This window comes from Epinephelus fuscoguttatus, linkage group LG17 (genome assembly GCF_011397635.1).
Source record: "Epinephelus fuscoguttatus linkage group LG17, E.fuscoguttatus.final_Chr_v1".
Lineage (NCBI taxonomy): Eukaryota > Metazoa > Chordata > Actinopteri > Perciformes > Serranidae > Epinephelus > Epinephelus fuscoguttatus.
In genome coordinates this window covers 33,766,845-33,911,023 of record NC_064768.1, presented here as the reverse complement: position 1 = coordinate 33,911,023, position 144,179 = coordinate 33,766,845, and the positions used below count along the sequence as shown (strand labels likewise).

At 41.9% G+C, this 144,179-nt stretch overlaps 6 protein-coding genes across 9 annotated transcripts; 2 read left to right on the top strand and 4 right to left on the bottom strand.

Moving 5' to 3' along the window:
• Window positions 1-33,827: 33,827 nt before the first annotated feature.
• Window positions 33,828-47,038, bottom strand: tent5bb (terminal nucleotidyltransferase 5Bb). Its single transcript, XM_049601427.1, has 2 exons — window positions 46,446-47,038; window positions 33,828-35,488 (listed from the first exon to the last, which is right to left on the bottom strand). Exons 1-2 carry the CDS (start codon window positions 46,599-46,601, stop codon window positions 34,463-34,465), a joined length of 1,182 nt encoding a protein of 393 aa, XP_049457384.1. The 5' UTR covers window positions 46,602-47,038; the 3' UTR covers window positions 33,828-34,462.
• Window positions 47,039-87,918: 40,880 nt separating this feature from the next.
• On the bottom strand, window positions 87,919-102,895 carry zdhhc18b (zinc finger DHHC-type palmitoyltransferase 18b). 2 transcript variants are annotated; one of them, XM_049602856.1, is made up of 10 exons: window positions 102,085-102,895; window positions 101,321-101,481; window positions 98,983-99,132; window positions 98,619-98,756; window positions 98,326-98,377; window positions 98,121-98,223; window positions 97,726-97,835; window positions 97,468-97,570; window positions 94,795-94,877; window positions 91,874-92,002 (listed from the first exon to the last, which is right to left on the bottom strand). In XM_049602856.1, the coding sequence occupies exons 1-9, from the start codon at window positions 102,333-102,335 to the stop codon at window positions 94,836-94,838; spliced, it is 1,110 nt and encodes a 369-aa protein (XP_049458813.1). In that variant the 5' UTR covers window positions 102,336-102,895; the 3' UTR covers window positions 91,874-92,002; window positions 94,795-94,835. The 2 variants fall into 2 exon arrangements, with proteins under 2 accessions (XP_049458812.1, XP_049458813.1); XM_049602855.1 differs by lacking the exon at window positions 94,795-94,877 and having other exon boundaries at window positions 87,919-92,002.
• A 2,650-nt stretch (window positions 102,896-105,545) lies between these two features.
• On the top strand, window positions 105,546-115,324 carry kdf1b (keratinocyte differentiation factor 1b). Of its 3 annotated transcripts, none has more exons than XM_049603021.1 (4): window positions 105,546-105,590; window positions 108,612-109,561; window positions 109,668-109,754; window positions 111,986-115,324. In XM_049603021.1, the coding sequence occupies exons 2-4, from the start codon at window positions 108,631-108,633 to the stop codon at window positions 112,078-112,080; spliced, it is 1,113 nt and encodes a 370-aa protein (XP_049458978.1). In that variant the 5' UTR covers window positions 105,546-105,590; window positions 108,612-108,630; the 3' UTR covers window positions 112,081-115,324. The 3 variants fall into 3 exon arrangements, with proteins under 3 accessions (XP_049458978.1, XP_049458977.1, XP_049458976.1); XM_049603020.1 differs by having other exon boundaries at window positions 105,551-105,717; XM_049603019.1 differs by having other exon boundaries at window positions 105,551-105,745.
• A 1,462-nt stretch (window positions 115,325-116,786) lies between these two features.
• Window positions 116,787-119,354, bottom strand: nr0b2b (nuclear receptor subfamily 0, group B, member 2b). The gene is made up of 2 exons (XM_049602373.1): window positions 117,674-119,354; window positions 116,787-117,577 (listed from the first exon to the last, which is right to left on the bottom strand). The coding sequence occupies exons 1-2, from the start codon at window positions 118,203-118,205 to the stop codon at window positions 117,336-117,338; spliced, it is 774 nt and encodes a 257-aa protein (XP_049458330.1). The 5' UTR covers window positions 118,206-119,354; the 3' UTR covers window positions 116,787-117,335.
• A 494-nt stretch (window positions 119,355-119,848) lies between these two features.
• nudc (nudC nuclear distribution protein) lies at window positions 119,849-126,966 on the top strand. Its single transcript, XM_049603089.1, has 9 exons — window positions 119,849-120,038; window positions 120,684-120,761; window positions 120,874-121,086; window positions 121,174-121,254; window positions 121,345-121,458; window positions 122,572-122,766; window positions 122,859-122,942; window positions 123,047-123,165; window positions 126,653-126,966. The coding sequence occupies exons 1-9, from the start codon at window positions 119,964-119,966 to the stop codon at window positions 126,702-126,704; spliced, it is 1,011 nt and encodes a 336-aa protein (XP_049459046.1). The 5' UTR covers window positions 119,849-119,963; the 3' UTR covers window positions 126,705-126,966.
• Window positions 126,967-136,122: 9,156 nt separating this feature from the next.
• On the bottom strand, window positions 136,123-139,225 carry tbxta (T-box transcription factor Ta). The gene is made up of 8 exons (XM_049602369.1): window positions 138,957-139,225; window positions 138,400-138,664; window positions 137,892-138,026; window positions 137,747-137,808; window positions 137,597-137,658; window positions 137,326-137,499; window positions 137,101-137,224; window positions 136,123-136,944 (listed from the first exon to the last, which is right to left on the bottom strand). The coding sequence occupies exons 1-8, from the start codon at window positions 139,139-139,141 to the stop codon at window positions 136,686-136,688; spliced, it is 1,266 nt and encodes a 421-aa protein (XP_049458326.1). The 5' UTR covers window positions 139,142-139,225; the 3' UTR covers window positions 136,123-136,685.
• Between the last annotated feature and the right edge of the window lie 4,954 nt (window positions 139,226-144,179).

Genomic DNA, 144,179 nt, shown 5'->3' with positions numbered 1-144,179 from the left:
GGGAAGTTGGCCGATTCTCCCCCAAGGCCACGATCGATGCTTCAGCCCCTCAGATTTTAGAATCTCCAGAATCAGTCACCAAAGGAATGTTTCCCGATTGATAGCTTGAAGCAAAACACTTAACGCAGCCCGATCCTGTGCTGCAAATCATCCACAGAATATGACTTAGTCCTGGGATCACAGGGTCACCATGAGGTAATTTTTTTCTTTTATTAAGGGATATAAATCACAAGGTGGAAAACAGGAATGAGAAGGAATAGCAACTGTTCTGTTTAAAATACAGATTTTGTCCAACAAAATGAATGTCACGAAAAAACTCTGTGACCCTTAATGTTCCTGGCGTTGCCTTTCCGCTGCACGAGGAAGTGATTGGAAAGAGAAATGAGTTTAATAAAAATTTGTTTGCTAATTCATTCCCTGCTGTCATTGAGGAATCACAAGACACTTGGGTTTTATAATAATCACAGAAGGCTACAGGGTTATGCTTATGTCACTTCTTTGTTAACCCAGAAAATGCCCTGCTAAAATGAGAATACTCAGATTTTCAGCATTTCATGTTAATTTGCAGTGTCGCAGTAATGATATTACTTATTATATTTTCCAGTAAAGAGTAGTGTAACTAATTACTACTAATAATAATAAGGTTAAAAAAGGTAAAAAGAAAGTTAAAAAATGTAAAAAAAAAAAAAAAAAAAGAAAGAAAGAAAAGAAAAAAGGTTAAACAAAATAGGTTAAAAAACATAAAAAAAGAAAAAAGAAGGTTTAACAAAATAGGTTAAAAAAGGTAAAGAAAAAAGTTTAAAAACGTACCAAAAAGAAAGAAGAGGTTTAACAAAATAGGTTAAAAAGGGTAAAAAAATTTTTTAAAAAGTTAAAAAAGTTTAAAAAAAAAAAAAAAAACTAAAAAGAAGGTTAAACAAAAAAGGTTAAAAAAAAGTTAAAAAATGTAAAAAAAAAAAAAAAAAAAAAAAGGTTAAAAAAAAGTTTAAAAAAGCAGCAGAAAAAACCTTAAAACAATACCAAAGATAAATGTGTTAGTAGGCAAAAACTACACAGTGGTAAAATAATAATAAAAAAACAACAGATTGCAGTGGAGAGCCCCATATACTGAGGCGAAAAAAGGGAAATGCAGTACTCAACATGAGTGGGTCGAAAGTTATGGAGATAGAGACAGAGATGGAACAACTTTGTTTGACATTTTAAGTTGCACAAAGAATGCAAGTCAAGGCTAGTATCAACATAGATAGCGAGTTAATGCTTAGCTACATTAGCTTAACAACTAAGTATCTTTATCAAAAGCATTCATGTTTTTTGTATATTTAATATATCATCACTCTGTTGTTAAAATGGCATTACATTTGGTGATGAGTGCTTGAAGTTTAGGACTCAAGGGATTTGAGTGCAAAGACTTCCCACCTCTGACTGGTTGTCCTGTTCCTTAAAAAAAAAGACAAATATACAACTTCAACTGATTGAAACAAACAAAACATTTACTGGAAACAAGCCTTCTCGTGTTTAGGGGGAACTAATAGAGCCCATTTTCATTCAGATAACTTGTGGAGAGAGTTCAGGGGACCCCTTTTTAAATGTCCATGCCTGTTGTTGCCAAACTTAATTAGAACTCATTCCCAACATGCTTTCCTAACATCGTCAGTATCAATGGCTGTCTTTGCCCTAGCTTTAAAAAATTAGCATGCCACAGCCTTTTTTTGTTGTTTCAGACAACAGCAGCATATTTAATGTTCAGACATAAAAATGGTATCCAGAACCTGAGCAGGACTTAAATAATTCCAGGTCAATTGTTTTGAGGAATGCCCAGCTGACTCTTTTACATGTTACTTTGTTTAAATTTTAAGACATTATCTCCATTTTTGACAGCACAAGCCTTGCCCCCACTTATGTCAGATTACCTTAAGCTGTAAAGTGTGTGTGCCAGCATCAAACCTGACAAGCACACATATTTTTCTTACATGAACCTCAGCAGCAGTCTTGAGTAGCAGCCCTGTCAAAAATAAATCCTCTCACTGTCCTCTGCTGTTTTTATGCCTTGAAGACAGCGATCTTCAAACCTCTTGTTGGGCTAAGCGCTCTGAGCAGAAACTATTTTCCAGTGTAAACACCACCTCCCAAAACCCTGGCTGCGAGGCAAGAAGATAAGCAGCAGTAATGATAAAATGTCCTAAAGCTCTTTGTTCTTGCTGGGAATGCAAGCGCACAGGTCACAGCATGGAATTTACAGAAGGCTCGCTCTTAATGAGAAAAAAAGACTTGTCGTAAATCCTTTGGCAAACTTAGTCATGAAACAGATTAGGGTGTTAATCAGCCATTATCACTATAAAGACAGATTATTAAGCTCCAACAAAAATCACCAAAGGCTCTTATGGCGTTAATGACAGTTGGAACAAACTGGTTATTGTTTCATATTTAGCAAGCCGCAGCTTTTAAGTGTAAAATGAGGGGGCATATTTTGAATGTACACTTCAAAAGCACAGCACAGCGTGCAGGACACGCTCACTCAACACTTTTTAAATTAAACTTCAGATAAAGTGACTATTAAGCACCATTACCCAAAGGTACTGGGTAATTACCACTTTCACTTCCCCCTTCAGGCCTCCTACAACTTGTCCCACTCATGGCCCCTTGCTCTGCTTTGAAGAGAAAAAAAGAGATGACACACAGCTGGATCCACAGCTGTACGTTCCCTCCCCTTCAGTTTCTATAGCGGGGCTGCAGTGCGTGGTTTCCCCCAGAGCCTTCCGTCCCTGACCCCAGTAGGGAGCTTATGCACTGCTGGTAGGATTGGGCATGAAGGGGGATTTAACAGCCACAGGCCTGGAAGGCACAGAGGTGTTTCATATAAAATCGTCCCACATGGCCGTTATAACATCTCCCCCCCTGTGAGTGCTGGGAACTCAGGGGAGCTGTCAGCCTGGCAGGGAGGCCCGAAAAGTGCATGCTGACAAAATTCACTCCTCCACAATAGCTCCCAATGTTTGCTCAGACTGGAAGCTATATCGCATGGCTTATACGAACAACAGGGGGGAGGGTAATTGAGATTTTACAAAGAAGCCTACTGTACTGTATTTAGTGGACCCGGTGCCATGCAGCTCCTACACGTGCTCTATACAGACATGAGCACACTTCCTCCATGCGTCAATAACAAACCATCCAGCTAAATGAGAGCCTGGTACTTTCCCCCAAGATCTATTGACATTTTCCACGATTAAAGCCCCTAAGTCTCTGTAATGTAATCACATTACTGCCCAAAGGTCTGTACTTGATTGCACTGAACATTTTCCCAAACATACTAATGTCAGCTGGCTATTTTTCCCCTCCTGAGCTTCTCAGAATTGCGTCTGCTTTACACAGAAATGCTTTGCCCACTAAGTGCTGGACCTTTAAGAGAAGTCCTCCGGTATTTCAAATGATCAAATTACCTTTTCTCTCTGAGCTCATACATACTAAAGGTAAAGTGGTGATCCACTATATATTGAATCATTCCCATCAGTCTAGATGTGTGCAAACGTCTCTTGTGAAGCAGTGGACTCCATCTATACTCACTCAAAGCGAAAAGGAGGGTTTAAACTTTGTCCAGTCACTTAAAGGATAACTTCGGTATTTTTCAACCTGGGCCCTATTTCCCCATGTGTATGTGTGCGTACGATTCATAGGTACAACTCGTTTTAAAATTGGTTCATTACTGAGGGAGGCGGATGCAACCGGGAGCCGTGAAACAGGTAACGGGTAATGGGGGCAAATGCATCCCATATAAGTAGCTCTCTCTACTCGTGGGACAGCCATTTTCTTGAGGAAGAGGTGTTTCAGAATTGGATGTCTTCTCTTCTTCGGCTGGCAGTAGTCATCTTGGGAGAAGTGAGCACTGCAGACCCGGTGATCTGCAAGGCACAGTGTCTGGACAGGAGTGTTAGCATCCATTTGTAGCACGACTAGCCACAACTTCAGCATCTCGCCGTCCGACAAAGGCAGCCTATGAAAGCTGTACAGGGTGTTGCGCGACATCCTGTTTTTGCAATTCGGATAAGCACAAACACGAACCATTGTTTCCAATCGATGCAGTAAAACTCTCAACTGTACTCCGGGACAACCAGCGCCACTCTGAGCGGCGCTCAGCATGGCTCCTCTGTTTTCTTCCGGCAACAAGCAAAGCTCTCGCGAGACGACGTCACAGCCCAGAGCAAGTGAAGGGTAAGGGAAACGTTTACTATGCTATTTACAGAGATAGCACTGGCGATCTGAACCGGTCAGTGGCGAAAAAAAGCACTTTTAAAACGAGTTGTACCTATGAATCATATGCACATGTACACATGGGGAAATAGGGCCCAGGTTGAAAAATACCGAAGTTATCCTTTAAATTGATGAATTCCTCCACTGTGATAATTCTTTCAATGCTCTCAGACATGTGTTATCCATACCCTGCTGTCAGCACCTGTCTGCCCTTCTTTTTCACCAAATCCAGCCTGCCGTGATGGCATACGGAAACACCTTCTTCGCTCTGACGTCTACTGTTATTTCACATGGAGCCCGAAATGTGTTCGGAAAAAAAAAAAAAAAAAAAAAAACTAGGAAGAAATGGAGGCAGCATCACAAAGGCCTCATTGTTTGAGCGGTGTAATTGTCTTCTCAAGTATTGCCACGGTGAATCTCAGAGACGGATGGCTCACCTGTTCTTTCCATTCAGGCGCTCTTCTTGGATCTTCCCAGAGACACCGCATCCTACAGCAGCTCCGCTGGGTGTGTTAAGGACATGGAAAGAGAAAATCCAGGAAGGTCACTCAGTTTTTTAACCATTCCACACTTCGCCATTTAAAACTTTTAGATGCTGTCTTCAGTATGAATCCAGATTTTTGCATTTATCAGTCAAACATGAACGGATCCTCGAGCTGTGAGAAAAAATAACTTTATTGAAGATGCTTCAATACATTTGAATAAAAAATACTGAGAATACACTCATACATTGTCATGAATGCCAAAAAACACACACACACACACACGCACACAAATTCCACTAAGTGAAGTTATGGTTTTCCAATAAGGAACTGAATTCTATGGAAACAGAACTCTTCAAAATAAACCTTTGCTGATCCCGACTTTTTAAAAAGACAGGTTCGCATTTTTTCAAGGCTGTCTTAAAACAACACTCACATGTGTAAAAATGTTCAAGCAGGTTTCTTCCTTCTTCTTTTTTAGTACAAAATCACTCCTTGAGTTTCCACTGACAGTACTCTGACTGTATGTTGTACAGATGGTTGTAACTTAAAGATACAAACTTGAATCTGAATTTTTTAAAACCAAACTTTAGTCTCCCTGCAGTTAATCCTTGAGTGAACAAGAGAGAGACAATCTTGCGATGGTATCATTCACTGTGGCTGTGATGCAGCAATCCACACTTTAAAACAAATGGGGACCAGGGGTGTAAAGTGGTGGTTACCTCCCTGATTTCCTTACTCTCAACTCAACTTACATCTCAACTACATACCTTTAAAGTTTCATGAGCCGAGAGCACAAAGTGGAGGAGGGCAATGGCCCCTTCTCTGCTTCTCAGTCCCGTACTTCTACCTTCATTGCTCCGACCACATCAATCTTCAAACTCGACCGTCATTTTGATGTCAACTACACACCTGAAACGTTTTGTGACTGCATCTTGCAGCACTGTGACGCTATCGCTTTGACTAAATCTTTCCACAGAAAGACACACAGACAGCCAGACAGACATATAAACACCTGGCAAAATATTTTAAACAGCTTCTGTGGTAGTTTCTGCTACAGTCGGTGTCACCACGACCACATTTTACCATAAAGACACACACACAGACTCATGAGGTGAAAACAATACCAGTCATTGCGACGTTGTCCCAGCTGGTAATTAATGCAGTCTCATTTGGCAGAGGATCTGAAGTGCACAAAATGCTTTGTTAAAAGGATCCACAGCTATTGTGCAGATGGGAGTCGGTTTCATAAGGACTAAAGCTCAGCCTGTGAAAACAGCTGTATGAGGTGTTTTGTGGCTCTGCTGGAGCTTCAGCAAAAAAAAATCTTCATTTTAAAAGAAAGCTTGTGTTACAATTTACTATGATTTGAATAATAACTCAACACATTTTTACAGGTTTAAAGCGTTTGAGCTCTTTGTTACTATTTTACCTTCATTATACCTTCAAATACACAGGATGAATTTTTTTTAATGGGTATAATTACTATACTATATATGAAATATTCTGCTATTGAAACAGTGACAGTAAAGCAATCTGATTCTCCTGATTATGAAAGTGCTTCACAAATTATTACTGTCTTTAGATTATTTTGGAGACAATGTGGCAAACCACAGGACCAGGGTAGTTTTCTAAATAATATCCAAATTGGACTTTTAATCTAAAGCAGCATAGGACAATGACATTTTGACTGTTAATCCCAGAGGAAATGAAATTGGGACACACTTCCTTTGGAATGCTACAACTGAAGTGGTTTTTATTTTTTTATTTTAGTTGTACATTTTTCTTATCAAACTTGTTAAAACTTTCCATAACTCCCATTAGCGATGTGCTCTTGACGTTCCCACAGAGCGCCTGACACGAGACAGGGAAAAATGATTAAAAGTGTGCGAGGCAAATGAGGACTTCAGCTCCAAGACTGGAGGGCTTTCAACTATCTTTAAAAGAGTAACAACAATCACAGTTATAATTTGGTAGAGATGGAAGCTGTTTGACGCTGGGCTCCAGTCTTAATCTGTAATTCTGTTTAAATGTTTGGTTTATTCTTTTTAGAAGAAACCCAAGTTCAATAGCCTTTGGTACTGAAAAATAAACCAAAAAGAATGGCTGTTGATCACTGCCTCATTAGTTTCCTTCAAAGCATTAAGCACGTGGAGTACATTGCAACATTGCAATTACATGGTATGTGTCCTCACTGTCAAAGTCCTTTGCACACCAAGTCCGTATTTTTTATCTGACATTGTCTTGCACTTAAAAAAAAAAAAAAAAACGACCTCATGTTATGTCAGTCACATTTATACACGAAGTCCGAAACTGGAGATCAGAGTCCTGTAACGGGTAAAAATATGTGTATATAAATTTATGGGTATGAGCATGGGTAAAAATGACATATTGACATTTGGTCATGGACTTTCCACGTCCAGATACAACGCAAGTGTGTTGGTTGTTGACGTTCTGGGATGCCGTGTCAACTTCAGCCTGTTAATTGTCTTCTTTCAAAAAACAGTTCCGTTTTCACAGGAAATTTAACGTTTACATACAGTCTCTTCCAAAATAAATGCACTACATTGGTACAACACCATGACTGAACGTTTTTTTCCTTCAATAACTAACACAAGGTTGGGTTTAGGCAACAAAAACACGTGGTTGGGTTTAGGAAAAAAGACCTGGGTTTGGCTTTATAATCTTACAGGACGCGAACACCACTGTCCTGGGTAAAAGTTTGTGTTTGTTGGACCTATGCACGCCCCACTCGGACTTTCAGCACCTTAACTTTTGTTCTTATCCAACCGTATCATGTCACCGTTAAAGGGCGGCTTTATTCGTTATTAGCCCCTTTTACACTGCCAGACTTTTGGTAAATGTTGGGCAGTTTTGCCGGCAAGCTGCGAGCGTTTAGACACACAGAGCTGGATTGGCGAGTTGATCCGAGGTGCCCAATTTTCCGCCTCATAGGGTAGACATATTGGCGGAACCCTTTTAGTTTAAACAGACCGCAACAGGAGGGGCTGTTGATGACGCCGCACGTGCGAGCCACTGGCGGTGGATAAACAGGAAACAGCTGATAGCAGGAATTAGCGAACAGCTAGTAGCAAGAGGGAAACACAAACCTGACAGACACTGTAAAGATGAGCAACTGGGGAGACAAGGAATTGCGCGCCCTCCTTGTCCTCGCAAACGAAGAGGCCATTAACCGTCAGATGACGGGGACGATGAAGAGCGGGCCAACTTATGAGAGAATCGCTGAAGGACTGACCAGCCGCGGCTTCCCTCCTACGTCACTGTTTACGTCACACACTGAGCTACACGTTTTGTTACTTGCTCACGCCCCCCATTGCCCCGAAAAAAGCGCATTCTGTATGAACAAAAGTAGGTAGGCTGCATTTTGCTGCACTCCCTGATTTTGTTTTTATACTGCCAATGCTGAACGAAGACTGATTGGGCTTTCCTGCAAATTTGCACAACTCCTGTTTAAAAAGATCTTGTGTCTGATGCTGCAAGAGACCGGGCTGTGCAGGCGGGTGTGTCTTTGGCATAGTGATGGTAAATGGGTCAGTTCTGGTACAGAGCTTTACGTGCATGGGCAATTGCTTTTGCGTTTTCAAAAGTGGAGTTCTCTCCAGAGAGAACCAGAGGAAATGTGTCTTTCCATTTTTCCTCGTCTCAGGAACTTTGGAAGGTAGTGAAAGACAGACTGACACATTATTGGTGATGGGCTTTTCATCTGATTTCTGGTCAATAATAATAAAAAAGAATGTGAGTTTTCCTTTAATGTTGCTATAAGGGTCAGATTACCTCAGCAGAGTTCTGGTGGGTGTGATGGCTGAGGTGCACCTGAAATGTTACAGGTGTAAACCCTGACGAGGATCTTTAATAATGTGACTATTGACCTACAGATTGCTTCCAAAGTTTTCTTGATAATCCTTGAAATTTGCTTCATTTTGATTAAATCTTATTCAAAATTAAAAAGTTCCTTTTGAGCTTAGGCACTTAGATTTAAAATGTGGAACACTGGAACCACTCAAACTGGTTTTCTGCTGTCTATATTTGTAACCTGTACTCTACAGACTGCCAAGGAATGTACCAGTATCAACACGTTTAAATTCCACTAAAGATTCCACCTAAATGGCCCATTCACAAACAGATCCAGCCTGTCCTGGCCTGATGTGAGCCTCCACCCCGGCGCTGGAGCTAATGCAGCGGCATGCTGTATCACTGTTACTCTGCACCCTGGACTCAGGTGGCTTTACACCTTGTTTGGTAACTGTATCTACTTGGCGGCTGGTACTGCGTCTTGTGGTGTCCTGTGAGCCACGGTGCCATAAAGGAGCTTGTTTCCCAGTAGCACTCTGACTGAGTGGGACAATGGAGAAGCCTGGGAACTGAAACACAGTAGGCAGCCACTAGTGGAAACCCTAGAGCTGCGATTTGCTCCTGAGTCACTGCCTTGTGTTTGTCATTATAGTACCCTATAATGTAGATGAGCGTTCCCACTTAGAGTACCGTATGATCTAGCTGTGCCTGTGGAGGGTAGAAGCAGGACACAGCGTTTTCTCAGTGGTTTGCCTGGACACAACCGACTGACTGACAAACTGACTGACAATATGCAGCTTCATGGAGGTGCAAGCCAGAGTTTAGATATGTAAAAGTGTCTATTCTTTTGCCAGAAAGAGATAAAGCATAGTTTTATTTTAGCAGATTTAACAGAGAGGGTTTTTATTTTTTTAGTTGTCAGTTCAAAGGCGCTTCAACTGGAGCATGCCTGTTTCCATGTGTGTTCACTTATACAGGTCTCCCCTCATCGAAAACAACTCAAGGGAATCAACCCCACACAACAGATAGTCTGAGCTCACCATGCAGCCTAACAATGAGTTCATAGTGTTTCAAGATTTGTCATTTTAAAGTACAATTCTGTCTTTTCTTTTTTTTTTCTTTTTTTTTTTACAACTAAGGCCCTTTTGTTTTAGTTCTATTATGTTAACCGGCCTGGGGAATGAGGGGAGGAATGAACAAGATAACAGTCCCAAAGTACATCTGTCTTTTTGTCTGTATCAAGACTTTAGGTGTTTGTTGATGTTGCTTAGCGATGCTAATACGATACAATGTGATACAATATGATACAATACGATATGATAAAATATGATGCAATATGGTACATTACGATACGATACGATACAATGCAATGCGATACGATGTGATATGGTATTGATGTGCAATACAGTAGGCTAGCATGTTTAGCATGTTGCTAGCTTGTTTGCAACATGTTTGGTCATGTTTTTTGCCCAATCCAAGCTTTGTCACTGTGCTCCCAGATCTTAGCAGTCATTTTGGTGATTACAGTGTTGTCATAACCAATTGAAGTGATGGCTAAACTATTAAATAAGTTGTAATAAATCAGAGTTACCCTTTAAGAATATCTTCAGTAAAAATAATACCTAGTCTTTATTGATAAAGACCTAATTTATTCCAGCCGATTCTCATTCCCAGTTTGTCAAATACAGACGCATGGTCAGGCCCTTGGTGTGTGACATCGATACCTCTCTTTAGTGTCTTTATGAGACACACAGGGTTTTCAGTTAACTCCAATGTAAACCCATCCTTGACAATATTTGAAGCTGAGAGCAACTGACAAACTTTGCGGAGGGCGAAAGGGAGCAGAATGGATGGAGCTCAGTCCTTGGCTTGGGAACCACAGGGTCGCAGGCTCTTGAGCAAGGCACTGAACCCCCAACTGCTCGGAGCACCTGTCCAAGGCAGCACCTTTGCTCTGACATCTCTCCATTTAATGCATGTACAGGTCCTGTTTATACATGTGTGTGCATTATGGGCCAGTGTGCAGATGATAACAGAGTGAAAAAAAGTGAACTTCCCCTCAGGGATTAATAAAGTATATCTTCTTCTCCTGCTTCTTAAAGACTTTCACCCAGGAAACGTGTGTGTCCCGTGTGATGCCAAAAGTCAGTGTTGTTTTAAGGTTTTGTCATTTATGTACGGTTGTCACACACGTCAAGCAACCAAACTGTGGGGTGCCCTGTGCGTCAGTGTCAGATGCCGAGGGGTGTGACAAAGTGTTGGTATTTGACAACCTAGGAATGCCAAATGATTGTTTATTCTTCCAACTTTGCAAACCAGCTATGAGCTAAAATAATATATATATATATATTTTTTTTTTCTTTTTTTTTTTTGTAAATATTTGCCTGGATGACAGGGCCTACCCGGTGCTCCGGTCCTCATCATGCAGCTGCTGCACAGAGAGGAATCCCTGGTATGATACAGTGACACTCGTGTTTGGCTGTGCAGCTCTCTATCTCTCCAAGCTGTCTGTCATCTGATATTACTGATTTTGGCAGGAGAAAAAACAATTGCTCATAGCGCTGTGAACCAGACTTTCCTCAAGTGTAAATCACTCTGTTTGACTCGTCTGAGGATAACAAACACACACACACACACATGAATGTATTCACATGAAAAAGACATAGAGGAGCTGGGTGACTGAGGATCTGGGGCTGAGACCGGGGTATTTCCTGAGGCTGTGATGGAGGAGTGGCCTGGCATGTCACTGCTTGGCAGCTCCCTGTCCATTTGTTTCAGTCCATCTGCTAAACCATCATCAACACTTCTCTTTTCTATGGCCCATGACACCTTTCCAAAATGACAGAGACTAGATCTCTGGGGAGATTAAGCCCAAATGCCTCATGCATTAGCATTTCTCTTCTTTGTTGATTCTCAGTGTCAGTCTTGGCTTTCTTTCCTTCCCATCACCACCACCTCTCTGTCTCTTTTTCTCTCTCACTGTCTGTCTTTCGGCTCCATCTGAACGAGTGCCACACTCCCACACAGTGAATGCTGTGAGCCACACATACCCTGTGACCCCGCCCGGCCACTGTGCTATAAAAAGCCAGTCAGTTTTCATCCAAACCCATGGAAATCAGTAGCAGCGCCAGCCGCCACCCTTACTTAACCCTCCAGTCTACTTCCTGCCAAAGACCTGCCATTTGTGCCACTGTGCGAGCTCTACAGAGTACAGAGTGTTGTGAAACTTCAACTTGTGAAGCATCTATTATGATTTTATGCAGTGTTGTTTTTAGCCAAGGCTGTACTCTAGATAGCTGTGCAAACAGTCTATGTAGTCATTTTTTTCTTGCAAAGTAAACAGGCCGCAGTCTTCATCGAGCCATGGTTATTTCTGTTGTTTAAAGGAATCCATTATGTAAAAACAGATCAGATTGTGTACTGTACCTTTCTCTTTTTGTTCTTTGGTATGTGTACAGTCCATCAGCTCTGGACAGCTTGATGTCACGTTGAGTATTTGCAGAATTTTTTTTCCAGTGGTGTAGGAAGCACTCATATTTGTTTCATGGGTAAAAGTAGCATTACCACTCAGTAAAAATATTAAGCTTCAAAAGTAAAAGTAGCTACTCAGTGAAGAAAGGTCCCTTTGAGAGTGTTGTATCATTATATAATATTAGAATAGTATTGCATAATTGTGGAAAAAATAGATTTTGGAAAATACACTTGTTCCATGTGGCACTACAACAAAAAATAAATGTTTAATTTCTGCAAACCACAGAGATGTAACATTTGTGTTACTTAAAGACGCAAGAATGTGGCCACAGCAGTTACTGCACTCAAATTCAAAATACTGCCGCGAGTCCAGCTTCTCTGCTGCTAACGCTGCTGCCGGGATACAGAGGAGGAGGAGCCGGCTGCTAATGCTATGTACCGGGACACTGCTAATGCTGCTTGCCGTGCTGCTAACATTTGTTTCTCAAAAAAATCAGTCGGGTCAATGACCTACCTGCACATGGGCTACAATGTATGATCGAAAATGAATAACAGTTGTAAGTATTTGAAATGTCCATCCCCGTCTAGCCATGATGCTAGTTAGCCAACTTTGGCTAAAGCTTACCTGTCGAGGAGAAGAGTAGCCACTTCGACATCCGATTTCAAATTCTTCTCCGCTTTCAACCGTCTCCACCGTTCAAAAGCACGTCCTATATAGATCCTCGTTTTGCCTCGAGTTTTGTCTTGGCGTTTTTGGGGATCATAACGAGGTCGTTTGGGTTTAGTCGCACCGTCAGCCATTGTAGCTCAGTCGTAACTACTGGTAACTCGGATGCTGAGACTCTACTGACTGCGTGACTGGTAGACGGCGGTGGGTGGTGCAACAGGCCAAAACACAAATTCAAAACACAAACATGATTTGCGTACCGTAAAAATGTTTTTTAAATGCGAATATTCTGGCTGTACTATTGTTGTCAGTGAGATCAGTATGTTATATTAACATCATTCCTTAGTCTCTGTGACATACTGTATTAGGATGATTTTAGGACTATTTGCTTTAGATTTCTTACATATAGCTCCTTTAAGGTTTCACCAGTATTGTGGTTAACGTGTGGTAATGTTAAGACGCGAAAAACACTTGGTTATGGTTAGAAAAAGATCATGCTTTGGCTTAAAATACCAGCTTTAGTGGCACTTTCCTGGCTGGAAATGCCACCAATATCTCGCTAAAAGATGACCAATTTTGTTGTTTGTTGGTCTTGAACAGTGGTCTGGAGCTTGGCAGCCATCTCACCAAGGTGTTATACCATCCACCATCCCCTCCACTTCTTCATGACAAAGTCAGCTCATACACATGTAATCAGAACTATGTCACTTTGGAACCATTCTTATGGTTCACCCAGTAGCTCAGTGGGTAGAGTGGTTACCCCATCTACAAAGGCAATGTTCTTGCTGCAGCAGCTGCAAGCTTGATTCCAGCTCATGGCCCTTTGCTGCCTGTCGTCCACGCCTTGCCAGCGTCTTGATGCATCGGTATCTGACACTGAAATCCCTGACAAAGTGGCGGTATTTGACAAGTTTGAAGTGAGAATGGGCTGTAATACCAGGTCTTTCAAAGTGCCAAAGTCACAGCTGTCCCAGCCAATGTTCTGCACTAGAGGCTGACATTTTTTCGGGAATCCCACGGGTCACGTGATTCCCGTGGGATTCCCATGAGATGGGAATCAGTTTCACTATTCGTCACGTGATTGAGACGGGATGGGAAAAAAAGTCAACGGGAGCAGGCGGGACTGGGAATCATAATAACAATAGTCAAGTTTTTATATACAAATATGCAGTTCCACAATGAATAAATGCTATTTCCTTATTTTTAATATAAAGCTGGTCGATCTCTTGTCTTGTTTTATTCATTGTTATTCTCTCCTGGCTGGCTGCAACCAACCAGCAACCAGCCACCTGACCAGCACATGACGTATATGGATGTTGACGCACAGTGCAGCCAGCCGCCAAAATGGAGTTGGAGGAGTTAGGGAAGGCAGCTTTACAAGTGAAAGTGCAGGAAAATGATCCGCGCATCACCCTGACAGAGCTTTCGGGCAAGTTTGGAGTACTAAAGTACTAAAGACTCAAGAGTGACAGCGTTAAATCTTTGTATGCTGCTTGTAAGACGTGTAAAATACATGGGAGCAGGATGGGACAGGAGTCATTCTTGTGGGATCGGGACGGGATGGGATTATTTTTGTGGGAGTGGGATGGGACAGGACTGAAAATCCACTCCCGTGTCACCCTCTATTCTGCACTAGGTCGGTTACCCATGGGTACAAGCTGTGTAACAGGTAAAAGCATGTATATATATATACTCAAATTCAAATTCGGGAACAGGTAAAAATGAACTACATGCGGGTGAGAACAAAAATATATTTTTTATCTTTCAGAATAAAACACATGAAAAAGATGTGTGGTATATGTGTAATATTTTAACATCCTAATCACTCTTATCAAGCCACAATTCTTTTTACTTCTAAAGTCAAAAACACAGGTCGAACCTTTGAGCCCGTTGTCACATTCGTCACCAAAGTAGTGGACTCCAGTGTTGAAACTCTGCAACCTGAGGATGAGGTGGCAGTTCAAGACAGCCGAGGAGGATCCTGTAGAGGTTTTATGGTGGTGGAAGGAGCATGCTAAAATGTTTCCTAACCTGGCAGTGAGCGCGCAGAATGATTTCGCCATTCCGCTATCGAGCGCAGCCAGTGAAAGAGACTTTTCCTCCGCTGGATTTGTAATTCAAGAACGGAGAACCCAGCTTAATGTGAGTGACTGTAGTCTGTGTGTGTATAATGACGGGTAACGGGTCAGTTCTGACAGTGAGCTTTACAGGTAAGGTTGGGGTAAGGGGTGTAGGTTTTCAAAAATGGATCCATGCAGGACTCTGCATTATTACTGCACAATGCTACAACCACAACTAGTGGTTCTGACAGTCGACTACTCTGTGAAACCGCCACTTTCCACCACTGCTTTTTTCTTCAGCTTTTCACAGAGTTTAATAATCACAGGAGAAAGACAGACTAATTTTTCCACCACCAGGAGTTTCAATCATCCAGAATATACTGCAGCCATAAAACAGTTAGTGTTGTGTCTAAAATTATTTTGAAGACGAATGTACGAAGTCAGAGACTGAAGTAGACGAGACATGAGGAGACACAGGAGGAAAACCAGAGAGGTAAAATAGACATCATCGCAAAATAACTCCTGGAATTCAGCGATGATATATGAAACAGTGTCAGAGCTGGCACTTACTTTCATATGCACGACTGCAGGAGGACAGTTTTTGTTGGCTGCTCCTCCTGAGAGAAAACCCAAGAGCTCTGGATGTTTCTGTACTGCAGAGGCCTGGTTTGCCTTCTAGGGGACACACGCTTGAGGCTAAACCTACAGCATTATGACCCAGCTCTCTATGGGGAAAATGAGGCAACATAAAACCAGATGGATTTGGTGAAATTAAGTTATTTATTGCTTGAATTGGTCGTAAGTAATTTAGGAGGCATTTAGGGAGGCAAACTACAAAGGAAGAGGCACTGAGGAAGCTGCTTGAATCAAATAAATAAATTCAACTAACTGAGTTTAATCAGCTTATCTGACCTCCCTGACTCTTACCTGTCCAAACCCTTATAGGATATGGACAGATCTAGAGACACAGCAACAACTTGGCTGAGAATGTACAGCTTCTCTGCTGTAATTGCATGTTCTAAGTTGGAGAGCTGGACCGGGTACCTCTCCAGTCAGGTTCTTAAGGACAGCAGCCAGAAAGTAAGATGGGCGTGGTCTCGGCATCTGGACCAATCTCACGCAGACATGCAAACGGATTAGTCACAAGGGGTGGGTGCCAGCCAAGGCCGTAACACAGCAGCTAATTAAAGTTTGCGAGGCGAAAATAAATGTTGCTCATATGTCACTGCTGGGGAAATCAGATTTGGGCTGTGATGTGGGCAGTCTGTGAGAGGGTCAAGCTTTGAACAGGAGGGAAGATGGATGGAGTGGTGGAGGTGGCGGGCGTGGAGGTCGTGAAATGGAGCGGTGAACCAAAAGCCTGAGTCAAAAGTGTTTATCCTCCCTTTCCTTTCATTAGGGACATTGGTTGGCCATAACTGAAGCATAGGTATACAGTAATTCACATAGAATAATATACATTTGGCCATAATCAGTCGACTCCTAAAATATTTTATTCATGTGTCCTCCTCTCCTCTCTGACTGACAGGATCTACTTTTTCTTGTAACTTTAGTACAAACTGTGATTCTATCAATGATTGATCCACACAGAGTTAAAAGTGGCTCTTCATTCAGCTGATGAGACAATTCTTTCTTAAGGCCAAACACATGGAGGAATGTTCTCCTCTTCCTCTCTGCTGGCATGTGAACATCTCATCCAACTTCGCTAAGTATCACTTTTGAGTGTAATGACAGCGTTTCTGAGCAAACTGTGTGCATTTTATATCGCAGTGGAAAGACTCCATACTGTGAGATGCAGCGTCTGGAACACGAGATGTAGCCTTGCTTTGTGCCAGAGAAAATGTAGGGTCACGCTTTCTGCAGTTAGTTACTTTCTTTGTTAATGTGTGGACAGGTTTATTCAGAAAGGACTACATTTATGGAGGGATTCGTGCTAAAGACTCCAGTAAATGTCAGAAGAATTTTCTTTTACATGTAAAGGGATGTGTCGAGACATTAAAGGAAAAATGAGTTGTTTTTTTGACAGACTGGGTCTTGTTTCTGTAGTTTTCACATAGTGGATTGGGACAGTTTTACTGAAGAGCCCGAGGGTGCGACTTCAGGCAATATTTAAGATAGTGAAAATATTGTTATTTTTTCTCCTCTCTGGAAATGAGATGAAAAGTTTGCCCTGCAGTCTCACGTTTGTGCAGTAAGTATGAGGATGGAGGGAGGACATGTTTAGTCTAGCTTAGCATAAAGACTGGAGGCAGGAGAAGCTAACCCGGCTCCAAGAATATGCCTTAGAAAACTTCTGAAGCTGACTGACATGTCATTTTGTTTAACTCATGCAGATGGAGAAATGTAAAGCAACTATGTTTAATTTAAGTAAAAATTTCTCATCAAACAACAGCTGAGTGCAACATCCCAAAGTCTTGTTGCAGTGAGGTTGCCAGTTTTGGTACAGCAAAAGCCTTTTACCATCAACCAAATCTGGCAACTTGCAGAACTGTTAAAAGAAGTAGCTCCACTTTAACACTGCATTAATGTTTTCACAGTTTTGTTTATGTACAGTGTTTATGTTGCATATTGGGACAAAGCCAGCTGTTTTGTACTGCCATAAGTCTTTATGCTAAGCTAGGCTACACAAGCCTCAACTCTAGCTCCATACTTTGGATAGGATTAGTTTAACGTGGAGACGTGGCGTAAAATAATTTTTACCAGGGATTTTAGTCCCGTCTGAACGCACCATGTCTGTAATCAATACAGATAATGTCAGTAAAAATTACGGCGACTTTTACCTTCTGTAAAAGAGTCCGGAGAGAACACCTCGGGTAATATTAATCCCGTGCGAACGCAATCTAATCCATGTAAAATGTATGTAAATATTTCGTCACATCCTGTTTACAACCATTTTTTTGATGATGGAGGCGTTTGCAGAAGCATTCAGTGTTGTCGGCAGTCGTGATAGTGGACATTCTTCTAATGATCGCATAGCCCTACTGTACGTGGGAGACCGATCAGAAAGGTTGAGAAGAAAGCACTTTTCAGAGCCACGAGACTTCTGGTTGTGTTAGGTAGGCCTAATATAAATCCATATTGCTAATCGTTGTGTACACACAATGATCATGGGCAATTATTCATATTGGGCTAATCATTAAATGAACGTAGCACACATGCCGACAGGGAGGTGACGCCAGGGCGCAAACCGAGTTACCACTCCCATCTCTGGTAGAATTACGGAGATTTCTTGTCCCGTGCAAATCGGACATTTATATTACAGACATCCTGTGGTGAACTGACATTAGTCCACATCCCTATGTAAAACTAATCCCGTCTGAATAGTACTTAAGAGGAACATTGCAGTATTTTCCAAACTAGCGCATTCCCATAAATGTAGCCATTGTGACTGTGCGGCTCAGGCTAGCTTTGCACCTCTGTTGTAGAGAGTTAGCACACACTCTAAACATTGTGTATGCATACGTCTCCTGCAGCAACATGATTTTTACATGAATCTTTTGAAGTGAAACTAAACCCAAACAATGACGCTGTGGGCCGTGACACCAAAACAACTAGTAGACAGCCAAGTTACTTTTGGGATTTCACAAGGTGAACCCAGACAGTGTTGATGCCGATCATGTTTCCTTTCCGAGTAGAACCAGAGCCGCCATTAGTGAAGGAAGCTTTCTCTCGTCTCACATAACATGTCTAAAGCTATCCAGGAAAGTCAGCCAGGTGGCCTCTCTGACCTCACGATGATTTCAGTGATTTATTTCTCATGTTTAATTATTGCCAAGAGAAAACAACTGTAGCTCTTTTGTTCTGGTTTAATTATGTCTTCTTGTTTAATCTGACAACTTGCCATAGTTTGAGAGAATTCGAGTGGTGTGATCAGTTCATTTCTGCCTCATTTCAAGTGGAATCATTCCCCCATCGGGCTCCACTTGACAGATCTCAGGATTGAAAATGAGATTAGATAAAAAAAATACGTTGTTGTGATTGTGTTCAGCAGAAATGATGACGAAAACTTGTGTTGGGATCACAGATAAAAGAAGTTATCTGCTTGTTAGTAGGAACTTTCTCACAGGACAGTACAGGATCTTGGTCTGAGGAGGAAGGAATGGGATTTCACCCTGACGATCTCCTCTGGCATGTGTAGACACACAGAAAGCAGAATTTCACAAGAAGCTGACAACAGCCCGGGAGGAATTGATGAAAGTGTTCGTCTGTTAGATACTTGTTTCCTTGTAAAGTTCTCCAGGACATTATCACCTTTTCTTGAGCTTTTGTTGCACTAAAATTAATCTGACAAACCAAATGGGTTTTGGATCCTGCCACACTTCTCCACTTGGCCCCTTGATGCCTGCATTTATCACACTTTGATGAAATGTTCTGTCAATCCTGCTCTACTGTGACTTACTGATATTGGACTGTGTTTTGTTGTTTACCAAGCTGGAAGGAACATTGCTGCACAATCTTCTGGGATTTAAAAAAAAAAAATCACTCTGTATGAAAATACCTTTTCCACCTGATACCACTTGTACCTCACAACATCTCCGTGGTGTTTAATAAATAACTACTCACCTCTTTCTGCTTTTCAACATCCCCAGATTTACAATCCCTCCTCTGGTGACTTTTGGAGTGTGTTTCATATCCTCTCTGACCCCTCAGCTCTTATTACATTTGCAGTACGCAGTGGCTAAGTTGTTAAGTGGACACGCAGTCACGCACAGCTCCGGCCGAGGCTGGATGAATCAGAGCTGCAGGGACGGCGGGGTCCGCACGCCTCGCTGATCATGATTTTGCATATGGCAAATCTGTTTAAGTCTTCAATGGTCATCCCCATTCTGTGTTCACTGAAGCAAATGAAAATGATAATATGCATGTGTGCAGCAACATCCTGACCCGATGAGGAACTAAAACATGGGTGCTCTGAGCCGATGAGCAGCTGGTTATCTCACTGTATGTCTTTAATATAGGGTACAAAACTAGATTTAAATAGTTGTTAAAAATAGAAATTATGGAAATGAATCTCTATCAGCACATGGGCAGTTCTTTGCATGGTTTTAAACTCTAAATGGATGTTTGTTAGAAATCTTGGGTTCAATATTAATATTTTATGCATGCATCCATATATAGCTTTCTGTTTTTTCATTTCTATAACTGTGAATGAGCCACTAGGGATGTGGGACTGGGTCAGGAAATACCGATGTGGAAGGCAGTGGCTCTCCCTAGGATTCCTCTGGCTGGGAGGCCCTCTCTGACTGGCTGCACTGGAATCTGCAGGAAAGAGGAAACAGGTCGGCTAATGCACCTAGTGATCCCTCTCATCAGACTGCTGCAACCTTTCAAAGGCAGAGAGGGAGACAGAGAGAGACAGAGAGAGAGAGAGAGAGAGAGAGAGAGAGAGAGACAGAGAACCAAATACCATTTTTTCCCAGAGAGGAACTAGGGCTCAGCATTCCTGGCATTGCCACTAGCCTCCAAACAATCCATACTCTATCCTGTGTGCGCTGGGACAGTGAATGGCCATAGTGTGTGAGGCTCACAGGCCCAGTTTGCCCGGCGAAGGGAGAGCAGCCAACGTTGCCGATGCACTCAGAGCCCCACACCCAGCCCAGCCTCCGTCCCCAGCCGCTAAGCCAAACACTGACATGTCTGAGACGGCACTGTTGAGCCACCGCACAGGCCCAACCACTGCTGAAAACACACTCCAGAAAATAAACAGCCCGGGGCCCAAGAAGAGCAAATATTTGATCAATCTGAGAACGGCCAGCAAAAGGATGAATGTGCAGAGGTGGTGGAGGAGAGCGAGGAGACGAGGGCAGCAGGGATGGCTGGAGATGAAAGGAGCCACCATTGTATGAAACACAGTTTTTAAGGTAAAATGCAACTTAAGGGACTGTGATGGTCCTTAGTGAGAAGTACAAAAATTCAAATGAGGTAGAAGATAAATTAGAGCAAGAGTGATTTTAACTTAATGCAGCTGATAATGAAGCACAAAAACACCAAACTGTGAATATCATTGATGTGTTTGACCGCAAAGAAGGGCGACAGAATGAACAGTTTCAATAAAATAGCTCTAGAGAATTCAAAGGAAAAAAATATGTATATATATGTAATATATGAAATGCCTCATGTAGAGCATAAAGTTTATTCTCAACCTTGGAAATACCTTGGAAAAAAAAGTTCTCTACTCAAAGTCCTCTTACTACATTTTTTCAGATTTTCTGCAGCTTTCAGCAGCATCTTATGGCCTTCATCAACAGATGAGTTTCCTCAGTTGCCATAGCAATGGCTAAGCAGTCATTCCATCATACTTAGGTCATGTGATGTGGTCATGAGATGTGGTTCAATCATACACTGTATAATATAATGGACGTAGCCACCATGATGTTACCCATTGGTTTGTGGACTCTTGTTTTGAAGCCTCTGGTTTGACATTTTGGTCGTCGCCATCTTGTATTTTTAAAAACATAAGTAACCATATTTGGACCAGAGGGTGGAGCCAACCCTAACGCTAGCTGCTAGCTTGGTTAGCATGGTGCATTTACACCCACGGTTAACTGTGATAATGCTAATGCTAATTCTCACAAGCGAAAAACAGGTTTAAACAGTAAAACAAAATGTGCTTACCAGAAAAAAAAATCTGAATCCTTAGAGGGTCTTTTAGAACAATCAAATGCTAAACAAGACATTTCGTGAAACTTTAATTTACTGAAAACACGCTGAAATGTGACAGCTACCTAGGCTATACTCTGAATCTACATGTATGTGAAACTGGGGTTACATGGTGGATAAATTACCTTACCAAGTCACTGTGGTAGCAACTTGTGAATCAAAGGCACCCACCTGTCACTCAAAGCTGCAACACCCTTAATTATGATTATATAACTATAACCTTTAATGAAATGTAAGTGGGTGTGTTATAGATAGAACTAGGATAGAACTTTGGGCTCTGTGAGACTGCCTTGCTTTTGGAGCCAGCCTCAAGTGGCCATTAGATGAACTGCAGGTTTTGGCACTTTCATCCTGGCTTCTTTTTCAAGGTTGAAGCTTGAGTGAAAGGTTCCTTAAAAGCTATTAAGTAGAACTTTATTTAAGATGTATTTTCCTTTTTGTCAAACTACTATTTCCAGGATCAAAAATAAACCTTCACACTCAACTGATAAAGGCTGTGAGCGACGGTTGAAACCCCCCAGAAAAGGCTAGTAAGTGAATTTTCAGGGGTTTGTTGTCGTTTTGTTTTTTGTTCAAGTTCCTATGAATTTTTTCTCTCAGTGCTGCCAGTAATAACACCTCACTTTGGTTACACTTCCATCTGAACAATCCGGTCTAACTCCAAAGTTGTCAAAATCTGGCACTTGGGTTGGGACTTCCAGCGTCAAACACTGACAAAAAAAGCAGTCCTTGAACATTGACATGATATGCAAACGGTCAGTATTATACTTTAACAGTGGCCGGCGACATTACTGAAGGAAAGAAATGTCAATATGCAGTGTTGTATCGATCTAGTGTGTTTATTTTGGAAGGGACTGTATGTAAACAGTACATTTATACTGGAGTACAGACTGCTGTGGACACACCTCTGACAGACAAATTATGTTCCAGTGACATCTAATAACATAAACAGTACAAGATGTGACAAAGTAAATAAATGATTTGTGTGTGTTTGTGTTTGTCACACTATAAATAGGTCAGTTGTGTTGCATAGAGCGCAGTAATTATGACTCAGCTAATCTGAATGAGTCACTGTGTGGGAGCTGACGCACAGGGATATGTTACACCTACCCGTATTCTCTAACATGCTTCTTTTGTTCGCCAAACACATCCGTCTGCATGCCAAGTAGTTCAAACGCTGACTAACTTATCACTGTGACCCTGGGCTGTTAGATCTTTAGAACGAGCATGATACCTGTAAAGGGGGCCAAACATCCTTTGTGCATACGAATTAAGAAAATTTTCCCACCTTGAAAACAGAACTTGAAGTAGGCACAAGAGACAAGCAGCAGTTTGATCATAAACAATTCCCTTATTCTAATTTTCTTTCTTTCATGTCTGTGTGTGTTTTAGGAGTATGTCACCCCCAGAAGGAACATGTGTATATCACTCACTCAAGAAAAGTTTCTTAAACCTATCTACTCTCTCTTCAAAGCCCGAGTCCACTGACAAAAACAGTAATTTTACCTCTCTGAACACGGGAGCTGCTGGTCTGTAGCTAGCTCCATCAGTAGTTTGTGTTATTGTGTGAATTTAAACTAACCCTTTAAAACAACAAAGTCACACAACAAAAACTAATTGATCAAGGCAGCAGTAGACCAGTTTTTGTCAATGGAGTCTGGCGTTGGAGAGAGAATCAGTAAGTTTCACTTTTTATTCAGTTCCCCATTGGAAAGTACAATGCGACTGAATAAATGAGACTTGTATATTACTGCACAAGTCCTGTGAGAGTTTGTAAGTGGATGTTTAAATATAGTTTTGCTACTGTTGAACATGAACCCCTATGACTTCAATTCATCAAGAATTTTCTGTTTCTGGATTCCTCGCTCATTGGCGGCCTGCAAGAAAAACTATGTTTCTTCACAATTCAACGTAACACAGGGTGACTAATTGAAGAACTGGAGCCAGATTATCTTAGCATAAAGACTTGAGGCAGGAGAAAACAGCTGACCAAGCTTTCCCCAGAGTTTTAAGATTTGTCTTCCAGCACCTCTAAAAATCAATACATGTCAAATCCTCATTTAATTGTTACCTAATGGAAAGTCACTACACCTATTACTCGGTTTTGGACCTTGTCTTTGTTGATTTTGCTGGACTGTTTTGTCAATATCTCTTCAAAAAAAATAGTCTTGAGCAAACCAGCCGTTAAGAAATACAGGCAGGGGGAAGTGGTTTCCAACACTTAAAACCCACCCTAGATTTCAAGGAAGCCCCGACCCACACTTTCAACGAAGTGGAAGATGAAAACAGTTTGTTACTGTACGATCGGAATGTAGGCTATACAAACAACAGATAGTTAGAATAGCGTAAACTCATCAGCAACTCGGTTGAATACAGCGTTAAAATATTTAAACAAATCGACTTACCTGAACAAAATCGTTCAGAACTAGAAGACGTCGTAGGCGCCTCCTGTTTTCAGCATTTCTTCTCCGTTGATTCATCAGACGGAGAAGAATAAACATAGCACACGCCACAACACAAGCGCTGGAGCTGATTTTCAAACCTGAATGACTACCGGTATCTTGCGCCGCTACTACGCGTGACGTATGCCTGCACGTCGGCCACACCGATTTGCACTGGTGGCTCATTTCTCAGGGAAAGATCTCTACCCTAATATTTCTCACTTCCTTCATCAAGGGTTATCTCGCAAACAAGGGCACTCGTTACCAAGTGGAAGATTTAAGGGGTAGAAATGGGATTGGGCCTTAGTGTTGGGCTGGGGTCATCTGTACCTTTTGACCGCTCCCCTGACGGCGGGCTTGGTCTTGAGAAATATGTTTATTTGCTTTCTTGCCAAGAGTTAAATGACAAGCTCGACACCAATCTCATGTCTGTAGTCAAGTCTGCACAAACAGCCAGGGGGCGATTAGCTTAGCTTAGCATTTAACCAAACCTGGCTCTGTCTGTGGTTCAAAAATATAATAACATAACTCATCTAACACTCAGTCACAAAATAATCACATTCTGTCTAACAGCTTAGGTTTAATTCCACAAAAATCTAGAAATGCAAAAATTGCAGTTTCACCATTTGTTTTATGCTGCAACAATCTATTGGTGAACAGCAGCAGCTGGGCACAGCGGCTTTCTGGAGTCAGTATAGGAGTAGTATATTTGACAAAATGTCAAGGTGGTCCTTTACAGGCTGATTTTATTGGATATCCCATTAAATTTGGGTTCTTATGCAGGACAAAATCACTCTTGATTGATCTTTGTTGCTCAGTGCACTTCCCAGAAATCACTTGTCAATCAGGACGACACTGCGCGGCTTTGTTTTCAGCCATGGATGTCTAATGTATGAAGAAAAGCAAATAGAAATACTTCCATGACCTGTTGCTTCTGTATATTTCAGCCCTAGAGAGAGCAGTGATTTCGTCCACATGGAAATGCTTCAGTGTGTTTCTGGGAGCACAGCTGATTGCATAATTGGCTGTTGACCTTACGATCATCACTAACTGGAGTTTATTGTTCCCTCTCTGTTCATTTATGATTTTATTCCTGGCTGTGATGTGTTGTAGGAGTCCACTGTGGCTGTATCAGTGAGGTAAGTGTTTCTGATAAAGTACTTACCCTTCAGTTCATGACACTCATGAAGCTAACAATCGGCTGCAGCTACACAGCTGACCTGCAGATTATCTGACATGTGACCAGAAGGGTTAAGATGTGATTTACCCCTTCCCCCCAGGCAGATCCAGAACCTGAAGAAGTTTTGATGAAAACAGAAGCAGGCCTGTCTTTCCCCCACCTGGGCAGATCGGATGTCATCCCCTCGTGCTTACAGCAACTCAAACTGAAGCCCCTGCCTTGTGGCTTATCCATCACCCTCCTTTCCTCCTCCTCGGCATGGAGCCATGATGCCATTGCCTGCTGAGCCATATTTCACGAGGAAACATCAACACTGCCAGCGAAATGTTGCTTCTCTTTGCGAGTCTTGATATACACTGTGTGACTCTGGGAAATCCAGTTGAGAGGAAAATGAGCCCTGGGGCTGGCAGGCAGGAGGCATATGCAGTATGTTTAAAATAATACAGTTTTAGACCTGATGTTTTATGGGAGTCGACGCACACATCCTATATCTTCCAAACTCCATCAGGATCCTTTGAAGCAAAAGCTGTAATGTGAAATCTTGCCTGGATGCTTTTCTTTTTGGGTTTCAGAGGGAGTGTATTTCATGTTCAGGAACGCCAAGTCATGAAAGGCAGGGATTTTTTTTTTTTGAAATCCGAATAATTCCAGATCAAGCAAACATGGCTCTAAATTTTTCCCAATTTTGATCCCTGATTTGCAGACTCATGGCTGTCTTGGGCCAAAGCAAAGCGTCTTTTTGCCCGTCCTGGCTGCTGTCTGCATATCACTTGGAATCAGCGGACAACCAGATGTGTTGAGGCTTTTTATTTAGTTATTTATTTTGAAAGAGGAGAAGGTTTGTGAGTAATATGGACGTGGGCATCATGGGGAAGCATGGTATACCTCGTCTGTGTGGCTCTGATCATTATATAACACTGTTATATAAGCTGTCTGAACCCAACTGATAAACAAGACCCACTGTAGAGTATTGGCCCAGCTGGGTGCATTGAAGGGTTGGAGTGCCTGGACGGTAATCAATCATTTCGGGAGAATTTACAGCTGTTAATTATTCAAGTGGAGAGCTGATGTGGTTGGCAGTGAAACTGTCTGCTAACTCTGATTTAACTTTCAGAGCCAAAGCGAGCGCCAGGAAGCCATGAGGGATCAGAGCTCCAGTCACTTTGGGCTAAGAAGATCCATATGGCAGGAGCAGGGGGCCAGATTTTTCCAGGTTCCCCTCTCTGTTTTCCCATGGCCCCACATTGGAGGAGCCTCTCACAGCATTAAAAGAAACAGCCCTTCCTCCACACCCCTTGTTAACAGTCAGTGGCCCCATTTTGGTACAGTTGCCATTAATATTTATGAGAGGAGAGCTCCTCGCAGGGGCCCAAGGGTGACAAACAGTGTGACCTTTCAGAGGGCCAGTGTTTACTGTGGCTGTCAGGAAGCCGGTGGGATAAGGGAAGAGGGGCACCCCCGCCCATCTTCCTCTAAACCAAATGAAAGCAGGCTGGTGTTTGGCCTGAGCAGATGTTGGTATGATACCATTAGGTTTGAAGCCCTGACATCGGCTCCAGCAGCTGTGTGGAAGCCCTGTGAGCTGAAATCCTCCTCTGTGCCATTTCAAGACGTGACATTTCCATTCAGCAAATCTTTCCCGAAATTGTGTCGTGCGCTCACACGGTGTCTCTTTTTGTTTATAGTCTACACCCTCAGTGGTCTGGGACTCTCTCTTAAAAATACAGTTCATTATTTTCAGTGTGGGAGTGACTCAACAGAAACATTCTGTTCTGCTTGTTTTGGAAAAATAAATTCAGCTACTGGAGGAATTATACAGTCTGTGTCAGCCCAGGAAAATTATGACTTGCTCGACTTTGTTGATTGATTCATCACTGAGCTGGCCTTCATGGGGAGCTTGGTGAGATTTTATTTCTGTCATTATTTCCGTCCAATTCACCTCAAATTTCAAATTAAAAAAGACTTGCAGTATATTGGTTTCTCTGTAGTTTTATTGAGTGAGAAGAAGAATGACGTTTTATTTCTCTATGAAACTAGAATATACGTTCTTTCATAGACACAGATATTTCACATTATGTTCTAGTATTGTAAGGTCAAATGGGCCGTATGCTTAAAATGTCTCTCAAGTCGAAAATATACTTGCTTTTAACTATGTGTTAACGTGCACATGATGGCTGCCTTGCATTTCCGTCTGCATGGAGTATTGGTTGTGCCAGCCTGTTCTTATTCTAAAGTTGTTGAATACCGTCACTTTGTCAGTGAATTCAGCTGACGCCAAAAGCCACCGTCTGAGGCGGTATGATACGTGGCCAGGCCGTGCCAGTAATAACGCAGCTAGTTATAACCTTTTGCAGTGTTACAATCCACAGATGGTCAGTGTCAGTTCAAAACATGGCCAGAAAGCACCTGTTGCAGCAGTATGATACGCTGCTGAATGGCATCAGGTTGAACTGCTGCCCCTAACGATGTGATATAAGAAGGATAAAGTCCCTACAGGATGGACGGGAGTGGTGGTGGATGGGTCCAACAAACCACGGACTTTCTCTTGGGTGCCCAGTGTTTGAATCAAATCATAATGTTTTTTTTATTAACCTAACCATTTGCTTTTGTAAGCATCCTGGAATGTCAGCAGCAGTAGCAGGAGGATACCTAACATGTAATATATAGATGTGATAGGCCACTGACTGAAATGGGAATTGTGCAGATTAGCAGGAAAGCCCAATCAGTCTTCTTTCAGCATTGGCAGTATAAAAACTAAATCGGGGAGTGCAGCAAAATGCCGCCTGCCTACTTTTGTTTATACAGAATGCGCCTTTTTCGGGGCAATGGGGGACGTGAGCAAGTAACAAAACGTGTAGCTCAGTGTGTGACGTAAACAGTGATGTGGGAGGGAAGCCGCGGCTGGTCAGTCCTTCGGTGATTCTCTCGTAAGTTGGCCCGTTCTTCACCGTCCCCGTCATCTGACGGTTAATGGCCTCTTCGTTTGCGAAGACAAGGAGGGCGCGCAATTCCTTGTCTCCCCAGTTGCTCATCTTCACAGTGTCTGTCAGGTTTGTGTTTCCCTCTTGCTACTAGCTGCTCCCTAATTCCTGCTATCAGCTGTTTTGTGGCTCGCACGTGCGGCGTCATCGACGGCTCCTCCCACAAGTCATCAACAGCCCCTCCTGTGGCGGAAGGCCGCCTCCGTCTGTTCAAACTTAAAGGGTTCGGCCAATATGTCTACCCTACGAGGTGGAAAATTGGACACCTCGGATCAACTCGCCAATCCGGCTCTGTGTGTCGAAACGCTCGCAGCTTGCCGGCAAAATGGCCCAACATTCACGGAAAATCTGGCAGTGTAAAAGGGGCTTATGTCTGGAACCTCCCCTTCGACCATACCGCTCTTAGGTTCATTGGAACACACAAGATTCTCCACCATGGCAAAAACAACTGGTTAGTTTTTAGCCACCTAAAAAATCAGTAGTGGTTTAAACGTGCGCTATATTTAAAATATTTTCACCTGTCATCAGACAGACCTTTTAAACAAAGAAGATAAAATAGTTCTTTACTTGGCAAAACAGGGAAGTTGCTGGTCGATGGTTGCCGCAGAAGCAGTGAAATTGATTCTTTATGTAGCTAAAACATGTTTTGCTGCAGTCCCATCTACAGCAGGACATTGCTCAGCTTCCGACAGACACGAGAGCAACACAGTACAAAAAAAAAAGTTCAGCAGACACATCCATAAGGCCGGACTACTGTGTTTAACTAAATATCTTTAAGTATTACAACTGTGGCTGAAAATGACAACAGAAATAAACAAGTTTGCCTTTCTCACATTTCTGCAATTGAAATCAACTGCAAATTGTCTCCCAGGAAGTGATAGTTGTTAGTTGTGTGATGTCAGCCTGAATCGCCCAGCCCGATTGTTGACTTTTGAAACATCATGGAGAGAAGAAATTTAATTTGCTAATGAAGCTGTGATTGATTGAAAGCTCTATAACAGCTGTTAATGGACCCTGCTGCTGCTGTTTCCAAGGCCAAGAATAAACTGTCAACCCTTTTGACTACTCAAAGTCTAGAATGAGTCACATGACATGCTTTGCTAATAGGAACATCAAGCCCAAGTGAGCAGAAAGGCAGTGAATACATATGCTAAACAGATTTTTGTAGGTATTAGATTTTTACACTTTCACATAAATGTCATGAATTTTCACTCTTTTGAACAGAATTTCCCCAATAAACCTGTTTTGAACTCATTTTGTGGCACAGAAAAGGTGGATGCATATTTTTTATGGTCCGCTGTATGGTACAGGCCGTCTCTTTGCATTTCACGACAACAAATAAACTTTACCATGGTGACACCGCTCTGAATATCCTCAGATCCTACAAATAGAAATCCTGCGAGTTCCTGGGAATCGTTTGCTAACGACATGATGATGGATGGAGCGATGCCACCCAGTCCTGTAAAACAGCTTTATGAGAAAAACTTCAGCACCACTTCCTTCATTCTTCAGCTGTAAAGACTGAAATTAGTATCAATCTGATTCAATCGTTCTTGAATAAAAGAATTTTATTTGTTTTTATTATATCTCAATCGTGGATTTTTTTGTACATGCGGTACTTTTATAGAACTTCATTTGGATGGTGGCAGCTGAAACTGGGAACGCATAGTTTCTTTGATATAATACAGTATATGTCTTTTGATTTGTTGTCGTCCCCTTTAATTTCCCCTAAACTCCACCTCCCAGGATAAATATTCCCTTTTAAGTTCACTGCATTCATCGTTGTCTGAGAGGATTCAGCCGCCCATGTAGCATCTCATCTGAGGATAAATTTGTTTTGCTACCCAGACAGGGAGCTGAGAGCCTCCAGAGGTGAACAGTCTGTTACAGTGGAGACCACTCTTAACTCCACGCTGATCCTGACCCTTCCTGTCATCCCCCAGGTGGTATGTGTCCCCGCTAAAGAAGACATTCCCATAATCTAATCAGCCAGCGTGCAAACCTACCGCATCCATGAACAGCACTCACGCTGCGATCGTCAGACAGAGATTACTCTTCACAGCAGACTGACACAGAACGGAGGGGAAAAAGTGATAACGGGCCCTTTTGGGCTCCAGTGTCTGTGGTGGGAGTCAAACCCAGAAGGGCCCACCCACATAGACTGCGGAGGACAGGGGTGAGAAGGCCAAGCTGCTGAGAGCTGGTGTGCGCTGTGGAACAGTATGAACCACAGTGCTTACCACAGTGTCAGATTTATCTGAGGTATTTGTCCAGGAAAAACAAAACTATGGCAACCTTGCTTTAAAACTAAGGTGCATGACTTAGAAAACCCTCAGCTGCTCTTGGAGGAACCGTGTTGGTGTAGAAAAAAAATGAACCGTTATGGCATAAAGCCTACATCAAGGTTTTTGCAGTACAACCACAAACATTCAAAATATCAGAATTTTTCCACGATAAATTAACTTTTTGTTATATTTATGTAAGAAAAAGACTAAGGGTCTCCAGCCACACGATCTGCTCAGCTAAACTGCACTGTGGCTCAGGAGGTAGAGCGGCCGCTGTGGTCCATTCTCTGGCCCTTGCAGTCTACATGTTGAAGTGTCCTTGAGCAAGATTCTGAACCCTTAATTGCTCCTGATGGCTGTGCCATTAGTGTGTGTTAATCCGATGAGCAAGTGGCACCTTTGTATCCGTGCTCCTGCTCCTAGACAATTTCAACTACGGGATCAATGTAGGCCTATCGCTCAATGTAACAGGTTAGGTTAGTAACAGGTTGTAACAACGTTGACAAACGTGTATGGGCATGATTTCAGTTTTCAGGTAACGCTGTTACAACCTGTTACTAACCTAACCTGTTACATTGAGCGATAGGCCTACACTAGAAGGATGCAGTCGAAAACAGCTAGATTATCATACCGTGTGTAATTAATTACGTGCCTTACCCTTATTGATCCAGTAGTTGAAATTGTGTAAGAGAAGGATCACGGATGCAAAATACATCCATGAGCAGGAGTCACCATGGATGCAGGGGTCACTTTGAAGTGCCAGGTGGGAGCTTCTCACGAGATTTTGAAGTATCTCGTCTCCTCGTTCAGGAAAAAATTACCACGAAAAACAGAAAAAAATTACCACGAAAAACAGAAAAAAATTACCACAAAAAACAGAAAAAAATTACTACGAAAAAGAGAAAAAAATTACCACAAAAAACAGAAAAAAATTACTACGAAAAACAGAAAAAAATTACCACAAAAAACAGAAAAAAATTACTACGAAAAACAGAAAAAAATTACCACAAAAAACAGAAAAAAATTACCACGAGAAACAGAAAAAATTACCACAAAAATACAGAAAAAAATTACTATGAAAAACAGAAAAAAAATTACCACAAAAAACAGAAAAAAATTACCACGAAAAAAAAATTAAAAATTACCACAAAAAAACCCAGAAATATTACTCAGAAAAACAGGGCTTTTTTTTATTTGTCAAGTGAATGCAATACGCTTCTGTACCATTTCACTTGTTAGGCTTATGTGCAGCAGGTCAAGTATGATGTGTGTGAAAGGAGGAACTCACATGTGCGCAGCCAGTGGCGCCCCCAGGAGTGATAAGTAGTTGGTTCCATAGCCTAGGTCTATTATGAGGAGCCCGACCCGTCCGAGCCCGAAGATAGTGGCGGAAAATTACGGCCCGACCCGGCCCACGAACCGGGTTGAGTTCGGGCTAGGGCAGAGAATCTAAGATCTAGTAGGAGGCTCGGTCATCTGAGTGTAGCTGAGCTGTAAGTAAACAATCTGAACTCAGATCAGTTTTCTCTGACAAAGATGAAAGTTAGGTTTTAATTACCAAATCTGTGAGAGGACACGAGTTTAAACCTCCAGAGTAACATGTTGCACATGAAGAAAGAATTCAGAAATTAATGAAGTTATTTCTCTGCTTCTTAACAGTCAGACAGATAAATCAGAGTTTACTGCGCACAAATCCTAGTTGAAGTTTTTGAGAGTATAAATAGAGAGATGTCGAGCTTTTCAAATGATGATCAGTAAGCGTGTGCTCGTAAATCAGCCCTTAAAGCTGTCAAAAACTGCTGGAGAAATGCAGGTTTCCAAATGGTTTTCTGATGAAATGTTGATTCTTATTTTTAATGCATGAATTAGCATCACTAGATTAGTTTAAAGATTAAGAAAATGAATGAATAATAATTACTAAAAGTTGAATATCATGAATGTTCGTTGGCTAAATAAGCATTTTCGTCTCAAGACTGAGGCTAAGGGGAGACTTGTGGGTACCCATAGATCCCATTTTCATTCAGATATCTTGAGGTAAGAGTTCAAGGGTCATCTTTGAAAGTCACCATACCAGTTGCTGTCGACATGGCAGTAATGGATGCTTCATCTAGTTTCACAAGATACCTTTACCTTCAAGCTTCATTTTTTAAGCTATGTAGCCATAGCTTAAAAAATGAGTGCTCCACAGCCTCTTAAAGACAGTAATTGTATCAGGGTAGCCATGCCATTCTCCTCCACTTCCACCATCTGCTTGCTAGTCTTTGAAAAGAGCACTGTTGCTGAATCCTGGGCTCAGTGCCACCTAAGACAATTGTGATTGGTTTAAAGAAATACAAACAACCCATGACTTTCCCCCCCTATAGCAGCATGATAATGGTACCTCCACACCTTTCTCTAGCTCTGACACAGTGCTGCGGAGATGAGTCAGATTAGTCGTCTAAGCGTCTACACGTTAACAACTTGCTGTAGTTTTTGTTAATATTACACAGAGATGTTCCTCACAGCTCTCCGGTTGACTCTTGAGGTCTGGCCACCAGACACAGAAATCACTGGGCTGTTGAAGGAACAACAAGCTCTATCTCAGTTGTGACTTCAGTGCGTGATGTCTCCAGGGGTGTCCTGTGTTTCCTCGAGTGTTTCTGTAGCAGTTTGGAGACAAGTATGACAGCTAGCCCAGAGAGAGAAATTTCCCTTGTCGCATTTACACCCCCCCCCACCCCACCCCTAATTACTCTGACAGACACTCTCCTTCCAAATGAACTTAAATAAAGAAATCAGTGAGCGCTTCACTCAAACTCGTCGCTTTGGAAGTGCTCTGTTAGAGGCAATAGCGAGCAGGTGTGCCCCAGCTACATGCCATTTCATGCTCTACTAAATCTCAAGAAGTTTTCCCCCATGCAAAAGTAATTAGGATGAAATGTCGTTGCGGGAGAAATGTTGCTCTAAGTGAGGATGAAATACTGAACTGTTTTGATCATCCAGGAAGTGAAGTGCTGGAATGCATCATTACATTTGCTGAAAAGCCAGCAGTCCCATTTCACCACCTGGTCCTCAGCTGCCCCCTCAGAGCGCAACTCATCCAAGACAAGCAACAGCCACCCCCCACCCCCTCCCACCTCCTGTTCTGAATGAGGCCAAGGAAACCCCTTGTTGGATGCACAAGTGGAAGGAAATGGCTAATGTATAGGCTGTGGCTCAGGGGAATCCGTTTCAGTGGGGGTGGGGGGGTGAACAGAGCTTGAACAAGTAAGTGTTTGTGTTGGGCCAGTCAGTGTCTGGCTGACGGAGCACAGACAACACACTGAGGAGTTTGTGATTGAGACAGATAGTAAAAAGATAGACGGAGGGAGATCTTTAGAAACTGAGACAGTGAGATACAGAGAATGGAGATAGAGAATGCATTCATGACGCACATCCCCACATTAATTTGAGTCAACTGGAGCATATTAGAACAGCGTGTCCTTATCTTACTTCTCAGAACGTTTTTAGTAAGTGTAAAGAAAGACCACCAACGTACCACATTTTTCCATTTTTGACGTTTTTTTAATGATTTTAAAAACAAATACCCTGACCCTGGATATAGAAATGCAAAGTAACCTGGGTGAAAAAGTTCCAAAAACAATTCTTACAGAGCAAATACTATAAAGACAGTTGGTCAGTTTCAGGCACTTGGAACCACGTACAGTCTCAGTTTGTCATGCTACACAAGAAAGTATTTCTTTGGTCCTTTTATCTCCCAATAAGGTCAGCTGAAACCACAGACAGAACAAAAAACAGCTTTCTGGTTTCGTACAAACTATTTACATTTCATTAAAGACCCAATGCAAGCCTCCATCAGACAAGAAACAGACCTGGCAAAGTTCCACTGTCACGTATCAACCCTTCATATTTTTTTTCCATATTGGTTATGAAATGACAACAGAATAAAAAGGTATAATTATAATGGCTCGAATGAGATTTTTTTTTTCTTTTTACAGCAGTATTAATCAATATAACTTAGTGGAATGGTTTTGATATAATTTGGCAAAAAAAAAGATTAATTCTTTTTTGTCCACGGTGGGCCCCAAACCAACAAAAGCCACATGCTACAGAAGTACCAAGCACTTCAATGAACGCTCAGCTTACATCAATGTAAAGTTAAAACCAAAAGCTCTCCACGTGTCCTAAAAGTCATCGCTCAACTGCAAGGCAGCCACGTTTGATAAGAGTTACTGCATGTATGCATGGGCGGCTGAACTTGTGCCACATAATAATTGCTGAAGTTGACGTCTCTGACGTAGGGAGCGGGCTGGTAGTAGCAGGTGATGTTGGCCAGAGCAGGGATAGCGTTCTGTTCGGCCATTACGCGCAACGCCAGGGCGGAAATAAGTGCCAGCGTCTGTCTGCGCTCGTGGCCCATCAGGCACACAGTGCTCTCGTCCACCACTCGCCTCAGCGTCACCAGGCACTCGTAGCGCTTGTGCTCCATGCCCACAAAGTGGTTCTGCAGATACGCCTCCAGTTTCCTCTGCTGCACAGTTATGTCGGGGAAATCGATGAAGAAGCGCGAGCACATGTAGCGCTGCATTTGTTTCATTTCAGTCTCAGAGGACGGCCGGAAGCCGCGCACCAGCAGGTGGCAGTACTTGAGCAGCCCGCCGCCCCGGATCTCTTCTGGGCTGCGGGTGGCAATAGTCCTGGTGCGAAGGTGCTCAAGAGCTTCCTCAAAGTCTCCGTACATGCTCTCCCCCTGCACCGTAGGGTGGAAGGTCTCTGACATGGCCGTCTCCGAGCAGCGGTCAAACAGCAGCAGCGAGTCCAGAGTGATCTGAAAGGAGTCAACACTGAACTCAAATTGCCTTCTCAGAGAATCCACAAACTTCAGCTCCACGTTCTTGCCGGTGTTGTTGGACAGCGAGATGAGACTCCAGCGGTCCGTGTCATTGCAAACTTTCACCAGTTTCTGCACGTACGCTTCCTTCAGGGCGAGGGCTGTGATCCGCTCCCTGCACACCCCTTCAGGCAAGAAGTCCACCAGGCAGTCCAGCACCACGTCCTTCACCAGCCGGAAGGTTTTGTCATCAGTCTGACTTAAGCCGAAGATCAGGTCCAGGTCTTTGTAGCCGAGGCCATTGTCCTCGTGAAGCACGTGGCTGGCTGCTGAGCCATTCAGCTTGACGTCGCAAACCACCACGCCACGCTCCTCCAGTCGAGCCCTGACCACCTAGAAAAGATGCAGAAAGGGAGAAAAAGCTGAGTGATGGGTGTCGAGAAAAGAAAATATAAGTATGTACACATTAAAAGGGAGAAAATTAAGTCTAAAACACCAAATTAAAAGTAAAAGGAAAACCATAAAATTAAAAGATTAATTAATTAAAAAAAATTAGTAAATGTAGATATTTAGTCACACGTCTTTTCTTCTTGAATTTAGAGGCTTCATGTGTTCACTGCGAGAACACTGCAGGATTTAAGAATTGCAGGTAAATACAGAAGCTACATGCAGAGTCAGGGAAAGCCGGTGGCAGATTCCTGCAGCAGGCAGGTTTTTAGTATCTGGCTTAAAGACACTTTGACATCAAAGCGGCTGCATACAGGCTGTGATCCTTCATTAACCATAGCTGATCCTCTTGCCTGAGGGTAACACACATCACACTGCACAGTAGCCTGCAATGGTAGTGTTGCACACCTGATTTCGCACGCTTACTTCTTCACTGATAAACTAAAAGCAACATCAGCACAACATAGTTAAGCTGTGGAAAATGACGAGTCGGCGCTTGTCTGCTGTAAGAGGCTCTAAGATGAAAAATAACAGTGCTGCCGTGAACTTTTAAACTTGTGTCCTATGACCACACTGAGAAAACGCGATCCCTTAGCTGTCACATAAACACTCGCTGGCAAAGGTTCCTCTGGTTATTGGAGCACATAACATGCTGCACTGCTCTGATGCATGGGAAAACTTCTGAGCTACAGACAGCTGAGATGTTTATGCTTCCTGTCTGTTGCATCACTCAAATGACACTAAGAGGAGAAAAACATCCAAACGAGGCCAGTTCTGAAGAAATCCAAATCACAGCTGCCTGGTAGAAACTCTGCTGCTGTCCTGTCAGTCAATGCAGACGGTTATCTATACAGCCAGGCACTCCTATCAAAACTTATTTTAGACCCTAAGATTTTAAAATGCAAGGTTGTAAACTTAATCCAATAAATCAGTTTTAATAATGCACTTGGCAGTTACAAAAAGCATGTTCTCATTTGTTTAAGTTTGTTTATTTGTAACCTCTGCATACAGAGAACACAGAAACAAAATGTCATTTCTCATGGCCCAAGGTGCTAACACAAGATACACGTCATAGTGACGAACATTATATACACAGGGGGGAAAAAGAGAACAATTACAAACAAAAAGAGCAGAATGAAACAGGGAGATTGTCTGCCAATTTAGGGCTATGACTATAAATGTAATAAATATTAAATGTAAATAATTCTGTACACATAAAAACTACGAGAATGCCGAGAGTGAGTGAGTGGCTCCATTTTATTTTAAAGACACTAAAGTGAAGGGAACTCAACCCTTTGGAAAATACTTCTATTCAATTTCATTCCAAAAAATGTGAAGACAAGACAGACTTTATGTCTGTAGCATGTTTATCCTAGTTAAATGAGGGGGAAACAGCTAGCCTAGCGCTTTCCAAGGGGAAACAAATACCTCCAAGCATCTCCAAAGCTAACGTCAACACTATCTGGTTGAATCAAGCAGAAATGTGGATTTAGAGTTACATATATGCTGCAAAGAAAACAACACCTGTGCTCATCGCCTGCTAGTACATTAGCTGGAGATACTGCACAGAAATAGTTCTTAAATATGGCACACAACTCCACCTAAAATCACTAATTGGCATTTCAGCATTTCTGCTTGTGTATGGCGTTATGTTCTCTCTCTCTCTCTCTCTCTGTGTGAGCCTGGTCTCCCTCCTCCCGATGCCTGCTGCGCACCTGAGTGCAATCTGCACTCAGGTAGAGAGAGGGGAGGAGGAGGTGATAAGAGGGACAGGGAGTGTAGAGAAAGGAAGGCATTGGCACATGGCACAGGTAGTGGGGAGTCTTTTTCTTCCTCCAATGTTCTCTCCTCTCCCCAAGCAGGTTCTTTTCCCCCATGCTCGTTTAGGTGCTGGGGTTTTGTTGTTTTAGTTTGTTGTGTTAGTTCGTTCTGGAGATTGCTCGTAGTCATGTTATTCGTGTCTTGTTTTCTTTAGGTTTAATTCATGTTTTAGGTAGTTTAGGGGGAGACGCTGGGAGCGACGGCCCACTGCGTGATTGGCCCAGCGTCTTCCCTCCTTTTGCCCGGGGTCTCCAGTCCCTTTGTTTTCCTTTAATTTGTTTGTGCCTTTGTTTAATGTTTTGGGGGTACACAATAAAGCCAGTGGGTAACCTTTGGTGTGGCGTCCTCTTTTTATATGTTGCAGCCGCCTGCTCCTACTGAGCCGGGTTTTGTTTCTGTTTGTACGGAGGCCGTAACATATGGATTAAACAAATGAGATACGATGTGTAATAAGAAGATAAAAATATCTACAACACCTACATTTAACATAAACAGCCATGCTTCCTGCTTCCCCTGAGAAAAGGCGTGTTCATGTTAAGATTGGACAACAAACCAAGCCCCTGAGAAGGAAAAATTACAACAACCAGGTCATTCACATGATGCCATTGGGCCCAAAAAGACTTTTTCCCATAGACTTACATTGTGAACGAGATGTCTATTAATCAGTATACAAATTTATTTGAGCGAAATGACTCATTTCGCTATCAGGATTTGATCCATTTGAAGTGATAATGTTTGGAAAGTCTGGTGGAGCCGCACAATTAAATAATTCAATTCACGTTCAAGTTAGCGGAGCATTTAACAGGATGTTACGCGGTGGAAGTTAGCCGCTATCACACTGCGGAAGATCTGGGTAATTTCATACCACGGAAATAGAGCTTTTTTGGCTTCATGCACCACTGAGCAACTTTTATAGGAATATACGTGGCCTCGCCTCCAACACTGTATCCAGGTCTCTTTATACATCCATGCAATTCCAGTCCTGTACGCAAGTTTATTTTTCCTAGGATGGGGACAGCATGACCCGCCTTAATCTGTTTTTGGCTGGCTTACCTGGACATTTGTACCCTAACCTCAACCAGTCTCACCCCTCTTTCCTAAACCTAAGCAATCCAGTCAACAAAGGCAACGAGTACTAGCCAATCAGATGAGGAGTAGGGCGGGTCATGCCTTTGCCATCCTGGAGAAAAAGAAAAAGTGCGCCCAAACTTTTAAAATAATTCTTTAAAACTCAAGGTTTGGTTGGAGAAGCAACATATTAATCTCCTCGATTTCTCAAAACACTTCAAGAATATTAAACAAAGCAAAGACACCATATGACTCCACATTCCAGTGTGAAAAGGTCAGACGCTTTGCAGAGTGAAATTACACAGGGCACTGGACAACACTGCACAGAAGTGGATGTTTTCTTTAACTATCCAGCAAGGGAAACCCACAGCAGTATTTGCTCTGACCTCACACTTAAACAGTTGGTCCCAGTTAACAGCACGCCATAATCTGCCTGTCTGGGGGTCCTGAAAAGGAGCGTATGAGGAAACACAGCTCTGGCAACCCCTCCATCCCCGTCCTTCAGCACTCATAAAACGAGCCAGTACATTTCCCACATGACGCACCGGCACCTGGTGAGCCGAGCGAAGGGAGACACTTCCGTCGACGTTCGAGCTAAAAAGCCTCGTAAAAAGAGCCGCAAACACGCCCAGCTGTCTGGTGTTGACAACGCCTTGGCGACACATAGCATAATCTCTCTACTCTCAATAGTTTCCCTGAGTATTTCATTTAAGCTGCGGCCTGAATGTGTTTTTATTATGGCAGTTTGAAATGACCCAGCCATTTACCAGCCCGTAGTCCCCTGGACACCAATGAGAGCTCTGGGCAGTGAGTCAGATGAACCAGCTGCCAAGGATATGGCGACAGCGAATGAGGAGTTACGAGTCCCTGACCTTCACATTGACTCCAAAACTAAACAGCCAGTCAGTCGTACAGTAGCTTGGCAGGCAGCTGGGGATGATGATGGTTTTTCCTGTGATTTGAAACGCTTCCTTGAATTTCCTATGCACGGGTGGTTATTTCACCTGTAGGCTCAGACCAGAGTGAGGCTGAAACGTGATGCTATTGCTCCTATGAGATGGATGGTTTCAATGACGGTTCTGCTTCAAGGGTTCACAGACATTTTAATGCCTTTAGATTAGCTGTATTAGATTTTGACGTCAGCCATGTAAGATAAAACAGGTCGCAGGAGCCTTCTAAATGAGGCAGCTCACACTATATCATACATTACACAGTATAGCGTTGAATTCAGCACTGAAACTGTATCTTTTGTATTCATTATTTTTTTTAAATGGGCTTCTTATTATAGCAATTTAGCTCTACAAATGTGTCAGTTACTGTAGGTTGTATCCTCCAAAAATCAACCAGGAAACACGGTGTGCAGTGTTCATATGTTTTCCTACGAAAAGTAATGCACCAAAATTCATACATCGTCGTCGTCGTCATAAAATTCATACATATCCCATAAAATGATGAGCCAGTAATTCGTGCATAACCCATGTTTATTGGCAGGCTGCAATCACATGACCAGCGTGCTGACAGGAGTAAAGAAGGAGCCTGTCCTGCGTGGCCCAATTAGGTCGCAGGTTGAGGCAGCGGATTGGTCACAAAAAACAGGACTTTCCCCAGGAGACCAGTGTTCAGATCTGTGAGCTTTCAGTGAACTTTGAGTCATTTTAAGATACGTCTTCATTATGTTTTTTTTTTTACCTAAACCTAACCACAGTAACTTTACATGAATTACATAATTTTACATTCAGGATGTAACATCATTTGTAGGACGTTAATTTGTAGGATATCAGAAGAACTGTTGTATGAGGATCCTTTGAATAAACCCACCACACTATCTTTTTTTTAATCTGGATTTTTCATATTTTATTTATTCAGTTACCAGTTAATTTTTTTAATTGTATTTACCAAAATGAAAGTCTAAGTAATATTTCAAACAAAGGATTCATTTCAACATTGGCAAGAAAACATTCCTGAAACATCCTGAAACATCTCCTGAATTCTGATGAATTTTTGCAGCAATTTGTGGCTTTTTTGCATCAGTTTATGGTGTAAATATCTCTAATTTTGTCAAAATTAAAGTCCTCTGCTACTTTCATGATTTTTTTGGTGGGACAAATACATGTTATAAATACTGAGGGGACGTGTCCCCTGTATCCCCCCTGGTATCTACACCTCAAAGGAGGACACTGAGTCATTTATTGCTACATTCACTTCGGTTGGTATAGATTCAATTGTATTTAAAGTATATAGATCAGTGGTTCCCAAAAAAGGGTTGTGGGTCCATTCTGAATGGACCACAAGTGACTCGTGAACATGTCAAGTTTGTAAAAAACACACTTTATTTTGAAGTGCAGTGAATTTCCAGTACAGAGATATTATTTTTAAGTGTCGTTTCCTGCTGTAGAGTGAGTGACTAGTGGACAGCTACTCAACAGAGACAGCAAACCAGCTTGATGACATGTCCAAACGCAAAAGTGACGCTGAATATTTTGAACTGTGCAGACATTGAACTGATGACTGAAGACAAATCTGGGCTCCGAGGCTGGACTGGTTGGGAACCACTGATATAGTTTATAAATACCCACTGACTGCAGTAATGAGTAAACTCACCCTAGGTTGCTAACACCATAGAAATCTGAGAGAAGGGCCGCCCAGTAGCTTACACTTACAGGGGCAGTGTTCTTGCTGCAAGTGGCCGCAGGTTCGTACCTGCCTCTCTGTCTCCCCCCTTCATGCTTCAAATGTCCCCCCTAAAAAATCTTAAGAAAAACCTGTCAACTTCATCAATGGAAAAAACAACCAAAGAGATGCTATCAGCGCCGCCCACACTGTTTGATCTGTGAGGCGCACAGAGACATGCAAAATGATGAGTTGAAAGACGAAAACTGAAAGCAAGCTGCCAAACAAAAATCATTACCAAACAGTCCAAACTGAATGATACCGCCTCCAGGGAGCACTGGGAGCATGTGGTGTCTTCATGTTGCTCACTCTCAACAATAGCCTAGTGAGGAGTTGGTTTACAGTCTGGCAAGTGCCACAGTGGAGTCAGTCCACTGGTCTTCACTTACCACAGTGATACATTGTCAAGCCTGACCCACAAGCCCAGTGTTATTACAGGCACTCATCCACTGCTCCCATTCTGCTTCAAATTCAGGCTACTCTCTACCGTCCCGGGAAGTGAAGTACTACTTCCAGTAGTTAAAACAATTTAGTTTAAATGGGATAGCCTGCAGAGCTGGAATAAGAGACAACCGTCTTGGTTGCCAACAAAAACACACTGGGCTCCATAGCTCCACCCCCACATACAAACTCACTCAACAAATGACACAACCTATGACACACACATCAGGTATCTGTGTTTATCATCATGTGGTGTGATGGTATGTACATACAGTAGGGCCTCTGTAGATTTAGCCTGCTGTACCAAATACTCTGACTGTGGGCTGATGACTGTCGACGTTAAATGGAGACTACAGAGGTGTCAGTAACAGTAAAAGTCTTCCTTCACTGCTCCCATGGCGCGCTCACAACCAGACCACAAACAGATGTTATTCAAATGTGGCCCTCAGACAAACCCACCATTGAGCGGGGCTCCTCTAGCTCTTTGGGAGTGTGATGCCTTGGTCACCTTACCCGGTGTGTGACGACAGGAGCTGTCTCAGGTAGACAACTCCGTCTGGTGCGTAGGCTAAAAATAAATGACATTAAAGGAGCAGACTGGCGGTTTCGCATGTTTAAGCCCATTTACCGTGAATCAGGAATACTTCACATTACTGTCAACCATTTTCCAAAACATATCATAGTGGTTTAGATCACTGAGTGTGTTTTTCCTTCCTCCCAGGCAGCCCTTGGTTTCCCTTCATGGCCATATGGTATGAAAATCAACTTGCAGACACTTGAAACCTGCTTGACATATTCCATGACAGCGAACATTATGGCTGCTTTTACGTTTGTCAAAATAATTGTATTGCTGTGAGTTGACGCAGTGCAGACTTTTCACACCCGTCTATACTCACAGGCGCAGTGTGCGAACAAAATCCACAACTGGTACATAGTATTTGCCAGGCGTGAATAGCAGTGCAGGAGTGCAGGTAGTGTCAGAGATTTCACACACGTTTAACGTATGGTCACACATGAGCGAATGCAGTCAACTGACCATCGCCTGCCGAAGTGAAAATGTTAGCAGTGCTGGTTGTGAAAGCTGGATTTCTAGCTGATGTTAGCAAGCCTGCTGATAATTTTCTTACATTCCATGCCCGTCTCCAAACTCACTGCCAGCCAGTCAGTATCTCACACGTGGGGCAGTTTGTTGCTCTCTCTAAGCAGCTGATATCGTATGATTTTGGCTCTGAAAAATCACAATCAATGTTTCCTTCAAACATACTTCTCTGCCATTGGTTGAGGCTGCAACATCACAGGTCAAAGATCACCAAAGTTGAACTCCGATGCAAGGATGCAAATTTGCTTTGCCACTGAAAGCTAATGCTTTATATGTGCAAAGGGACATGAATTAAAGTGAATGGAGGTGAATATGCAACGATGTTAACGTTACTCATGGGATCACACCGATAAAACGATGTTGAGTAAATTTCAGGCACCAGTGCACAATGCAGGCACACTGGCAGACCGACTCTGCCCTGGACTACACACCTGGTGTGTTCTCTCCCTCTCTCTACAAGGCTGCAAGCCCCTTCCCCTGTTGCAGCATCTCTTGCATATTCAGACAGATAATGTGAATTTAGGGGCCGTTTATACGACAAAGTCTGTCCTTTGCGTTTTAAAAAAACTTCTGCGTTTATATGACGACGTTATTGAAACAATCCCCGTTCACACGGAGCCCCAAAATCTACTGGAAACGCTGTAGTATGCACACCAGGCCAATTGGTGGCAGTATAAATTTGCAAAGCAACACCACGGCATGACGCCATGCGCCTGTGCTGAAGCGCCTTCCTCTCCAACGCCGTGATTACAAACCAAAACAAAGAAGACACACTGGCGAAAGCATGCACAGATAACTTTGTCTGGATGGACGACGAGGTGGAGTTGCTACAGTAACAGATCTACACTTCACTTCAAATCAACAGGGTGAGCAGCACAAACAGAGTTCGGCATTGTTGTTGTGACGGTCGGCATGCCTAGTGACTGGAACCGCAATGCACATGTGCGAAATGTCTCCGTTTTCAGAGGAACTGCATATTGCACATTTACATGACAACAGAGACGCTGCCGTTTCCAACACGTTGCACTCTGGAACCCGTTTTCAAATCGTTGCGTTTTCAGGCACCCAAAACGCCGCTGTCGTGCAAACGATCGGCCAAATGCAACTAAAGTTTACCGTTCGTTGAAATCGTTGTTGTCTAAACGGGGGTAGGCCAGGGTTAGGCAACCTGCAGCTCTGGAGCCACATGCGGCTCTTTATTCTCTCCAGTGGCTCCCTGTGGCTTTGACAAGAAGACAAAAAATCAAATGGAAATTAACACTGGTTATTTTTAACATTTTTATTTTCATTTATCAGTGTATTAGGCTTAAAGTGATTCTGACATTCTCTTATTGTAAAAATACACTGAATGAAAAAGAAAAGTTTTAACATTTTGGCAACTAGAATACACATCAGTCGTCTTCAGCCTGGCGCCTTTTGTCAAATCTCAGTAGCGGTGGTTTCAGAAGTTTCCCTAGCTTGGCTTGTTATGGATTCCAAATCCAAAAAACATAATTTAATTGTGTGGCAAGAGATTTGTTTGCTTTTACTACCAACTATTGCAAAGTTAAAGTTCAGCTAATCAGAAATATCCCACTGCAGTGCCACCTGGTGGTAAGAAATATTAATGAATGCTCATTTAGACGTATTTGTAATGTTGACAGGCTAATTTAGATTTTATAGGCTGTTACCTTAATTATGAGGCTTGATATGTTTTGCCGCTCCGGATAGATTTTTGTTTTAAATATTTGAAGTCAAAAATTGCACAGTTCTGGTTTGGTCGAATTAAACCCTTAATTCACTGGGTTGTATGTAAAAAAAAATCGGGTCTACATGCTGCTTATCTCAGAGGCAGCTACAGTAGCATTACATTATGTTTCACCAAACGAAACAGGATAACAGTTATAGTAATATTTTAAAAGTGAGTGATTGCTTATTTAAAAACTTCGCTGCACGTCTGGTCATTAGCCTACTGCAACACCTCACCTCAGTGAGTTTGCGACGATCATACGAAGTTTACATGGAAGTTAAGCCACTACAACGGTTGCAATTTCAACAGTATGCATAAAAATGGCCGCCGCTCTATTCTCATTCTATTTCTTTAAGCTTGCCACTCATATTTCATATTTCAGCATATTTCATACATTGGGGAAAATGACTAGATAGATCCCCCACCCAACCCAAAAGTGTATAAAAGAGAGAGTCCCCCCCAAATTTTGAAAAATGAATTTCAGGCACTGATTTGTAATAAACACGCTACAACATCAGAGAACAGTAGTGATGGTCCTTTGTCATGTTTTATCATTAGCCCAGGCACCTGAGCTGTCCACCTGAGACATATTATTTTAATCACTAGGTTTGAATAAACAGAATACACACACTCAGATCCCAGATTCTACTTTTTTTTCCCAACTTTTCAAACATATCTTCTATTGTTTTCATAAGATGCTTTTGCACAGCTAATTTGAATTTCACCTACAAAAAACTAAGATTCTCGAGGCTGTATTCATAAACAAACTCTGGATTACTAAAATGTGTATTTTTGTACTTAAACTAAAGCCACATCCAACATGCAAACATGTTAGCTCTCAAACAGGACCAACACTGGAAACAGAGAGAAAGCTGTACTCTGGCTCAGGGCCCTGTTATCTGCAGGAGTGTGTGATGAAGGAAAGACATTAGTGGGAACGCTGAGTGTAGATGCAGGGTCCTGTGATTATAGAGGGCCTTAAAATGTTTTTTTATGTGAGGGTCTTTCTTCCACCACAGGATCACCACAGAAAATATGAGTCACTCAAGTGAAATATGAACCTGGATTACAGGCAAAGACATTTCAGTAATGTGCAGGGAAACTGCAACTTAGGCAATTCCCCATACGTTTAATTCCCAGTGAATACACTGCAGCTCAGTCATTATCTCTCACTCAGCTTCACGAGAGCTGTGAAAAAACTAACGTCAGGAGCAGAAGCATTAGTGAGCTAGTGGAAAACTGCAGTCACAGTGTTAGATCATCCCGACTCTTATGTCTGTGTTAAACATGAGAGAGATCAAATGTGTTTTTAAGTGTAATCAGCTCAAATCCTTACATGTACTTACACATGTGTAAAAGCAGTAGCAGTATAGCAGTCAGGCGTGATTGTGCTGGGTTTGGGTTATTTATATCCGCACTGTTCGAGCAACAAGTGGATGTACTTTATTTTTCTGACATCCACTGAAACGCATCCATTTTAGCAGGTATGTCTTCTATGTCACTAATTCCCCTCAGGTCAGAGATGAGACTTCAAAGAATTTTCAATCAGTCCAGAAAAATCAGTCAGCAGAGCTACAACACATGTAATCAGTGTCGGCTGATTGTTAATCTGTTCAATGTTATCAGAAACACACCTTTACACTGCTTCATTCAGCTTGTCATTTTGTGCAGTGCTGGGCTGTCAGTGTGTATTTGTCTTTGCGTGTGTGTGCATGTGTGTGTGTGTGTGTGTGTGTGTTGGGGGTAAGGGGTTAGACACAGATCTCCAACCTGGTCACCTCTCATGACACTGTAAAGACTTTTATTAACATTATTGACAACTTTTTTAAAGTGACATGACGCTCATGATTTGCAGGTATAGAAACCCCACAGTGTATTAAAATGTATCCACCCAGCGAGGTAGCCTATCTAAGAAATTACGCACAAAGTAAAAACTCCACAGTAAATTAAAGTTACATTATTTCTTGCAAAGAAAAAAAAACAGTGGAGATCAAATAGTTCATCCAAGTTTTCACTCTCCTATACTCCAGACTTTACAGTTGATCAAAAGACAGTTGGATAGACCGTGGTCTCACCTGGACGATCTGCCGGGGCTGCACGGACAGCGTGGGGAAGTTTCCACGGCCGTGGATCGGGACGCTCTCTCCCAGGATGGAGTCCAAACGCCGCACCTGATCCCAAGACAGCACGCTGACCCGCCGATTCCGCTCCGAGGCATCACCGGAGGACATGACGACCGGACTGAACGGGATGTCCGCAGAGTGAGGAGTCTATAACGAGAACAGCAGCGCGGCGCAATCCTCTCCAGAAGAGCCGGTGATGTTCGGTAACTGTGGATGAAGTGGGAAGACGCACACAGCGGGTCTTCTCCTCTTCGGGGTTTCACAGACCTCCAAAATGCAACAAAGTGGTGGGAAAGTTTAGAGGAATATCGGGCATCTCCAAAACAGAAAGTTCCAGTCCCTCTCTGCCTCAGTGCGCCTCTCTGTGTGTCTGCGCTGACTCTCTCTTCAGATTAAAGCTGCCTCTGCGCTCACACCGGTTTTTACCGAGCTGGGATTAACAGGAGCCTCCCCATTGGCTGGGCGGAGATTTATGAATGCTCCAACATACAGAAGACAGAAGACTACAATCTGCCTACACACACACACACACACACACACACACACACACCTAGGCTATTTCCCATGCGCCAGATGACAGGTTCGATGACAGTAGGAAATATGGTAATTACTAGTTAAATCAAGCGCTAAGGCTCTAAAATTGTGTCCTGGCTTTTGTTGTTTTGAGTTTTAAAAAAAAAACATTTGTTTAGGCTACAAGTAGTCCATACACTAGGCCACAGGTTGGCAACCTTTACTGTTAAAAGAGCCATTTTGGCCTAAAAAAAAGTTTATACTTCCTGCAAATATAATCCAATCAGTCATATTTCCACATGCATGTTGTATCTACTCTGTGGGCCAGTCCCAATACCCCCCCTTAGCCCTACACCTACATTTGCGCGTTCCGCTAGGGGTAGGGGTGTGCCAATTTCTTTTTGTGTGTAGGGGTAAGGGGGCATAACGAGGGGTAGTGGGGATGAAACTAGCCCTTCGGAGCGAGGGCTTTCAGATGCTGACTTGCCAGGGAGGGGTAGAAGTCGCCGTGGCTACCACCGTGCAAGAGACAGGGAAAAAAGTTCATACATAGCTAACGTTACCGTCATCAGGTTGCTTGTTAGCTAGCTAGCTAGCTAGCTTGCACTATCTGGCGTCTGTCATCTGTCCTGTTCTGCAAAATTGTCGGATTTTTCACATTACGATAACACGCCAGCTAGTATAACTATGCTGCCTCATAATATTAGCTGGTTAGCTAGCTAGCTAGCTAGCAGAAGTCCCCTGTCTGTCATTCATCAAACGAAGCGTGATGAATAATGCAAATGCCATCGGTAGGATGAATAAGACTCCATTGTAGATGCCAGTTGGAAATGTAGATGGCTCGCAGCTTCCTGTTTACAATAGTTACGTATGCGTGAACGTAACCGACGCGGTGACATAGTCAGTGGTGTCCCAAGTCCTAGGGAAAGATTTCAACCCTACCCCTCGTTGCTTCATTTTGAGGGCCAAGGGGTAGTGGGCAATGGCTAGGGGTAGGGCCAAGGGGGGGTATTGGGATTGAGCCTGTGTTAAGACCTTATTTCCTTATTTTGAAAGCAGAGGTAGTCACATGTCTGTCCTGGGCCAAGAAATACCCTCCAATGAATGATTAGAGAATTGGAGAAAAGTAAAATCAAACAATGATTTAGGAAATTACTGCAAGGTGTTAAATCTTAAGATCAAAACAGGAGTAAACATAATTGTTTTCTTCATTTCTGCATTCAGTCTTGAGGCTACTTTAATTAAAAAGTCTGCAGAACTAAAACAGTGTAAAAAGCATATGGCTGTCAACTCTTCCAAGACTGTTTAGGGCCCCCAGTATGCAGAAATATTCAAATACAATACTATGAAAAAAGGCAATTTTCATTTTTCCCTCTGCAATACTTAGTGTAAATCTGGAGCATTATTTGGCCCCCTTTCCGACAAGACAGCATAACATGGTTAGTAGCAATGGACGCCTTAGTTCAGGGGTCTCCAGACTTTTTTGAATGGGGGTCAGATCAAACAACGTGAAAATACCCAGGGGTCAACTGTTTCTCCCATCAAATGGGTTAAAAAAACAATAAGACAAATGCAACCATTTTTATCCTTTAATGAACTATTGCTGCGTGATGCCTGTCTACAAACTGTATGACAGTCCTATCATTGTGAGGTGAAGGGTGAAAATGCAACGTGATCTTGCTCCATTAACCATTACTGTGCAAAGGGCCACATGTGGTATATTTTGAAAGTCAAGCTGAGGGCCAGTTAAAATTGGTCTGCGGGTCACAATTAGCCCCCGGGCCAGGCTTTGGGCACGCCTGCCTTAGGTCCTTCAGTTTAATATGACACTTGTTTCTTGACTGTAGTTTTAAAACTGAGCCGACACAGCAGGTATTTGTTTGCTTAACATTACTCTGCTTCATTTCTCACCTTCAGCTGCGCCTGCACCAGATACGATCACCTCTTTGTTCCTTTTATTTTCTTCTTCTCTTTGTGCCTGGCTTTACCTTTAGGAGCTCTTGATATTTGGTGAGGCATTCTGACTCAGCCAGTCAGACAGCAGTCCGCCTCACATGTTTACATTAGCAAAACTTGTGAGCGCTGCACATGGAGCACCTGGATCAAACCATTTCTTGGTACCTGCAGGGGCTGGGAGAATCAGATAGCACGTTGAAACGTGTTTTAATGATAAAATTACATTTATGTATCATGTAAATACAAATAACTTGTATTGTCAGGGTACTTGCTGTAGCTCTGGTTGAGGGTGAGAGGCTGTCAGCAAATAGTTTGTTGGGTGCAGGGAAACAGAGATCTGTGTGGGTACGTGAGACCACCACTTGGTCCAGGATCTTTGCCTCAATGATGGCTGTTTCCAGGCATATTTCAGGATGACTTTGAGGCAGTTTGACAACCTGCTGTCTATCGTCGGCTCTGGATATCCAGCAACTGTCACCACCAGTTTCTCCTCCATTGTTTACCACTTGTTAACTTGTGGTCGTGACCACCACAGAAGGACCTCCTCCCAAATCATTCAATTGGACAATGGGAAAAAAGATGACCAAAAATTAGATGACCTGGGGCATTTTTCCGCACTGTGTTGAAGTTTTTTCAACTCAAGGTGTTCAGAGCAATCCGGCAAAATCACCAGGTGCCTGGTGAGCAAAAAGCTTCATTCTCACTAAAAAAAAAAAAAATACAAAAAGCCGTCCCCAGCTGCTAAAACACTTTCTGTGTGATCGGGACCATCGACCAGCGAGTGCCCCAACACTACATCTGTTTACTTTCAAGTAACAAAGCCTTCCAGCAGTCAGCAAAGGAGAAATTCAGGTGACATTGTTATAGAGTGACAAAGTCTATTTGGTGGTCAACAAAACACTGGACTTTAACACAGGAGACCACTGTTAGTTTCCTGTTCCTTACCAGTCATGATTTACCTAAATCCTAAGTCATATTTGTGGCTAAAACCAAACCATAACCTTAGTGTTATCACATCTTAAAAGGGGTTTTTCAACAATTCAACATATGTGTTACAATATGGAAGACACACACAATTACATTAAGTTGTTGTGCCAATAGGAGCCTCACGTGAAAAATTTCTGTCCTTATACAGTACAGGGCACGGATAGATGAAGTATGTTGTTGCATAAGTTGGAGAACTTATTGAAATTGTTTGATGGATGAAGTTAAAAGTTCAAAGTATGTTTCTGATCTTTAGGGCGCATCAGAGGAATAAATGTAAAAACAGTTCAGTAAAACTGAATTTGGATAAAGGTCAATAAAGTCATTCATTTTCAAGGGACTTTAAATGACCCTAAAAACTTACATGGCAATCTGTCCAACAAACCAAAAATGCCAGCTGAATGCTGGCACTAGTCGACAAGTCAGATGCTCACCAAAGTCATTCTCTGGGGATCATGAATGTACAAAGTGTAATGGCAATATGTCCAACAGACAGACTGACAGTGCAATGCCTGGCGCAATGCCACGAGTGGTTTTGACCAAGTCAAATCAGCCGTCCATCATCATTCCCGTCGCCAGAAATGAGTCTGACATCTGTTTTGATATAACATCAAACCTCACTGACTTGGAAAGTTTTTTGCATGTGATTGGTAAAGTACAAAATCTTTCCATCCAACCATCCAGGAAATTATGTATTAGGTGTTTTTCCATAAAGGGATCAATCGCCTCCATCTACTAAATCTAAATTACAATACAAAATCACAGGAGAAATGGAAAGAGCCTTTGAAGGCCTGATTAGTTTTAGGCAAATCAGTGTTTTCCTGTAGTGTTCATCTGTAGAGGAAAATGAAGCAATGATACTGTAACGTACAACAAAAGGTCAAAATGGAGACTCACTCATTCCTGGATGTTGTGGTATACCTGTTTTACAGAGATGTCACAACATCCAAGATCATTTTTGACCGCTGTGGAATGAGACTGAATCATATGTCAGACCAATCGCATGACGCCTCATCGGAATCAATCAATCAGTCATTATTTGGCACATGAAATCACACACGTCCAGTGAAATGCTCTCCCTTCAGCTCTTTCAACTTGTGCACTGAAATTCAGCCCTTTTTCCCTTTGTTTACATTGTAGGCTGCTGCTTTGTAACTTTCTGTGTTATTGGTTGAAGACAAATTTGTGTTCATTATAAAGTCAGTGGAAGAAATGTAAAAGCAACCGTTAACAGCAGGATAACAACATGCAAAACATGTTTTGCATACTGTGTGTCACTCAGCAGTGACTCATGTGTCACCTCTGACTGACAGTGTGCTAAAAATAACCAAATGTAACAGAGGACTAGAGGGCATTTCCTGTGTCACACACTTCTCAAAAGGAGTATAACATTCCAACCGCAGAGACTGAACACAAAGCGTGTGACGTATTATGGCAATTTCTTTTTATGAGTTACTCAGCGTGTAAAGATACATATCACATCATAACAGCATTGTTGTGGAACTGTATCGGTATTAGTCTATTGTGGAGCCATGGAGATGCCATGGAGAGAAAAATAAACAAATGGAGGCCATGTTTTATTAAAATGAGTACTTGGGATGCAATTACGTGGTTTCACTCTACTAATGCATGGCCTGGAGATTGTTTGATTCATTCCCTCATATTGGTTAATGTGTGCACTTAAGATATCAGTTGTTCCCTTATTTTGGTTCATTTGTGCGCTCGAGATATAAGTCATTCCCTCCGTTTTGGTTGGGAGCTCAAGATATAAGTGTTCCCTAATTTTGGTTAATGCATGCCCTCGAGATAAAAGTCATTCCCACGTTTTGGTTCATTGTGCGCTCGAGATATAAGTCGTTCCCTTGTTTTGGTTCATTTGTGCGCTCGAGATATAAGTCGTTCCCTCGTTTTGGTTCATTTGTGCACTCGAGATGTAAGTCGTTCCCTTGATTTGGTACATTTGTGCGCTCAAGATATAAGTCGTTCCCTCGTTTTGGTTAATGCATGCCCTCGAGATATAAGTCATTCCCACGTTTTGGTTCATTTCTGTGCTCGATATAAGTCATTCCCTCATTTTGGTTCATTTGTGCTCTCGAGATATAAGTCGTTCCCTCGTTTTGGTTCATTTGTGCACTCGAGATATAAGTCGTTCCCGTGTTTTGGTTCATTTGTGCGCTCAAGATATAAGTCGTTCCCTTGATTTGGTTCATTTGTGCGCTCAAGATATAAGTCGTTCCCTCATTTTGGTTCATTTGTGCACTTGAGATATAAGTCGTTCCCTCGTTTTGGTTCATTTGTGCACTCGAGATGTAAGTCGTTCCCTTGATTTGGTACATTTGTGCGCTCAAGATATAAGTCGTTCCCTCGTTTTGGTTAATGCATGCCCTCGAGATATAAGTCATTCCCACGTTTTGGTTCATTTCTGCGCTCAAGATATAAAGTCGTTCCCTCGTTTTGGTCAATGCATGCACTCAAGATATGTTGTTCCCTCATTTTGGTTCATTTTTGCGCTTGAGATATAAATCATTCCCTTGTTTTGGTTAATTTGTGCACTTGAGATATAAATTTGTTCCCTCATTTTGGTTCATTTGTGCACTTGAGATATAAGACGTTCCCTCATTTTGGTTAATGTGTGCACTCGAGATATAAATCGTTCCCTCATTTTGGTTAATGTGTGCACTCGAGATATAAGTTGTTCCCTAATTTTGGTTCATTTGTGCACTCAAGATAAGTGTAACGTTGATGTTGTGATGTCAGTAGCAGTAGCTCATTCATGAATATATTCAGTGGAAAACCACCTGTGATGTGTCTTTGACATTGCCTCACAACTTTCACAGCTGTTGTGAGATGAGACTGTAAAATTGTCCTTTGCAAATCCTTTAGCATCATTATCAATGACCTATTGCTCTGACTGACCTATACTCACCCCTTGCTCTGTAAATAGGTAACAAACAAAGTGGCTCGGACACCACGGTGTTTCTTGTGCACAGGAGACGGGAAAGGCTGGGAATAAAGAGGAAGGCAGTAGGAGAGACAGGAACAGTAAATCTCAGCGCATGCTGAGGTGCTGAAATTCACAGTGCATTATCAAGAACTAGAGATGGCCAAGAAACAGCCGCAGAGGAGAAGGCCAGAGGAACAAAAAGTAAAAAGGATATGATCAGGCTAGGGCACGGAGCCATCTTAACAGTAGTAAGACTTTTCAACTGTGGAGAGACCTCTGAGAGTTAAAAGGCACAGGGAGGTTGCAACATCACTTGTTGTGTTGCTGTTCATTCTGTGTGAACGTTTGCAAAGGACTTTATAGCCACAACAACCTGGAAAAATTTGCTGGCACAGTGAAGTTTTTTGGATTGATGCAGGTAATGTTACCTTCCTTGTTAGGTGAGCTACAAACACACATCTCTGTTTCATCCGACCAGCTCCAGAGACCCCAGCACCGACAGCCACACCACAAAACTGAGCCAAAAGTTAGGAAAATAGGTGTGGTGCCATCCTTGATAAGAAAAAGGTTAGTGCCATTGTAAGAAACAGGATCATCACTATATTGTTACATGATACGTGTAATTTGTGAATTTCATAGCATATGAAACCAGAGGTAATGGCTGTGACAGCAACCTGTTGAACAATGACAGGTGTGCACATTCAGAGGGGGATTAATGTATTGAATTCTGTTGTGTAAATTCTGCGCTTCAACAGCTTAACAACAGCAACAATAGAGTCAGCATGCCTACAGAGGCAGGCACGTCACTCTTATGTAACTCCATAGGGTCTGGTTTGCCTCGTCTTTTCCACATGCGACTACGGTGACTTTCCTCCCTGGAAGGAAAGAATGTGTTAACGTCTCGAGCACACAGACACACACACACACACACACACACACACACTGGACTAGTAGGATAATGGTGTTGACAGGTTAAACAGTGACATTTCAAGCTAGCCTTTTGTTAAATGTGATGAATGCAAATTGCAACAGATCTACTTATCTTGTCAGTCTGACTCCAGCTAATAGCACCTTGACATTCAGTTAGATTTCCCACATAACATTTATATTAGCAGTTCCATTTCCACTGCCCTGCCAATCATAATTCAGCCCTATTGACCAAATAACCATCATAAGGAGTCCATTACCAGAATAAGACAGAACAAATTAAGCCATAGTTTCCCTCTTATTCAGAGAGTGCATACCAACCAGTGCATGACTGGCCTTCATGATATAATGAAGCGTTCAAGAGACGACTTTTCACTGAGCGTCACAGCCATTCCTGAATCACTCATGCGTCACTCTGTGTCACTCAACTGACCCTCTGCTATTTACATTCACTCCCTCTCTTACATAACAGTCTGTGTGTTTATGTCAGCATAGAAACTATAGGACAGCCCTACAGATATGATCAGCGTCGTAACAATACATTTACTCCTGCTGCTGTTCCGGGAAAGTGAACTGCATGTAGATTTGTGACCTGTTACCCCGTACTTTGTGGCTATACAGCAGCACTAAATCGGCCTCATGTCATAACACTGACGGAGATGATTACAAGGAGGGCTGTTGTCCTTCAAGCAGGATGGGAAACATTACAGCCTGGAAACATATATGCTCTCTGTCTCCTTATATGTCCTTAGGCAGGATTATACTTCTATCATCAATAAGATGATGCAAGATAAATAGAAATATGATCATATATATATATATATATATATATATATACAGTACAGGCCAAAAGTTTGGACACACCTTCTCATTCAATGCATTTTCTTTATTTTCATGACTATTTACATTGTAGATTCTCACTGAAGGCATCAAAACTATGAATGAACACATGTGGAGTTATGTACTTAACAAAAAAAGGTGAAATAACTGAAAACATGTTTTATATTCTAGTTTCTTCAAAATAGCCACCCTTTGCTCTGATTACTGCTTTGCACACTCTTGGCATTCTCTCCATGAGCTTCAAGAGGTAGTCACCTGAAATGGTTTCCACTTCACAGGTGTGCCTTATCAGGGTTAATTAGTGGAATTTCTTGCTTTATCAATGGGGTTGGGACCATCAGTTGTGTTGTGCAGAAGTCAGGTTAATACACAGCCGACAGCCCTATTGGACAACTGTTAAAATTCATATTATGGCAAGAACCAATCAGCTAACTAAAGAAAAACGAGTGGCCATCATTACTTTAAGAAAGGAAGGTCAGTCAGTCCGGAAAATTGCACAAACTTTAAATGTGTCCCCAAGTGGAGTCGCAAAAACCATCACGCGCTACAACGAAACTGGCACACATGAGGACCGACCCAGGAAAGGAAGACCAAGAGTCACCTCTGCTTCTGAGGATAAGTTCATCCGAGTCACCAGCCTCAGAAATGGCAAGTTAACAGCAGCTCAGATCAGAGACCAGATGAATGCCACACAGAGTTCTAGCAGCAGACCCATCTCTAGAACAACTGTTAAGAGGAGACTGCGCGAATCAGGCCTTCATGGTCAAATAGCTGCTAGGAAACCACTGCTAAGGAGAGGCAACAAGCAGAAGAGATTTGTTTGGGCCAAGAAACACAAGGAATGGACATTAGACCAGTGGAAATCTGTGCTTTGGTCTGATGAGTCCAAATTTGAGATCTTTGGTTCCAACCGCCGTGTCTTTGTGAGGCGCAGAAAAGGTGAACGGATGGATTCCACATGCCTGGTTCCCACTGTGAAGCATGGAGGAGGAGGTGTGATGGTGTGGGGGTGTTTTGCTGGTGACACTGTTGGGGATTTATTCAAAATTGAAGGCACACTGAACCAGCATGGCTACCACAGCATCCTGCAGCAACATGCCATCCCATCCGGTTTGCGTTTAGTTGGACGATCATTCATTTTTCAACAGGACAATGACCCCAAACACACCTCCAGGCTGTGTAAGGGCTATTTGACCAAGAAGGAGAGTGATGGAGTGCTGCGGCAGATGACCTGGGCTCCACAGTCACTGGACCTGAACCCAATCGAGATGGTTTGGGGTGAGCTGGACCGCAGAGTGAAGGCAAAGGGGCCAACAAGTGCTAAACACCTCTGGGAACTCCTTCAAGACTGTTGGAAAACCATTTCAGGTGACTACCTCTTGAAGCTCATGGAGAGAATGCCAAGAGTGTGCAAAGCAGTAATCAGAGCAAAGGGTGGCTATTTTGAAGAAACTAGAATATAAAACATGTTTTCAGTTATTTCACCTTTTTTGTTAAGTACATAACTCCACATGTGTTCATTCATAGTTTTGATGCCTTCAGTGAGAATCTACAATGTAAATAGTCATGAAAATAAAGAAAACGCATTGAATGAGAAGGTGTGTCCAAACTTTTGGCCTGTACTGTATATATATATATCAAAGCACAGACATACTCCCAGTCACAATCACAGTGGATCACATGACTGTGTGTGACGTGAATATGGTGTCACTTGTAATGATGAATCCACACAGCTCTGGCCTGATCCTGCAGCTGATAGAGCTTGATAATGTTCAGTGTGTGTTTTAGGTCATTGTTTTGGTTTTCCTTTATAGTTTTGGTTCAATTTTACTGTGACAAAGATGTCAGAACGACACGCAAAGTTAGCAACTAACTGGTGAGTCGAGCAGCGCAACTAAAGACCCAGATATTTTTTCAGGAGTTGGTGGAGACCAAAAACTGAGTTAAAAGAGAGGGAATATTGAACTCATATTTGCCAGATGGCTCCAAATAAATGCTAATGTTGCTCCGTGCTAACAAGTTCACAATATCAATTAATAAAGACTTTATTAGAACTGCATTTAAATGGCGTCTTAACCCACGGTTTTACATGAGGACATGTCATTGTTGCTCCTGTGTGGCCACAAAGTCACTGCAGGTTTAAATAACTCAGAAATCCCCATGTGTAGCTCCTTTTACACTGCCAGATTTTCCGTGAATGTTGGGCCGTTTTGCCAGCAAGCTGCGAGCGTTTAAATACACAGAGCCGGATTGGTGAGTTGATCCGAGGTGCCCAATTTTCCACCTCGTAGGGTAGACATATTGGCGGAACCCTTTTAGTTTAAACAGACCGAGGCGGCCTTCCGCAACAGCTGATAGCAGGAATTAGCGAGCAGCTAGTAGCAAGAGGGAAACGCAAACCTGACAGACACTGTAAAGATGAGAAACTGGGGAGACAAGGAATTGTGCAGCTTCCTTGTCCTCGCACACGAAGAGGCCATTAACCGTCAGATGACGGGGAAGGTGAAGAACGGGCTGACTTACAAGAGAATCGCTGAAGGACTGACCAGCAGCAGCTTCCCACCCACGTCACTGTTTACGTCACATGCTGAGCTACACGTTTTGTTACTGGCTCACGCCCCCCATTGCCCCGAAAAAGGCGCATTCTGTATAAACAAAAGTAGGCAGGAGGCATTTTGTTGCACTCCCCGATTTTGTTTTTATACTGCCAATGCTGAAAGAAGACTGATTGGGCTTTCCTGCAAATTTGCACAATTCCTATCTAAAGAGGGCTAGTGACATCCCTGCATCTCTAATTTCAGAGCATCCTTAAACACACCATCAAGGTTGGTTGTAGCCATCTTGTTCTTTTTTAACCCTAATGACAACTGCTGTGGTTAGCACAGTCATAGTTAACTGTGATAATGCTAATGCTAATTTTTGCCAACAGAAAAAGGCTTAAAACCATTAAAATAAAATGTACTTACCGGAAAAACTGAAAATCCGATTCCTTGGAGGTTCTTTAAGTGTCTACAACAAAACACAAAACAAGACTTTTTCAGGCGGCAAAATCATCACAATTAACCTTCATGACCTGAAGCTAAAATAACAGCAGCTATGGCTACATGGTTATGTTACCTAACCAATGTGGTTGCCATGATAGCAACTTGTCAGCGGACGGCACCCACGTTACACAAAATGGCCACACACAGCTGTTTTTGTACCAGGCTGCAAACATGATTATTTCAGTTTTTGGCACTTCTGCATTTGATTAATTTTTCAGCCGGTTGCTGCTTGAGGATAGTCCCATATTTGTGACTGGTTATCAATATAAGTTACATGTTTCAAGTCACTGCAAGTTGATTTTTATGCACCTTAAGGAATGAATGGAAAGCAGTGGCTGCCTGGGTGACATGTAATCAAACTGAAAACATGTGCTTTGCTTCAAAAAACGATTAGCAGTAATCTGGAGTATGTGCAATTTGTGGTTAATGGACTAAAACATGCAAAACCCGCAGTGTATTTCTGTAACATGAACCAACTGTAACACCTCAGAACTGCTACAAGTCATTCTTTTTTTAAATACTTTTTTAATTACGGCTACTACTTTACTAAAAGGTACCGAACTTTAAAAAGAAAAACAAAAAGTCAGAATAGTCCTTCAGTTAGTGATGTGAAATGAGAGGGGGGATATGCAACATTGAATCTGGAGGAAGCTTAATGAGGAAACCGAATGGCTACCATGCCCCATTACTGTGTTAAATCATGTGTTTTTATAGGCTGTTTAACATGTCTGAAATCATACCACAACCAAGTACGATGTTCTTCCATTATTTCAAAGTGAGTAAGAAATTCTTTGTATGTGACAAAAGGGAAAATCTCTCCATTAGGCAGTCTGACAGCAATGTTACAACCAAACAGATACCTCATTTTGTCCTGGGTAGGTTTCTGTGTCATTTAATCTATTATGATCTCATAGAAGAACCACATGAACTAGTAAATGTCTTCATCATTACAAGGAAAAGCTTCCAAGTGTTGCCTCACTGTGACCAAGTCCACAAGCCATTATTGTCACAGCAGCTGAACACTGAAAATCTAGTCTGTAGGATTAGTTAGCTGTAGGCTCATTGTCAGTCTGACACCTAATGTTGCTGTTGCCCCAACTGAGAGACAGAAACTAACTGCTAGTCATGTTCCAGTAAGCAGAAGCATGCCATATACATCTGGTTCCAGGAAACTGCTCCATGTTACTGTAACAAACAATAGCCCTGGTGCCTTTTCCTTGTGCAACTGTATTGAACACCTGTTTCATTTGATTGGAACAATGGCAGCCTCTATGAGTTCGTCAGGTTTTCTCCCAAAGCTCAAATGTGTTCCTTGTTTTCTTTACGCCTTTTGTGGCAAACTTGCTTGGCAGTGGTGGCCTTATAAAAATCCGGACACAAAAGAGACAAAGAGTCCATTTCTGGAGACAATTTCTGATCTCTGGCAGCATTTTTCTTTTTCTTTATTTCTGTTCCCATTGTTTCATTCTGCTTGTTCCCTGTCTGTCACCATATGGCAAAATCAAGAAGGCCTCGTATGTAAGCAGCAGAATAGGTTTAAAATGTGGTTTATTCCTTTATCATGTCATCAATATGTATACATCAGACATTGTTGTACCAAACCACATGCACCACTAATCTTGAATTAGCTTTTCTTTGACTGTATTACCTGATTATATTCTGTGGGTCTTGTTTATGTCTGTAGACTCACAAGTCAGTCTTTAGACGCTTTGCTTAACTAAAGACTGATGACTTTCTCCCTGATTTTGTGGCGGATACAATTTCAGAGTTTAAAAAAACTCCCTACGTTGCAGAACCAACAAGAACAACAAAGCGATTCCCTCTATAGTCCAGGTAGAAAACCAGCAGAGCTTTTAGCTACATATATAGCCTATGTATCACATTTTTCACATCAAAAACAGTCATTTATATTTACATACAGAGCAGGTCCTCTTTTACAAAGTCTGCTATGTTGTTCTACAGTAGCCCAGGATGGACAAACCAAACACTGGCTCTGGATAGGGCTGTTTATGTCTTCACATTGGCCACCGAAGTTCACCTACATGCTTGGCACACAGGAGAAGTTGCAGTTGGTTACAATCTGCAACCTCACCACTAGATGCCACCATATCCTACACACCATGGCTCAACAATAAGAATTGCCCAAATGCCAGGGGCAAGTTAAATGCTAAGTTGGGCAACTCACTTGCCCAATCTGGCAAGTGGTGAAAAAGAATTAAACATGTATTTTTTTCAGATGATGTAAGAAGCTAAAGAGTTGGGCATCTTGCTTCCTGCTTATCTCACGTTGCATATGCGCAATACCAATCGTGCACCCGCAAAAAAAATTAGGCAGCAGGTACAGAAAATTTTAATATTCTGGAAACAGGAGTTTAGATGGGTGGCATTAGAGGATGTGGTGAAACTCCACCCATATACATTGTACAGTTTTCTGTAAGTTTGAGGAGAAGGCACTCATGATATTCAGCTTTAGTCTTTGTTGTTATTTCAAAAACACTAATACATGAATACTTTGTAAAGGGTGAAGTAAAAACTGACTTTTGGCAAGAGGATTTCTGACCTTCTTGCCCAACAGAGCAAGTGAAAAAAAAAAAAAGCCTTGACGCTGAACCCTGAACACTAGACCTTTAAAGAAGTTTAATAAATGTCTTAGGGGAAGCTCCAGGAAGCAAAGAAACTGCAGCCATGTGCTTGCCAAATAGGAAGAATGTTTTGCAAGGGAAGTCGACTGGAATCCCTCTCCTGAATCACTAATTATTCACAGTTGTATGTCCTCATACAACCTTTCTTATGAAATCTTATGAAAATGCACAAATAACAGTTTGTATGGTATTTAATGAATTGGCGCCGCATGAATGGCATTATCACATCATTTAATAACAGGTTAAAGTAGCATGTACATCCCAAAAAACTTAATGCTGGGTGCTGGACCAAAAGGTAAGTATGAAATAAAAGATAAAGTCCGCACACCAGAAGCTGCTCCTTGAAAATTTATTCAGATGTTACGTTTCGGGCTCCTGCCCTTCATCAGACAGGACAGACAGGAGCCCGAAACGTAACATCTGAATAAATTTTCAAGGAGCAGCTTCTGGTGTGCGGACTTTATCTTTTATTTCATTATCACATCATTTAACATAAAGTTACAAACTTAATGTACAGTTATGTAGGTTAGGTTTAGAAAAAGAAACACATTGACGACCTACCTTAAAATGATTCAACTTTCACTTGGTTTCACACAGTCCTGAACACCACTCTCCTGGGGGAAAGTGCTGTGTTTGTTTGACCCATCCACCAGTCTCATCAGTGCATTGGTCACATGATCACAGCCTTCCCAATTACATGGGTTATACATGCATTGTGGTGCATAACTACGTACTTATAAGTATGAACAGTGCATGAGAGCAGCCTCAATTATTTGTGGTGTTCCCTCAGGTTCTATTCTAGGCCCGTTTAGCCTTTTTCCAGACCTGGGAATAATTGGCCACATTTTAGATTTCTTCAGCAATTCAATTCAGTCTGGTGTTGTGCCCATTGACAGCTATTTCCCCAACACATTATTACTCCGACCTTGTCACATATTTACGTTTGGTCATGGATTTTCTACGTCCAGATATGACGTGCAAGGTACCCTAGGTGCGTTGCTTGTTGACGTTCTGGGATGCCGTGTCAACTTCAGCCTGTTACATGCATTGTCTTCTTTCAAAATACACTTCTGTTTTCAGGTGAAACTTGTCATTTACATACAGTCTCATACACCACAACACCCTCCCACCCTACTCAGATTTTCACCGCCTTAACTTTAGTTCTTGTCCCACAGCATTTTTCCCTGACGCCGTCAGCCACCATTGAACTATAACAGCGACCAGCAGCGTATAATGCTGTATAATGTATAAGTGAGACCAGGTTGCTTGTCCCTGTGAAAAATCACAGCCAAGAAAGTGGCATTAAGCTTTGGGATGTCCTTTCTCTTGGGTTCAAATCAAAGCCATGTGACACTTTTTTTAATCTGTTTAAACATACTGTGTTATGCTTGCTTTAATTTTTCATCACAGCATCTCACTCCATGGCTACGCAGATTAACCACAGCTATACTTAAACCTTCTGACACGTGTAAATTAGCTTCATTACATAGCTGCCTATATGACATGAAAAGCTTCAGCCACTCCTCGGCCCCCTCACTCCCAATATAAAGTCAGCCACAAAAGATCTGGGTGTTATTCTGGATTGTAACTTGAGCCTGTAACAACATGTAAAGACGTTATCAGTTGTGTTTTTATCAACTGAGGAATATCTCCCAAATTAGATCAGTTCTGTCTTCCAGTAACACAGAGAAAATTATACATGCTCTCATATCATTCCGCCTCAATTATTGTAATACCTTATTCACTAGCATAAACAATCCAGCCACAGAGAGGATCCAAATTGTTCAAAATTCAGCAGCTAGACTTTTGACAAAGCAATCTGATTTCAGATAACATACCAGCTACAAATATACTGTTGGCTTATTAGAATCTCATCACGCAAATGTCACATGTTGCATTTAATTTGATATAAACTAACATTTAGAATGCACAAAGTCCAGTATTAAATATATTTTAATTGAAAAAGGACCAGCACACATTGTATTCCTTACTTGGGCTTCACACCACATGATGAGCAGGGATCAAAACATGCTTTACGAGGTGTTATGGCAGTAAAAACTAATGAATGCACCATTAGGGGTAAAGCCATTTTCTCTGTGGCATCAAACCAACAGGTCTAGTTAAACCCATCGCAGCTCCAGCTCCACCCCAGTGTTGAGCAGTTGATGCTGGAGGCAGATCCGTACACACCTGCCTGGGCCTTTGAAGCACTGCTTCTGGTCCATCTCCAGGGGATATGATGTGGCTTGTGTAGGGATTTCCACCCTATTACAAAAACACCTCCCAGGGTTTGATATTGTATCCACCTGTGGGGTTTGGATTATTGCAACTCCCCAGCCACTGGCTTTGTGGACTTCCTATCAGATTACAGTCCTATTCAGGTGGGATTAGTTTTATAGCGGCATGAAGAGCAATGTAATCATTACCAGAGTATGGAGCAGTTCTAGTGCTGTCAAAATCTTCCCTATCACTCAGTACACCCAGGCTAGTAAAAGCCCAGATTCTTTATCTGGTACAGCTTTCAATGTGGTGGGTGACAAGACATTGTAATATTCAAATTGGCAATTAACATTAAAATGTAGTTTTAAGAGTTACTTTTCTAATTGTTCCTTCTGCCCATAGGAAATCATCGACACAATGGGTGAAGAGGATTCCTTTCATCCTCTCTGGGTGTATCATTCTAAGCACTGGCGTCATCCTCCAGCGTTGAGAGAAGCAAGCTGTCAAAACATATTCGAGACTGCTTCATTCTAACGTTGCCCGAGGGTAGAGATGAACTTTTAATAATGTAAGTAAAGACTTGACAGCAAGGTTCTGACTTGGCAACAATACTGAATATGTTTCAGCGGACCACACTACTGATGCTAGTGCAAAACCAAATTATAATAGACATGAACAAATTGGTCTGATTTTCTGTATTTGAATTATTGGTGGAAGTGGAGCAAGCCTTTCGCAACACTGCCATATAAACACCACATAAAATGGTTGCAGCTAACATGTTAGCAAACGAGTGCAGGCAGCGTCAGAAATCAACAAAGGCAAAGGGCAAAAATGCCCCAGGAAACTTCATGATGCCCCTAAAAGCCTGATCAAGGGGGCACAAATTGCCCCTGAAAAGTTTACAAGTTTAGGTCAATAACCTAATTACCTCCACCAAGGAGGTTTTGTTTTCACCAGTGTTGGTCTGTTTATTTGTTTGTCTGTAAAATAACTCAAAAAGTTATGAACGGATTTTGATGAAACTTTCAGGAAAGGTGGATGATGGGACAAGGGACAGATGATAAAATTTTGGTGGTGATCAGTTGAGGCAAAGTGGATAAAATAATAAATAAAGTCTATGGTCTGACAGCCTCAGCAGCAATTAAGACGGTGAAAATACCGCCATCTGGTGGCCGGAAAGCACGTCTTGCTCTACTTGCTAAATAGTGTTGTAATTCTAAAGTTAAAATTAATGTTCTGTGTTGGTACAAAATAAAAACGAAATAAATACACCACAGTGTCTCCATGGTGAAGGCATATATACAGCCTAATAATGATAGTGATGCAAATAACCTAATTGTGATGCAGGCTGCAAAATCTGATGCGGGGGGGGATTATCACTTACTTGGCGGAGGTCTGCACTCTCTGAGTGCTTTTCTAGTTCTATATTAAGCCATTATTTTATTCAGATTAAACTCATTTAATTTCCATTTCTGTCTCTAATACACACTCACACAAGCAGTGCTGTTTACACTCATGCACACATGACTGATTCCTGGCATAGGCGTCAGGCATCTTGCACCTGCAGTGAGGTTGGTTTCTGTGAAAGACCGGTGATGTCACCTCATTAAAAAAGGTCCAACTGTTACTGAAGACAGCATCCAAAATACTCGACTGTCACCAACACCACCCTCAGTGAATAAAACTGCAAAGAAAGTTGCCGCCTCTATAAAACTGGAAAATGGGCTGGTTTAGTGTTTTCTGTAAAGTGTGCAGGGCTCACCCACCCAAACATAGCGTTTGATAGCTCAGAACTCATCATGACTTTGTTGAAGAGAGCAGACAGGTAAGAATTAATTCATCTCGTCTTCGCCAAACAAGTTAAGTTACATAACATTAATGCCAACACTAGAGACTTTAAAACGTCTTTGCTCTGGTGCGTTATCTGAGAGTGTCAGCAAGTTGGCAGTAAATGTTCGCTAGATAATGTTAATGTTACAGCTGACATGGGGATCTTGCCAACTGGTGGCTTGATGGAATGAGCCACCATGATGTTACCCATTTGTTTGGGGGCTCCCATTTTGAAGCCTCGAATTTGGCATTTTGGCCGTTTCAATCTTGAATTTTAAAGCCAAAATGACCATAATTGGACAGAGGGTGGAGCTGTGAGGGAGCTAGGGGTGGATCTGACTCAAAGGTCCTAATTTAACCCCTGGTGCAGCCATATGACCCATTGTGAATATAAGACAAGCTCCAGGAGCTGCCACACACCAGATGTGTAGAGTGGCTGAATCACAACTTGTGTCAGTTCTACATTCTTTTATTCAATGAAAATCTCAAGGATCCCTCTAAACAGCCCTCTCTAGTTTGTTATGAATGCGAAACAGCACTTTTCTAAATGAGCTGAGGGTCTTCGTTCTGTTCTCGACTGAAAAAGACAAGCTTTCAACATATTTTTTAGAGTCATGCATCATTCACTAAGTTTCTCTAAGTGGTTCCTTTGAATAGGACTCAGTGCTGATTCAGAGTCCTTCACCATCCAGGCCGCGGATAAACAACCACCAAAGTGCTATCGTCCCATTAGTGAAAAGGTGTTGAAGGGCATCTTAGCTTTTTATAAGCAGCTGCATTCAGAAGTTGGTCACTGCATGTGAGATCCTCTGGTATGGGTGGAAGACATATCACAAACACCACATGAAAAGGGCCTCCAGTTGGAAATATCTAAGGTCATAATTACCTTAGTTAGAGCAGCCAGACAAACAAACCAAAATAAGTTATCTTTAGAATTCAGACGAAGACGCCACTGAATCTCACCACTTACATATCTGTACAGAAAATATGTAATAAAGCTACAGCCAGGGGGAGACACTTCTTAAACAAAGTGTAAAAATGACAAGTTTACAGAAGGTAATGTGCAGAACTATTTCTTGGCCTGGGCCTTTTACATCAAAATCAAGATACCATCTTTCAGTATTGTCTCAATTTTGCCTAAATCTAACCAGTATCGTTTCACAGCATTAAGCATGTGTTACCATGTGTTTCAGCTGTGTTAGAAGGATAAGCTAAAGGTTACCCCGTGTGTCACTATGAGATGCTGAAGGGCAATTGCAACCACTATGGCTTTATGGCCACCATTTTCACAAGTTTGGTCCCTTCCCTTCTGCTACATGGCCGAGATGGGGACCATTGAGGGTGAGAAGTGTCCAACTTTTTGACGTACATGAGTACACCATCCTGGGAAAGCAAAGACTAAGACGTGCTGTGAATAATCTGGCTGTGAGATCTCTCTATGGTAGATGCAAGACACAAGGTGGACCTACTGACCCTGACCTTGTACATGCTACAGTTTGACCACAAACAGGTTAAAGATGTAGTGTATACACTGACGTATGTCAGACTCAGCTGCGCCCTTTGCTTTTATCCGTGGGAGATTCCAAACCTTTGGTCAGAGTCAAGCCCTGATGATCCAGCCACATGGTTTAAAGGCCGCCAATAAGACCCCCAGTTCAGGAGCAGAGCGTTATTCTCCACAGCCTTCCGCTAATGTTTTCCATCAGCTATGCGGCACATACACAGGCTTACCTGAGCTTCAGGCCCCCTACCTGGCTCCATCTCTCCTCAAGGAGAGAACAAAGGCCCTGTGATCCTCATTACACGCCACGGTGAAGATTGAGCACAGATGTGAGGCCGTTTACGCTCAGCCCAAAACCCTCTTTTACAGGCACATAAATTCATCAGAGTCCATTCATTTGATGTTAGTAGAGCGCCCTATACGTCACGGGATTGACAAAGTATAGGTCTTTGAAGTCTTGCAGTTATAATCCAGGTATTTTGAAAGGTTATTGGATGAAATCATTGCTTCCACACCTAGATCATATCTCCTACAAGTCCGTGCAGAGAAAAATGTCCTTGCTGTTCAACACGCTTGGCTTGTTTTAAATAATATTACCAAGTAGGAGATGTTGCATCTTAACACTCATACTTTACGGCTGAAGTTTCCATCAGTGCAACTAAAACGTACCCCACATGGGCAATGATTGTAATCAACTGTGGAAAATTCATTAACGCTGAAAATAAAGTAGATGTGATAAATGTGTTTAATCAGGGAATCTGGAGCAAGTATTAATCGTTGTGATTATACAGTTCATTGTGTAATACGCTACAACAATACACCTTTGTGTGGTTTTACATACGGAAAGTGACTTAATGGCGTAGTGGGGTCTTTCAGGGGTGGTCTTCCTTCATTAGAGCTCCATACAGATTTAGTACGCTCTCACAAAGTTGTGGGCAGATGATATGGGCCACGGCACCACACTGTGCTCACAGGAGCATAGCATGGAAAAAAGTGTGATAAATGTGTAATAAGACTTCCCCAAGTGGCTGTAGCTTGGGGTTCTTCTTACAGAGCCTGGTATCCCTACTTTTGAATTACCTTATATGTGCACATAAGTTGTTGTCAGTTTGGGAGAGAATTAGCAGCAGGCTAGCAGCTGCAGAGGTGGGTAGTAACTAGTTACATTTACTCAGTTACATTTACTTGAGTAACTTTTTGGATAAATTGTACTTTTCACAGTAGTTTTAATGCAAAATACTTTTTACTTTTACTTGAGTTATATTGTTTTAAAGCAACAATACTCTTACTTGAGTTCAACATTTGGCTACTCTACCCACCTCTGAGTACATAATTACATATATATATATATATATATATATATATATATATACAGTACAGGCCAAAAGTTTGGACACACCTTCTCATTCAATGCGTTTTCTTTATTTTCATGACTATTTACATTGTAGATTCTCACTGAAGGCATCAAAACTATGAATGAACACATGTGGAGTTATGTACTTAACAAAAAAAGGTGAAATAACTGAAAACATGTTTTATATTCTAGTTTCTTCAAAATAGCCACCCTTTGCTCTGATTACTGCTTTGCACACTCTTGGCATTCTCTCCATGAGCTTCAAGAGGTAGTGTTTGTTATGTTATATTGTATGTTTGTTAGTTAAAGGGGTATCGTTTAAAATACAGGAATTTGCAGATTACTATTTTTGATTGATTGATCACATTCATGTTCTTATTTTACAAATAAATCAGATGTTACTCAACAGTTACTCAGTATTTGAGTAGTTTTTTCACCAAATACTCTTTTACTCTTACTCAAGTAATTATTTGGATGGCTACTTTTTACTTTTACTTGAGTAATATTGTTCTAAAGTATCAGTACTCTTACTTGAGTACAATATTTGGCTACTCTACCCACCTCTGAACAGCTGTTACCATGTGTACAAGCATTGTGTTTATTCCCATATAGTCAGTGTTGGGCAAGTTACTCTTAAAATGTAATATATTACATATTAGTAGCTACCTTCATTTAATAATAACAACTTACTCTACAATATTACACTCTGTGTAGAGTAATAAATTACATTACTTTTGCGTTTCTTTCACCAACGTCACCTCAGAAGAACTAATGTTTATTTTAAATGGATGAAGGTTAAGTTGTTTCACAGGAGCTCCAGTTTATTATAGTTTGGTACGCAGGTTTGGCTGAGTCATGCATTCACATACAGTGGTTACCACTTTGTATTAATATCCCCTGCTTATATTAATAATAGCATGATGATATAGAACAATTAAACAGCTGAGACCGTTTGAAATAAATGAATATCCTTGGACACAGGGAGGTTCAGGCAGAAGATCAAAGTCCATTCTCAGAACCCATCGGACCCTCGATTTTTTGGCATTCCGGTTTGATTTGGGCAGAGGAAGCGAATTTCAGTTTCCGACTTCCGTTTATATATAAGTAAATATGCTGAACCATTGCGATGGATTCAGAGTTTGCAGTGACGCCAATTATGTTCCGCCTCGTTAGTTCACCGCACGGACCCTTTAACCTGGCAACAACTGCAGCCGGCTCAAACGTGATTGGTCAACATCACGCGGACTACAAACAGCCTACAACCGGAAACCAGGGCTCTTCCGCTCTTCTTCCGGAGGCAAGATCTCCGGGGTTTGCCTACAGACACTACATTCACTGAATGTAGAGTCTGTATATAGAGGCTGATAAGTATGAGATATGTATTAAATATTTGTGCATGACAAACAAAATAGTGTGCAAGTAAATCACTATGATAAGCGCAAATTAATACACCGGAGCTGGAAGACCCACCTGCTGGTCAGCTACAGCAGCACCAGAGAGAGAGTTACGCATAAGAACAGGACTGTGTGTCAGTGTTGCTCTGCAGCTGTGGGGAATGTGAAACAGAAACATCCAGCATATACTAACATCACCCAGATGTGCTGATCACTGAGACAAGGAAAAAACAAGCTGGAGGCCAGCTGTTTATCTCTGCTGCTTTCAGGCTGCCTTAGGACGCAAAAGCAGAATGGGATACATTGTAGGTGTATGAATGGAAACACACTGGACACAATAACGCACACTATCACTGGCAGCCTTCTATAAGGTAGCGTATAATGAATGACATCCCCATATTAAGTCCCAAGAAATTCATTTCATTCATGTTTTAGGCCTTTTTGTTTTTGTTTTTGTTTTGTTTTTTGACAAAAAAAATTGATTAAAATCATGAATAATTTTCTGGTTTGAAAAATAATGTAACTTTTATTTCTTGGCCATATCTTGCCCAGTACCCTAAAATAAAGATAAAGTCAAGCCCCCAGGAACAGTGTGCAACTGTGAGTTGATTTTGGCATAGTGGGTACAGTCGGCATTGTGTCCAATACTTTCCCAGAACAAAAAAAAAACGTTTGTCTTTTCTTTTCTTTCTGTTTTTTTAGTAAATCATTACAAATGAAATTGCTTTTTCTGGGCATCACATCATCCCAAAATGGCTCTTTGTATGATTACAATTTCATTCAGTCAGTCTAATACAATTTGAAAAGTCATATTAGTCCATTTTCCCAGCACTTTTTTTTCCCAAGGTGGGACGTGCAAGTGCCCAATCTGTGCAGCAAAATACAGGACGCATGGATTTGTTTTCTTCAAGAAAAAACTTACAACGTTTGCTTGCACCACCCAGCTGGTGGAAACAACAGCCAGCCTCTAAATGTTACCTTACCTACCTTTTCAAATCAACCATGTAACTCTGGAGCTATGGGTAATTTATTTAATCCATTAACCATGCATATTTATATTTTCATTATAATTTGTCCTTGACTCTCAACACTTTGTTTTTTAATGACGTTACATTGTGCGTTGTTTCAGCGGTGCTCGCCCCTTCAGCTCAGGAGCACAAATTAGCCTGCTAATTAATGTGCAAACATTTTCCGGGCATGACGTCTGTCAGGCTTGTTTTGGCCTACATCTGTGATTTATGGAACATGGCACAAAGCCACATACACATAGATGTGAGAGAGCGGTGTCCCACTTTGGTAATTTCATGTCGGCAGGTGTATCCAGGATGGAAACAGGACTAATCTATTAGCGTGTGTTATCGGTGGGTGTGTTAGAGGCTTTTAACAACAACAATTGTGGCCACGACTGTGGGATATTATAATTATAGGTTGGTGTTGGTTGTGCAAGGAATAAACAAGGTGACCTCATATCAGGCTCCCATTAAACATGCTTTGACACTGCCCATTGTGCCAACAGACATTGCATTGTCCCTGTGACCAGAGAGGGAGTCAGTGTCAGTGCAACGTAAATCTTGTCATGCAAATCATGTCCACGAGGGTATCTAGTTCCTAAAATGTTGAGGCAGAGGGTACTTTCTGTAGCTCTGGTTGATGATGAGAGACTATCAGCAAACTATTTGTTGGGCACAGGGAAACGGAGATCTGTGTGGGTACATGAGACCCTTAAAAAGAGGGTGGATCACGGGGAGTACCACCAGTTGGTCCAGGAGCTTCGCCTCCATGATGGCTGTTTCCAGGCATATTTTAGGACGGCTCGAGGGCAGTTTGACAACCTGCTCTCTATTGCTGGGCCGTATAGCTCTGGGTATCCAGCAACCACTACCACCAGTTTCTCCTCCATTGTTTCCCAACTGTAAACTTGTTGTCGTGACCACCACAGAAGGCCCGCCTCTCAAATCATCCAACAGGACAATGGGAAAAAAGATGACAAATAAAGAGCTAACATGGGGCCCGTTCCCACTCTGAGTTGAAGGTTTTCCAACTTTCAAAGTTCAGAGCATTCAAGCAGCTAGCGGAAGCATCTGCTAGAGGTGTTGACAAAAAGACCCACTAATCAGTGCTTTTATGCTTGATTGAAATGATCATAGTTTAAACACCTGACCAAACAGGAGGTGCAACTGGCTCTGCTAACACAGAGCAGACATGAAGTGTCTGGCTACTGAATGGATAACACTCGCTGACAGGAAGGAGCCTGCTAACACCAACTACCTCAAAACCATCTCTCAAAGACCCTCTTTGATCACTGATCAGACTGCAGTTTGTCAATGCTTGACCTCATTAAAGTACATATGCAAATACACCCAGAACGCCAGGCACCGAGAGCGCAGAAACGTGAAGCACAAACCACAAGCAAAAAGCTTCATTCTCATTTAAAACAATTACAAAAAGGTCCCTCCAGCTGCTGAAAAGTTTTCTATGTGACCGGGGCCTTAGACTACTTCAGACTATTCAGTCTCTCTTTCAAACTTGGTCGATGTTTGAGCTGCTTCGGTACAGACGAACAGTATTTTTTAGGGCATTTACCTGGGTTTTCTATTTCCACCATTGCTGATACATAAATACGAGCATTTTCTGCACAGTCATTTGACCCCGGTGTGAATGCCAATTGTAACCTTTTCCGTTACCCACAAAAGCCAGACATTAGCAGTTTTTTGTGCAGTGGGAAAAGGGCTTTAGAGTGGTACATAGAAAAACAATTACCTGGCTGAAGGGTGCTGTCTGGTGCACCAACATTCAGCCAAGTTTTGGTAAAACAAAGGACGTCACAGTTTCTGATATCCTGTTGGAAACTGATGCGGGCAAGGAGGTGATCCAGATTATTATCCAACGTCTGTATAACGGCCAGCACAAGTAAGATCCATATGACCAATATGCAGCAGGTGTTTAATTCCAAGCTTGCCAATATAGAGATGGATGCAGAGAACAGACAAATTGAAAGAACTGAAATAAATATGTCTCTAATGACATAAAAATTATATCCTATCAAACTATCCTGTGAAAATAAAAATAATGAAATGACATTCCAATAATAAATTAAATAATAATTATTTCACAAATGATAGTTTAATTCCCTTTTTACAAAATGTATTCATGTCATCTTATTTGACATTTCTTTTATATTGAACACTGTGGGGCCCAAAGTGGAATGCCTGTTTTTGACATTAAAATCAAAGTTCAAGAGTTAAGTATAATAACTCTAGCTAAGGTTTGGGTTAAGGTTGGGTAACTAAAACAACTATATTTATGGCCCAGGCGAGGCTATGGTTATGCTTAGGCAACTAAAACAAGTTTGGCTAAGGTTAGGGAGAGGCTTTGGTTATGGTGAAACAACAAAACCTTTAGGTAGAAATTAAAACTTAAAACACTCACAGTGTGTTCTCGGTAAAAGTCATGAATTAAAGGCCAATGTATCTGCCATCCACCACCTCAACCACAACACCCATACTGTACTTTCTGTCCTGCTATTTCAGTGCTGGACTGCTTCCTGTGTTTTGACCCAACTCCTACACATTGTCCCTCTATGGGGAAACTTGATTTCTCTCATCGTGTGTGAGAATGAATGTGCAGTTTGTGTTTTGGTTAATTTGGGTTTTTTTTCATTATTACTGCTATTATTAATATTATTATGCACTGTGGCCAGTTCTCCCTACTTTTCTTCAGCCCTCATGGCTTAAAACAATTCCCTGCCGTATGTCAACTGTGTTCCTGAGCCACTCTCTCTTAATAGTATTGTGAACGCTGTGGGAAATCCATCGCTTTCCTCTTGCAGTTGCTTTATTTTGACTTGAATGGAGTCAAATGTGGAGAGCCCTTTGATTATATTTTCCCACTGGATTATTTTTACTTGAACAACACGGCTCATTGACAGAATTGCAGTCCTTTGCTCTATTTTCTGCCTCTTATTTTCTGCTTCTTGGTTGGGCTTGCACGGCAGGCCCGACCAAAGCTCAGGTCCATTTGTAGCCGGCAACTTTCCCAACAACCTCCCAAGGTCAGAAAACAAGCTCAGCAATATGTCCTCCTTCTTCACAGTGCATCCAAAAACACCTCTTTTAGTTTCCAGCAGTTGACAGGACATTTTGTTGATCATGTAGGCTGTTCTTCATATGTTGTGGTGACCTCGATACTCTTCAGTGACTCAGTGAAATGTTGTGCTTTATATACATTGTGTATTTATATCAGTGTCTGAAAATTCCCTCCAAATCAGGAAAAGGCAACAGAATACAGATAACTCTTTTTGCATTTTACCATCGTTAACAGAGGCAGTCTTGTAGACAGCAGAGGTCCGTGCAGCCATTATATACACCCAACGTGGTACTGCTCTGTTTTGTCCATATCCGTCACCTTTTTAGAAAAAAAAGTACAAATACAGACGAAATGAATGCAGAGTCTCGGTATCTAACATTTAGCAAAAATTAGCCCTTAGGCCCTAACCTGAGTGAATGTAAGGAAACATCAAGCAGCAACTTCTGGAGCTGAAAAACAAAGCCAACGTGGAAGTGCAATTCCTTGAATGACCACTTGTGGCTGGCTCCAACAGCTAATTTCCATGGTTAAAATACCCAAATTTACAGCAGAAATAAACATGTTAACACCCCGGTACACAAAAAATGGTTTCTATTGCTAATATCCCCGTTCATGACAACTGTATCGGGGTGAATTTTTATATGATGAACCAGTTTACATTTTATTAAGGCTTAAAGTAATCCATAAACACTATTGCTACAGTCTACGAGTCTACTCTTGTCCAAATATGGTCACTTCTGGCACCGAAATGGTGAACTTGTGGCTTCAAAATGAGAGTCCACAAACCAATGGGGGACAGCACAGTGGCTACAGCCATTATTTTATACAGTCCATGGAAAATATTCAAATCAGTCCTCATCATCCAGAAGGGGAATTTCATTTGGATACTGTACATCGGAAGTGTCAAAAGAACATAAAATACACTAATGGAAACATTAAAGACAATTTCTAGAGACAAGGAACAATGGTGCCAGAGAAAAGCTTTGCTAGCCTCACAGTGCTGAGTCCAAGGAGCGACCGCCAGGGCTGAGAACGTGCCAAAAATTGCAGTTCCTCAACTGGCCACTTGAGGGCGGCTCCAAAATCGAGTCAATCCTCATACGCATGTTAAAACTTTACAGCAGAAATGTTTACAGCCTGGTACCAAAAAAAAAAGGTTTTGGTCTCTAAAGCTAATTTCAACATTTATGACAACTGTACAGGGGATATTAACTCACCCATTAAAATGTTAGTTGCTACCACATCCACAATGTTGGTTAGGCAACAAACCATATTGAGTACAGCTGTAGCTGTTGCTATATCAGTGTTTTTTCAGTTGATATAAGTTAATTGTAATGTTTTGTTTGGAATTTGATTGTATTAAAAGACCCTTTAAAGGAGTCGGATATTCCGTTTCTCCGTTAAGTACATTGTGTTTTGATAGTTTTAAGCCTGTTTTTTGCTCGTAAAAATGAGCATTAGCATTAGTATGATTGCAGTTAACCATAGCTGCATATGCATTGTGCTAAGCTAGCAGCTAGCCTTAGGGGTATCTTCACCCTCTCGTGCAAATATTTTCACACCATGCTCCAAAATCCTATAATGATGATGGCCAAAATGCCAAAATCGAGGCTTCAAAATGGGAGTCCACAAACCAATTCGTGACGTCACAGTGGCTTATCCATTATTTTACACAGTCCTCCATAAATCCTGCTCTATAAATATAATTCTCCCTGGTCTATTCACACACACACACACACACACACACACACACACACACACACACAAACTGAAAAAAAGAATAAAATGTACATAATGTATACCACTAACACTGTTTTGGCTTGGTGCACGGATCGCTGCACATATAGGACATATGCCACATGATTTATTTGTGTAAAAAAAAAATGCTGTATTATTTTAGGGAGGCGAACTTGGCGCAAGATGAGACACGATCCATCATCCACCACCCAAACCTCACGCTGTATGAACATCTTGCTACCTCCTGCATTGTCACTGTGTGAAGATGTATAAATCACACTCTTGCATGATAGTTGCATGTGAACATTATCTGTGCAAGACATTCTTCAGTTCATGTGGTGGCCAGTGGCTGGCAGTTGCCCTTTCTCCCAACATGTCAGCAGTTAAAGCAGCAGCATTGCTATTAAATCAGTGACATCAGTATTAAAACATCACATTCTGTTAAGACCTCAGAATTACAGCTGCCTCACTTAGAAACATAAATAGTGGTCGTAATATAAGTACTGATGTTTTACTATAAACATATATTATTTTCAGCTTCAGAGCTTCAGCTTTTTTTTTTCATGGTTCTGGGAATCCGTACAAGCAATCTCTCCCATCTCGCCTGCAACGCAAAATCAATTATTTGCTGCACAAGTCAAGCGGCTGCATGTGATTTCTCACTGCAGTGAAGAAAGCACCTTTTCACCTGCACCTCCCCATTTATTCAGCAGGGTGTCACGCTGGCGGACCCCACACAGCGTTAGAAGCTGAACTGAACAGTTTGTGGCGAGGAGGGTGAGGCAGTGCCAGCCCACACTGTAAAAACTGCCCACAGTTTATACTAATTGTACCACAAAAAACCTGACATGGTGATTCTGTCGCAGTGTATGGGAGGAGGCAGGGATGTGAAAGCTGAGGACGAAGGAAAGTAAGGTCATCCAGTAGCGTTTTGACCTGAAATCCAAATTGAGAAAGCAGTTTTTTTTCCTTCACATTTATCCCTCAGCAGTCGCAGGTTCTTCAACAGAAACTCTTTCCAGCTCCGATCCAGTCAACACGTGGCCTCCAGGTGCTCCATCATAATTTCCATCTGCCAGCTGTCAGACAGCCTCTGAATATCAACCAGTGCAGAAAAAAAAACTGACAGCGAGTCCAAACAGTTATCTGTTTTCTGATTCACGGATTAAAGAAACAAAAGTCAGTGTGTCATGGAATTAAGGAAACAGTGGCTTTTTGAACTGAAAGCGCTAATATTAATGGCGCATCTCAAAGCAGTTGAAGCTCTCCAGCATCTGTCTTGATGCTCTGGACATGTGACAAATCAACTATTTCCTTCTGAGGAAGACAGAGCTGACTGGAGGAATTTCAGAATTGGACTGAACCTGTCTAAATCACACACACTATAATAAACACGTACAGTGGAATATAAAAAACAGAACTTGCGGAAGCATCTGCTAGAGGTGTTGACAAAAAGACCCACTAATCAGTGCTTTTATGCTTGATTGAAATGATCATAGTTTAAACACCTGACCAAACAGGAGGTGCAACTGGCTCTGCTAACACAGAGCAGACATGAAGTGTCTGGCTACTGAATGGATAACACTCGCTGACAGGAAGGAGCCTGCTAACACCAACTACCTCAAAACCATTTCTCAAAGACCCTCTTTGATCACTGATCAGACTGCAGTTTGTCAATGCTTGACCTTATTAAAGTACATATGCAAAATCACCCTAAGCTACCTCAGGAGGGGTCAGGGACGCATTGTGACCACGTTGAACACAAGAATGAATGTAATTGCTTTTCAATCCACACACAACAACAACATGGGCAGAAATACCTAATTACCTAACCTGATGGTGAAGTTACGGAGCACTTGATGATGTTAACACGACTGCAGTATCTCCCTTATCTGTAATGTATTCCTGTCAATCTACATCTTTACAACCAAGTAGTTGCCTTCGAAGGGCCTTACGCACCAGGCCAACAGGCGGCCGTTGGTCAGTGTCAGGCAATCGGTGAGTGTCTGTCACCCTAGTTTCTGCAGTGTGTCCCAAACCACTGTCTCTTGAAATCCCTTGAAATCCCTCTGATTGGCAGTTCAACCTAGTGGACGGGAAAAGAAACAGACGTGAGCAAAGTAAACAAGCAGCTAAAGTCGAGAGGCAGTGAAATCACAACAATCTTTTCATATTAGGTAAGACAGAAGTAGTGCACAGTATATACCTTTTGTTCTTTCAACATCAGGTTGTGTTGTCAGTGTGCTAACTGGCTGACTGGCATCTTGATTGCATCTTGTCGGTGTTCAAGTTTCCCTTTTTGAATGATGAATACAGACTACCACCTCCTGCTGGTGTGGAGAGTTGTTTTCTCTCACGCAGGTGCAGAACATACATGCTAGTTGGCTTTTGTTGTAGTCTGCGGTGTGTTCAGGTGCTTCTTTATTGGCTGAGACACAGGCAACGTGAGGTGGCGCAACAGTCGTCCTTCGTCACCACTGGTTCTTTGATGTCGGTTTTGCGTGTTTGGGCCTTTCGGGCCTGTACACATGCCGAGTTTTTGTGCTCTCAGATTCATTGTTTTCATGCAGATGCACGGAGGGCGGGCTCAACAGCAAGAGCGACACCGCCATGGCGTGCTAGCATTCCCAACTTCCCTGCACTCAGGTTATTTTCTCTGCGCTGTTAATTACGTTCATAGCTGTCAAGTCTCCCGTTTTGGCCAGAAAACTACCGTATTTTACCCCTCTTTCCCGCCATCCTCCCGTATTAGTATTTTCCCGTAAATCTTCCATATTATAATATCATTTTTTTAAAAAAACATTCCTCTGCCTCTCCAAACTGAACTCTGTCACTAGCCTCGCGAGAAATGCCACCTGCAGTAGCCTGGGTGGCAGTTGTGGCGAGGTTAGTGTTGACAGCGGGTCTGGTTGACAAGTGGTTATTTTAGATTTCCTGTACACCTGTCTTAAAATGTAAGGTATACTGGAGCTTGGTTGGGGTGGTGGGAAGGCTCACGGCGGGCACTGGAAAATTTCCCTTATTTTCAAATCCAAAACTTGACAGGTATGTACGTTGTTGCTGTCGCACAATTAAAACATGTCATATCAATGTCGGCTGGAGAACCATCCTTAACAAATGCTGACACAAACATGAAATTGGACTGAGCGTATTTTCCCCACATTAATAAATAACATTACAAAGTACTTTGTAGCCGTCTGTGTTGTGTTGTGAGATGGGCTGCTCTGCATCTCTTTAGCTTTTTCCTTATTGTGCCCCATCAAAGACATTATTTTCATTATGACTCTCTAAACTCTTCTTTCAATTAGTCTTTTCTGATGGAAATGGAAAACATAATAGATAGAAATCTGGCAGGTCAGTCTGACAGGTCACATTTTCCTTTCCTATCCACTGTACTGCTTTCCACTTATAAGCTTAAAATGGCCTTTCCAGCAGTACTTCAATGCTGACAACAAACCACATTGTAAAACATCTTTGCCAACTGATTACCTCTTTTATCAACACAATGGCAAGATGTCCTTTGGAATATATATATTTTTTATATTTAGCCAAATCAAAACACACAATTAAGGCAAGGAAACACTGGGGTCACAAAGGGGCAGTGTACACTTGTTACATATCAAAAAAGCCAACAGTGACCTGAGGCGTGCGAGAAGAATGAGAGTCTAAAGTGTCAGTCTTGTGGTTTGTGCACCAAAACAAAAGTAAATGTCCTCCAGAAAACAAAGCAAATTAGTTGCATGTGACTGTAATTTGTACTGTAGAAGACCGTGCTGGGCCTCCACACAGAAATACGCTGAGTCTGTTCCCACATGACACAATCACCATGGATGGATCAAGCATTTTCACCATGGGTGGCAGCACAAGTAGACAACAACAGCAACTTGGAAAATGAAGACACCACAGAAGAAGATTCTGAGTTATCACACACTTAGACGGATTTTTCCATTCCATTTTGTTCTTTCTACTTATACAGTTTTGCGTCATGGTGGCAGCAGGCAGCCCAGACGTCTTGCCCCCCTGGCACTTCGTCCAGCACTTCCTGGGGAATCCTGAGGCCAGATGGGATGTAAAACTTGGGTTTGAGGGATGTGCTTGTGAATGTGCCCAAACTACCTCGTCGAGGAGGCATCCAGTTGGCAACCTAATCAAATTCTTTAACCACCTCAATTGGATACTTTCCACACAACGGAGCAGCACTCCAAGCTTCACCTTCATCCCAACAGTGAGCCTTGGCACCCTGTGAAGGAAATTCATCTGAAGCTGCTTGTATCCACAGTCTCATTTTTTGGTCACTACCCAAACCTGCAAACCATAGGTTAGAACTGGAACATAAATCAGCCCTCTTGGAGGATTTAATATTATCATATAACTTTATAGTAGCCACATTGCTCTCATAGCTCATTTAAGAGTTTGAGTCTCTGAAAGAACAAAAAGACAGCTCCATTTTGAAGCCTTGAGTATGGTGGTTTGGTTGTAGCCATCTTGGATTTTTGGAGCCAGAGGTGAACGTATTTGGACGAGAGGGGGGAGTAAATCCTAATGCTAGCTGCTAGCTTATTTACACATTTACAGCTATGGTTAACTGTGATAATATTAATGTTTGCATACTAAAGGTTATTTCGGAGTTCCACAAGATTCTGGACTCGGACCAGTTCTGTTCACTTTATATATGCTTCCCTTAGGTAACATTATTAGAAATCACTCTGTAAACTGCCATTGTTATGCAGATGATATACAATTATATCTATCCATCAAGTCAGAAGAAATGGTTCAGTTAATTGAACTTAAGACATGTCTTAAGGACATAAAAACCTAGATGAGCTCCAATTTTCTTATGTTAAATTCAGACAAAACTGAAGTTATTGTTCTTGGCCCCCAAACACCTCAGAAACAATATATCTATCTTAAGATGTAGTTTCTCTAGATGGCATTGCTCTGGCCTCTAGCACAACCGTAAAAAAAACCTCAGAGTAATATTTGATCAAGATTTGTCTTTTAACTCTCATATAAAACAAACTTCAAGGACTGTGTTCTTTCATTTGTGAAATATTGCAAAAATTAGGCATATCCTGTCTCCAAAAGATGCAGGAAAAATGGTCCACTTGTTTGTTAGCATAAAACTAATTAGCACAAAATGTACTTACTGGAATAACTGAAAATCCAACTCCTTGAGGGGTCAGCTGACCAAAACCTTAGAGTTAATCTTCATGAACTCAAAACATAAATTTGGGATTACATCATGATTACTAAATCAACACTGTTGCCATGGTAGTAACTTGTCAATGGACCACACCCACCTGTCACTCAAAGCACTCTTAAATATGCATAACTTTAGGCTGTAATAGTATTTAAACCAGCCCCCAAGAAGTGTGCCATGCTTTCAAGCCAATTTCCATAGTGGCCAAACAGTGGAATTACAAATCCCGAGTCCCTCACATGTTGCCATTAGGCCCAAAAAGACTTTTTCACTTAGACTTACATTGGGAAAGAGAATCAGTGGATACATTTTTTTTGAGTGTCACAACCACAAAGAGACTTGTTTCACTATCAGGATTTGATCCTTCAGTCTGATAACATTTGGAAAGTCTAGAAGAACCGCAGACTAGATCATTTTGTCCCCATTCAAGTTAGCATGGCACTTTACTGGAAGTAGCTGGCTCAGCTGGTGGAAGTAGTGCGCTTCAATGGTGTACCCAGGTAAACCCAGAACTCCGTTAGCGCTTTTAGCACTTCCGGTTCTCTCGTCTAAAAGTCAATACATTTTTTGAATGGGACTTTGGTAAAATGCCTCAAATAAGGTCTGTGGTTAACAAAAGCTTAAGCGTGTTTCAAGTTTTGTTCTATGACATAAAACACGTCAGTAAATACCATACTTGTGAATTTTGAAGCTTTTACGTGTCGTAAAAAAGGCGGTTGCTAACAAGTTGCTCAATACGACTACAAACCCTGTCGGGGACATTAAACGTCATCACCCCCGAACAGGCGAGAGTGCTGGCAGTCCGCCATTACAGCTTCTTATTTAGCTTAAACAGTCCGATTTCCCCATTATACAATGTTTGGTCATATGTGAAGATTATCTCGCTGAACAAAACCTGTAAGTATCATAAACTTGTGTTAGCCACAGAGCTTATTTTCTGACATAATCCAAAACACAATGCAATAATCACATTCACTTTCTCTTCCAGGAACCAGCACGATGCTAAACTTCCGGGTTTTGACGTCAGCCCTGGCACACTCTATACATCCATGATTTGAGGTGACTTGTAAAAAAAAATCCACTCCCCCTTCCTTACAGTTGTCATGAAGAGGCAGATGAGCTGTAGAGACCAGAACTGTTTTATGTTTATTTCTGCTGTAAAGTGTGACGTTTTAACATAGGGGTCTATGGGAACTGACTGGCTCTCGGAGCCAGCCCCAAGTGGCCATTCAGGGAGCTGCCATTTTTGGCACTTCTGAGTTGGCTTCATTCTTCAGCTGCGGAGGCTGCCACTTGCTTTTACCACCACCCAACAAAGATGTCACAGTGTACGACCACATCCTGGAGAACACATCTACCTCAGAAGACTGAGAAGTTCAACCACTGGAGGTCAGAAAAACTGGATTTTTAGATGATCTTAACTTACTCCCCAAGCAACTTTTATTCCCTCAAAGAATCTATTCTGGTGAACGCATCACATATACTATAAATTAAAACATTGATTATAGACTTCCAACAGTCAGCCCTTAAAAACCATGTCAGTTGAACTTTAGCTGAAGCCAGTAATGATGAAGCGATTAAGTTCTGGAAATGTTCCCATTCCTGCCCTTGATCTTGACTTTGGATGCTGCAGGAGGCCTATACTTCTAAATGAGGGTTGGTCCCGGCGTCTGATGACATGTTATCGGTGCCAAGAAGTCAATGCATAGTAAAGGGTGATGAAAATTTTTTAACCTGAGGCCTAAGGCGCACACAAAGACCCCACTCATTAAGCAGAGAGGGAGGATCTCCTTGGCAACTGTGCTGTGTTTTCATGACACAGCCATACACAGCAGACAAGGGGGAGATCAGCGATGTTAAGCGGCGGTTCTCCATAAACATTTATTTGTTCTTCCGAGGAACTCATTAAACATGGCAGACTCTTTTGGCCCAGGGCAACTTAATTTGTCTTGACATTCCTGAGAGCACATGGCGAGAGGGGAGCCCCGCTTCCCTCGTAAGCTGCGCACATGTAAGACAGACAGGTAAACTACCAGTTAGACAGCTGGAAAAAAAACTTGTTAAGATATTATACTGCTGATGTGCAGTGTTTCATACGGTTTGGGCAAGAGTTTCCAGAATTCTAGAAGCTTTAGTCACGGGCTGTTTAGACAAACAAAGCATAATACATGACATCATATGAGGTCAATGTTTTAAGCTGTAAACACAGGGATACATCATGGAGGCCTAAACTGTGTGTTTGTTTTAATGAGGAATTATGAGCCATTGACCAATATGAGGGTGATTACAAAAACAGCAGAGCCTCTCTAATGCTTAAAACACGTGTTCACCAGTGTCACATGTCACATTTCATATTAATGACAACATTTGTTAAACTTCTTGCCAGAGTCAGACACAAACTTTACCGGAGGTCAAAGGTCAGTTAATTAGTGTCAGAAAAAAGCACATTAAATCAGCACTGTACATGCTAGTGTTAGCCAGAAGGCAAATTTTCAAATGTCGTCCCTTGGCCATTAGAAAAATAGACAGTGGCCATTTAAAGTGGCATTACATGATTTTTGGGCCACTTGGAAGGCAGCAGAACACGATTAAATCATAACATCTGGTGCACTATCATCATAAAGTTGTTACAGCTACATGTTAGCATCCACTGACCTTTACATGTCTGACAAATATGCAAAGCTCTCTATTTACAGGTTCATCTACATCCCAACGCTCACCTATGGTCCTGAGCTTTGGGTAGTGACCGAAATAATGAGGTTGTGGATACAAGCAGCCAAACGGGCTCAGCCTTAGAGATAGGGTGAGGAGCTTGGACATCTGGAGGGAGCTCGGAGTAGAGCCGCTGCTACTTCGCGTCGAAAGGAGTCAGTTGAGGTGGCTCGGGCATCTGATCGGGATGTCTCCCGGCACCTCCTGTTGGAGGTGTTCCAGGCACGTCACACTGGTAGGAGGCCCAGGGGCAGACCCAGAACACACTGGAGGGATTACGTATCTCATCTGGCCTGGGAACACCTCAGGGTCCCCCACGAGGCGCTGGAAAATGTTGCTGGGGAGAGGGATGTCTAGAGCACTACTGCCCCCACGACCTGACCCTAGATAAGTGGTTGAAAATGGATGGATTGATGGATGGATGGATGGACAAACATACAAGACCATGTGGTGTCATGTTTGCCCAATATTCACTCTCCCTTAACCCTATTCGGTCTCCATCAAATATCTGTCTCTTAAAAAGCTTAATGTTCTACTTTAATCACCACCTAACTGTGTCTTTCTGATGTGTGCTGGCATTGTTCCCCCTTTTACATTGAAAACAGCCGCCTGCTGCAGCTGGAGAAAGTGCTTGATGACCAGCATTGATGATAGTGGTAAGAATAAAGTTATGTGGGATTTATACTTATGCATTGAATCTGTACCTATGGTGTGGGCTCTGTGTTAATGTAGAGCCTATGGTATACACCACGCCATAACCTGACGTGCACCTCCCCAGAAATGTAACTACACGTCACAGTGACGCAGACCTCCTGTCTGTTTTTGTAAGCTGAAACCATTTCCCCTTAGTGGAAAGGAAGCTAGTATTTATTTTAATTTCACAGATAAGAAACAATAAATTGTCAAGACTCCACAAAATACCATTTAAAGTCTTGTGTGTGATTTATCCTTTGTGGATTTATACCTCGGGATTTATCCTGGCTTCATATGAGCTGAGGAAATCTCCACTCATCACTAAGCTAATTTATAAAATGTAAAAAGCCATCAGCTTGTGCTAATAACATTAGCATGATGTGTTTGTGGGGAAAATGCATTCAGCAAAGGACAAATGTTTTGTCTGTGTGAGTTATAGTGAAGCAGATTTGTGTACTTGTGTTTGAAATTATCGCTATTAAGCCATGTTTAATATGTTTTTAATGTGTGTTTTGGAGGTGTAACTGCAGAGTGACACAAACTGGTAAGTGCAGCTTTAAAGCTGTGCCACAAAACACACAACATTATTCCAGATCACTAAGCACATGCAAGATACAACTCAAGGAAGACTGATGTGGAGGACTGGAGAGCTCCTGGTTGCAGTTTGTGCAGCAGAAATGGAGAAAATTGGTGATAAAGCTTTTGTGATGTCAAAGAGAGAAATTTTTCAGGGCATTTAAGAACAATGATACTATTTTAAAAAGCAAGAAGTAAACTGCTTCACTGAAAAAGCAACAGTGTGACTTAACATTACAAACACAGTGTTGCTTCAAGCAGTAACATTACATTGATAATGGCAACACCTCTGTGATGCTGACGATGGGGACAACGTGTGTTTATCCCTACAGCAGAAGCATTTTATTCTCAGGTTGTGAATAGCACACACAGTCCTGAAACACAATTATATAATTTTTTTTAATCAACAGTCAACCCGCCAGGGTACCTGAAGGGCAGGCGGGTTGTTTAATCCTGCCATGCCTCATTCTTTCTGTGGAGTCAAAATGCAAAGCAGGAAAAAAAGCAATAACATACATGAGTAGGGCACCATCTTTACACGCAGCCACACAATAAGTGACATAATGACATGAACCCATACAATATGTACTGAGCAATTACAGGGTGTGCGCTATAGAATTAACATTTAGAACATTCAGCACTTTACATTGACATATGTTCAACTTTACCTGAAGCGTCATGTACTACTAATACTAACATGTAAATAGGTCATGAAACATTGGCTGGTTTCATCCCTTTTAATCTGTATTTTTACAGCTGTAAGGCTACAAACATCCCTGAACCTAAATTGTTGACTATGCTGCCTCTTTTTTTAAAGACATGTCGTTTGTTTAAATGAATTCGACTTAACCTGGATCAAGAATTGACAAATGCAGTGTCTCCATTGCCTGTACTCTGCTTACTACTATACTGTAGGTAGTCTCTATATACAGACTTTATATTCAGTGAATGTAGAGTCTGTAGGCAAACCCCGGAGATCTTGCCTCCGGAAGAAGAGTGGAAGAGCCCTGGTTTCCAGTTGTAGGCTGTTTGTAGTCGTGATGTTGACCAATCACGTTTGAGCCGGCTGCAGTTGTTGCCAGGTTAAACGGTCCGTGCGGTGAACTAACGAGGCGGAACATAATTGGCGTCACTGCAAACTCTGAATCCATCGCAATGGTTCAGCATATTTACTTATATATAAACGGAAGTCAGAAACGGAAATTCGCCTCCTCCGCCCAAATCAAACCGGAATGCCAAAAAATCGGGGGTCTGCCCCCAGAGGCTGTATCACCGTCTGCCAGAAGTCGGACGCCGAATACAGCCGATGGGTTCCGAGAATGTACTGTAAGTGACGAGCTAATGTTACTGTAAGGTAGCTACCCGTTTAAGCCAGTAGGAGGCACTGTTGCAATAGCTGTGTTCGAAACCGTCCACTCACTCAATCACTATTCCCTATTTCATGTTTACTATATAGTGAGACTAACTGAAATTTTCTGAACGTCGTTGCGTCAGTAACTGCGCTGCATACACCTGTGACGCAAGTGGACACGCCGAGCATCATGTAAACAAACTGGGCGCTTTGAGGATGATTGAACTGTATGGTGGTTGTACTTTTTGTCAATAAATTGTTGAAATGTCAGTGGTGTGGATGTTTGGTTTTGTCAGCTACAGTTGTGTGTCTGCAGTGTGACCTGTAATAGCCCACAATAGAGTACAAGCTACCTGGCTCGTGCGAGCTAAGTGGCTATTGTTAGCTCGTGAGCTAACATTACCGGCTAGCATCCTATTCATTTGTTTTCTTTTTGTGTATTAAAATAATGATTCCGGTGGTTGTTTGGATGCTGCTGACCCAAGTCCTGCTCCTCGGGCAAAGATGGAGGTGAAGGCAAACATATCTTAGGCGTTTAAGGTGCCTTTTGTTGATTCGCCGACGTCAACTGGTAATTAGCCTAAAAAAATCTAAGCTAACATGCTAGCTGATATAAGCAAACTATTGGCATTTTGCGCCTTTCTTCTTCTCCTCTGGCAAAAGACGACCGCATTGCATTGTGGTATACAGGAGTAAAATGTACGGTACATCGTTTGTTCAAAAGGTAGGTTTGTAGGTATTTTATAGTCCACTATATAGTGAATGAAATTAACCGCGGAGAATTCGAGCAACACTACAAAATGGCGAACACACTATATAGTGCACTATATCCGTGATAGGGAGCGATTTCGAACACAGCTTATCTCTACTTCGCAGCAAATGTGGCTGTTCACACTGTTTGTCCCTGGTAGGTCACTGTAGCTTTGAGATTTGCTCTGTTTAGGACGCCATGTTTTTCAAAGTTTATTTTCTCTTAATACAAGTCAATATCTACAGCTGCTTGAATCTGCCACAAGTTACAAATGCTGTTGTTTTGGGGGGGGGGGTTTTTGCTGCTGTTTTTATTATGAATATAAAATATTGATTAACTAATAAATTATGACGTATTATAAAAGGTTAAGTTACTCAGCAGTAAAATAATAAAGATGAGCTGAGCTCCATCTTTATCAGCTGCAATATTAAAGTGATGTACAAACAAATGTATCACTCAATATGATCCAATTATATAAAATATATTCTGAAATTGGAAATAATAATAAAAATAATGAATAAAAATAAGCAACAGTGTGCTGACAGCTTTCCACCTCAACAGCTCAAAGCCTTTTTATAATCTTGATCTCAAAACATTCCTCATGAATTGTTTTATAAGACGCAGCTTCTTCTTAATGATCATGCTCAGCGTTAGCTAAACCCAGTGTTTTGGAATTAAATCCATGCATTTCCTTTGCTTGTTACATCCCAACTTGCAGACCCAAGTGGTCTGCAGCATGTGTGTCAGTGAAGGATGGCACTGTGCTTGTTGCATCAATAAACTGTGTGTCTAGAAAAACTGAAAAAAATACAAAATACATTTATTTCAAATTTTTAAAAAAATCAAATCAGTCTTTTGATATTTAGATTTTCACTAATAATGATGTCTCCCACCACTGTAGTCTGGAGGCCACAGACAACAAAAAAGGATGAAGCAGTGCTCCTGCAAGCAGGTCTTGAGGGGAGGTCAATAAATGTGGCTAATGATACAGATCACGAAGAGGTGAGCCTTAAAGAAAAGTCAACAATCCACTCAGAACACACTGCACACACTGCGATGCCACACGGCTGGTTCAGTATCAATGAAGTTTCCCTTTATATTCATTGTCTTGTGTGGCGATCAGCAGTGATGTGGAAACACAGACTGTAGACCCCTCTGTCTGCTTCTCTCTGGAGTCACTCTTTCATTTGTCCAAAAATATGATAACATTTCTTCAGGGAGTGCAGTTAGTTACAGTGTGGGCTCCAACACAAAGGGACGGGGCTTAGCAAAGGGTCTGGAGGATTTTGCAGCGTTAGAATCAGACTGAGAATCTGATGACAGCCTCAACAATGGATTGCATTTTATTATTTATAATTTTGCATTAAGGCTGTAGTGGGTTTGTCATATTTGCTGAAACTGTCACTTTATTCCCACTGCACTAAATGAGACAGATAATGTGTGAAAACAGTCATACTCCTCTACACTCTCTGTTGCCCTGTTGCGCTTCTATAGCCTTACCACATGTGAACGAAAACTACCAATCAGAGCCGAGGAAATTCTAACGCAGCTGTCAATCACTGCTCATGAACTATGGTCAGACTGTCAAATATGAATCAAGATTCTGTTACTGTGTTACATGGGAAATTTGGCTCGACTGGTGGATGGTGCTTTGTACTTTGGTGGACTATTTCCAACATGGCGGCCAGGTTGCAAATGTTCTCATTTTACAGCTAAACAGTACATGAACATATGTTTCTTAAGACATCTAAGGTGAGAAAAAGGCAATGCAGTAACAGAATCTTGATTCATGAGCTGTGATCGAGATGATTAGATAGCCGCATTAGAGACTCCTCAGCTCTGATTGGTTGTTTTCGGTGTGCTGAAAGCATATAGTGACAGCTTTAGCAAATATGACAAAAAGTTATTTTCATAAAAGTTGTTTTTTATTGTTTATTATCATTGTATTTCTTGTTTTTATTATTATAGACATAAAACAACACACACAGTTCTCATGAAGAAGATTAGTTAGGTGTTTTTTTTTCTCAATAATGTTCTTATTTTTTCCACTGTTCTGAAGGGGAGAAGTGATTTCAAACTCTTTATTTTTCAGGTGCTTTTACAATAACAAGAAACTGCTCTACATTATAACTGAATCCTGTTGTTTAACATATTAACTTACTTATTAAAGTCATTAAAAAGGAGAGGAGACAAGGAGAAGCAAAGTACATGAGGCTGAGCTGGAGGGGGAAAGTGCTAAAAATGGCTGCAACTCAATTTGTACACAGTATTTACAACACTGGATTATCTGACTGCAGCTCCGTGTTTATACTGTAGGCCATCACTGTCATCTAGTGGTCGACTGCAGCACCTCAGTGGCATAAAAACAAACTGAGCCTCTTTATTTCACTGAACTTTATTTTCCTTTTCCATCGTCTGAAATAACCTCACAGTTTGTACAAATACAATGTTTTCCTCCTCAGAAGTGCGTAACTTGCAGTCACTCTAATCGACATCCAGAAGGTGTTGGGATGACTTTTGACACGGCGAATACTGCACAGGAAGTGATGATGCTCTACTCAGTGTTAACACGCTTTAGGTGGGCTACAAACAGTGTGTGTGTGTGTGTGTGTGTGTGTGTGTGTGTGTGTGTGTGTGTGCGTGTGTGCGTGCATGCCTACGTTTAGTGCATGAATTGTTTGGATTGTTGCATTTTGGTGCAGCTATTGCCATCAGGTTACAATGTGGATAAACATGATATATGTCACATGGAACTTGCATATTGGACACCTAACCCCTACAGATTTCCACCTGAGAACAAATCAACACACTCAGTGTTCATGTAGATCTTCCTAGATTTGTCAAAGCGCACAAAGTAAAACTATTTGAAGGAGGAGAGCACAGGTATTGCTGCTGCAGGTACAAAGTTAGTGAGCAGAAAGTGGAAGCTTTAAATCGCTGTGTGATATTAATGACAGCACAAGCAGGAGGCAGTGCAGCACAAGTGATGAACAGTGCTGCTTTAGCTCAGGAACACAACTACAGTATGTTCAGGAGTCCATATCACAGCTGTCCTACAAGAAGTGGTACAGGATCTCTCAGATGTATAAAGTGATGTTTGAATGGATGTGGATAAACAAAAAAATAGGTCTTTAGTCAAAATCATGCAGTTGCATTCACTGCCATTTATACAGCACGAAAATCTGAACAACAGTACACACCGATACAACTGATACACACTGTGCTGTTTGTGCAAAGTTAAAGGGAAAATCCATCAAAAGAGAACTCACATGTGCAGTTTCAAAATACTGGATGGTAAAGACTTTAAACAAAGGAAGCTGTGACATCACATGAGCATTTTTGGGGTTGGCTCGATGGACTCATATACATTTGTTTGACATATTACCGATACTGGACAAAGGAAAACTTGAATGCAGAGGCTACACTGACCGACAAAGGCAGACAGCAGTCACTACAGAAGTATGTAGAAGTATTTCATACGGATTAAATGTGTCTCTATTTTGCACGATGTCTGTCTGTCTGTCTTCTATTAATACGTAGGCCTACATTTGAACGATATAAACATTAATCTGTAATCAGACACATTTAAATACGAGGTTTATCCGTGTCTTGACAACTCCAAATCACATGAATTCCACTAGAGCAGTGGTTCTCAAACAGGAGTCCAGGGACCCCAAGAGGTCCCTCAGGGAGTTGTAGTGGGTCCCCAGAAAAATGGGAAATAGTTTATTTTCACTTTGTAATTCACTATAGAAGTGAGCCAGATGAAAGCAAAGGCCTTAAGAGTCACACAAAAGTGGTTGAGAGTCAAAAGCTTACTGATATTATGATACTGAGGCGTATCTCATGTGTCAAGTGTCTAGGAGAGCTATGGCGGTTGACAGGAAAATGTGAATGGCCCTATTTAGAGACAGTGTTTGATTTGTCCGTTGTGGGCTACTGTAGAAACAACATGGCAGACTCTGGAGAAGTAGGACCCTCTCGGGATGTAGATATAAACAGCTCATTCTAATATAATGAGAAGACAGCAATGCTGTTGAGTTGGAGAAACAGAAAATTTTAGGGCGGCACACCAACATCAAATACTGTGAGGGAACATCAGGTTTTCGCTGTTAAAATATATTGTAAGGTTTAAACCATATTAAACAAACAATAATGGGAAACAATATAATTGATTTTGTTTATTTTATTGTTTATATTACTAATTGTCGGATGTGCATAAACTATCACCAGTACAGTTTTGTACTTTACTATTTTGAGTTTCACAACAATCCTGTTTTTAATGCTTTATGTATCAATACATGTCAGATAAGTCATTGGCATTCTAAAACACTGATTGTCCTTTTCGTGAAAAAGACTAATATACAGCTTTAATTTGAAGGAGTACATTGATTGTAAGGAAGAAAACATTTACTGGGAACAAGCCTATAGAACTTACAGTCCCATAGAACCCATTTTCATTCAGATATCTTGAGGTGAGAGTTCAAGGGACCCCTTTGAAAATGGTCGTGCCAGTTGTTCCCTTGCCAAACTTTAGCTTAAATTTGGAGCATTAGTTAGCCCCTTTTCCAACAAGCTATGCCAACATGGTTGGTAGCAATGGATGCCTTAGGTTGTCTAGTTTCACAAGATAGTAATATCAGCCTCCAATTATTTTTGCCCGGGGGTGGTTCCCCTTGAACCCCCTTGGGCACACCACTGCCGATATATCCCCTTAAATCCTACACACTGGACCTTTAGGCTAGTTAATTATAGTTTATAGTTTAACTGTTTGTTTTTGTTCATCGAAATTTGTATTTTTTGTTTACAAGTAAAAGTAAAAATCAATAAGTAAAGGTAGCTTTAGCTAAGGCTAGCTGTTGCTATCTCATACGCTGGCTTTCACTTGATACAGCTCTCTTCCTTGTCGTCGTCTGTTTAGAGTGTAGCAAAAGGAGTCAACAGAAATGTTTGTGGACAGTTTTATGACATAAAAATGTTTTATATGTTAAGGTGGATGTCAAAAAGTAGGACTCCGGCCTCAGCTCAGATTCTACCTAATAGCCTAATAATTACATAATAATTACATTTTTGCTTTGGAGGGCATTGTGGCCCTCACAGTTACTGGATCTCTTACTGGAGCTTGTTAGACAGTGCTCCCCACCAGGCGCCAGATTAACCTGCTAAAGAGGCCCAGCCGTATGAGCTTTAATTTGTCACCCATCTGTACATCCAAAGCAGCTTCATTTGAACGCAGAGCTTTTAGCTATGAATGGCAAAATGTCCTCATAGTCTAAAAAACACTCCACGACTGCTGTCAGAGTCCTGTGACCGCCAGCATGTCTCAAGATGACATCACCAGTACAAACTGTCTCTCTGCTGTTCAGCTTAAGGGGAAATTGGCTCAAATTCACACTAGAACCAGAGCTGCATGATGTTATAGAAATAACATATGTGAATTCTATGTTTGGGATGGACTTTCCCTTTAAGACCATACGAAGCTGTTCAAGCTCCCAGACTTCGTCCACCGGATACATCAAAGCCACTATTTCACAATATCTGATGGATCTGACATGCTGGTAAAATCATGTTTGTACATGAGAATCATCAGAAAGGCATACGACGCTGTCAGCACATCAGGTCCTCTATCTGACAAATAACGTCTCTTCATGTGCTTTTCATTCTACAACAAAGTCTGCGTCCTTTACAGTGAGGATGCACCCAATCTCTAGTGTTCCTATTTCCACCACAAACTGAACAAATACATCTTTGTGATTGTCGTCCTCACACACACCCCGAGCTTCCAGACAACCGACAAATAATAAAGATTTTGAATTCAAACCACTTGTATCTGACTGTGTTACAGCATGCAAGCTTCAAACAATGTGTGTTTTCACTTGAGAAAGCTGTCATTTCAGTCAGCGCAAAGGGGTGAAGCTGGCACTTTTGTGGCCCCTGGCTTTGGAGCTGGGGCCAGCGTCTGGAGAGGTAGGGGAAAGAGGGACATCAAAGGAAGGGTTGGTAATATGCAAAGCCACTTGTTTGCTTTTCTTTGATCGAGTCTTGGTGTGACGCGGTGGAGAGGTATCGCCTTGGGACCTAGTCGTGTGGCGCGCCCCGCAGCTTGAGGAGAGCTCTGGTGAGGGGTCAGGGTTCACCACGGGGCTGCTGTCTGGGCAGGTATGAGCTGTCTGGGGTTTCCCCTGAGGACACGAGGTGGACAGGATTGGAGGGAGGGTGGCCGACTCCAGCAGACCTTTAGTTCCTTGTGTGCACTGGGGAGGCACGAGAAAGAGAAGAGAGACGAGACGTGATGAGATGAGCCGGTGAAGTTAGCAGGGTGAACAGCAGGGTGTTATAACACTTGAGTGAACGCAGCAACAGCTGTGCAAGATGAATCACAGACAAGCTAGGAGTGCAAGCAGGCCACATGAGGGGTCGGAAGCAGGAGATTGCAAATGTTTCATGCCAGAGATCTGCATGGGGATGGACATTAGACCAAGGGAATCATATTTGCTAGGTGTTTGACTCAAAGAACATCTGAAAAACGAGTCATTGCAATCAGTTAAAAAAAAGAGCAGAGAGTTGTAGTCTTGTCTCTTTCTAGCTTTGTTTTGGCCTGTCATTGCTTAATGCTCCACTATGTTCGCTAACTAGTCACTAACTTTGTTTTAGTGCCGGTCGGCTCTGGGTAGATAGTGTACACAGCGGGTTTATTAGAGCTTTTTGACAGAAGACAACTGCCTGCTGTGAGTTGATGTGATGGCAGCAAGGATGTGGTCCATAAATCCAAAACAGTGAACTAAAAGAGGTTAAAATGCTGCATAGGGCCGAGGGAAACTGCAGAGTTGGTGATAATTCTCTACAGGTTTGTCACTATGAGCCTCGCAACGTTTTTTGTTTCATTGTTAACATAAAAATCATGATTACTGCCACTTTAAACACCTACGTTTAAAATGTCCTCAGCCTTGAAGCCACAATAGACTCAGAGTGTGAATAATGGATGAACTTCGAGAGCAAAAAGCCTTGGGGGCATTTCTTATTCAAATTTAAAACATTAACTGTTAATCAAGGTTCACTATGCCCCGTGTAAAAAGCTCTGTAACACCTCACTTTAGAACACAAAGAAGCTTTGATTCCAGGTCAGTCCAGCCGGGCTGTCAGCATGTCCCCAAAGATAAGGACACATTTCATCAGCACTTTCTAATTTATGCTTCCCCATATTACCTTATATAGTGCTGCTTAAAATGAAATGGTTTATTCCTCACAGTTCAGTTCATCATCTTAGAGAAACAGTTCATCACAAAATAAAAAATGCACATTTTAATCTTATGTTGCGTTCACACCGGGCGCAAATAAAACAATTTGCATTACATGTAATCGACGTAGACGAATTAGCAAATGGGCACGACGTGAAGCGGCACAAATGAACCAAGTGGCGTGATTTCACATCATACACTTATTCACAGAAGTTTGAAAAATCTGAACTTTAGCGATTGATTCGCGCCAGTGACTCATGATGCTGAGGACATACCGGCAGAAGTTCATTAATCGGTTCAGCAATTTAACGCCTGTACAATGCAAGCTATTCACACCTATGAAGTGAGTCAACACAAAATATTCAACACAAATGCAACACGAAAATTCCCATTGTGTTTGGTGTGAACACAACATTATCTGTAGTCCATTTATCAGTCTAGACTGTGAGTCGACTACATGGCCCTCAAAAGCTCAGTGGTGTTAGGTGAGCTAGCAGTACATGCGCGCTTCTGTTAGTGTTGTGTCGTTCACAAACGAATCGTTCACAAGAATCTGTTGAGTGAACATACTGAACTGAATCACTTCCGAAACTGATTCGTTCAATCCTCTGTTCAGTTGAGTTTAGCAGCGAGCGTGCAGGCCGGGAGTGGAACTGCCGATTCGGTCCGTGCGAACGATGAATTACTCGCGAGTCACGAGGCAGCCAGGGTGCAGGGAGGGACTGCCTACCGTGTGACGAATCACTCGGTGAACGAATCACTCAGTGAACGAATCACTCAGTGAACGACGTAACCCCGATCCCTGAGTGATTCAAATCATTTCTTCTCAGCAATACACTTTCATAGGGACCATTTTCTCCAAGCTAACGGCTAATGTAGCCAGTAGTCAAGCCACATGAACACAATCACACACCTCCCCGTTGTTTTAACAGACTTAGTCTCCAGATAAACAAACTTAAAACATTAGGCTGGCCAGTAATGAGACTCACCAGTGCAGGGCAGACGCAGCAACAGCAGCAACGGAGAGAGACTGAGTCGGACTACGCAGTACACAGTCAGGGCTCCTCCCGCCAAGCAGTGAACGAATCTTTTTAATGAACTGATTCTAGTGATTCAGTGACATCTAAAGAACAGCTTTGCCCATCACTAGCTTCTGTCACCTACAGTTGGCGAGTGTAGTTTGGTGGAAAGAAAATAGTTCCTAGATGAAACTACTCACAACATGATCTGTGGATCATCTTGAGTAACCAGGTCATGATTTCTGCAAAGACACATTGCTGTTTAGTTTTTAAATGTTTTTGGCACTTTGAGCTGAACGCCATTGAGTTCCATTATATTTTAGAGAAGGCAGACATCTCTACAGCGGATATCTCCAACACTCTGCAAATCAAAGCAAAATAATCTAGACTAATAAATGGCACTGCAAGTAAGACGATATATATATAACTGTCCCTTCAATAAAATATTAGTCGGGAACGTCCTCCTAGTTAAAATATCCTTTTCATGTCCAACTGAAAAAAAGTGCAGCGCACCTTTGAGGATTTTTATTTCCTGGCAGATCTGTGGCATGAAAAAGGTCAAAATAGATACTGCTGACACTACAGTGGCTTAAGTCGTACCTGTGCATTGTGAATACATTTTACATACAGTACACCGTCTTGTGTTAAATTATGCACTCTGAATTGCATTCGTCATGGCATCGTATTACTAAAGCCATGCAGGAGTTCAGCAGCCAGCCGAAGAGCACATGCAGACAGCAGTGGGCGTGGAGATTCTGCGCTTGTTTTCCCTTCTCTAAACAGGCTTACCAAGCTCAAGCTTCACTTTTTCCTGCACTAACTGTGGCTAATCAGCCAGTGCAGACCAGAGCAAAGTCCAGACATTTCTCCTCCTTGTGTTGGTGGCGGGACACAGGCACAGAGACAGACCACACAGAACACCAGGTTAGGACTGGATGAAGAGACACACGGGGAGCATACTGACGCTGGGACTGTTTGCTGTGAGCTTTCCTTCCCTTGGAAAATACTCTTATACTCCAGTATGGAAATTGGGAGGGTGGACAAACAATACAATGAAAAATGAGAACACACAGATGATGAATTGCATGAACAAAAATGCATGTTTTATTATATTTACATTTAAAAATAGATGTAAAAAATCAGGATGAATAAATCAAGACATAAAGACATGGAGGGAAACAATGCTGATCGGCTTGATGTGTCACAATTTGGCACTTTGACCTTTTATATGCAAACAAATAAGACTGTAAATATGAGATGGGAGAAAGTGAACCAACACAGAATAAAAAACAACAAAGTGTTGGCGCAGAAAAAGCTTCCTCACAGCTTCGCCGGTGTATCAACTGAATTCAAAAGACTATTTTTAAACACTCATCAAACCCGACAACAAAATGCATTTCAGACTAGACACACTACGGCTTCAACTGGCTCTCAGTTTGCTCCATACACAAATAAAGAAAAGGTTCACTTTGAGTCGATTCACTCGGTACAACACAGATACTATAAGATATCACGCCCCTCCTGACCTACCTAAAGATACCGCTATTCATAGTACATGTGTTGTACCTTGTTCCTCTCCTTCAGCGAACAGAAGTTATAGTCATAACATTTCGTTTTATGGCTGTCCTGTTATTTTGGTGTAAACATAAAAAAGCTGTTTGTCTTCCAAAATGCCAAACAGCAGCTGCTCTACCGCTCGATATGAGAGTACTGTGGTTCAGACTGCAACTCTATCTGAACCACAGTCTTGTAAACAAAAGTTGCTGTACAACTTTCCAGGCTTCTTTTATACTGCACGCCGCCAGAGAGAACAAGAAAGAAGGACGCTCTGGAAACAGCTCCTGCTCTCCTCGTCCCTCATAAACCACCCTGAGTCAACATACTGCATGTGACATACGTGATAAAAATAACAAACATATAGTAAACGGTATCCCTGTTGCTTATTTTAAAGGAACAAAGAATTCCATAAGCTTGACTTGTTCATTTCCATGACATAAACATAACTGAACTGTGCACAAGTGCATGAACCGCCCACAGCAGGTGTCTAAACTCATCAGACTAACAAAGCCAACAGGCAACCACACAATGCTAATAGTATAGCTTTGTTTAAAACAAGCTTATGTGCTTTTTTTGCCCCCGTGTGAGATGAAAGAATAGATACCGCTCTCATTTCTGCACCTTAATAAAGCTGTAGCCAGCAGCCGGTTAGCTTAGCCTAGCATAAAGACTTGCAATGGGGAGCTATCCTGGCTCTGTCCAAAAGGAAAATGAAATCACAGGCAATAAAATGCACTCAAGCTCAATTCAGCACACTCAGAGGTTTTGCTGCTATAGCCTTACTTTGTCGAGTAAGACCAGGAGCCTGTGGAGGCTAATGTTAGCAGATCTTAAGGGATACTGCTGCAGAATTAACATTACTGAGTCAGTCTGCTGACTTTCTGCCTTCTCAATTTAAGCGACTGTTACACTGCTTTACTATTACAGCATATTAACGCCATGCTCTCACTGGATGTGGAAGCACCCTGATATGTCACACGAGCAGTCACCCTAACTGTTCACACCAGACGCACGTCTCTGCGCTGGTCAGAAACTATTCTGCTGCTCTGCTTTTTTCTAATCACACATAGAGGTCTGTCTGCTCATGTGTGTGAATGTGTGTGTGTCTGCTCGTCTTTCTCGCTCTCTGATAAGACACAATTTACAAATGTGTGGAATAAGTAAGCATGGGAGACATATTCTCCAATTTATTACATCCTTGATATTGTTCATAAAAGATTGTCAGTGTTTTCTTTGCAGATTTGCTCGTGCTCGCATTAAAAGAACACCAAGTGTCATAACTATTGCTGCAGATTGCAAGCAGGTCCCAGAGCTCAACACTGTGGCCAGGGTGAACAGCCTAATTGGTAAACAGGGACGCCAAAACACAAATCGCCGTGCTCCGAGGCACTTCTGAGTCTAGTGTGAACCCTGCAGGCCCTATGGCTGCTGCTGAGCAAAAGTTAACAGGCTAGCTTTAACAGAGAGACATGAGATTGATATTGATCTTCTCATCTCACTCTCTGAAAGGACGGAACAAAGAACTAATTCAAATGATGCCAGCGTGCACCATAAATCTTCTACGTCAACAAAAATAACAAAAAGCCCTCTGTTTTCATTCCTTTGAGGTTCATCGTAACTGATAATCACTGTGTAAAAACTGTATACTGGGTTATTTTCTCAGACAGTTACAATAAAAATCTCATACCCAACCCTTCCTCTGACTGTTGTGTAAATACAGTATAAGTAGAAATTAACCCATACATAACAGTCAACAACAGGCAGCAGACAGATGCTGGGTTGGAGCTACAGCAGGCAACAAGGCTTCTGTCAGGCAGAGGAAGAGTTTTGGTGGGAGTAGGGGAGGGCAGGCACAGGAGAGTGGGATTCCTGCAAGCCATAAGCCAGCTTGGAAGGTCCTCCTACCACGTTTATCTCGCTTTTAGTGGCCACAGTGGGCAGCTCGATGTCCGCACCGGCTGTCTGGGCAGATTCGTCTGCGGGCAGAAAACCTCGTCTGTCAATCAAGCTGAAAAAGACGGAAACAAGGAAGATTTGAGTCGTCAGGCGTGCATGTTCCTCTTCTGTTTCATGTGTCCTTAATGATGAAAGCTGATGGAAAAAAGGCATTTTTCACAATTTGAGAACCTGGTTTTGGGTAAGTATGTGAGATTTAAGACTAACCTGGGTGGCAATGGTCCACAGAGCACAGAACAACAGTTGATAAAGATGTTTCTATGACTGTATGGGTTGGTGACTCCTTCTCCACTCTTCCCCGACCAGGAGCCTTTGATCTGATACAGACAAGATATACATTTGTTTCGATTTTTGATTGAGAATTTCTGCAAGATGATCTGAGTTCAGACCAAGGATTCGCGATGAGACGAGCTGAAATAGGCAACTACGTTCTGCAACTTCTTATACTTGCAAAGAAAGGCTTATCCATTATTACTTGACACAGTAGTCATGTGCATTTCATGAAACAAATATTACAAATTGTCTTAATTCTGTCCCACAAGACACCAAGCAAATCACTGTCACAACTCTGCAATTGTAGTGTAACAACTTCCAGCACTCACATCTTCATTGGTGGTCAGGTTGGAAGCAACCAGGTATGTATGGAAGCCTGAGAGGCCCAAGATGGACCAGACTGAGAAGAAACATATCACCAGCTCCACTGCAGTGAAAGGTTGAGTCAAGGAGAGCGTCAGTATATTTGTAGAGAGAGAAACAAAGCATTCTCACAGACAGAAATCTTGAACACATTTGTGATTTAAAGGATATCTGCCTGGACTCTCTTGTAGAGCAAACACCAGGCCTTTGCCACCCTGAGCCCCTGAAAGAGAGGTAAAAAACAACACTGACACAAGGCCTTTAAAGAGAAGAAGTTCCTGTTGTAGTAACCTGCTCTAATGTGGTAAACCCCGCCCGTCTGGCGAGATAAAGCGAGACAAAACAAACACTTACAGTTTACTGACAGGTGCTGTTTGAGCCAGGTGTGTTGGCAGTTATTATCAGTAAGATCCTGACCGTTTTTCAACCATAAAACACCTGTGAACCAGAGCAAAAACACGTACTTAGTGCCAGATGTGTGGTCACACAGCCGAAGATGAATGCTGTCAGAAAGGAGAGCGACACGATGAAGGTGTAGAAGAAACGGTAGTTGCGTTTTCCCACACAGTTCCCCACCCAAGGGCAGTGATGGTCGAATCGCTCTGAGAGAGAAACACATACATAAATAAATGAGAGTGCAACTATTGGCATTTTGATTTAAATGTAATTTTAGGAATACTAAAGTTTAGGAAGTACGCTGATATGTCATTCTAGTGAGTCCAGCCTGGGTGAGAGTAACGGGACCGTGTTCACTGTGGCCCCATGAGGCCTCGATCCATTATTTATCGTGTGTAAATGTCAGCGTGTCAGTGTGCGTCCACAGCTCACCCACACAGTTGTCACACAGGCTGCAGTGAGAGGTGCGCGGAGGCCGGAACATCTTGCAGGTGAAGCAGTATTTCAGCTTCACCACCTGCTGGTTGATGAGGACTTCCTTGGTGCGTGGTGGAGGCCGATAGCTGGTGTTTCCAGTGTTGTCTGCAGAGGAGCGGACAGTAAAGAGAAACAACAGCACAATAATCTGATTCACTGATCAATCAATCTCAGATGGAGTCTGGACTTTTGTTATGGTACATATGAATAACTTCTCCTGCTATGAAATGCCAAAATATCTGCTGTAAAAAGGGTTATACTGTGTAATAAGTCTTCATACATACTAGTTATGTGCAGAATCTAGATTGTTCTTGGTTGCCGAGAGATGCCGTAGAGACGTCTGCCTTTTTCTTTCTACCAAACTATCACTGCCAACTGTATAACGACGCAGAAGGAAGAGTGCATCTACTGCTAGCTCACTTAGCACAAATGAGCTAGCTAACGTTAAAGCTCAGCCTGGGAGGACCACATTAATGTTGTCATCTTTCGGTGTCATGAGCACGAGCCTCTAGTCCGTAAGTAGATGAATGCTTCCTTCTGTTCGATGATACAGTTGGCGGATGTAGCTTGGTAGAAATTCCTACATGAAACTGCTCACAACAAGGTCTGTGGATTATCTTGAGTAACCAGGTCACGATTTTTGGCACTTTGAGCACCACAAGCTGAGTGCCATCTAGTTCCATTATATTTGAGAGAGGGCAGACATCTCTACAGCAGATATCTCCAACACTAAACAACTCACACGTAAGAGGAAAAATATATAAATATGATTTTGGGGTGAACTGTCCCTTTAAAGTTTAAAACAGGAAATGACAGGTGAATTGACACATGCACATTAAGCAGCTACTATGTAGTGTCCACATTGCGGAACAAACTGATTCAGCAGCACTTTCAAAGCTTTTTTTTTTTTTTTTTTTAACTATTTTTAGTTTTATTTATGCGCTTTATTTTCTCACTTCTCCATTGTCAACATCGTACCTACTCAAAACCTGCTTTAAATTAGAATGAAATTGGGACACAGCTCTAATTTATACTGCAGACTGATCAGTGATTACAATCAGCCGAAGAATAAGAGAGGACTGAGCATTTCCTAAAAGACAGGCTGATAGGTAAATAAATGTCAGAATTTCTGTTTCAAAAATAGCTGGAACAACAGCAGCACAGCAGCACAGTTGGGTAATATGAACATCTTACATCATCACAGCCTAAACTTTGGTCATGAGTAGGAGTTAACTAGGTGCACATGAGCCAACTTTAGACACGGAGGTCATTATACTGAGGTACGCCATATGAACAGGAAAGATACTGTTGGCAAGACTTAAAACTGTCAGTGAACATAACTGATGGACAGAACTGTGGTGGAGAAATGGACAGATTGAGAGAAAGTAAATCCTCCAGGCCAAACTTTAGAAGTCAACAGGACACATTATCCTACAAAAACTGCACTAATGGCTGCCAATGTGACATTCATTACACCGAGTCATGGCAACTGAGTCTTTTCAAGAAATCTTCTTAGGATTCGTCATCATTAAAACGATCTGGCAACAGAATGAGTGTTCATTACAATGTGCCTTATGTTTCAGAGTTAAATAGCTGACACTAGCAGAACAATGCCTTCAATTTGAGACGTGGATTGTGCTCTGATGCTAAACCATGTGTAAGCTCTAATGAGAGTGAAGTGTGACATAATCGAATGCCACTGAGCAGAGAGAGTAGCTCATAAAGAAACGAGTGGAGCTTAAGCTATTTGAGGTTAGAGATAGCATTTCCTTTTGAAGGTATGAGGGACATATGGAGAGTCCTAGTGCCAATGGTGGTCTAAATTCAGTCCCGTAAAGTGGCAGGATAACCCCTCGGGGAGAAAATAGTGATACGATGCAGGAATTGTCAAGTGAAACAGTATTGCCAGCAAATGTGAAAGCTAACCCCAGATTGGTGCATCCAAGATTTTCATTGCTTCCTTTTGGATGCGTGCCGCTTACCATCTGGCACCTGGTTGCTTCCTTTTTTATTAAAGTCGTGATTTCACCTGCATGCTGCACCCTGAAAGTCCTGAACATAGCGAAATAGGAGGAAAATAAGAAAATACCGGCCGGAGGCAGGGTCTCTGTAGATTAATACACCGCCACATACTTCTCGTGGGTTATAAATGACTTGTATGAGTCTATACATTGTTTTTTTAGGAAAATTCTGCATAGCACACCTCTAAAAACTGTAATAATCATATGATATTGGATATCAAAGTCAAAAGCACTTTATACAACCATATAGTTCTGACTGAGTTGGCCCTTACCAATCTGCTTTTCAGTGTCTGCTGCCTCATCTGGCGTCGCTCTGGGCAGAATGCCAGGGTCAGTGAAGCTGGTCTGGAGCAGGGTGATGAGCACAAACACAAAGAGGCCTCCTCCGATAACAGGTATGCAGCTGGTCAGGTGTTGGACCAGGAAGGGACAGCTGTGAAATGGGGCAGTGACAGAAAGAGAGTAAATTACTAAGACATGCTGACCAGATCAGAGGCTGCGAAAAGATAGAGACAAAGCCCTGTCTCATATGCTGGGCCTACTTTTTCACCCAGCGGGGGACCTAGTTGTAATTAACATTCGGTGGCTTTAATCACCGTCTGAAATCCACAGAGATGGAGCACACTTCTCACTGTAATGTGAGAAAGAGGGTCAACTGCATATGAGCACTATCATGTCTCATGAACAGCTGCAAAGAAAAAAGAAAATATACATATGATATTCACACACTGTAAGGCCAAAGTAAATGGAAACCCTTACCAGACTGCATTAAGAAATCTGCCATTTTTAATTTGAATTGCCTGTAAGTACTTAAATTGCTAGTTTAAAGGAAGAGTAATGACATTTTATGAATCATAAGAGCCTGCTCCACTGTTCGGCGTATATCTATCACACCAGACAGGAGTTAATTCAATTAAGTGACTATTTATAGAGCTAGTTTATCTCATATTTCTGTGTTGTTGGGGAATCTGAGATGCACTGATGTTTGTCCTTTAGACGTCATAGATCGTGGACCTGATATGAAACATGAACTCACTCAAATATAAAGAATAATCCACTTGTGATGAGAATAAGGCCCAGGGTTAGGGGTAGGACCCCAGTCTGTCGGGCCGCTATGATCCGTCCATCGCAGTAGAAGCGATTCTTCCCGGGGAAAACTTCCCACTTCCTCTTGGGTCTCTTCGGCTCCTCTCTCCTGTCACCGTCGTGTCCCTGGTGAGGCGGAGGGGTCGGTGTGGGCGTCGGAAGTGCCCGGGGGTCGATTTGTTGATACTCGCAGCTTTTCATGGTTTATGATGAAGTTTGGGTGCTCTGTCCCATTTGGCCAGCGGTGGACAGCATCACCGACGCCCGTGTTTGAGGCGGCTGGAGGATGCAAATGTCGTCAATCCACGGAGACAACAAGCTAATCCTACACCGTGGATGTCCTGTTGTAAATAACAGCCCGTGCTTGAAATCACATCCCTGTAACTCCCCATGCTTCTTCGCTTATTCCTCTTTAAGTCTATTTCCAGAAAGTCTTCGGCTTTGACCCACTGCTCATCGTTAGCTTGTTAGCTGAGCCATTCACACGAGCCAACTGAGCCAGCTGCAGACTGTTTAACATCAGTAAACCCAAAATACCGTTACCGCTGCTAGCTTGTTAGCTCGCTCGTCTTCCACATGTTAGCATACCTTTAAGATTATCTCCAAAGCTGCTATATGCGTAAATTAAAAAGAGCGATAAAACTTAGTTACTGAATGAATATTAATCTAATAACAAGAGTCCCCACACCTTCGTGACTAGTGTTAGTTAGCTACGCTGTCATACACCGAGTCGTCCGGTCAAACGGTTGTCAACGTTAACACAAAGGAAAGGTGCATTTCCGGTTAAAGTCCTTTCAAAATATATATTGTATGAAAGCATTCATTTTTAGGCAGCCTATGATTATGGTAAAGGCAGTCATAAGAAAATACATATCCACAAAAGTTATGGAAATATTCCACGCGCTTTCCTTGTTTAATTTTTCCCCATAAATGTCAAAAATTGCCAAAGCGTAGACCTACTACATCCGGTAAGTTGGCGGCCATTTTGGGTGACTTGACTAATGTTAATCAAGCAAGGAAAAGCTGCGGAGCTCAGATCCGTTGCAAGTCGGACCCATCCCTCCCAGTGCATCTGGGAAAACACGTCAAACTAATGTTCAGGTCTTATATGACAAGTCTCCGAGCTTCATACACTGAGGAGCAACATCAAATGAAAGCATCTCTAAGGGCATCCTTCATCCACAATATGACCGTTTGCAGCGTTGGACAAGTTACTCTCAAAATGTCATTATTACACATTACTAAACTAAGCACAAAAAGTAAGGGAATTTGTGTTTGGTAGATTATTTCTTTGTTGTAACAATGCTTCTTGGCAATGAATCTTATACTGTTGGAAAGTCTGTGTATTTCCCTTTTAATGGTGCCACATTTGTACAGAACATGGATTTGTGGGATGAGCAGCAGAGCTGAGTATGTGGGTTGCACCCATGAAAAATTTGCCAAATCTGCTCTGCTGATGCCAAACAGCTTTTTTGTTGTTGTTGTTGCTGGTGACTCTTGTTTGGTGTTGTTTGATGGATTGGACGATTGAAGTCTGAAGAAACAAGACATACTGGCAATTTAACAATTTATTCATTTAACAAACAGGAGCCTCATAGCGTTTACATGTAGTGGTTTTAGTGAAAATGCATGTCAGTGATTAATTTGTAACACATTTCAGCATGTAAATACAAAATTAAATTTAGAATTATTGTTATGACCTCCAGCATGACTTGGGGCGGTTTGCAGCCAAGTGTGAAGCAGTTGGGATGAGAGTCAGCACCTCCAAATCTGAGGTCGTGGTTCTCTGCAGGAAACTTGTGGGTTGCCCCCTCTGGATTGGGGGAGACTTACTGCCTCAAGCAAGGGAGTTCAAGTATTTCGGGGTCTTGTTCACGAATGAGGGAAGAATGGAGCGTGAGATGGATCGATGGTTTGGTGCAGCTTCTGCAGTCATAGTGAAGAGGGAGCTGAGTTGGAAGGCAAAGCTTTCAATTTACTGGTCCATCTATGTCCCAGCCCTCACCTATGGTCGTGAGCTCTGGGTAGAGACTGGACATCCAGAGGGAGCTCGGAGTAGAGCCGCTGTTCCTTCGCGTCAAAAGGGGTCAGTTGAGGTGGTTCGGGCATCTGAACAGGATGTCTCCTGGGTGCTTCCTGCTGGAGGTGTTTCAGGCACGTCCCACTGGTAGGAGGCCCCGCGTCAGATGTGGAACACGCTGGAAGGATTACATATTTCATCTGGCCTGGGAACACCTTGGGGTCCCCCAGGAGGAGCTGGAAAGTGTTGCTGGGGAGAGGATGGATGGATGGAATTATTGTTATTTAATAGGGGAGGTATCTCCATAAGCCATTTTTGGCTTCTAACCTCTCCTGTAATATGTTTAAACTTTTTAATATTTTTTTTCTGTCTTTTCTATACACACTGACCTAGAAAAGCTTATTAATGCTTTTGTATTCTCGCGCCTCAAATACTGTTATCAGTAAATCTTCAGTAGCTCGGCTTCAACTAGTACAGAATGCTGCAGCTCCAATTTTAACTGGGACAAATCGAAGGTCACATATCACCCCAATTCTATCCTTGCTCCACTGGCTGCCACTTAACTTCAGAACTGATTGCAAGATTATTTTAATATCTTAAAGCTCAACATGGTTTAGCCCCAGTTATGTAGCTGAGTTTCTGACGTCCAATGCTCCAAGTCTTGACCTGAGATCCTCAAGCCTACCCTCACTAGTCACTAAAGGTGACCAGGATTTTGTCATCAAGGCCCGAGACTCTGGAATTCTCTGCCTGAGTAGATTAGGCTGGCTAGCACATTACCCATTTTTAAATCATTGCCTTAAATATTTTTATAGGAAAGATTTCCCTTTTAATGCCTGATTTGTACTTTTGATTTGCAACTTTCTCAGCGCTTAACTTTTTTTTAAGATATTGTAATATTAGTGTCGTCTTTATTTCATGCTCTTTGTGCAGCACTTTGTAACCTTGTTTAGACAAGCGCTATGCAAAAAAATATTGTTTATTGTAGGCTCTATGTACAAAACTAAACTAAACTAAATAATCCTACACTCTGGACATTAAATAGTCAGTTAGTTAGTATCATGGTTATGTAGTTTTTAAACAGTACTTTGCCTCAGAAATCATTGCATTGTTTGCTCTTCTTCATGCAGACAGAACTCGGCATTGCACCGGAAATAATGCCAAAATAAAGGTCTGTAAATGTTAACCGTTGGTTTTAGGTGCAGGAGATTTATCTCGCCGTGTAAATGTTTTACATGATGGTGACCCCCTTGGTTGATTGCTACATGATTTACATGCCTTTGCGGTTTAATTTCACCGTTGTAAATTCGTAAAATACACAATTACACGGTAAAATCGGAGTAACATTTAACTCGCTTTTTATTTTGTAAGCATTAACCGGAAGTCCAGCCTCTCGTTGTAGCTACCTGGAGCTTTTCCTCCACCTTGACGCTCAGGTACGGGTTTAGTCGAAAACTTTACTGAAACTGACATTTTTGAGTGGAGATAATATATGGGACGTTGAAAATGGATTAAAAACTGTCATGTTTGATGTAAGGGGACGAAGACAACATTAATTCTGAAGTAGGTTGGCGGACGCACCGTGTACACAGTGAGTAATGTTTACTAAGTCCTCTAATGGAGGAAAGAGCCGCGATGACAAGTCGCCATGAAAGTGAAAATATTTTTATACACGACAGAGCTTGTCGCTTCATGTGTGTCAAACGGCAGCCTGACATTAAAGCTAAGTTAATTAATTGTAGATGAAATACATGTGGGGAAAAAACTGTAAAATATTGCTTTCAGTTCAGTTGTTTGTTCATTAGCTGTAGCTAATAACTACATGATTACTGTAAACATCCGTCCCAACACATACGCCACACTCTATTTGAGAATATGGCCATTTTAAGATTTTTATGCTCTGGATTAATATTTGTACCTGGTAAAAACATAACTGAAGTTAACTTAAGAGTCATATGAGATTTGTCTCCAATACGGCATGCGTGCGACCTTCAAACAGGTGTATGATCAGCCTGTATCAAAAAAGAAAGACAAAATATGCAGGACTGCTGTATTATAGTCAAGCAATCAAGGGTGACATTAAATGCCAAGATTTTTAAATTGAATTTGGTGTGCTTTGATTCAGATTCTCAGTGTAAACACAGGAGTTTGCATGCAGCAGTTTGCTGTTTTTATAATATATATATATATATATATATATATACACACACACATATTATACATTATTTTGCAATGAATCAATTCAAATAAAAAACAACCAGAGTTCACCAAAGTGCTGTACAGTAAAACAAGTCAACTAACATAATATGGTACAGCAGTGGAGAGGAAATACATGAAATAATAACAGCATGATATGATTACTGCAAGCATTCCTCATTCCTCATCACACGCCGTCCTGTCACACCAGGAACTATTTGAGAATATGGCCACTTAAAGGGGAAGTTCCGTTTTTTACAACCTGGATCTTATTTCTGGCATTAAATACGGCTGTTAACTCACTCAGATTAGTTTGGTGTCATTTGGAGTCCTTTGGAAGATATTTAGATCCGCGAGAGCCGCGTACATCCATATAGTGGGAATGATCGGGGCACTGACAACGACGCTCTAAATAACACATTATCTGCTGCGAAACTCGTTCATTTCACCAATATGTTTTATGAATTGCTGGAGTTGCTTGTCATCATCATCATCTGGGTCATTTATACTGACCTACTAACGTCTGACCTGGATGATGTCATCAGAGGCAGGTAATTCGTAAAGACAATCCTCTTTACCACCGAAACATTCACCTTTCTGTTTCTCACTTTTTATCACTGAGCACTATGTAATAATAAGTTGACGTTTTGCATAAGAAGTGCCTCTGCTTTTTGTGCAGTGTGCGGGCCGTTCTACACAAGCGATGAGAAGAAACTAAAGAAATGTAAATTCTCATAGTTATTTACTTATCAAGCAAACAAATTCAAGGAAAATAAACAATTTATGCATGTGTGTAGGCTACTTACTCAATCGAACGTTGCCCGTTCGGTCCTGCAGGCTTTGGCTGGGTCTTCCAGTTTACTTTCGGGACACGAAAAAAAGTCTCTACAACAGCCCGGTTGATCATAGAAGTGAAATCCTTTGTAGTTGTGAGACAGTCATTTCTGGAGACATCCAGACGTGTATCTCCTGGCCTCAAATCCCGCTCAGAGTAACAAAGGCATTCCTCCTCTGTTGGCATAGTGGAACATTGTCCACAAGAACACCACCAGTTAGCATCTATTCTCGGACGTGCAGCGGTTTGTTGTTCTCTGGCCAGCTGTTCCTCTCTCTGCCTCCGCATCCTCCTTTCAAAGAGCTCCTCATCCGTATACTCTGGCTCAAAACGGTAAGGACGTCCATCATATTCAAAGTCGTCGTCCACAACCTCAAAATCTGACAAATATTCAGCCATGTTTCAAAAAACTAACAGTAGCAAATTCCAGCTGTAAACAGAGCCGTGCTGTGGGTGTGCGGCGGCGCGCGCGGCCCACTTGGATGACCCCATCCAGGTCAGACGTTAGTAGGTCAGTATAAATGACCCGGATGATGATGACAAGCAACTCTAGCGATTCATAAAAACATATTGGTGAAATGAACGAGTTTCGTGGCAGATAATGTGTTATTTAGAGCCTCATTGTCGGTGCCCCAATCATTCCCACTATATGGATGTACGCGGCTCTCGCGGATCTAAATATCTTCCAAAGGACTCCAAATGACACCAAACTTATCTGGGTGAGTAAACAACCGTATTTAATACCAGAAATAAGGTCCAGGTTGTAAAAAACAGAACTTCCCCTTTAAAGCTTTTTATGCTTTGGATTTATACCTGGTAAAAACATAACTGAATATATATACAAAACATAAGAGAAACAACATAACAAACCCCCAGAACATGCACAAACAAATGAGTGAAAAGGATAAAACAGAAACCTTAAGGACAATCAAAGGCCTTAGAAAACATGTTGGTCGTCAGCTTAGATTTAAACGTGTCCACAGAGTGGGAGCACTTTATTGAAAAGGGTCAACTATTCCAAAGCTTTGGGGCGGCTGCTGCTAATGCACAATCGCCCTTCCGCCTTTGCCTTTATACAGAGCATTACAGTAATCCACACGAGAGGAAATCCGGGTATTCATGACTGTCTTCAGGTCATCAAACAGGAGGATCAGTTTGAGTTTGGGAATATGAAACATACAGGTTCAGTTTTAGAAATCCCCCATGACATCATACAGATAGTTAATTGTGTGTCTCCAGAGAACCAGTCGGGCTACTTTACCTGCCACCTGGGGATAGTAGTTTCACATTTGTTTGGGAGAAAATGCCCTCAGGTGGCTTTAAGTTATTTTAGATTTGATAACTGGTTTTTAATGATGCCATTGCAACACCATCTTACCGTTCAGTTATACCTCATTTAACTGTATTTTCCTTCATGCTTGTTCAGACCTTGGAGGCAGGAAGTCATGTCCGCCGGCGGCACTGGCAGTCTGAGACGCAGCTCAGGGCATGGCAGCAACAGGCATGCACCCAGCCGGAGCAGCAGCCAGAGGTCGTCATATGAGGAGCGCTGTGTGGACCCAGTGGAAGACAGGCTCCCGACCCCAGAGCCAAAAGCAGTCCACAAAGCTAACCTGAAAGATGCTAATGGAAAGGAGTCTGAGACCATTGGTTTCATTCCTGGCTCAGCTGACCCTCCCTCTACGACACAAACCTGCAATCCCTGCGTTCCTCCAAGCAGCTGTAGGACCTTTGTGTGCAGCGTGCTCACCTGTGGCCTGTACAGGGTCTGCCAGCGTTCCATCCTTGCCCCATGCCTGGCGCCAAACGAGAGCTCCCCAGACGAACCAGAGAAGGTGAGCCTCCAATCTGTGACCCCAGGAGACAACAAAGAAGAGGATGGCACAGACTGGCTCGGGGATGTCCGCATCGCTGGAGTCATAGTTGACAGTCCAAGAGAGTGTTTAGTTGCTGAACCCAAATCTACACCATATGTGCCTCCATCTGTGTCTCGAACACAGCCCAGCCATCCATCCCTGCATGAGTCTATGGGGTTTGATGACTGGGAGGATGGCGAGGAGGACGTGGACTCTCTGATCACTAAGAAGCTGCTGGAGCTCTACTCTGAATATCAGATTGAAGAGTTGGTCAGGTGCACCTCAGACTCTGTGTTTCTGAAGAAGAGCAAGGCCATCAACCAGCTCATCAACTCACTGGCAGAGGAGCACAAAATGGACGAGCAGGAGGCAGAGTGTCGGCTGGTGCGAGGCATCATCCGCATCAGCACTCGGAAGAGTACAAAGAAGAGGCCGCACGTCTCCAGGATGGACAGGACGCTGTCGGACAGCGGGAACGAGACAATGAGGGAGAGCGATACCTTTTCATTTAGCAACAACAGTAAGTTGTTTTTCTCATCTTAACTCCAAATATTTCAGCACTGCCTTTGATCCCAGAATTGCCTTTCAGCCAACAAGTAACCATCACTCTCTTTTGTTTCCTAAAGATGACTACAAATCAAATCCAAACATCCAAATATCAGAACTGACCTCCTCTGACAAGTGTGCCAGAGAGATGTGGAGGACCAATGGAGGTAAGAAATCTGTCTTTATTACTGGTACACTCATGTACTTCATACTCTTGTTTTTATTGAAAATGGCATGTGCAGTGGTAGATTGAATAGTGTGTCATACACTTATTTTATTTCCAGTAATTTTATCAGTGACCTTGAACAAAGTTTTGTTTTCCATAACCTTTGCTGTTACAGCAGGGGAAGTCTGACATGCATGGGTGTGCCAACAGTGGCTGCCCATGTAGTACTGACCGAGCATTGTGTACCAGAGTTTGACTTCCTGATAAATTCTGTTTCAGTTTTTAACATCCATTTATTTCTGGTGAGACAAAGATATATCAAAAATATTTGTCCGATGTCGCAGTATAATAATCGTGTTAGATAGCATGTCTCTATATGCAGGTGCAGGGCTGTAGCCTGAATTTTAAAACCAGTAATAAAGTATTGAGTCTCCCAAATGCACCCTGATGTCTAGATTTGTTTTTTTATTTTCATATTTAATTTATTCAGTATATCACATAAAATTCCTTTAAAACTCCATGACCCCAAACAAAGGTCTGAATCAATGGTCCTCAAACTTTTTCTGTCAAGCCAGAAAAGAAATAAAAGTCTTACTCCCTGCACATACATCAAATTAAACTGGCTCAAGCTGTCAGAGGTTTTAGACACAGAATACAGAAATCTCTCTCACTATAGTGACTGTAGGGAACATGAGAGAAGGATTGGCTTTCTCATATTTCAGGTATGACTGACATCTTTGCTGGACATCCCCTGTTCTTCTTCCCTGTCAAACATTTGCATACCTGGTTTTTGATTGCCCGTCGAGCATCAGAGTAACCTTGTATGGTTTTTGATTCCTCAGGAATCAGTTGGGTTTTTTTGCCACTTTTTTATCCCTTAGTCATGCGTGCACTAGATGGTGGCTTGGTCTGCATATTTGTGTCAGAACCTGAGCCTGAGAGAGTAGTAACCGGGCCTCGACCAAGTCTGACACACGTTCTACTTCTTATGTTCGAACCATACCCAAGCCTGATGCAGTTCATGTGTTGTAATTGAAGCACTGAGTTTGTCCCTGTCACATTATTGTTATTACAGTGTTCAGCTTTCCTGTATGCCTTAAATACCTATATTACCTAATATAGGTAGGTATATACCTAATATTACCTTAGATATTGAGTCTTACTATTGCCGTGTAGGGCTGCAACTAATTATTATTTTCATTGTCGACTAATCTGTCGATTGTTTCATTGATAAGTCGACTAATCATTTTATCGAATAATATGTTAAAATGTTGTTAAATGTCGGTCTGTCTCTCCCACACCCAAAAATTATGTCATCTAATGTCTTGTTTCATACTCATGCCAAAGGGTTTTAGTTCGCCGTCATGGGAGAGTGTGTAAAGCTGCCAATATTTGAATGTAAAAAAGTATAGTACTTTTCTATGAAAAATGACTCAAACCGATTAATCGACTACTAAAATAGTCATAGATTATTGTAATAGTCAATTAGTCATTGATTAGTCGTTGCAGCCCTATTGCCGTGTGTCAAGTCTTCATCTCCACAGACTCTTCTTGAACTGTAAACGCTGTTAACTAAACCATCATGGCTTATTTGGAGTTATTGTGGAGGAAGGTTAAAGCATCCACCCTGGATGGCTGTTTCTCCCAGTATTGCACAAGTCCCATTTGCTGCTTCTACTGCTGCTAGTTGGAGAGGCCAGAATGTCCCAACCAGGTACACCAAACTTCGGGTAACATTAGGTGATGAAATGTTTTGTTTTACCTTCCCCGTCATTAGCTAGCTAACATTAACTTACATGAATATTTACTAAAAACTGCAGTTCCTCAAATGGCCACTTGAAGCCGCCTCAAACAGCCAGTCAGTCACCACACAACCCCGTGTTAAAATGCCCAACTTTTTAGCAGAAATTAACATGTGTACAGCCTGGTCCAAAAAACACTTTTGGACTCTGTAGCTAATTTACCTGTTTATGACAACTGTATGGGGGTGAAGTTGCAAGAGGGGAGTGTTAGCAGCGTACATATTTGGCCCAAGTCTGAAAATGATCTCTTTATTTTCATAATCTTTCCAACGTATTTTTACCTCTTGAAATTAGAATATCCTAGACATGAGTGCTTAATGATTTCTGGTTCTCTGGCACTGTAAATAGGGTGAGCTGAATTAATGCTTAGTTCCCTCTCCAGATCAATGCTGAGGAATGACCTTGTTTTTTTCCTTGTCTTTTTTTAAAGGTCACACTTCCAGTTCTCAGACAGCCTACTCGCCCTCTCACACAGAGACTAATTCTTCAGGTGTCCCACTGATTCGCACCTCTGTGAGAACATGAATCCTGCTCCACACTGGTGATCTATGCTTGAATTATTTGTCATGCTGTGTCCACAAGGTCACATATGGGACATTGAAAGGCGACACTACTTGCACAGGAGTCTCTGGCTGAGCCAAGCTCTTTGTAGAGACCATGGCTTTGCTGTGGAAAAAGAAAATGTGAAAATTCACATTGTCTGAAGGACTTCAGTGAACTCAGGGCTCTGTGTGTAGATATTTATGCTTGATAAATATTGTGTGTATATTGGAAGGATGGCTTGATGGAGCGCTTACCCTGCAGGCAGATATCAACAGCAGCTCTTTATGGCTCTTATTGTATCTCAATTAACCGTCCCCTCGTCCTTGAAGGAGAACTGAGTTGTGTTCATGAAACCTGATTTATTTTGGCTGGTCAGGTGATTCTGCTGTTTTTATGCAAAGGATGTGTGGATTCAGTTATGTTAGGTTTTTTTGGCACATTTCATAATGTCATTGTCATAGATTTGATTTTAAACTGATTTGTGTGATTTAAAACTGTATAGAACGCTATGTATCATATTGACAGTCAGTGATTCTTGATGAATGATCAGAAATGTCTCATTTATGTAAGAGGCATAGTGGCATCAGTGTGAAAGGATGAAGAAACTATATTTGGCTAGAAGAAAATCCTGAGTTTGTACGTGTGCCTGGTAGTATACTAGAAATAAGAATGAAGTCTGTCCAAAGAACAGTTTGACATTTTGGAATATTCGCTTATTTGCGGAGAGTTAAACACTGCAGCTCAGCATAAAGACTGGAAACACGAGGAAACAGCTAGCCTGTTCCTGTTGCTAAGCGAAGCTCAACACGTTATGTTTTGTTTGTTTATTTGACTCAGAAACCAAAGGGTAAAAACTACAAGCTGTGGGTTTTTCAGAGAGTTATTCACTGGACTGTCTTTCGGCCACAATTTGTCAGTTTTACAGTTTGGTTTCTATCAGCAGAGGTGTGGACTCAAGTCACATAACTTGGACTCGAGCAAGACTTGAGTCACAAATTTCATTACTTTAGACTCGACTCGTGACTTGACTTGGTCTTGAGCCTTCTGACTTAAAAATACTCAAAGTCATCAATTGTTTAAACCAATATGACATCATCCAGAGAGTTGAGATGCAACTTGTTTAAACAAATAATTAATTCATTTTCTGTAACAGTTTATCCAGTTAGGGGTCGTGGGGGGCTGGAGCCTATCCCAGCTGACACTGGGCGAGAGGCGGGGTACACCCTGGACAGGTCACCAGACTATCACAGGGCTGACACAAACGCCCCTTTTACACTTCCAGATTTTCCACGAATGTTGGGCCGTTTTGCCGGCAAGCTGCGAGCGTTTAGACACACAGAGCCGGATTGGCGAGTTGATCTGAGGTGCCCAATTTTCCACCTCGTAGGGTAGACATATTAGCGAAACCCTGTTAATTTAAAAAGACCGAAGCAGCCTTCCACAACGGGAGGGGCTGTTGATGACGCCGCACGTGCGAGCCACTGGTGGTGGATAAACAGGAAACAGCTGATAGCAGGAATTAGCGAGCAGCTAGTAGCAAGAGGGAAACACAAACCTGACAGACACTGTAAAGATGAGCAACTGGGGAGACAAGGAATTGCGGGCCCTCCTTGTCCTCGCAAACGAAGAGGTCATTAACCGTCGGATGATGGGGACGGTGAAGAATGGGCCGACTTACAAGAGAATCGCCGAAGGACTGAGCAGCCACGGCTTCCCTACCACGTCACTGTTTACGTCACACGCTGAGCTAGACGTTTTGTTACTTGCTCACCCCCCCCATTGCCCCGAAAAAGGCGCATTCTGTATAAACAAAAGTAGGTAGGAGGCATTTTGCTGCACTCCCCGATTTAGTTTTTATACTGCCAATGCTGAAAGAAGACTGATTGGGCTTTCCTGCAAATTTGCACAATTCCTGTTTAAAAGGGCTATAGAGTCACCAATTAACCTGCATGTCTTCGGACAGTAGGAGGAAGCCGGAGTTCCTGGAGAAAACCCACGCTGACACGGGGAGAACATGCAAACTCCGTACAGACTTGATTCTGGTCTTGTCTGTCCTGACTTGGGACTTGAGTAATATGACTTGAGACTTTCAAAACAATGACCCTTGCTTGTTATAAATTCTATATAATATGTTAATACGTGAGCTTTGAAGGTCTTGATGGGAGTATGTTGTTACTTGTAGACAGGGTCATGCTAGCTGTTTCCAGTCTTTATGCTATGCTAAGCTAAGCTAAGCTAATCAGCTGGTGGCAGTAGCTTCATATTTAACACACAGATATGAAAGTTGGGTTCTTATGGAAAGAAAGAAAGTAAATCTGTTTTTGTCCCCTGAGAAAGACGAGCAGGAGGCTACAGTAAACATAAGTGGACTTTGAGTTAATATTTTTCTTGTGTCAAAATTTTGTTGTGTTTTTTTCTGTTGTGACGTTTGTGATGTTCATACAGTGTGGAGTGTAATCTCACTTTTTCTTTGAAGCAGATAATTGTTAGTGTAATAACATGAAGCTGATATGAAGCAGAAAGCTTTGGTGCTTGATAGTTGCTGTTTGTGGCCGTTCTGTCTGCTACTCACGTCTCAGATTGCGAGACGTTTTGAGAGCTGGTGTGAAGCTAGTCTTCGGGTTATATCATGCACTATAACTATTAATTTATTCGTGTCATTATCCAAAGCTTACGAATGAAGTAAATGTCTGTTTCTAACCCCAACATGCAGGCTGTGTTTGCTCCTGGGTGCTGATGGGAATTTGATCAGCTGGTTTAGTATGGTTTAACTGTCCAGAGTACAATCTTGTCACCCAGGATCTGTCCTGTTGTGCCTTATTTTAATTCTAAGTAGGTAAATGACGCAGTAGCGTGTAAGTAATCTTTCTGCAGCATCAGGTGGTTCTGATAAAATGGTGTGAAACTGGCTGCTGTGGTTTTAACCAAAAGGCAGAAAGTGCATCTAGACTATAAAGTGATTAACGTATCAGTGTCATTAAAACTGTACCTTTCCTATTATACTACTTATTTCACTAAACTGGTTTAATTGAATGCTGAAGCTATTGTTTTCATTTGCACATTAGATTTTCTCCGAAGGTTTCCTAAATTCCAAAGCGTAATGCTTGGGCCTCTCACCACGGTGTGGTACTCTGCAATATGTTGGCAGGTTCTTATCTTGACTGTAACGCATCTTAAAGTTGATGTCTCATTGTAAAAGCAATAAATAAATGAAGTGAAACAAAAAGGAAGTGTCTGTTTGTTGTTTGCAACGTTTGGCCACACGAGGGAGTCAGAGTATGCATCTTTTTTTAACACCTCCACCGCCAGAGTCAGGAAACAGGCATCACTGCAGACCCCAGTTTCTTTCCACAGGCCGTCACTATGATGTCAGAAATAATCCCTGTGCAAAAACCCTTTAACACCAAACACCCACTTTATGCACCTTCTGATATGAATTTTTGTGGATTTTTTATGGACTTCCTAATATGAATTTTCAGCACACGCACTTTATAACTGTACGGGCATTGGTGCAATAGAATTTCACTAACTATATAATGTTGTCCCCAGCTCAGCTACACTGTCAGCTCTGTCATTATCATGCCTTGTTGTTATGCCATGCCTTATTCTCCTCTGTAATACTTCTACTTGCTTTGATGTCCTTCCCTTTCTCTCTTCTCTTTCTCTCCCTGAACACCTACCTGCCAATGGGACAAGGGATGGAAATTAGCCGCTTGGCTACAATCTCTTACATATTTACATTGATAATGTTCATTAATATGTTCTGTCCCATTTTTTTAAAAATAAACAAATAAAAATTAAAAAAAAACAGTAAAGTATGTATTTTATAATTTAAATTAAAACTCTAAAGGTATCTGTCAAACGAGATTCAAGCTCCATCTATCCATCTATGTTAATAAGCAGCCTGTTACATTTATCATTCTATATTTAGTCCAGCACCGTTGCTGTTGTTGACACATATTTTGTGTATACAAATATATACGTTTTTATATACTGAGAAAAATATATAATTAAATTACAGTTACTCATCAAAATGTTGGTGATTACACAGGGGTTACGTTCAAATATATTCTTTTCAGTAAAAAGTTTATATGTTAAATAAAATGTTTTAATATCTGGACATTTTTCAGCTTTATTGTCCAGTTAAATTTTGTTAGAAGGAAAATCAAATTCGTTTGATGACGTAATTTACCTGTAAGATAACCTACATTACATTTTTATCAGGGTAACTAATCTGTAATCTACACTCAAAAAATAATCCACTAATTCAACTTAAAAAAAAATTAAGGTTATAATTTGCAGGCATTTTTTTATTAGTCCCAAGCCTGGCATTACAGAGTAAATCTTACGTGTCTTTAAGAATCTGACAGTTGGTTTAGTTCAACCAACATGATTTGTTTTGACCTTGAAAAACTTAATTAAGTTGAATGAACTTAATATTTATGCAAAATTTATGGCAATTTTTAGTGGTCAGACTCTTAACTTCAAGTAATTCAATTCCATTCTACTTAAAAATGTCAAAAATGTTTTGATTTTGACTTCTTAAAATAAGTTTTCAACTGACTAAAAACCTGTTAATGAAAGAAAAGTAATTTTTTTATGCTGAAAAACTTATTTTATTTTAGGCATCATCGAATAACCTCACAGAGCATTTGTAGAGTGTATTACATTTCAAAAGTAACCTTCCCAGCCCATCTTTGCTAAAAACAGGTTAATCTGTGGCTGCTAATCAATTTGCCGTCACTAATGTTAGCTATCGTAGCTAAGTTACCTTCAGTTAATAAGCTACACATTGACATACCAACTATGCACACAAGAATTCCAGTGGTCTTGCACATTTGTTCCTTTAACAGTGGTGCTCACAGGTGTATTCAACAAACGTTAATGTCTTCTTTGCATTTTATGTGTCAGATTAAAAGGGAACTACCATCAGATTGTGTCCACCCCGATGTTGACTCTATGGCTACGACCTCGGCTGTATTCTGTGTATGTATTTCAAGAGTCATGCAAAGATCAGGCCATGCTGCTTTTTTATTCCTCCTTCATTAGGACACTTGGGAGTGATAAAATCATTTATCCACAAGTGCTGATGTTGATGCTTTCACAGAAGTCATGCACTCGCTGTTCTCAAAACCAGAACTTCACCAAGCTGAAGAGGACATCTAAAGGTTTATGTAATGTTTTAATGTGTATAAAACTTACAACACTCGCTCATGTAATGCTTTATCTTTGCATGTTCAGTGCACGAACAACATATCTGTTAATAAATGTAACATATTTGTGTTGCCAATGACTGGTTTGAAGAAGAGCCCTGTGACCAGGCTGTGGCCGACAGTCTGAACGGTGGAGGCTGCTCGAAGGACGAGGCTGAAGCGAGCAGTGTCCTCTGGGTGCAAGAGGTAGATGACTTCTTGAAGAGCTCTCTGAGCTTCTTGTTGGAGGCTGTTGACAAACAACGAGGCGCTCAATCCCTGCACAGCTGAAGCAGATAAAGAGAAGTTTCTTTATAAGCTCATATCACATATCCAACAAAACCATAAGCCAATGAAATACAATGAATAAAAATGATATTTACCTGGGTTAAACAACAAAGCACCCTTAAGGTACGCATATTCCTTTGGACTGAGGTCCAGATTCCAAAGGTGATGCAGGCACACTCTCAACTTGTGGACTCCAGCAAAAGTTGGTTGGTCAGCCTCTTTTGCGGTGAGTCCTGGTCCGAGCAGAATCTGTCTAAGGATACTTGAATTTGGCACATCAGTCACTTCAAACACTATCTTGTCTTGGGCAAGCCCCAGAACAAATAAAGGAACCCAGCAGTGTCTTAACAGTGATGACTGATCTCCTGATGGAAGCTGACTGAAGGACGGTAAACTCCTCACAAAGCAGATGGTTTTGACCAGCACGCTGGAGGCCACTTGACAGGTGGCCTTTGGGTCCTTCAGGCAAACTGTCCTCCTGTGCTCACAGGGGCAGCTGTATGCTGCCGTGCTAGGGTTCAGTTTGTTGTTGAGATAGCCGCTCTCTCTCCCGCTCAAGATGTTATAAAGGATAGTGTGAGGATGCTGATCTCGGTGACCGGAGCATGTTTCTTCCAGAGGAAACATCACGAAGAAAAAAAGTATCCACAAAATGGTTTTGTGAAGAAAAACAGACCTGTGAGCTGCAGAAAGCACAAACGTGTCTCTCCAGTTCACTCCGCAAGCTCAGGCCCTGCTGTATTTATCCAGGGTGTCACCTGCTTGCACCAAACTTAGCACTGACCCGCCTTTTTAAGACTCTGCATTTAAGAAGAAAAAAAAAGTGACCCTGGACTTCCCATGCAGACAGATCTTGGTTCCCTCCACGTGGAGGTGATAAGGCTAGTTAAACTCAGCAGCTGCACAGGGAAGAGAAATACAAAGCAGGTGGGGTGAATGACATTTATCATGTTTACCTCAGTCATTAACTCAGCCAGTACCAGTCTATCAAGGACTGACAGGGTCAATGCACAGTCTGCCATCTGACCTGTCCTCCAGTTACACCCTGGAGCTGCATCATGAAAGGATACAATGATTTTTTTTATAGGTCTTTATGTTTACAACTGTGCTGCTTCTTTTTAAAATGCCTTGATTTTCTATGTCATTTAATTCAGTAGCACCTGTGGTTATCACTTATCACTGATCTATAGTAGCACTGAAGCTAATTGTAATTTACAGCATACTGTTAATAATACTGTGACTCATAATGTCTTCAGCTACTTCTTTAGATTTAATGTGGGTTATGATGGATGTGTGTCAAATAAGGGAGTGAAAAATGCTGATCAAGAGCTCTGAAAACCCAAGATGACATTTTCAGTTGTCTTGTTTTATCTGACCAAAAAACTCAAAGATATTAATTGAAATAATAACAATTTAATTATAAAACAGAGAAAACAGCAAATCCTCATATAGGTTTCACTTTTTTTGATTGAAAAAACACATTAATTTTTTAACCTATTATCAAAATTGTTGCAGGTTAATTTTCTGCTAGTGGACTAATTGATAAATGATAATATTAATAATCATTTCAAGTTTAAAATAGAATAGTTTGGTCTCTTTGGCTGCACACTGATTGACTTGAACTCTGAATTATAAATTAACTTATTTTGAGCTTTTAAGATACAGTATGAGCTGAAATGTATCTGAACAGAAAAATAGACTGAGAAAACAAAAAACAGTGCCAGTACAGAAAAAGGACAACAATAAAATTTAATTAAAATTAAAATAAAGACATGAGTGGATGTTACAGAAGGTTCATTTGAGAATTTATATTGCATGCATTTATTGTTTTGACAGCTTTTTTATTTTGTGAGGGAGAAACTGTCAACAAGAATTGGTCCATCTCTTCATAAATACAAAAATTAATTAATTAAAATAAATTAATTTCCTAAATTTACGTTTGTGATTGTGATTGTGAATTGGCGAGAAATAAAATTAGATTAATAAGGAAAAAAACATTAATATATTTATTACAATAATTATAGCACCAAGTACCTATGTAATATAATTTTGTATTGTGGCAATTGCGCACGTTTTTGTTAAGTTTTAAAAGTATTATATAGTAATTTAAGATGATATTTGCAGTAAAATCAAACTTGTTTCGTTTCCTCTCTAGAAAATTCTCCCTGGGCGCCTCAGTTGGTGCCCGAGCAAAAAGCTCTCAGCTGATTGGATATTGTAGCTGTCATTTAAAATCTCTTCGTCCGATTGGGCAACTGTAGTGTAGGCGGGGTTTGTTTCCAGGAAGTGAGTAGCGTGACTACGGGCCTCACTGTGGCTAACTGAACTTTTTGCTTGTCATTCGCTCAGCAAACATTTTACTCAGCCGTTTATTAATCCATCAAAATGGGCGACGACGAGGAAAAGTATGACGGCATGTTGCTTGTGATGGCGCAGCAACACGAAGGAGGAATACAAGAGGTATGTTAGTGTGTCGCTAACGTGTCTGAGCTACCGTGCTAATGATTAAGCTAATGTAGCTAGCATGTGTGCTAGCAGGCGCACCTCGCTTACAAGCATTCGCAGTAAGATAAAGGAGGTGTTTGTACTGTTGTACAGGTGTTTGAATTATTGTACAGGTAATTATATAATGTTCAATAGACTCTTTCACTATACAGACCATAATCTTGCGTCTCCATTCAGTAGGTTACACGGTTGAATTTGGTTTACAGGGGTACAACATATTAAATAAATGTCATTTTTGTACCTGCTAACCTCATTTTATAGGGTTTATTTTAGAGAATTAGGAATTGTTCGTCCACTTTTTTTTAATAAAAGTAGACAATTTGGATTATTAGAGGGTTTAGACAGATGAGAATGTGGAAGGATGTGGATTATCCAATGCAGTACTTTGCCATATTATATTTAATCAGATGAGACAGTTATGCTAATAACAGGAAGTTACAGAGGATGGGCAGAAGAAATTGAGGATTTAATGTTCTGCAAGCTAGCCATGAATCTGATAAATATAGAGGGACTGTGATATAGTCCAGTCATGCCAGTAATGCCCAAGTCCAAATTGATTTGTTGGATGGAATTTGTGATGGCCTCTTTTTCTCTCAACAGTTAGTAAACACATTTTTCAGTTTCCTCCGCCGCAAAACTGATTTCTTCACTGGTGGTGAACCCGGCGCTGCAGAGAAGGTAAGCAATGCTGCTGCAGCTTCTGGGACATTTGGGTTTGCGTACCATACTATGTTCTGAACGAAGTATACTTCCATTTATGACTCATTTCTGTCAATCTCTTTTCTTTCAGCTAGTCAAAGATGCTCTCGCCCACCACAGCCAGCTAGCGCTGAAGTCACAGAACGAGAAGCTGAAGAAACAGGAGCGGGAAAAGAAAGAAAAAGCTGAACGAGCTGCCAAGCTAGCAGCAGAAGAAGAGAGGAAGAAGAAGATGGACGACGGTCCCAGAATTCAGGAGCTGACTGATGAAGAAGCAGAGAAACTTCAGTCTGAACTTGACAAGGTGGAATCTGGGAGCCTTGATACTCAGTCACACGTTGAAACGTTCTGTTATGAATATTACTTGATTTATTTGTGTTGTCTGTTTTAGAAAAAGAAAGAAGAGGAGAGAAAGGAGAAAGCAGCAGCAAATGCAGAAAAGGCGTCTGACAAAGTAGAAAAAGAGAAGGGGGTGAGTGAACAGTTGGATAGTTCTGGAGTGAAATATTGAGTCTAGAGTCTAATCTGGGTCTGACACTCATTTTAATTTCTATATCCCCAGTCTGACTCAGAAGGAGAGGAGGATGAGAAGGACAAAGATAAACTGAAGCCCAATGCAGGAAACGGAGCCGACCTGCCGAACTACAAGTGGACACAATCCCTGTCTGAAGTTGATGTGAGTGCCAAAGACCTAAAACTTCTGTATAGATAAACTTTATTCCAGACTCAAGTCCATATAAAATACATACAAAAACACAGACGATATAATAAAAACAACACAACAAGTAGGTTTAAAATACATACAAGCATCTATTCCAGTGCTTCCAGAAGTATGACAGATATTTTGTGTCACGTTGTGCAGGCACCGCTAGGGCCATAATGACTCCATTCTTTGACTGGCTAAGTCGACACATAAAACTGTAAATAAACTTTCTAAGAACAGCATGAGAAGTGGACACATCACTGCTTACTGCTTGTATAGTTTCCCCCAAGCCTCTAATGCCAGGGCCACAGTCCTGTGTCGCAGGACCTCCTGCTTTTTATTTCACACAGCCTGCGCTAGGTCAGTGTCGGCTCATCTAGAGATTCAGAGTCTTGCCTGTCACATTGGCATCATTCCAGCAACATTAAATCTTTCACTACAGTGTCAACAGCATGAAAAAATATGAATGTTTATTTTGAACTTAACACTCCTGTTTTTGTTTCAAATTAAAAGCCGTGGACAGAATCCCTTCACTTGTCAACACAAAGCTTTTAAATGAGGCAAACTCAGTGTAGAAAGATAGGAGCCAGCAGCAGCAGTGCTGTCTGTGTGGACACCGCGTACTTTGAAGCAAGGTCACAATCAGGCTCAGATCGAGGCAGGCGGTGGGACCCAAATAACGTCAATTCGAGGGGAGAGTGCTGACACGCATCCACAATTGAGAAAAGCAACCTTTTCTCTCATTCACTCCACATCCTGGCTGCTGAATCTCAATTACGTCTCCTGTCTGTGTGTCATGTTCAGTGTGTGCTAAGGGTGTGACATCAGTTGACTTGTGCCTTGGACTTTATTTATTGTGCAGAAAGTCCAGGACTAAAAGCTTATGTCGCTGTCAAAATTCCCCCTCATGCCCATCCCCTAAACTTTTAGAGGCATTCACCTCAGTCAGTCTCTGTTAAACTTGCAGCTCCTTTGTATTTGTGTCTATCAAACATTTTTACACATGACATGAACTTTGTGTCATTGTAGTTTTGATAGCCGTGAATAAAACTGGATTTAAGTATACATTAAAACATCTTCCTACAGCTGGTAGTGCCTTTCGATGTAAAGTTCCGCATTAAGAGTAGAGATGTCGTGGTGGACCTCCAGCGGCGCTCCATCAAGGTGGGCCTGAAGGGACACCCTCCTGTTATTGATGGCCCGCTTTACAACGAGGTGAAGGTAGAAGAAAGCTCCTGGCTCATCGACGATGGCAAAGTTGTTACAGTCCACCTGGAAAAGGTAAGAACAGACCTCCTGTCTCTTCATCAGTGGGAAAGCAAATGAAAGAACTGCTGAGTTGTTGAGCTGTAATGTATTCTTTGATTTCTTAGATTAATAAAATGGAGTGGTGGAGCAGGATCGTCACCACAGACCCAGAAATTAACACCAAGAAAGTCTGTCCAGAGAATTCAAAGGTAAAGGATGTCAAGCTTAAGGCTTTAGATTTGTTCTACCTGTCATACATCTGCAGCACCAACTTCCTGCCCCATCCTAACTGTGTGTTCTTCCTGCTGAGCAGCTGTCGGACCTGGACGGGGAGACGCGTGGTATGGTAGAGAAGATGATGTATGACCAAAGGCAGAAATCAATGGGCCTGCCGACATCTGAAGAGCAGAAGAAACAGGACATTCTTAAAAAGTACGTTTCCAGTGTTGCATCACTGCCAAATAATCCACCTGTTGACGTTAGCTCAGTTGTTGTTATCATGAAGACCTTTTTTGTTCTGTCAGCTGACACCTTTAGTGTTTTTACAGTGTTTTTACTGTCTCCAAAGCAGACACTGTACTCAGGGTCAGTTTAACAGAAGCTTTATGATGTATAAAGATTTTATAAGAAGTGAATTTGAAGGCTCCCTTTCTAGTTTTGCTCTCTGTGTTGCGTATTTCTGCTCAAGGCCAGGCTCGCCTGCTGTAACTGCAGGTAATAAAAGATAGTGTGGGGTTTGTACCAGCCTCTGCCATCCACAGACGTGACCCAGTTCAAGGAGACACATTGATCTGAGCAGAAATGAGTTGGGGTCTTTCACTCTACATCATTTGTGTTGCTGTCTCACAGCACAAGCAGTGCCGAAACCAGCTCTTTTCAAATCGTCATTGTTATGGTGGTACTTGGTAACTCAAGTACAATACCTGATAGAAACCCCAGAGTAATACACAGGACCACAGCACTTTAACAGTATTACTTTGCAGGTTTTAGCCTCTTAACTATAAACTGTGTAAATTACTCATCGCTATTTTTTTGCTTTGCTTAAAATTTGTAGTTGATGTTCCACCCTCACCCTTTCTGTTTATTGTCGTGTCTGCAAGTTGCATGATTTGAAAATGATAAATTATCTGGCGGTGTGGTGTTAGAAAGTTTACCAAACCTCTTACCCACCACTCATCTCTGCTTGAGGCTTCGATATTCTGCTGCTGCCGTAATGCACCTGGATTTCCGACTGAACTGTCAGTGGTTGAGTTGCATTGTGGGTTTTGTAGGTGCCAGGTTTTGCCAAGAAAGAAGAATGCATAAGAGAAAAAATATGATTTCTCTGAATCTGCTCCATCAGTTGTGATCGTTTCTTTTTTTTCAACTGTCAATTGTCCAAAAACGTTGTAGGGCTGCAGAGGTAAATTGGTGGAGTACTCTTTGAATTTGTTTCCATGGTTGAAAGGTGAGAGTTGTCTGACAGAGGGGTGAAGTTTTTAAGGCTGTACCCAAATATTCCGATATTCGGATATTCGAATATTCGGATATTCGTTTCTATGGGTAGTTATTCATTATGAAAATTTGGTATTCGATATTCGTTTTTTTAATTTACTTTTTTTGTTGTTGTTGTTGGTAAATGTAGGTCATCAATAAAAATCAAAACTTTTAAATTGCATTGTTAAAAATGTGAAAATATAGTATCGCCTACCAACAGAGCTTGTGTGCACGACACGCTTGAGCGCATCCGTCTGAGGCTGTGGATCAATGCCAAGTTTTATCACTATTCCCTCTACCTTGTATCTGTTTTTTCGTTATCTTTTGAATTTAATATGAATTATGGAACCGTTTTTGTCAACGTTTGTTTCCCCCGTTTTGTACAATAAATTATTGTTTAAAGTTTCAACAAGTTTCTTTTGAAGTGCGTGACACAAGCGTGTTTTGAAAACGACCGCGGACTGTCACCTGCTCAACGCATCAGTACCCTCGGATGCCATGACAGTAATAGCCAATAATGTCATCATTTACAGACCGATTTAACAGACGATCACTGCTGCCCGACCCGCAGGTCCATTTGCGGGTCTCGCGGGTCACGGGTCGACCCGCGCATCACTACTCAGCTCAGTCTATAAGGCTGTACACAACAGTAAGGCTATAGACATTATATTCTATTCAGGCCGGCAGAACCAGCAGCGAATCGGCTCTACAGTGCACGGCACTGCTGATTAACCATTTTATTGCAGCGCAGAGTGTCTGCCAGCAACCAATTACTTGCAGAGGCTTCCTACAACTTGTTTCAACGGTTCCGATTTAATCAAAAGACAAATTAAACAGGATGACTAGCCAATGTGTACATCAAAAGAAAGCAGAGAATAATGTACTGAAGGAGACTGTTGGGCCATCACACTTTTTTGTGGTTTGAGAGCAAAGATCCGGTCGCCACTGTGCAAAACTCTGCAATACAGTTAGGTCCGGAAAAACCCCGGAGTCCTCCTGCATGTATACAGTCAATTGGACCCAAACTGGCCGAGGCGCTCTGCGCATGCTCCACAGTGTCCGCCCTGGGCTTCGACCTGGAAGCTGAATGCGTGAAATGCATAAGAGAAGAAGAAGCTGGTAACAAAATCTACATTCAGAATCGCACATTTTTGGACTGACAAAATGTACCGAGCTGTAAAGTTGTCCACCATGGTGCCAGTTTGCCGCTAGCTCACCGTAGCTGACTTGTTAGACCATTGTTTGGTCTGTGACGTAATCTGGTCACATCTCTCACAGCGTCCAGATGCAGTCTCACTTGCTCTTCCTCTCCTTGCAGCTCTCATACTCCTACAAATGAAGTTACATCCAGTAACTACTGTTACTATGGTGGAACATTACCAGCAGAAATATATTGAGCACAATTTCAGTAATATCTGCTGCCTTGCATCTGAGACATGGCTCCACCCACTGAATGCAGCCGCTCCAATTTGCATTCATCTTTGCCATCAGAGGCACTGCTAGGCTGTGACCCCTGATGAACCCATCAGAGTGTTGACTGCAGATAGAGACAGGCGGCTGCATCAGAGCCAAAGTAGAACATTTTTCAGTTCATTTGTTTTATCTGCCATCAGATTTCAAGTAGTTAAAAAATATACATAAATAGAACATCAGTATGTGGCAGTAAATGTTGATATTGGGGGGAGCCACCTCCAAATAATCATTGTATGGGCAACACTGCATCGTGATGGTTCAAACAGTAGCCGCCTCTCTCCACTGGGTCAGTGGTCCATCCATTATGTGCCGTATCATGTCAAATATTACACAGAGCACTAGTTAACTGAGATAAGAGGTGGATGTGGGCCAGAGTCGGAGCTGTGAGACCCATGTGAAGGACGCTCTCTTATCATTGTTGGCAGTGAATGACCCCTCTTCCTCCTCCACTGCTCTCAGCTCAGACAAGAGGAGACATGTCTGCCGCTGTGATGACTTCCACTTCCTCTTTAAGCTCATTAAAGCTGCCTCTAACGATCCTGTATAGTTTTATAAGGCTGAAACAATACAGTGGAGGTGACTGTAGTCAAGATAGCTGCTCTCAGAGGTTTTTTATTGAAACAAAGTTCACATCGGGTCTTACCAATCAAATGTGTTGCCTTATGGTGTGATCTCAGAGGGGTATGTTAAAAAACTCACTCCTTGGCCAGATGGACGTGCAAAGGAAAGAAAATGTTCCCTGTCTGTGCCCAGTGGGAAAATATCAACCATTCCGGACTACAGAGAAGAGAGTATGGAGTTGTGTCTGAGACGTAAAAATGAATAAACAAATGGAGACACTGGGAGAGAGAAACGCTATAGCATGTGATGTGTCATTTAGAAAATGTCTGTCTAAAAGCAGTTGGAAATGTGAATGAATAAAGGACTGACTGCATCTTGTTTCTCACTCCGACACCTTCTGTCTCTGCAGGTTCATGGCTCAGCACCCAGAGATGGATTTCTCTAAGGCCAAATTCAGCTGAGACTCACTGAATCCACATCACGATCCATGTGCGTCATATCAGAGCTGACGTCAGGCACCAACCAACTCACCACTCATCTCTTCTCTCCATACCAGAACTGGTTTTGTTGACTAACATGTTTCCAGCGCATAGGATCAAGTTTTGTTGTCAGGACGACAAGCTTGACGACTGAAATGTTGTTTGCGTCGTCCCTTTGCATGTTGCGTCAATATTTAAAGGTTTGTCTGGATTTTTTTTTTTTTAATAAATTGATTTAAAATCAGTGAAGAATGAGTGGGTGTATTTTGGTACTTCAGTATCAGCGGCTCAAGTTTAAGCTTTTCACCGCCTGTGTTTGTTTGTTCACAACCTTGAAGAGTTCAAGCCCAAGACGAGTGGATTAGCCAACCGTCAGAGTCACTGAACTCAGCCGTGTGTTATGATTGGGGCACATCCAAAGGCTACTGGCCTACAGTGAGAACCTGTTTTCCCAGAGCTGTCACCATGCAGGTGAATTGCATAATACTGGAAGTCTGTTTAGCTGGCACAGATTTCTAAATGGTAGAGGTTTATATGTATAATGTGTTACACACAAACCTTTGAAACAGTCACATATTGTAGAAATACTTGCTGCTATTTTACATGTGTGTGTATGAATCAAAGGGAAAGGTAGAGATGCACCATGCACACATTGGCAAGTTTTTTTTAATTTGGACCACAAGGGGGCAGTGTTTTCCTGAAAGAAAGAAGAGTGCTGTTAGAAGTTTGATACCTGTTAATGTACAATCAGTAACCACATGAATCCTGTAAATCTGGTGGATAGGAAATTGAAGAAGTGAATATTTATCCCATATTTTAAGTAAGTGAGTAAGTTAAAGTCAGGGTAGCCTTTTCTCCTTTTGGTTTGTAAAAAATAAAGTCTGTAATTACACAATAATGCTGAAGAGAGTTAATTCAGAAGTAAAAAAAAGGTTCCTCACTAAAAACTTAATTACATTTTCCCAGTGACGTGATTCTGCAGAATCATATGATGTTTGTCGCTCATTTTATTTGTGTGAATTCATTATCTCCAGTAAACTTTCCAATAGTCTCTATACAATGATGGGAAAACTAGACTAAACTAAACTACAGCAGGGAACAAAGTGCTGATTGTAGTGACACAATGACAAGTTAATATGTGTGGAAAGTCGATACCATGGGATTATTCTTGTTTGCACCCACTGCTGATCAAAGAAATTGTGTAACGTCCCATCAAATGTGGGTTTGAGCCGACAGCTTTAAGGAAACATACTTGGCGTCAGGGTATGACTCAAGTATTTTGCAGTTACTCTAACATGTGAAGCAACAATGAAAATATAGAGCAGTAATTATTGAATGTGAGCACATTAGATAATACAAAAATACTGACCGTAAATAGGCTAGTATCTAAAACAGGGTTTGATTTCATAAAAGAAAAATTTAAGGATTATAAATTAACTTTGAAATTAAATTTTAAGTTAAAAGTCAGAACTTACACAACAACACACAAAATCTTGTCAGAACCTAGCAGCCTACAAACCTTACCCACAGTGCAACTCCACACAATCAGTTGGACATTTGGCTGTGTTATGCGAGTGGGAAGATAGAACGATAGATACAGTAGACAGACAGACAGACAGTGGGAGGAACCTCACCAACTCGTCAGTAACCAAGATGGCTGTTAGTTGTACTAATATACTGGAACGCGGTCACCTCGGGTGTGATGTCATTCCAAGCTTCAACAGCTTCTGACTTTCGATGTTAATGAAACTTACGACGCATTCACACTGGCGCTATTTGGTCTGCTTTAAACGAACCCTGGTCCGCTTCCACGGATAGTTCGGTTCGTTTGGAGTGGTGTGAGCGCTCATTCGAACTCTGGTGTGGACCAAACGAGCGAACCTTGGTCCTCTTGAAAACTGGGGGTGTCAGTTCACCTGCAAGTGAACCCTGGTGCAGTTCGCTTACAGTGGGAAATGCAAACGGACTATCCAGCGAAGCAAAGAGAGGAAGTGACATAGAGCGCAGTGCATTTTGGGTAGAAAAAACAAACGAACAGGGAGAAGAAGTTTTTAAATTGTTTAGCAAGAGAATCGCGGCATGTGGATTTAATCGGTTGGTGGATCAGTATCGCACCAAGGTAAAAAAAAAAAAAACAGTGACAGCAATATATTATATAATATTTCCGTCTTCGGTCCTGGCCACTCGATGTGCCGGGTTTTCTTCTTCCTCGTGCTTTATTTCTTCTTGGTCAGTGGTCGTTTCAGGCAATACCGCCCCCAAACGAGCAGCTGTTGTAACTGCGTGCCGTTGTCCAGGCGGTTTGGTCCGCTTTAAAAAGTGCAGTGTGAAAGTGAACCGAACCAAATGAAGGTGTGAAATTTTTCGGCATTCCCTGCCCAATTGAACCGAGTCCACTGGACTACCCTGGTGTGAATGCGCCCTCAGTGTCAGTCCCAACCAACACTGACTCAAGTGACATCACTGGAGGCAACTTATTAAACTTCACACAGCTCCCACGATATGAAAGTCTGTCCACAATGTTTTCCACACATGTTGTTGTCCTCCTCAACGCCTGTATACAGACTTTAATGTGTAATTTCCCTTTTAAGTTTGTGACTGGGAGTAAAATCTAAGGAATGTTACTATTATCTTTGATCCAAACTGACAGAAAGGACTACTATGTGTGAGCGCAGTGATCGACACGCTGTCTGAACCCCGGGGATAATCAGCACGCAGCTACCAATGAGTGAAAGACACGGTTTCTCACTCAGACCACACTGGATATCATGCACCTCTGCTAAATGTTACTTCAGTGAGGACCAGTTTGCTTACAAGTCTTCCCCGCTTGTGTGACTGTCCACAGCTAGCTGGACTGGCCTGTCAGGATGGTGAGAGGCTGTCACCATCACTGTGGTGACCGGAGGAAACATACATTAGCTTATGCTGGCTAGCAAGTCCTCCTAATGTGTGAAATTGCTCATGTAGTTCAAAAACACTCCTCAGACATCTGTCTCATCGGGACAGTAGTGTTTTTGCAAAGGCTGACCTGCTGATTACAGAGCTGTGTTTGAAATGTGATTAGAGAATATCACAGGGCAGATGTGACAGCTGCAAACTGAACAGACTCAAGTTTGATTTTATTCAAGAGCCAAAAAGGAGAACACCAGACTTTATAGTTAAAGCAGTGGTTCTCTACTGAGCATATGACTGGATAAATGAGACTTGGATTATACTGCACGAGTTGTGTGAGTGTTTGTCCCTGTTTATTTCAGTTCTTGAAGAATTTTTTCCTTTTTTGGATTCTCCTTTCACTGTGGAGGCATGCAATAAAAACAAAACACGACTTTAAGGTGGCAGGCAGTTTGTTATAGACATATAAACGGTCATTTTGCAGGTGAAGTGTCCTTTTAACCTGGGATTGGCCAAATATGTTTACAAATACAAGGAATTTGTCTTAAATTTTCTGCATTCAGCAGACTTAGTACAAATTACACGACTTTCTAATCCGACCATTCATTAAATAATGTAAATATTTTAAATTCTTCAACCTGCAGCCTGCAAGAATTCTGCCAACCTTCTCTGAACACGCCAGGTCCCAAAAAGAATCAGGCTTCACGTCAGTTGTTGTGTTTCAGTTGAGGTGTTATTTGCAAATGTCATTTTTTAGGACATTTCTCCATTTCTCACTGACTGTGCCAGTCATTTGCATCTGTGGTTGTCATGTGTCAAAGGAGATTTGCAAAGTCCAGAGGGAGAGGAGAAGGGACAGAATGAGACAGAGAGCTAATGTGTTGCGTTAATTGATTAAAAAAAAAAAACAATAAATGGATGATGTAAAGAAAATGTATAGATTTCAGTCAGTTTTGGGTTTTTAAAGTGTGAGTATGCCGGTTCTCCAGCCTGTCTGTGACGTCACCTTCACACACCGGAAATAAAAACACCAAAAAAGCTGTTCTTGAGCCTTCCTTAAGTGTTCCCATGCAGGCTAATAAGGATAAAACACACTAGCCCTTTTTAGATAGGAGTTGTGCAAATTTGCAGGAAAGCCTTTCTGTGCAGGTGTGTTTTTCTTTCTTGGTGTGTAGTATCCAGTCCGCCTGGCTCTATGTTTGATGCCACTGCAGAACTCTAGTAAGAATTAGACAGAAAGATATCATCAATTTTTTTCTTGTAGCAGACATCACTGCAGTGGATTCATTGGAATTTGCTAGTAATTCAGTACCAGACCTCGAAAACGTTTGAAATCATCGTGGTAAAACATCCAAAATTCAAGGATTCTGCGACAGTGTAGCAGCCCGACGTCCAGTATCTCTACTAACTGCAAGGGAGGTGCAGCCAGAGGCCTGATGGGACTGTGGAATGGTGGGGCGGCTGTGTGACTGCGCAGAGGTTGAGGGCACGGAGGAGGCAGAGTCTGCTCAGCTGAGAGCAATGTCTCACCAAGGTACCAGAATTTCTTCATTAACGAAGACACACAGACATCAGAGGGACGGGGTTGGGGTTTCGGGGCGGACGAGGGGGCGGTCTGCAAACACACCTCCCCTCCGCTGCGCTGACTCGCTGTTCCAGACTTGACAACTTGTTTTTTGGCAGCGGCCCCTCGTAAATCAACCGCAAGGCCCTGCACAATGTGACTCACCATCATAATCGTGGTGTTTGCGGAGGCCACTTCGCCCTTCTGTCTTGTTCCGTAAGGCTGCTCGGTGGCTTATTCCTGGAAGTGGAGGTGGGATACGTGAGGGGACACCAGGACAGAGATGAGACAGGAGACTGGCATCTTTCTCATCTGTCAGCTTCAGATCAGTCCCATTGGATGAGTTTTACTTCAGTCCCTGTCAGTGTGTCCATCCTTTCCTTAAACAATTGATACACTCGTAGTTTCTGTAATTCATAACCTCCAATTTTTGTCAGATAGAAAATGTAGTTCCGGTGTGTTGTACCCAACACTACACCTCTGCCTATAGTCACATAAGGCACCAGTGACCCAACCCAACATCTGCATCTGTTGTTTAGAGTCCTCCATCCTCCACACCTGGGTGCTGGGCACACTCTGTAAAGCGTATTTGGAACACACACTTCCAGGGGTGGAGAGGAGGGCGGTGTGCAAAGTCAAGCTGTAATTGTCAATTAGTGAGGGCCAACACAGGCTGCAGGCTGCGGTGTACAGAGCAGATCAGCCATCTTGGAGAACAAAAGCTTCAGTGAGCTCAGGGCCCTCAGATCAACACACACACACACACACACACACACACACACACACACACACTGCAAGTGAGCCAGCAGAGATGACTCTGGGCTCAGCAGGACCTGTTTATCACTCCAGACTGAGCAAAGACCATCAGCAAACATCCTGCCCACTAAGTCTGGACAACTGCTCATAAACAGGCACTCATACTCACACACACACACACACACTCGCACACGCACACAAACACACACTGGAGATGAAACACAAGGGTTCAGTACTCTTTTATTTTTGGCTATTTATTCCACTTCCCAACTCTCTATGAATAATAGCTGTAATGAAGAGGCTGAACTCACTGGACTATATTTGGTAGATTGTAGACACAGTAGCGTCACATACTAGTGATCGCCCAGCGTGATTCACAAACACTGGCTAATATCAAAATAATGTCAGCTGCTCATTGGTCTGCTGACTCATATATTAAGAATATGTCGTGTGAGAAATGCACAGGGAGACATTAAATACAAATAAGTTAGAATAATGTGCAGAAACTGTATGTGAATGTAAAAATTTCAAAAACCAACTTTCCTCATTTTCTTTACAAAAATTTGTCAACAATTATACGATCACACAAATGAGGTAATACCACTCTGACCTTTGACCTCACTGCAACAGGATGCTTACAACATTGATGACGCTCAGATTAAAAGCATCAGATGCACAAAATGCCAAAAGTGTTTTCCTCATAAGAGAACATTGTTGGACTCATGATGGAAAGTCAAAATCCAAAACTGATGCAGCAGAACCAGAGATGTCGTCCTTTTTATTCTCGTCAAAAACCTGGTGCCTACATTACCCACAATGCAGCTTGACTGCTAACAATTCAGTCAAAGATCCTGTTTTGTTAGCCTCTAGCTACTAGCGAGGGACTTCTATGTAGACGACTATCTGGTGAGTGATTTCGGACACTGACATAGACTTTGTACCTTACTGACGCTGACTCAGGTGACATCAAATGACATCACGTGATGCAAGTTATCAGATTTCACACACGGTTCTGTCTGGAGACGCAAAACTCCTTCTCCTCAATTGTGTTCAGCCTCAGCTGTATTTTGTCTTTAGTAAATGTCAGCTTGTTAACGCACTGAGGTTCTGTATGTGACAATTGGAGCATTAACATAGCAGCAGATCATTATAGAGTGCCGAAGTCACGCCCCTTCCAGTGAAGCTCATGGGACCTTAGATCGGAAAAAATATGAATGGCAGTGAATGGGGAGAGCAATATTATCTTTTGGTCCCGTTTGAGTTGTGACATGAAATCCAAATATGTTGTTAATGACTTTAAAACATACATTTTAAGGTCAAGAAAGTCACACTTTGTGGGAAAACTGTTGAGATATAAGCTTTTGAAAAAACTACACAGGAGGCGGTCGCGTATGTGACGTCATAGCTGTCGCTCGCTTCCTGCAGCTTGAAGTGACTGCAACCTGGCACAAAACACACAGACATCTTCAATCATCAATCGATTAATCATAAAACAGTGGAATTTCAGCGGAGAGGCCAAGCTGCAGGAAGCGATCAAAAGCTATGATGTCACATACGCGACCTCCTCCTGTGTACTCTTGAGTCTTTCTAATTAAAAAGCTTATATCTCAACAGTTTTACCACAAAGTGTGACTTTCTTGACCTTAAACTGTATGTTTTAAATTCATTAACAACATATTTGGATTTCACGTCGCAACTCAAACGGGACCAAAAGATAATATTGCTCTCCCCATTCACTGCCATTCATATTTTTTCCGATCTAAGGTCCCATGAGCTTCACCGGAAGGGGAGTGACTTCAGCACTCTATAGTCATGGTATCCTCAACAGAGAATGAAGTTGCGCTGCCTCTCTGTGGTTTCTTGTGGTAGCTGGTCCGAACGCTTGCATGTGTATGTGCCACAGACTAGCACATCGCCTCCACGCCTGCACTGTGCTCACATGTGCTGATATTGGGATGGCGTTGTCATGGAAGTGTAGTGCCCACCCTTTGGTTCCCTAACACATTCTCAATCCGACCTTGTCACATGTCGTTGCTTGGTCACTGACTTTGCATGACGACATATGACGTGCAAGGTACCCTGGGTGCATTGGTTGTTGGCGTTCTGGGACACTGTGTCAACTTGAGCCTGTTACATGCACTATGTGTTTTCAAAATACCTGCATATGGTTGGGTTTAGGAAAAAAGAACACAGTTTGGCTTTACAGTCCTACAGGAAGTAAATACCGACCTCGCGGGTGAAAGTTGGTGGTTGTTGGACCCATCCATCACCTCTCCTGCCCACCCTACTTGGACTTCCACCGCTTTAACTTTCGTTGTTGTCCCACCGCATTCCCCCCTGACGCCACCGGGCACCGGCTGTGTATCATGCTGACATGAAAGGACAGCTTTTTTTGTCGTTGTCTGATGCTGGAAGTCACCGACCAAGCGCTGGATTTTGATAACTTTGGAGTGAGGCCGGGTTAACACCATTACCTCATTCAGCACTGTTGCTGTTGTTTAGGGCTGTTTATGGAGTTAGCACCGTTAGCTGCTAGCCACCATCTCAACCACGTGGAAAACCGATTCCACCCAATTAATGCACTCAGTTTTGTTCACATAGAGCCTCTCAGTCACTTTGCAAATTAACGTTTTATATGTGAAACATATAATCAGCCTATAAAATATACATTAACTCGTCAAGTAGGTATAGTGACTTTTGATACTTTACTTGGCTGCATTTTACTTTTCCTTCAGTAAGATTTTGAACACAAGTACTTGTACAGTAAGTGAAAGTGTCGTATTATAGTTTACAAAAACAACTTCTGTATTTCTTCCAAGCTACTGGATTTAAATTCCTACATTTTGAAGAGGCAGTAAAGTGAAGGTTTTCAGAGACGTCAGCGTTTCATGAGGGGACCTTTGCTCCGCTGCGATCGGCCCCGCCAGCTGCAGGTCACATTGCTGCTTCATTACTGTTTGCCCGTGGCCCCGTAACCCGCCTGCCTTCATTTGCACCTGGGTGAGGACCACTCCATCACTGCTCGGGGGCCGAGCCTCCGTGGGCCTGACACACACATCACACCACTGACATCATGAGTGCACGGCCATGCCACTGGCCGCAGGTATGAGCCGGGCCTGAAGCGGAGTCAACCAGAAGACTATTTTTGTTTGCTTGTTTGTTTTTGTTTTAGTTTCTTTTGCCTTGGTGCTGCAAATTATGATTTGTATTTAATTTTATATTTTTAATTGTGTGTGGGGTTTGTGCCTCCTTCTGTAGTGCCAAATACATTTATAGGCTCCAAATACTTTACTTTTTATGAATAATTTCTAATTTAAAAACCTTTTGTTTCCTTTAAAGATTGTTTCTACATTTAAATTATCTTCTTATAACTATGTGTTTAAGGTTAAGTTGTGCAAATAAAAAGGTTGATGACCTGCACTGCGTTCGGTTTGGGTCCTCTCTGTTCCTTCTAATACTGCAAAGCTGACTTTGGAGCCACAGTTTATCGTGTTAGCGTTTTGGGTCCATATTCTGTACCTTTGACTCTCCTCACATGCAGATCTGAATGTGTTAGCCGTATGTCGCACCATAACGCAGATTGTAACAAAAGGGTGCCAGTGATGGAAAAGTACCCCGATAGATTTCTTAAACTGGACACTTCTCCACCACCTCGTCATTTCAATTACACGTCAGAGACGCCGCGTTCACTTAGCGTAGCCGTGCGGACGCTGTTATTAAAAGAAAGCTCATACAGCGGGGCCAAAAGTTTGATGATTGTGGTTTGATGCACGAGGGCAACTTGAGAGTTACACCTCGACTCAAAACTCGTGGATTCAAAATGAGAATATTTAAAGCTGGCTGCTGCGTGACCCTTGATGTTTTTCTGTTGATTAACCCACAGCGGCCCTTGTTTGCCCTTTGACCTCACAGATTACCAGACTGAAGTGTTAATATAGATGGTGCTGTGTGCTTAATTTTTCCTGCTGTATATTAAAAGCTTTGTATTTCAGTACTTAAAGCAGAGAAGCAACACATTCCTGGGGTTAAAATCATTTGCAGATGTACTAAACACGCACCACACACAAAATGAAACCCATGTTTGAGAAAACAATCTTTAATTTATTATTAAATGACATAAATAAAACTCACAGTGAGTTCAAATACAAATAGATAGTTATGTACACTTGTTTGTGCGGGAGGGGGGATGCAGAAGGCACTTGTGTGGAACATTTATTGCAATCAGAAAAGGCACATTTATATGGAAAACACTGGACGTTAATTTATTCTATTTACACACATATACACCTTTTTGTTAGCAGAATTCTTTCGTCTTATATATTTAAGAATAAAAACAAAAAGATCAGGGAGTGATCAGTTCATCGTGTGGAGCAAAGGGAGGTTTTAAAAGTGTGATAAACATGTCGACGCCTCATAAACATAAATGTGTAACAGGCATTGTGGGAATTGCTAAGAGCAGAGAAGAGTTCTGACCACGCAGCTATTCTAAGGCTTATTATTCTACTGCGGAGTTCTCCGACATGGATGGAGATGATTGTCTTTCAAGTTCTGTCTTTACACACATCGACTTTGTTCAGCGTGACTCCTGCCTAACTTTACGCTTTTATTTAAATTAGAGACTCTGGAATGAAACATTTTTCAGAAACAGGAACCAGAACAGATCCTTGTAGGTCTCGTCACACTTCGTCTTCTTCGGGATCTTTTATATATGTCTTTATCGTGCTCCTAAAGCCTCCACAGATGCCTCCTGTTCAGTAGCTCTGAGCCACAGGCGCCCAGGACGCGGTCAGCCTGGCGATGGAGCTCTCAAACTGGGCCTCTCCGACGCCGACCTCGCTCAGGCTGGGGTCATACATGGAGGATGGCGAGGAGACGGGCAGTGAGGAGGTCAGGCCCGTGTAGGAGGAGCCCCTCAGGAACTGGGAGGTCAGACCTCCAGGTATGGAGCCTGAGGCTGAGCCTGAAGGGGTGAGGGTGGTGCCGGCTACTGACCATAGGCTGGGGTACTGACTGTGGACGGAAGGGACAAGAGGATTTTATTAACGTGATGGTGATCATTTGGTGTCACCGCAGCTCATCGCGTTTTTTTTTTTTTTTTTTTTGATGAACTTTAAATCAAACAAAGTGCACGAATGTCTGCTTTCTGTATATGGTTAAGACTCGTACCTGGAATTAGATGTGGAGTTGGTGGAGTGGGACAGGGTGCCCATGCCGGTGGAGTTGGGGATCTGAAGAGCAGACCAGCTGTCATGAGTGGGCAGAGTCCCCGAAGCATTGTCCATGTAGTTGTCTGAAAATCAAGCATAGACCACAAATAAATGTCGATTCTCCCATTAATCTGGATTCCTAACATGATCAGTGTACTATATGTGTACGGTCTGAGGGTCTTACTCGTGCTGGAGGTGCGGTGGGGGTAGTGGCTGGGGTATGGGGCCGCTCTGTGGCTCCTCAGGCTGGAGTAGCGCTCGCAGTAGGAGCCAGAGGAGTGGCCTGCTGTGCCACTGAACTGAGGAGGGCTGCTGCTGGGGCAGATAGGACTCTGGCCTGGGAGGAACCAACCTCCAACTGAGGAGTTAAAGGAACAAAATTAAACATACAATTTTACCATTATTTTAAACACCATTATTCCATGTCAAAAATGTATTAAATTAATGAAACTCACGCTGAGAGTAGCCAGACTGTTGGTTGTCTGCGCCGTGATCAGGGACGTCTTTATGGTCGCTCCTGCAATCAAAAACAATATTATTTAACATCACACAGTCAGAACACTCACTTCATAATTTGAGGAATAACTTCAGGCTTAAGACTGTACCTTTCTTTGGCATCCAAGAAGGCCTTGGCAAAGGGATTGTGCTTTATCTTCAGGGCAGTGATCTGTGAGGAGGACGTGACAGCTGTGAGCATTTCATTCAATATTCAAGACAAGTGAGTGTTAATGAGGTTTCCTGCTCTCTGACCTCTTCGTTCTGGTAAGCGGTGACGGCGATGAATTGTGTTTCAGGGAAAGACTGGCTGCTGATCATCTTCTGGATGCCTCCGACCTTCACAATGTGTATCCTTGGTTCGTATTTGTGCAAAGAATTCAGCATAATCTGTGGAGAAAAATCCGGTTAATGTTACTTTTTTATATTATAAAAAGAGCATGACTGCTATTTGGATTTTATATTTTTCTTAGATCAAATGAAGGAACAGCTCTAAAGTGATGTAATTCAGTGTTTCCTTAAGTGAAGGGTCTTATTTTGTCATGTGTCACAATACCTGAGAAATCCAACAGTTTCTAAAATACGTGAAAGGATTTTTGGAATTCAGTGTGCATTTGATATTCAAGTGGTTAAGTAAAAAATATCACTCACTCTCTTGGAGTGAATTAATTTGTGGGTCTCAGCAGAAGAAGTACAGAAAGTGTCGGAATCTGTTTTTACATCACCATAACTGATGATAATCTTTACGCATCACTCTTCTCACCTGTCCGCCCCCGTTGAGTTTATTGGAGAGTTTGACTTTGCTGAAGGAGACGGGCGCTTTCATCCAGTGCGCTCCAAAGTTTGGGGAGTCCGGATGGATGTAGACGCAGCTGGGGCTCTGGGGCTCCGGTTTGCCGCCGGGGACCCACTCTCCGTTCACGTATTTCCACCGGTTGTTGTCCGCGGCCACGAAATCCAGCAGCACCGAGTACATGGCGTTGGGGTCCAGGCCGCTGACGCTGGCCCGCAGCACCGGGAACATCCTCCTGGAAAACAACAAAGGTGGAATTTGTAAGAATTTGTTTCAGTCGTTTGTCAGTGGAAAAATACCGTTTTGTTTTAGAGCAATCACACAACCAGGTTTCTTTACCGTTATGAACCCAAGGGCCTCTGAGGCCTCATGAGCAGCACCTCTGACAGAGCACTTGTGTGGCCTGTTTGATGCCAAATAAAAACCAAACTAACATGTTCCCTCACACTGAAAACCCCGTGCGTAAAATGCGCCCGTCCTGTGCGCAAAAGCCACCAGCGCGGCTTCCACTGCTTCATTGGACCTACCTTCCAGTTTTGGTGACAATCATCTCGTTGGTTAACTCTTTGAACTTGTTCCATAAGTCTGCATCATCCAGCGTCAGTTTAATATCCCTCTCGGACGCGTCGCCTTTCTCGCTGCCCTTCTGGAACTCGCTCTCCACGGCGCTGAGGAGATGCTCCAGGCGCTGGTCAGTGTTGGAGGAAGACATATTTCCAAGTATTGTAGACAGGCCCAAATTCCAAGTCGTTTAGTGTAGGGGCTTGCTGACTGTGAGACTAACAGCGAGAGAAGGCCCGAGTGATACTGCTTTCTAAAATCCCGAGGCCTCATCATTTAAGGGCCCCCAGGGACCTCATGGGGATGTGGGGCGTGGTTTGCGCGCTCACATCTCGCATCTCTGACCGCGTTCAACGTCTCCAAACGCCGCCCCCACACCAGACTGCAACTCTTTCTGCAACACAACAGATTGTTTTGAGAATTATAAAATCAAAATTGACCTGAGTGAAATTTGCCTCCCTCAGTTAAACTCATTTTTACAGCTTCTTTAGATGCGCACAGAATGACTTCGCTAAAGAAAATGATTTCAGAGTTTGGGATTTACACTTTGATACAAGTCTATTACAGTCCGTTGCAGCTGATGCCCGTCACATTCAAAGCTGCGTCTTCAAACAAAAGAAGGGAAGGAGGGCACTGAGCCGTGCCTTTGAACTCAGTTGTATATTTGCAAATAGTGCTAATCTTTTGTTGTCTCAAATCCACATGGGAGAGGACTTGTGTTTACTGAGTATGGGCCATTAGGGCAGACTCTGTGTTCCTGTTGTGCCAAAGTGTGGACGGCCCACAAGTGATGCCTGGATTTACATAATGGGCCTGCGTGACTCCCTCTGAGACTCTGATATTAAATATTTCAGCCAGTTGGAGGCTGAGTGCTCGGCAGAGGCTGGCTCTAATATTCAAATGGAGGCTTTTACTGAACCAAAAGCTGTGGGAAGTTTCTAAAGCAAAACTTTAGAATTTGCTGCTGTTTAATGGCTTCACTTCGGGACAGACAGAAGTTGAGGCTGGTGAAATATAATTCAGAGTGGTACAATACAAGACAGAGGTCCCTGAATTTAAGCAGTGTGGTGGGAACATTAGCACTATAGATTCCTCTTTTGCCCTTAGGTACAATTTGGAGCTTCTTCTTCTCAGTATCTTTTTGCAACATATGCTACTTTACACTTCCTCTACTCCAGATGTGAGTGAAATACTGGACTTTTAACAATGGTACTGCTCATGAGAACAGTTTACATCTTGCTTTTATATTGGCCTTTTTATTTTAAAGTGAAAAAAGGCAAAACCAGAGAGACACAATTTACAGAAATAACTCAATATATTTGACAAATCAAGTAAAAAATAAGGGTAATAACATTTTATTTCTATAGCTAAACAGATGCACGGGAACATTATTATTATTATTATTATTACATGGCACATTGCTACAGATTTAAGGATCAAGTAGTATATTAATGAGTTAACATGAACATTAGCATGATGAATGTTTAATACGTTTGATAAGTTAAGTTAATTTGTTTCTCATATTTCTTCATATGTCAAATTAATTATGTTATGAGATAAATAAAAGTAAATGTAGGTGTAGATTTCAGGGGGTGGGGTTCCTCTCAGTATTTAGGACATACGCATTTCTCCCCCCACAGCAATATGAAAGTAGCAGAGGACTTTTATTTTGACACAATTAAAGAAATTTACACTATAAATTGATGCATAAAAATTCACCAGAACGCAGAAAAGTCAGTGTTTGACCAAGCTATACAAACTATAAAACAACGTATCTCCAAATTGTCAGAGAAACTGTGTTACAGTGCAACTTTCAGATCATTTTCTCATGACAAAATCTAAAAGTTTAATTGCTCAGATTATCTGAAAAATATAGATAGACGTACTTTCTTGATCCCAGACTGTAAGATTCATGTGTTACACATTGACAGGTCAGTCAGGCTTTTCACGGTAGCTGTAAATATACAGTTAATAAACAGTTTAACACACGGAGAGAGAAATTAATAGACAGAAAAATAAACACGGCAAATAAAATAAATTACAGTAGCCTACTGTAATACTGAATACAAGACAAACAAAGCTTTGCATAATCCATCAGTATAAAACATCTAGAATACACAATACATATAGTAAGATACAACTACTCAAGCATAAAATATATCATAATAACAATGATAAACTTTATTTATAGAGCACTTTTCATACAAGTAATGCAGCTTAAGCACTGTATATTATACATATGATAATATACTAATTAGATAAGTGTGCACGTTAGTTGAAGTTTGAAGAATCAGTGAGGTAACGCTGGAGAATCAGATGTGCAAATTGTGCGAGGTTATGAAAGGAGCACCACAGAGAGGAGTTTATTTGGGGCAGAAACTATAAAGCTGAGAGTTCTCTGTCAGACAGAGTATTAGTAAATTTTAATGGAGTATTTTTTACAAACTAGTGCCGCTTTATTTTAAAGACAACATCCGAATCCTTCCTCAAGCTCCTGCAGGCCTCTGTGTGTATTAACAGTGAGCTCATACAGCCGTCACCTGACTTACAGTATTCACTCTAACGCTCACATTGTCCCCGCTGATCCTGAGAGAGGTTTTATGCTTCAGATGTGAGCCTCCTTCCCGCCGCCTCTGATTCCACTGTCTGTGATGTACTTGGAATTGAGTGAGGGCTCTGGAGCGTGACTCCACTTTACTACACCACTTCCTCCAGCTCTACAGAGGCCATAAATGTAAAGGGGTTCTCTCACACCTTTCCATCCAGTATCATTCAGCAGCCTCTTCCTTTTCCCCCCGTGTTTTTTTTTTAATTTTGGAGGCTGAGAGAAAGAGACAGAGAGTGTTAAGAAGTGGCTGCATACAGTAATAACCCCCACACACCCCGGGCCTATAGGCTCTGCTGACCCCCGACACACCGTCACACTCAGCTGCCTAATAACTCCAAATTAAGATTGAATCCATCATCATGCCTGTTTGATAGTCGTCTGTAGCTGCAGCAACAAAACACTCTCTTGGCTGAACTTCAGCTGTGTGTTGTGGTCGTCATGTGTTGCCTGGTGAGAATTATTTAAGCCCCAAAACAACACAAAACATCCTCACAGTCTGACTGACAGGCCGAACCAAGTACAGCGGGAACATCTCAATCCCACACGGTGAGCGAACGTCTGCTCTCAAATATGAAGTTTGCTTGAAAAGCCAGTGGAGTTTTCCCACAGCTTCTCTCCTCATGCACTCTCTGCCGCCCGGCGAGCTGAGGGTTAACCAGCGCAGGCCCTATTCTGGCATCGGCACACACTCACCCAGGTGAGAAATATTGCAGAGGTCTGGTGCTTCACAAAGGGACAGTTATAACGATGCATATTTTCCAGAGGACTTCGCCGGCCTAAATAAGTAAACACAAGTAGGCGGATGAGTCAGCCCTGGGAAGAAAAAATACTTACACACACACACACACACACACACACACATGCAAACACACTCACAAAGTCATTTTTCATGAATTATGACATAACTGGTCACTGGACAAAACAACACAGTAACAGGAGCAGCAGGTAGACTGATAAGAATGATAAAGTCTCAGAGGGGTGAGCAGCTGAAAGTGACACAGACATCTAATGATGTGTCTGATGTTAAAGCTCATGATCAGAGGTGGGTAGAGTACTCAAGTAAGAGTACTGATACTTTAGAACAATATTACTCAAGTAAAAGTAAAAAGTAGCCATCCAAATAATTACTTGAGTAAGAGTAAAAGAGTATTTGGTGAAAAAACTACTCAAGTACTGAGTAACTGTTGAGTAACGTCTGATTTATTTGTAAAATAAGAACATGAACGTGATCAATCAATCAAAAATAATAATCCGCAAATTCATGTATTTTAAACGATACCGCTTTAACTAAAACAAAAATAAATTAAATCTTTACAAACATAACATAAACAAAGGCACAAGAAACACAAATGTATTCTTATATATACTGTACATCTATATCTATATATATAGATATAGATGTACAGTATATAAATATTGTACTCAAGTAAGAGTATTGTTGCTTTAAAACAATAAAACTCAAGTAAAAGTAAAAAGTATTTTGCATTAAAACTACTCTGAAAAGTACAATTTATCCAAAAAGTTACTCAAGTAAATGTAACTGAGTAAATGTAACTAGTTACTACCCACCTCTGCTCATGATATATGTAAAATGTGATTCATGGGAAATGTGAGAGACAAACAGTCTGTTAGATGATTCTTATTGGCAGTTTGTTTGTGATCTTTGAGTCACACTGCTGTTTAATTTTGATCTTCTGACATGTTACCGTCTGTCCTGCATCTCTCTCTCTCTCTCTCTCTCTCATTGTGTCATACGGATTACTGTTAATTTATCATGCTGATCTGTTCTGTACAACATCTATTGCACGTCTGTCCGTCCTGGAAGAGGGATCCCTCCTCAGTTGCTCTTCCTGAGCTTTCTACTGTTTTTTCCCCGTTAAAGGGTTTTTTTTGGGGAGTTTTTCCTTATCCGCTGTGAGGGTCCAAAGGACGGAGGGATGTCGTATGCTGTAAAGCCCTGTGAGGCAAATTGTGATTTGTGATAGTGGGCTCTTTGAAAAGGAGATTTTTGATTTCAACAAGGCTTTAAGACAGGTTTAACAAAAAGTAAAGAACCAGAATGAAAAAAAAGATGTGAATGTCAAAATAATGATAATAAAAACAATGTCCTCCTTTTCTGTCCCTTCAACTGTTATTTATTCAGTTAGAAAGCTTATTATCATTATTAATTCATATACAGTCGTTGAAGTAGCCTCATAGCCTTGTCAGATTCTCTATTTTTTGTTGTCTTAAATATTAAATTTAAATATGCAAATGAGGCATTATCTAATTAGATATGTGCTTTTTGCATGTACAGGAATCAGAACTAGGCCTAAAATAAACACCTAATCTAAAAAGTGACTAATACATAAAACAACTGAGTCTCTACCTGTAGTGTCTCCCTTCAGAGACGCCGTTACTGTTGTAGCACAGATAGAGGAGAGCCATAAAGTCTAGCAACCAGACTTAAACATAACAGTGACACAGCGATATCTTGGGTGTCTAAGGTTAGCGCACGTTAGCAACCAGAGGTGATGAGTCTTTGTGCTCAAGTCCCAAATCATATTATTTTATTTTATCTTTTTATTTATCTATTATTACT

What these genes read in the sequence shown, in the direction of transcription:
- nudc (XM_049603089.1), top strand. Translation starts at nt 119,964, where the DNA reads ATGGGCGACGACGAGGAAAAGTATGACGGCATGTTGCTTGTGATGGCG. An exon ending in AACCCGGCGCTGCAGAGAAG is followed by an intron (nt 120,762 to 120,873) that starts GTAAGCAATGCT and finishes CTTTTCTTTCAG; the next exon opens with CTAGTCAAAGATGCTCTCGC. An exon ending in AAACAGGACATTCTTAAAAA is followed by an intron (nt 123,166 to 126,652) that starts GTACGTTTCCAG and finishes CTGTCTCTGCAG; the next exon opens with GTTCATGGCTCAGCACCCAG.
- tbxta (XM_049602369.1), bottom strand. Translation starts at nt 139,141, where the DNA reads ATGTCTTCCTCCAACACTGACCAGCGCCTGGAGCATCTCCTCAGCGCC. An exon ending in ACAGTCTGGCTACTCTCAGC is followed by an intron (nt 137,500 to 137,596) that starts GTGAGTTTCATT and finishes TTAACTCCTCAG; the next exon opens with TTGGAGGTTGGTTCCTCCCA. An exon ending in CCACCGCACCTCCAGCACGA is followed by an intron (nt 137,225 to 137,325) that starts GTAAGACCCTCA and finishes CTTGATTTTCAG; the next exon opens with ACAACTACATGGACAATGCT.
- nr0b2b (XM_049602373.1), bottom strand. Translation starts at nt 118,205, where the DNA reads ATGTTTCCTCTGGAAGAAACATGCTCCGGTCACCGAGATCAGCATCCT. An exon ending in TGCTTTGTTGTTTAACCCAG is followed by an intron (nt 117,578 to 117,673) that starts GTAAATATCATT and finishes TATCTGCTTCAG; the next exon opens with CTGTGCAGGGATTGAGCGCC.
- kdf1b (XM_049603021.1), top strand. Translation starts at nt 108,631, where the DNA reads ATGTCCGCCGGCGGCACTGGCAGTCTGAGACGCAGCTCAGGGCATGGC. An exon ending in CTTTTCATTTAGCAACAACA is followed by an intron (nt 109,562 to 109,667) that starts GTAAGTTGTTTT and finishes TGTTTCCTAAAG; the next exon opens with ATGACTACAAATCAAATCCA. An exon ending in GATGTGGAGGACCAATGGAG is followed by an intron (nt 109,755 to 111,985) that starts GTAAGAAATCTG and finishes CTTTTTTTAAAG; the next exon opens with GTCACACTTCCAGTTCTCAG.
- zdhhc18b (XM_049602855.1), bottom strand. Translation starts at nt 102,335, where the DNA reads ATGAAAAGCTGCGAGTATCAACAAATCGACCCCCGGGCACTTCCGACG. An exon ending in CCTGTGTGACAACTGTGTGG is followed by an intron (nt 98,757 to 98,982) that starts GTGAGCTGTGGA and finishes TTTCTCTCTCAG; the next exon opens with AGCGATTCGACCATCACTGC. An exon ending in TGTGGACCATTGCCACCCAG is followed by an intron (nt 97,571 to 97,725) that starts GTTAGTCTTAAA and finishes CGTCTTTTTCAG; the next exon opens with CTTGATTGACAGACGAGGTT.
- tent5bb (XM_049601427.1), bottom strand. Translation starts at nt 46,601, where the DNA reads ATGTCCTCCGGTGATGCCTCGGAGCGGAATCGGCGGGTCAGCGTGCTG. An exon ending in AGCCCCGGCAGATCGTCCAG is followed by an intron (nt 35,489 to 46,445) that starts GTGAGACCACGG and finishes CATCTTTTCTAG; the next exon opens with GTGGTCAGGGCTCGACTGGA.